Below are 144,179 nucleotides of genomic sequence, written 5' to 3' on the forward strand. Positions count from 1 at the left end.
CTCGACGCGCAGAAGAATTAGTGTTTGTCTCGTCGAGTGGGGTTGTAAAAACGAACTTCGACAATACCTCAGCGCGTACCCGACCGCCACTGCTACATCCGGACGCCGTTGATGTGCTTACGTCGCTGCAAATCGTCGTGCCTCCAGCATTTGTCGGGCCACGGCTGTGCCAAACCATATGCCAATTACACAGTCGTCATTCAACGAATCAACGTCATATTCACGCGCCGCTGCTGCGCTGAAGCCTGTGCCTACCGCCTTGTCTCGAGTCCAAGCCACATCAAACCTGACTCATCCAGCATATCATCTCGTGCCAAAATTGCTTCGTATAAACTTGCCCGGCCATCTATGTACCAGTATATTTAGGTTCAGAACAACGATGCAGTGTTAAATATGTGTAGTGTTATTGTGATAAAAATAGTTAATAAAGTGTGTTTATAACGTATTATGAAAAAAGGAAATCAACTGATGTGTTTCTCTCTCTAATGTCTCTAAATCAAAATAAATTTTTGTGACGACCCTGGCCCCGCTGAACCTACCCCAGCTTCAAAGTAGAAAATACGTCGTCACAAACTCAAGGGGAAAAATCGATGTTGGATTTTTTATACGGCACCAGGGTTTCGGAGTCGGAGTCTACAAGTCGGAGTCGAGCAATTTTGCTGGAGTCGGAGTCTGAGTCGAAAAAATAACTCGACTCCGACTCCGGGCAAATTTTCTTTTACATTATAGAAATATAACATTAAATTCGAGACACCAAAATTTTTTTCAAAAATCATTATTTATAGTTATATTATGTTTTTCGCAAAACATACAAGCAAACGGTATATTATACTAAGTTAGAGGAAGATTTACATCATATTTACTATCCTTTGAAGTCTAGTCTTTTCATCTTTATTTTAGTCACAAGAAGCGAGTCGAGAATATTTTTGGTCCAATTGATCCTTTTATTTTTTGAAACCAAAAGGAAAGATCTATGACAATCGAATTATAATTGGAGATTTAACGTCTTCTAAGCTTTGACATTTCAATTTAAAATTTTTAAAAGTAGAGTTAATCAATGTGTGCACTGAGCGGCTCAACTACGTATGAATTTCAGACGCTTGCTAGGGTTATGAATTTTTTACAACCTCATATCCTTATATGATATTATGGTGAGCTTTTACAAAATCCTAGTTATAAAAAAATAATAAGGACATCAAAATCTAATAATTAATTGATTGATTTTATTTTTCAAATTTTGTTTGTCCGTTTTATATATGAACAAAAACTTCAGTTTTTTAAGCCATCAATTGAATGTTTGCCTTTTTCTGGCTACCATTTCCGTAAAATCTAATATTTTTACAAAATCTATCGACAACGTACTAGGTATTGATGTTTATCAGTTTTCGATCTTGAGTTGGCACCGTAAAGCGCTTTAATAACAAGTAAGAACGGCCGTTAACGGAATTCGGTTCGAAACCTTAATAAAAAACCCTTGAAAAACATAAGATTGGGCAATACCGGTTCGTGGAGGATAGGCCTAGCCTAGATATACATATATGGATAGTTTTTTGTGAGTAAGTTTTCTATCTTCTGGGAACGCAAAATTCAAATTAACAACCCATTCGATAGACACTTGTGACTTAAAATTTCAAGAAAAACAGAAATGAGGGCTACAAATATATTTGGGGGCTATACCGTGGACCTACCCACTAAACAATTGTTGCCGAGCGCTCTGATGTCAGATTTTTTTAAGAGTTTTTCCAATGTATGATCAGAAAATATTCCGATTTCTCAAAATTTCCTTCAGAAGTTGAACCTATTATCAGCCATTTTTTTTAAGGAATCTCTGCACATTTTCTTGTGCTTGTTTTCGAAAATCTGCCAATATTCTGCACATTCTCTGATGGGAAATTTTGATTCATTTCTCATTCTCGCTAGTAAATTCCCAGAGAGATTATTTTAAGAACTACAAAGACAAGGTAGAGTTTTTGTTTTGTTTGCATGCTGTGGTTTGTTTTTTTAGTTATTTAGCAACTGTTAATTGGCAAAGACGTAGCGGAACAAGTTATTTTGTGATTTAAATCGCAAATTGAAATTGTAAGTTTGCAAACACATAAAGGAATAATCAATATTTTTAATTATATTTTAGAAAAATAAAAGCATTCGAAAACTTTATCAGGAAGGACTGCGACTATAATTTTGCAATTTTTGCGGGCAGCAGCGGTGAATAATATAATAAATCCACATTGTAATTATGAACATAGGTATATAGCTTAAATAAAGAAGTTCTTATTTAACTTGCAAGATATTCGAATCAAATCCGAATAAAGATTAAGAATTTTGGGCGAATATATTTGGAACATCTAATGAAACATCAGAATAGTTTCCGACTTTCAGATAGAATACAGCAAATTTTTTAGAATAAGTTCCGAAACTTTCCAGAATCTCGAAACACATCTCCGAAATGTATTCCATTTTCTGCACATTTTCGAATACTTCTTCAGTGTTTTGTCCGAGATTGTTACGAAAATCACAATTTACTTCAGATTTTTTTACGAAATTTCTTCAGAATTCGAAACTAATTTTTGTGGAAACTCGAAAGCTCTTTTCGAATTTCCCTCGACAAATTGTTCCGAATTCTGCGAACCGCTTCACACAAAAACGGACATGTTTTGCATGCGAAGACGGCATCAGAAATGGAAACTTGTGCAGAGATTTCGTCCGAATTCGGTACGATTTCGGCAAAAATTGTTTAGTGGGTATACTGTCTGATTTTTTGCAATGTTCTGTAACCTTAGCGAAGAATAATTTCAACATCACGAAAATAGGGAGTACCGTTCTACGAAGGCTTCTAGCGAGAAATTTCTGGGGGAACATTTTGTAACTACAACGAAGACTAAATACCAAATTGCAGTAATTTCGATTGATTCGATTGAAAAATTTTAGGTGGAAAATTGTACAACCCCAAACGAAGACTAAATACCAAATTTCAGCAGTTTCGATTATTGAGAGCGCAATCCTAAAAATAAAAAAAATCGAGAAGTACGCTTTTATGGGGGCTGTATGACGACATGAAAATATATTTATAATTCTCTTCTAGAATATTTAATACCCCCATGGAAGACTAAATACCAAATTTGATCCATTTTAGGCCACAGCCTTGAAAATACCGAAAATCGGGATGTACCATTCTATGGAGGCTATATGAAGACATGGACCTATACCAACAAATCTCTGAAGGAAAGTTGTAAACCCGCAGCCATTTCGGTTGGATAATTAGGCAAAATCATCAAAATAAAATGTTGGCTTACTTCCATTTTAAAACCTGGTCATGAATTGCTTATAAGTTTTATCGCATATAGGCCTTATGTTTTCTGTTGCCCCTTCATTTTAACATATTTTAAAAACTTGAAATTTTTCACTGGGAAGAGTTCCTTTTAGAGTATACTCGTGCAAAAAACCGACAAAACCGACATATACTTTGTATCTTGTATTTTTTGCCGTTATTTAAAGTAAGATTCAGACGAAACAATATAGGTTTTAATTTTACTTCATATATGGTAAATAACAAAAATGTTTTGCAATCGATGAATCCGAGTTTCACCCTTTCAGAATTCGCGAACTGTTAACATATTCTATAAAGTATGACTACAATTCTTTAAAATGAAATGTTTTAGGAGGGATCCCATAATGTCGACCATTAAAATTAATTTTCGTGGAAGCTGTGTTGGCATCAATGTAGAAAAATGGGTTGAAGCCAACAAGTTTTTTTATGTTCCCATGCGATTTCTGGCTTAACCTTACATTTTATAGTCCTATGAATCACAGAATACTCCATGGGCAAAAATATAGCATATTTTTTGCGTGTAAAATTTACAACTGTCATTCAATTTCCTTTGAAACCCGCGTGAATTTAGTTTTTTTACGCGACGGTTCTAATAAAGCCTTCCGCGATCGAATTCATCTACTAAAACCGCGGATATAGATACCTTGAAAATCGGATAATCAGCAAAAATATATTTTGACAAATCCGCGTACTAAACCGCGATTTTCTTTAAAATTTTTTACATAAACGGAATCCTTTACTCGCGATTATAATATTTGCGAAAACACGTGTCATAAAAAAACAGAGATACGCGAGTAATATGGGTATTTCGCCAAAAATGTAATGTGGAGGCACATCCGCGGTTTTTGAAGAATCTATTTGAAATAGGTGTATATTGACGTATTTTTGATGGGCGCTGATGAAACCGGATGCGCATCAAAATCGTATGCACATTGCGCGACTTTTACCAACTTTAAGGTTTTTTGCAGTGCATGATGCAACTGGCGGCACACAATGGCCGCTGAGTGAAACATCGAAATATGCATAAATATTGAAAGAGATTGATTCGCTTTATCCAAAATCGGATGCGCATCAACCGACTTTAACTAATTCGCGAGTTACAGGCTTTTTAATTTTCATATCTTTTTAATGATAGTAATTTCGATATTACTCTTAATTTCCTATCCTTATAAGTAATCTCAGTAAGCAGTTAAGCTTTCACCATATATTTTGATAAAGTTTTAGCAGAATAATTTAATACATATTAGATTTTAGCGAAATAGTTGGATAACTCTCAAATATTTTTTTTCTAATTTTTCGAAACAAACCAAAAAATATATTTGTAACAATATTTTCCAACAATGAGTTGTTTCTATTTTGTTGTTGTTATAATATGCAATTTATAAAGCTAATGTTTATAAATTTGGTTTCACATTTTTTTACGCGTTGTCTAGTTTCTGTACGTATTTTTAATTTATTTTTTAGAGGTTTATACGGACTCTGAGTTAGTATAATTTGAATTTATTGTCAGATTTTTTTTTTTTGATTTTCCGCGAAAATAAAAACACATTTTGGAAATTTTGGTGCATCTACGGATGGATATCAAATGCTGTTACTGATATATGCTCACATTTTCTCAATACAAAAAATAAGAAATTTTAAAATATTTTTTCTTTATAAGAGGATAAAAGCCGCTCTAACTTTTGCGCGCATCGGCCAATTTCGTGAACGCGAGCAGATTTGAAACCAGATTTTTTTCCTTTAACTCTATACCAAAAATCGTAGATGTGCTCGCAAAAAAATTTTTTAATTTTTTTCAAATGGAATTGCAAAGGAATTTTGTTATTTGCCATATACATATGTTCTGTAGTTGAGTATTATATCCGAACGGATGCTCTTTTTAAAGAATATGTTAGGAAAACCCAACAGATTAGCCTATATGGGCCAAAATATAGGAAAAAGTTAAAATTATTACATTATTATATTACACTCGAGGTCGACCCGGAGTCGGAGCCGGAGTCGTGAAAAAAATTGGTCTTGAGTCGATCCAAAAATTCCTCGACTCCGAAACCCTGTACGGCACCCCCTAAAGTGTTTAGTTTTATTAGATTTTAAGATTGCAAAATTTTGAGTACAATCGGAATATGTTAACACGTGCCACTTGGGGGGCCCCAAAGTTTCCATAGTAATTTGTATGGCAAAGGCGAATTTTCACGAAATCGATCTACTGACCACATTTATGCCCAATTGATTAAAAAATATTTTACCAGTTAATTTCTGGGGTTAAACAATTAATTCTACAAAAAAAAAAAAAAAAAAAAATGAAAATCGAGTCAGATGTTATTATTAGCTATACATATATGGTAACATGGGGCGCCTTCGCCACTGGGTCGGCTACGCCATCGCCGATTTTCTCGCAAACTACAAATGATAGAAAAATTCCGTGAAAGGAAAAATTGTGAGTTTAATGTAGATCTATCATCTCTCAAAACATAACAGTTGTGTCATAGGTATGATAGCGGACGCACGCGGTTTTGTGTTTTCAGGGTATTGGGAAAAATAATTATGGTAGGTATGTTTTGTGATATCTTCTTTACCTTTTGTCATATCAAAAACATATTTTATACCGTTAGAAGCCAATTACTGAAGATTATAAATGCCAATAATTCGCATGAAAAAATCAATTACAAATTTCAATATAGTAATTTTATGAAATACTAGCGGACCCGGCGAACTTCGTCTCGCTATTAAGGAATAAAATTGCATACAAAAACTCAATTTTCGATTTTTCAAATTTTCCGACTTTTCCAGAGAGATTTCCCAAAATTTTCTTTCGTAAAGACCTTCTCCTCGAAAATACGAATAACTGACAAAAAATTTTACAGAAATCGGCCTAGCCGTTCTCATTTTATGAATTACTATACATTTTTTTACACCATTTTTATATATATATATGAAATATTTAAAGGGTGGGGCGCCTACGCCATGATAGGGGTGTGATGGGTTAATTTTAGAAATTTGTCATGTTTAACTTAAATTCTTTATGCCGTAGATATACCACACTATAATGTCAAGTTAAAATCAAATATTATCCTAAACGTATCTTGTTTTAGTAATATTATGATTTTTGTACCTAAATTCAAGGGACCTATTTCAATTAAGTACTAGACTCTGGTTCTTTTTGTGAATTTATTTTTGATTATTCAATAGAAAACATGTTCCATTTTCGCATAATGTTGATATTTAAGGAAGAAGTATGGTATATTGCAGTTTTAGAGCACGTGGGGAGGCTTCGCCACTTTGTAGACATTTTGTAAATTCTCAAAAATAATATTTTAATAACAAAATTATAACCATTCACATATCGAAACTTATATTCAAGATATGATAATATTTTTACCAAAAATAATATTTGAAAAAAATTTAACGATGTCCATATGAGAACATTTTTAACAAAAACGTGGCGAAGGCGCCCCATGTTACCATATAGGGCCCATGGAAACTTTGAGATCCCAGTGCACAGTGGATGCGCCCAACGACAAAAATCAAAAAATTCATGAAATCGTTTTAAAAATTTAAAATTGCAAATCGCTTCAAAACCTTCCACACTTCTCGAAACTCAACTTATTTTTTCCATTTCTCGTGGTTCTTAAGGAGAATAAGCCTCACAAACATGACTAATTGTGAAGAAAAAATTGTATTTAACAAGTAAAAATGTATCCGTCGGCTTTGCCGACAGAGATATACCCTCAGCCAATCTGTATTTAAACTATCATCTAAGGACAGATCGAATTATTTAAGGTCTATTCAGAATTTTGTGGCCCTTTTTGGACATTTGAACTTGCCGACAAAAATGTGGATTAGAATTAAAATTCAAAAGTGTTGGGGAGGAGGTACCTAGAAGGATGGACCGGCATAGACCATTACGAAAGTTGATCTTATTTTTGATAGATATCGCGCCCACTGGTCATTTCAGTGGGTCATCGCATAAATTTTGGACTAGAAAATTGATATCGGGCATTTTGGAAGTTAAACTGAATTTGGAGAACATATTAGGAGATCCAAAGTTTTGAACAAATTGGTTGCCCCTTTCAAGAGACATTGTGCATTTCATTTTGCATTTGTAGTGAAATTTTTTAAATATTGAGGCGGAAGTTGTTGCCCATCTTCGAACTGAGACTAAGTTTGGACAAAATATGACGAAAGCCAAATTTTGGACCAAATCGGTTGATCAGTTCGATTGTTATAGTGCTCTTCAGCTACTACCTATGGTGCTATGGGGTTTTTACACCTTTCGGGCAGTTTTATCAAGAAGAATGGACTTGCCCCTGAAAAAACTTTTACGGTCGTAATTGAGGCAGCGAATGCATATGGCTTCAACAGAAAAAAAGTGATTCGATAGCAGGTCTTAAAGTGAACTTATCCGAAATTTTATTTGGGAAGTACGCAAAGGAGTGGACAAATATAATCCATATTCAAAACTGATATACATCTGTTAGATATATTAGGGTGTGTAATGTATGGACCACATCGGTCACTCCCTTCAAGACTTATGGTGCGCACAATTTTTCCGAAAATTTTTTAACTTTTGTGGGGGAGGTACCTGACGGAGTGTACCGATATGGCTTATCTTCGAACTTAAGCTAAGTTTAGACAAAATATGACGAAGGTCAAATTTTGGACCAAATCGGCAGATCCGTTCGAGAGTTATCTTGCGCTCCAACCCCTACACACGGTGTTATAGGGTTTTTTGTATTTTCAGGCTATTTTCTCAGAAAGTATGGACTTGCCCCTTTTAAAACTTGTACCGTCGTATGGGAGGAGGTGAATACAAGATGTTACAAAAAAAACCGAAGCTAGTCCTAAACTGAACTTTTCCGAAATTTTGTGTGGGAGGTACCCGAAGGAGTGGACCGATTGAGTCCTTATTGGAACCTCATCTAAGTCTGGTAAAAATTTCACGATATGCAAAGTATGGACCACATCAGTTTCTCCCTTCAAGAGTTATCGTGCGCACAAATTTTCCGAACATTTTTGAACTTTTGTGGGGTAGGTACCGGAAGGAGTGGACCGATATAACCCATCTTCGAACTTAAAGTTAAGTTTGGACAACATATTACGAAAGCCAAATCGCCAAATCGGACCCAATCGGCTCATCCGTTCGAGAGTTATCGTGCACACCAGCCAGCCAGACGGACAGACAGACGGACGGACATTGCTAAATCGACTCGAAATTGTCATCCAAACATACTTGGGGTCTAAAACCATTATTTCGATGAGGCACATTTTGCCCGTATGAAAGTGTATATACCCTCGTTAGCATAAATGCTGAGGGTATAAAATGAGAAAAAATAGCTATATTCTAAGCGTATTTATGAAACAACGGACTATTATTAACGCCTTCGATTCGATCCAAACGAATATTTTGTCCAAACTTAGTTTAAGTTCGAAGATGTCCTATATCGGTCTACTCCGGTACCTACCCCACAAAAGTTCGAAAATGTTTGGAAAATTTGTGCGCACGATAACTCTTGAAGGAAGTAACCGATTTGATCCATACTTTGCACATGCAATTTCTACTAAACTTAGATGAGGTTCCAAAATGGACTCAATCGGTTGACTCCTTCGGGTACCTCCCACACAAAATTTCGGATATGTTCAGATTAGGACCAGTTCTGCAATCGCTTTGATGTTTGTTGCAACAACTTGTATTCATTGCCGCCCATACGACGGTACAAGTTTAATCAGGGGCAAGTTCATACTTCCTGAGAAAATAGCCTGAAAGATGCAAAAGGCCACTATAACACCGGGTGTAGTGGATGGAGCACAAGATAACTCTCGAACGGATCTGGCTATTCGGTCCAAAATTTGGCCTTCGTAATATTTTGTCCAAACATAGTTTAAGTTCGAAGATAAGCCATATCGGTCCACCCCTTCAGGTACCTCCCCCTCAAACGTTCAAAAATGTTCGGAAAAATTGTGCGCACTCTTGAAGGGAGTGACCGATGTAATCCATACTTTGCACATCTTAATATATCTACCAGATATAGATCAGGTACGAATATGGACTATATTTGTCTACTCCTTCTGGTACCTCTCACACAAAATTTCGGATAAGTTCACTTTAAGAGCTGCTCTCGGATCGCTTTGATTTTTGTTAAAGCGATTTGCAATCGCTACCTTCATTACGACGGTAAAAATTGTTTCAGGTGCAATTCCATATTTCTTCGGAAAACAGTTCGGAAGGCGTAAAAAATCCCTATGTCACCATATTTGGTCTTCGTTATATTATATCCAAACTTAGTTTCATGGGGCAATACCGGTCCACAACTTCCGGTACTTCTCCCCAATATTTAAAAAAATATCACTAAAATGCTAAGACGAAATCACTTGAATGGGGCAACCAATTTGGTTGGTAGTTCCTAGTTCCTTGTACCAGTTCCAACACGTATAAGTAACATCATGAAATATAATGTGCAATTTTAAGTATACGCAGTTTGTTCAAAGAAAAAATGTGGCCCATTGGAACTGCGAAGTGAACTAGATAGTTCCATATAGTTCCTTTGGCACAACTCTAGTCCAAACTTTCGATCAATTTTTATATTTTGTCAAAATTTAGTTTAACTTCTAAAATGGTCCATATCGGTCCTCCCTAAGGGTACCTCCCCCACAAAGATTCAACATTTGTGTCTTAGTGCAGTTAATTCCTAATCCACATTTGTGTCTGCAAGTTCAAATGTCCAAAAATGGGCCACAAAATTCTGAAGAGACCTTAAATACATTCGATCTGTCCGTGGGTAAGGGTTTCACTTCCCATTGGCTGAGGGTATATATCTGTCGGGATAGCCGACTGACAATTTTTACTTGTTTTTATTAAAAAATATGCAAAATCCGATGTCTACTTATAAAATATTGAAGACGTAGGTATATACCAACAATTTTCAGGTGGAATGTTTTTAACCCCCAACGAAGACTAAATGCCAAAGCAAATATATAATAATAACAATAATATGGTCCGTTCCTTTACTTTTAAAAATTGTAAAAGTGGCAAAAGTAGCAAAATTTGTGGACTGCTCTCATATCAATTGTATGCTTACATCAAGTAAAGGAACGCTTTTCGGGTAAAAAGTGCTAAAACTTGAACGTAAAGGAACAGAGCTATAGCAAGCAGTAGAAGAAGTGGTGCATTTTGCTGAAAACTTTATTCAATCTACCTCGAAGCTATTCAAACTGTAAGTGGTGTGTGTCTCCACTGCACACAGCAGTACAGACACAACCTACTTCGAAAGTAATAGCATTCGAATTTCGAAAATATGACGTGTTGTTATTTCAAATGTAGATGGCGGTTGCCATATGTTTCTTCTAATTTAAATATGTATACATTACTTAATTTACACTTGAATATAATATTTCAAATGTAGATAGCGCGTGTCATCGTGATTAGGTAAATAGGTACTAGCATAGACTAATGAATTGATAAACTACGGAGTATGTTTGAATTGAGTGTGGTGACCAAGAAACTCAATATAAAATGCAAAAAAAGAAATACAACTTAATAAATATTTTATTCTGACAAAAGACTACATGGGGATAGTTTTTGATGGGAACTATATTTTCAGATATAAATATCCAAGAAAATATTGTCATTTTCCCCAAAAATCATCTTCGAACTTTTTTGAGTTTTCGGGTTTGAGTTACTTGACCGCAGAGAAATTGAGTAATCCTTCGTCTATAAATACATTAGTCCATGCTAGAACTTTTAACAATACATTTAGGCAAGAAACATCTGTATATGCATAAAATCGTGGACGATATGTTTGTAGGACGACATTAACCATAAAAGTGGAGTTTATTAAGAAAGGTGCTGATGAGTTATTTAACATAAACCCAGTATTTGGTAGCATATTTTTACATTTTTATTTTATTCTAAATAAAAAAAAAATAAAATAAAAAAGCATTAAATTTATTTGTTGTTTTTACTCAATATCGTTTGCTTTTTAACAATTTCTTGTAAAATTGTGTATGTGTTTACAATTTACTTAATTGATTTACGTTTATGTAATTGTTGATCGTCGGTTGCCAATGAATTGGCAGACAAAGAGGTTGATGAACGTTTCGAAACAGCCGAAGATTTGGAGCTAGAAGTTTTTGGATATTTAGCTGGTTTTGTATTGCCCGAACATTTCATAACGAAACGTATTTCATCCATTAATTCAGCTTTGAAGGGTACCTTTGACGATGTAAAGGGAAATGAATTAGTTTATAATAAAATCTTTAGTGAAATATTATTAAAAAATATAAAATAAAAATGGCCGCATTACAAATCAAGTACAAGGCTTGAAGCAACTGCATAGCATTGCATAGTGTGGCGTGTGTGTTACTTGGTCGTATTTTTTACATTGAGCGTGTGCGTGTAGTTTGTACGTGAAAGGATAACATGTTTTTATGTGTTTTTCTATATATGGGCTATTACATAAAGGGATTAAGCGAATTATTTACACAAACATAAAATAGGAAATTAGTAAATTGTTAAGATTATTTTTGAGTTACTATCACAATTGTAATCGTGGATTTCCTAAGAAGATTTTTAAAGGATTTAAAGAATGTCTTAAGAAGATTTTTAAAGAGAGATATCTAAAAGATTTTACAACAACCGGTAACCTTTCTATTACAATGGAAAGCAGGTAGTATAGACCTTTTACTACCATGTCTGTACTTCCGTTAGTGTGTAACCTGTACCTGTTCTATAAAGAGTCCGGGCGTCACACTGTTTACCACATGAACTGCAGAAGCGAGCCATGAGTTTAGTGGCAATATTCGGCCTCTAACTACCACAAGATTCTAAGGGTCGTTTTCGACAGCATGCAAACGTCGTCTGATCATATCACAGCTATCAGTGACAGACTGAGATGTAGGAACAAGGTCTTTAAGTCCCAAGCCGGCAGCACTTGGGGTGCAAATAAAAAAATCTTGTTGACCACATAAAACGCTTCAGAACTGCATCAAGGTGCCTCCTATTGTCTTCAGTGGACCGTCTATTTGAGGAGACAATATTCTTCCAGTACAGTCAAAGAATGACATGTTCTCATTGTAGTACCTGCTCTGGTATTACCCTCAGAGCCATCCTAGATCAGCCTATCAATCAGGTTTGAATAGCATTGACACAGATGCAGTCGCATATGTCATAAGCAACTATTGTGTGAACATCTCCATCTATACAGCTAAGGAGAGGCAGCTTCCATGACAAACCAGAGTATTTTTTCCCAACTACGCTCGGGATGGTGCAGCTATCTAAATTCCTACACCGATCACAACATCTGCTCAGCATGCGGCATATGTCCGCATGACACACTGCATCTTTTAAACTGCGTTACCAAACCCTATAAAGTAACACCAGTGCCTTTCATATGCTGTTACAACAACAACCCAGGGTACTTGATTAAACGTTACAAATTAGCTCTATTAATTCAATTAATTAAAAAGTTACAAATAAGGTATGAACATATAGCCTATGCCACTCAACTGGCTGAATTGCTTAATGAAAGGTCTCCTCGTTCGAATAATATATCAGCGCAGTGGCAAAGTATTGCCCACTCCATGCAAATAACGGCAGAATTTATACTTGGATCCCAGAGGTCTCCACCAAGGAACCCATGGTATCACCAGGAGTGTCGACTCTCTCTACAATCTTGTGAAAAGGAGAATCGTTTTTCCGGTATGAAAAAATCCAGTTGTACAGGAGCCAGAATAAAGTCTGTATATCAAACTGATGGCTTTGGTAAAAACGACGTAACATCAGAAGAGGAAAGTGATTATACTATGCCCCGTCTACAAGAAAGGAGATAAGGCTGTGTCCTCAAACTTTAGCGCCATAAGTCTGTTCTCTATTGTATAATATATTTTCTGGGATATTGTGTGAAGGAATAAAGCTATGGTAAATGAAAAAATCGGCTTTATACCAGACAAATCAACATTGACCACATATTTACATTGCGGCAAATTCTTGAAAAGTCCCAAGAGATGCAGATCGACACTTACCATCTTGTTGTATGATTATAAAGCTACCTTCGATAGCCCTGTATGCACAAAGGTATTCCGAGCCATGTCTGAATTTTGTGTTCCCGCAAAGCTCATTCAGTTTTGCAACACGACAGTTCAGTTAAACTGGGAAAGAACAGTTAAGAGTTGTTTAACACATCCATGTGCATCAACATTTTTTCGTAATTTTGTGAATAAAAACCACCCATGCCGACGGTGAGCTTTGAACACACAACGCTAGGATTTGTAGTCGGACACACTAGCTCTGTGCCACCGTACTCATTACTTATTAAGTAAGTAGTAAGTAAGGAAGTAATTAGTTATGTGTAAACCATTATATATGTACTGCCTGATAATGCGGAGTGTAATGAGCACTCATTACACGGTAATGCATGAAGTAATGACATATGCTTACAAAAATTTTGCTGGAAAGAAATGGCACAATATACACAGAAAGCCCCATGTTACTTGCTTATGCCGATGAAATTTTCATCATGGCTCAATCAGTTAAAGAAGTAAGTGATACCTTGAAAAAAGTCGAAAAGGAATCTGCTGAAATGGGTTGGAAATCAGGCCAACTGTGGAAGTTGGTATCTACAATTTTGAGGTAGGTAACAACAACTACAGTATGCTATACTAACACAAACACATATTTGTGCTCATAACTGTGTAAGAGGTGCATGTTTTATTTTAACCTGCAGTTTATAGAGCTACCCGAGAATGTGCTAAGCCGTAAAAGAGCCCTCCCAGCCGAGGAGGTATTACCACACTTTACGAAAAGCGAAATCTTCCAAAGCGTTGGGCCCATACGGAATCTCAATGGTAAATACTCAACCCATGATTCATCTAGTTAAGCCAGTATTGAGTATTTAACAAGTGTCCTCAATCTATTGTTAGCCACCTATATTGTACCGGAAGCCTGGAAAGTTGGCAGGGTGGTCCCGCTACTAAAGCCAGACAATGAGGTGAATCGTACAGGTCGATCTCAATCTTGTCGCCTGCAGTTAGTTGCCCAACATCAGCATGGATTACGTTAAATGCACAGCACTTCAACAGCATTGCATGCCATAACCACACATATCAGTCGAGAACTGAACCAGTGTAGGTCGTGCTACCGAACAATTATTTATGGTGGCTCTTGACTTATCGAATGATTTCGATACCGTCAATCATGCAAAGCTGTTCGAGGATATAGAGAAGACTTCCTCCCAGAAGTGTTTGAAACGTTGGATAATCAACTACATATATGTGTGGACGCCAGTTGTTTTAGAATTTAGAGTTAAGAAGTCTAAAACCCGTAGATATAGTAAAACAGAGAGTTCCCCCAAGGCGGGTATTGCCTCCGAAACTGTTTAACCTCTACCTTTCTGAAATTCTACACCCAGACGGCATAAAGAACGTAATGTATGCGGATGATTGTATAATCTTGGCGTCGAGTCCTATAGCCGTTGATATACATGAAATATGAAAATGTTCGTTCTGAATCCATTGTCACACTGTTGGCTACCTGAACGACTGATATGAGGCTCTCACTGAACATATTAGTAGATAGTGCCCTGATTCCGACCACTTACAACCCAAGATATTTGGTGGACAGCATGTTTAAGTTGTCCGTGCAAGCCACAGCTATTTGGGACAAGATCAGAAGAAGAAACAAGGCTCTCAAGTAGCTGGCTATTTTTAATTAATTTCTCGTTGGAGTCGAGCTTAATGACCGATGATTTTTGCAAGTGAGAAAGGAAAGTCGAAGGTTCGAACCCGTTCGTTTTTTAAATTTACTGAAGTTACATGGGAAACAAGTAAGAAAGGCGTTAAGTTCGGCCGGGCCGAACTTGTTATACCCTCCACCATGAGTTGTATTGAAGTAAAATGGAACAAATAGTTTACTTTCGTTTATGAAGAAGACTAAATACCAAATTTCAGTCACTTCGGTGGATTATTGCGGCCACAACCTTCAAAATACCGAACTTCGGGAGGTACCGTTCTATGGGGGCTATAAAAAACTTCGATCTATACCGACAAATTTCTGGGGGAAAGTTTTTAGACTCAGAGAATACTAAACTTCCGATATTTCGGTAAGATAATGTGGGTAAAACCTTAAAAATACCGAAAATCAAGAGGTACGGGGATATAGAAAGACGTGGACCTGTACTGATAATTCTCTTCTGGAAGATTTTATAACCCCATGGAAGACTAAATAACAAATTTCAGTCATTTCGGTGGGATATTGACGTCACAAACCTCAGAATAACGAAAATCGGGTGGTACCGTTCTATGGGGGCTATATCAAAACGTGGACCGATATAGTCCATTAGCAATACAGAACATCCTAGGAATCATATAAATTTCTATACCAAATTACAAAGCTCTATCTTAAAAATTGCGGGCTGTATCTTGATTTCAACAGACTGACGGACGGACAGACGGACATGGTTATATCGACTTAGAATTTTACCTTGATCAAGAATATATATAATTTATAGGGTCTCCGATGAATAGTTCGATGTGTAACAAACGGAATGACAAATTTAATTATACCCTCCATAATATGAATGGTGGAGGGTATAAAAATTTGTTTCAGCATTTATGCTAACGAGGGTATGTTCGGAAAATTTGTGAGCACCATAACTTTTGAAGGGAGGAACCGATTTAATCCAAACTTTACACATCGTGAAATTTCTACCAGACTTAGATGAGGTTCCAATATGGACTCAATCGGTCCACTCCTTCGGGTACATCCCACACAAAATTTCGGATGAGAATTAGTTCAGATTAGGACCTGCTCTCAATCGCCTTGGTTTTTGTTTCAACAACTTGTATTCACTGCCCCCCTTTCGACGGTACAAGTTTCATCAGGGGCACTCCTTCGGGTACCTATCGCACAAAATTTCGGATAAGTTCACTTGCTTCCGAATCGCATTGATTTTTTGTTGAAGCAACTATAATTCGCTGCCTCGATAACGACGGTAAAAGTTTTTTTCGCGGCCATTGGGAACCTCAAATGTAAAATTTCAGCTGGTTTGGGCAACAAATGCGGCTAAGATCCTTAAAATACCTTAAATCGGGAGGTACCGTTATATAGGGGCTATACCAAAACTTGAACCGATATAGCCCATCTTCGAACTTGATCTTCCGACGGCTAAAAAAATGGTATTCCCCAATTTTCAGCGAAATCGGTCAACAAATGCGACCTGTATGTTGCAAACGGACGGACGGACATGTATAAATCGACTCAGAAAGTGATTCTATGTATATCCCTAGAAGGAACTATGGGTCTATCTCGCTTCCTTTTGTATGTTACATACAAATGCACTAACACATAATACCCCTTACCACATAGTGGTGTAGGGTATTAAAATGACACTAAAATGGTATGCACTATGTCTCCTGAACGCATTAACCAAATTGGTCCAAACTTTCGATCTCTTAACATTTTGTCTAAATTTAGTTAAACTTCTTAAATGGCCCATATCGGCCCTCTCCTTAGGATACCTCCCCCCAAAAAAGTTCAATATTTGTGTCCAAGTGCAGTTTAGGGTCTGTTCGAAACTCCTTTGGAAATGCATACTTCCTGGCAAAAGTTATACGATGACCCACTGAAATGCATAGTGGACGCGATATCTATCGAAAAGATATGACTCCCAAAATAAGATCCACTTCGATAATGCACTACGTCGGTCCATTTCATTAAGTACCTCCTCAGCAATACTTTTGAACTCCATGTTTTTGTCGGCAAGTTCAAATGTCCAAAAAGTGTTGCAATTCACATGGGCTGAGGGTGTATATCTATGTCGGCAAAGCCGACTGATTCTTTTTTACTTGTTTTCCATACCGTTTCACATATTTAATACAGAATTTTTTACACCAATTGACATGTTTTTAAATATATGAGTTTTGTAAAAACCCAAGGAGTATTTTTTTAAGTTTTGAATAAATTTTAAATTTTTTGAAAAAAAAAAATCAAAACCATGGTTTAATAAGAAAGGTTAGCCAAAGCTTTATGTCAATTTAAATTTTTTCATTCGAGTATGCCTAAAACTTCAAAACAATATAAACAAACTGTGTATGTATGTGTGGTGTTTGAATAATATGCCAAACAATTTTAAAAACAATCGAATTCAATGATCTTTAAAATTGTTTTTAAACCATTTGTATGGAAGAAATTGGTGAGATTTGCATTGAAACAGTCGGTTTATCATATTCACAACTCGATTATGTGGAGAAAACTTAACTCTTCATTCATTTTTCGCGTTTTTTATAAAATGCTCAAAAAATGCATTGTAAACAAACCCACTTGTTGCTTTTATTTTGAAGTTTTAGGAATTCAAGCAAAGACGCATAGCAATAAAGACCCGAACAAATGCATTTTCCAAAAACATATGCTAATAGTTCCACATGTTGGTTACAGATGGCTACACAACTCACTGGAATTGATAACAGCAATGCCAATCGTTTTTGATTCTCATTTCTCGCGGCAGAAAACATTAACGTTGTGTTTTGTGGCTGAAATTTATTTCTTTACTTTTTTTATTGTTTACTTAATAAAAAATCAAAAGTGAATGCCGTCAAACTTGAGTTTTAATGTTTTTCTTGTCAATATTCCAATGAATAACAGTTTTCGTTTAACAGAATGTTGCTATGATGTCGTAGCAACAGAGGTTAACCCCCTCTACAGTTAATTTTTCACAATTGACTTTTCCTATCTTATAATATTGACATCTTTGATTCAAGAAAAACAAGGGTTCTATAGATTTTTTTCATTTAAATCTACCTCTTTACTTATACCATGATCAAAACCATGTTCCGATACAAAATATGAAAAAACTCAAAATTTTAACTTAGACCTTAAATTCCCCTGTAACTATTAGACCAAATTTGGTCGTTTTTGATGCATCGGAAAGCTGAAAGTGTTATATGTCGAACAAAAATTATAAAAATATGTTTACCGTTCAAAACTTAAAGAGTTTTGGCCAGGAAAAAAACGATTTAAACTATCGCGCGCAGCATTACGATCTAGTGGACAGGCATCCCACACCCAGGCACGTCAGGGTAGATCTTCATGATCTTTAGAGAGGGGTCCAAAGGTATCAACGAGAACCTCTGAATCAACCAGCCTATAAGGCAGGCTTGAATTTCGCAGTGTGACTGTCGTACTGGGAGATTATCCCTCATCCGTCGCAGCAGAAGAACGCCAACTGGCAAGGCAAACACGAGTGGTTTTAGCTAAGATCCGAACGATGCAGCCGCCTCAATTCATATTGGACCCGAATTGATGGCACGATACCCAGGAAATGCATGTGGATTGGAACACACTGAACGTTTGTTTTCTCTCTGCAAGATTTCTAGGCATCATTATCTGAATCTTTGAAAAATCTACGAAACAAGAAAGGTATTGTACACAATAACCCACATACATATGTTCGCAGTTATATTTTTAGCAAGATTTACAAGTTATAAAATGTGTTATCGATACATGTGGGAATTTTGTGAAATTCTCTATAAAAAATATTCAGTTTTTGGCGGTTTATTTACAGAAAAACATATACAAATTCTTTTTAGGATGAACGTTAGTTTCTTGAAGAAAATTATTGTTAATATTACAGTTTCACAATAGCTGCAAGTTAAAAACGCTGTAAGACGGTTACACACAGAGAAAGTACTGGGCAAAAGTAGAGAAGACATAGGCGAAGACACAAATAACAACAGTACAGAGACAATAGACGCGAGCAGCGATATACAAATACATATGTAAATAAGAACTGCGATAGAGATAAGATATTGTGTCCGTATCAGTTGATACCTTGTATTGGCGCGAGGTCGAATAAATATGGCAAATCCATTCCAAAATCCCAAAGCAAGTGGCGGCAACACAACCGATAAGTAGGACAAAATATATGCCGCCCACATTGGGCATACCCAGTTCTTCTGCACCGTCAGCTTCTTTATCCTGTAAATGGAAATCCAAAACAAAACAAGTGAGCAAAGGCTATAGTCGGGACGGGGCCGACCATGTGATGCCCTACACCACTTCCCCTGTGCATAAGCTTCTCACTGGTAAACATTTACTTTAGGGAACACAATCCGACTACCACCAAGCATATTTTGGCTTTTAATCAAAAACATATGCCTCTTTCTCTCTGGGACCCCCATAAGCAACCAAAATTTTGTGACCATCTGATCAAATATTCGACCTGTAGAATGGAAGAATTGGATGCATTACCGACTATTATGGTATATCCCTTTTTTGACCACCTTCGCCAACCTACTTTACACCAATGTACAGGTAATATTTTCTTCTTCCATTGACAGGCTTCACCGTTGAAATAACCCTACTAGAAATCGATATATTCACAAAGAATAAAATTTTGAATTTGTCTCCACATGAGTTTTTCCCCATTCCGATCCCTAAATACTATCCGACTATCACCAAAATCAATAGGCATCTTCCTCTGTGGGGCCCCCATCAACCCCCAAAAATACGTGACTATCCGATCAAAATTCTAACCTGTAGCGTGATTACAAAAAATGGAAAAATTGGATATATTATATTTTATAATATATTTTGCGATATCTCGGTTGTTTGCCTACTTACGCCAACATACTTGTCGTCAATATAAAGGACATCTTTTCTTCTTCCATTGGCAGGCTTTCCTTTTGGAATACTCCTACTAGAAGCGGAAATATTTGCATAAGAAACAAGTGAGCAAAGGCTATAGTCGGGACGGGGCCGACCATGTGATACCCTACACCACTACCCCTGTGCATAAGCTTTTCACTGGTAAACATTTCTTTTAGGGAATATAAACCGACTACCACCAAAAATAATATGCCTCTTTGTCTCTAGGACCCCCATAAGCAACCAAAATTTCGTGACCATCCTATCAAAATTACGACCTGTAGCTTGATTGCAAAAAAATGGAAGAATTGGATGCATTACCGACTATTGTGGTATCTCCCTTGTTTGACCACCTTCGCCAACCTGTTTTTCACCAATGTAAAGGTAATATTTTCTTCTTCCATTGACAGGCTTTGTCGTTGGAATATCCCTACAAGAAGCCAATATATTCACAAAGAATAAAACTTTAAATTTGTCTCCAAATGAGTTTTTCCCCATTCCGACCCCTAAATATTATCCGGCTATCACCAAAATCAATAGGCTTCTTCCTATGTGGGACCCGCATCAACTTCGTGACGATCCGATTAAAATTGCGACCTGTGGCGTGATTACAAAAAAATCGGAAATCGGATGCATTATCGACTATTGCCATATCTCTGCTATTTGACCACCTATGACAACCTAATTTACATCGTCGTAAAGGTGATATTTTATACTTTCCTTGCCAGATTTTGCTTTTGATATACCTCTTAAAGAAACAGAGATATTCGCTTTGAAATAAAACGTTGAACTTTCTCAAAATAAGTGTTTGCCCATTCCGACCCCTGAATATTATCCGACCATCATTAAAATCAGTAGGCTTCTTCCTCTGTGGGACCCCCATTAACCCCCAAAATTTCGTGACAATCCGATCAAAATTGCGACCTGTAGCGTGATTACAAAAAATCGGAAAATGGGATGCATTATCGGCTATTGCCATATCTTTGCTATTTGACCACCTACGACAACCTGCTTTACACCGTTGTAAAGGTGATATTTTCTACTTTCCTTTCCAGGTTTTGCTTTTGATATACCTCTTAAAGAAACAGAGATATTGGCTTTGAAATAAAATGTTGACTTTTCTCCAAATAAGTGTTTGCCCATTCCGACCCCTGAATATTATCCGACCATCATTAAAATCAGTAGGCTTCTTCCTCTGTGGGACCCCCATTAACCCCTAAACCTTCGTGACGATCCGATCAAAATTGCGACCTGTGGCGTGATTACAAAAAAATCGGAAATCGGATGCATTATCGACTATTGCCATATCTCTGCTATTTGACCACCTATGACAACCTAATTTACATCGCCGTAAAGGTGATATTTTCTACTTTCCTTGCCAGATTTTGCTTTTGATATACCTCTTAAATAAACAGAGATATTGGCTTTGAAATAAAACGTTGACCTTTGTCCAAATAAGTGTTTGCCCATTCCGACCCCTGAATATTATCCGATCATCATAAAAATCAATAGGCTTCTTTCTTTTTGGGACCCCCATTAACCCCCAAAATTTCGTGACAATCCGATCAAAATTGCGACCTGTAGCGTGATTACAAAAAATCGGAAAATGGGATGCATTATCGGCTATTTCCATATCTTTGCTATTTGACCACCTACGACAACCTGCTTTACACCGTTGTAAAGGTGATATTTTCTACTTTCCTTTCCAGGTTTTGCTTTTGATATACCTCTTAAAGAAACAGAGATATTGGCTTTAAAATAAAATGTTGACTTTTCTCCAAATAAGTGTTTGCCCATTCCGACCCCTAAATATTATCCGACCATCACCAAATTCAATATGCTTCTTCATCTGTGAGACCCCCATTAACCTTGAAATTTTCGTGACGATCCGATCAATATTGCGACCTGTAGCGTGATTTCCAAAAAAATAGAAAAATGGGATGTATTACCGACTATTGCTATATCTCCGTTATTTGGTTACCTACGCCGACCTAGTTTGCATCATTGTAAAGACGGGATCTTCAACTTTCATAGTCAGGCTTTGCTTTTGGAAAATGTTCAACCAAAGCTGTGATATTTGTCAATATAATTAAAATCGCAAAAATGAAAATTGGGGTTTTATTTGCTACTATTGCGATATCTTCGTTGTTTGATCACCTACGAGCACCTACTTTACATCATTAGAAAGGTGATATTTTCTGCTTTCATTGCCAGGTTTTGCTTTTGGTATACCCCATATAGAAGCTGAGATATTGGCTTTGGAAAAAAGTTTTGTCTTTTTATCCACCTAAGTTTTTTGCCCTTTCCGACCCCTAAATATTATCCGACCATCACCAAAATCAATAGGCTTCTTCCCCTCCGGGACCCCCATCAACATCCAAAATTTCGTGGCGATCCGATCATAATTGCGGCCTGTAGCGTGATTACAAGGTTTAGATGGACAGACGGACAGACGGACAGACGGACGGACGGACGGACGGACGGACGGACGGACACACATAGCCAGATCGACTCAGCTCGTCGAGACATTCATTTTGATATATATAAGTATGGGTCTACGACCATTATTTCGATGCGTTACAAACTTTTTGGCCAAAACCAACTTATAATACCCTCTCCACATAGTGGTGTAGGGTATAAAAAGGTTTGTTTGGGGGAAGGGATAATATGGTTTGTATTTATGTATGTATATTACAAATGGTAGATGGTAGGAGAAGAAGTAAAGGGTTTTTGCGTATGTGTGTATTTCGCCAACAAATTTGTAAGCCGAAATGTTTTTCTGCCACAAAAAGGACACATTTTGTTTGTTTCGTTTCTTAACGCAAGGGTGATGAAATATTCACCGAAAGTTAAACTGCTCGAGGTAAAGGGTGGTGGATTGGTTGGGTTTTCGGTGTTGATGGGCAACATTGGTGTGATATTGGTAGTAATGGTGCTGTTTTTTTTCTCTGTGTGTTCTGTTGGAAGTGATTTTATGCTTAGGACATTTCATTCAGTTTCTTAGTAAAGGTGTATGTGACCTAAATGGTCAGTTGAACCCAAAGCCACTGTGCGTTCAGCTGTAAAAATAAACCTGGCATGTAGTTTGGTATACACTGGTGTGTGTGTGTAAAAGGTGTATTTGTGTGGCATAATGTTCACCTTTGGTAATTTTATATTTTTAGCGGTTAAGCATTTGAAACAAAAAAGGAAATACAATTTTATAATAAACCTGTGCAAAACACCATGGTCAGGGCTTTAAATAGGATTAAAGATAAAACAGTAGGTGTATAATATGGGCATGATGTATAACCTTCATTAAATTTGCATACATATGGTATATCTGTGTATTATATAAGGCAATATGTGAATAAGAAAAGCGGGAGCAACAATTTGGTATCTTGGCATGGTAGGTTCTACGGGGTTCTACAGGGGGAAGAGTTTTCTTATTTTTCTTCTTAGCGATTCCATGGATTAAAATTGGAGTTCAAAAATGGAATATTCTTTGATTATCAGGTTGAGACAGGAGGAGGGTTCTTGTCGCGAACCAACAAGGTGTACTGAATATTTCAAAGTAGAACTCAGGTGCGGATGTCCTACCTAAAAAGGGTAGGACATATATTTTTAGGTAGGAGATAACACTGAGGTGTTAAGCGAATACGTGCCCATCGGTTTTTCAGGTTTGCAGTCAGGGTAGCAACTGTAATAGAACGGAGCCTAGTTGATGCCTGGGCGCCTCAACGAGTGGTACGCTTAGTTACCAAGTCTTAATCATGGTATTGGAGGGCTGTACCATGACTTTCTAAGTTCCGATAAGGATGTAATAAGATTATGGATTGTAATTGAGAGTTGTATTTCGGGTTGGTCGTATTGCGGAGTCTCGGTGATAAACGTAGGAGGCATGGTCTTTGCATGGTGCAAATAAACCGGCATTAATAATAATCTGCGAGTGTGCAATAGGGGAAAGAAAGGAGGTGTTAGACCTCACTCTTACAAATATGAAGGGTTAGTCTATATCGGACTAGGGGTATCGAAGGAGTACTCTTATTTGGACAACAGACAACCCTTTCATGTCCGTTAAAGATGTAGAAGGCAATTGCTTCATAGCAACCCCAGAAGGACTGGAGAAATTCAACTCTCTAACTTGTTCAAGGCTGTGTGAAGTTCAAGGCAACTTGAAGATCTCACGAGTGTTCCTCGGGATTGTTATGAGAAGTATTTTATATTAACATATCCAGGTAGGGGAACTAAACCAGTTTGGTGAAATAATGATGAATAATATAACAAGGCTAGTAGTACCAAACTTAGTGCTGATTAGTCTTTTCTCATTTCCAATGAAAACACTAGAAAAGTATATTTACTTGAAAATAAGAAAAATCGTCATCTCACCACATAAGGGTGCTCTTGAAGCCACTTTAAAGGGAAGGTGCTTACACCTGGGAAGTTTTTGCGGATTCTGAAACTACAATGTTCATAATAGCAAAAATCAAAAAACAAAAAAATCGCCGGAGCTCTTTTTAAATAAATCGAGATTTATGTTGACAGTTTTAAGGGTTTTTTAGGGTTTCACGATTTTGCTTGAAAACTATCGAAATGGAACTAAAGAAAATGTTGTAGCCAAGAAAATGCTCTACAAGATTGATTAGTATGATATCTTCGTTGTTTTTACCGTTATTGAGATATAGAAGTTCAAATTAGGACAATGGATTGATTGTATCGCCTCCTTATATTAGAATGTTGTGCACAGTGCACCTTAACTAACTTTAAATGAAAACCGCTTACACCTGGGAGTTTTTTGCGGATTCTGAAACAGCAATGTTTATAGATGAGAAAAAATCAAAAACAATCGCTGGATGGATTTTTTAAAAAATCGCGATCAAAGTTCGCATTTCTAGGTTTTTTTTAGGTATTCGCGAAATGGGACAAAAAATATTCTAGCAGTGAAAATTCTGTGCAAGATTGGCTGATTGGTATTTTCTTAGGTGTTACCAAGTTCATGACTGCTTGGAACAAAAAATTTCAAATTACGGGTAGTTTTAACAAAACCCTCAAAATTCAAAAAACTCGGGAGTTACCTTTATTTTGGGGCTATACCAAAACATTGACCTATATAGACTTATATAGACAATTTTTGGTAGAGAATTGTTGTGACCACTTACTTACTTAGCTGGCTCATTACAGAACGTTTGTTCCATAGGCCGAACTAAGAAAAAATCTCCATTTCTCTCTGATTATTGCTTCGCTTTCTGGAATACCGCGCTTTTTCATTTCTTCATCCACTTGTTGGAGCCATCTATTACTTGGCCTGCCAATTCTGTGTGCACACCCAAGCGGCCCGTATTGATACGCCTTTTTAGCGGGTTCTTTTACTACCTCAAAATTATAGGAACCAACTTCAACAGTTGGTCAGAGCTCAATGGACGCATTGCGCGTCGACACCATCAACTTGATCTTCACGCCGTTTACCACCAGACCTACTTTAGCAGATTCTCCTTCGACCTTCATAAAGGCATCAGTTACTTATTTTACTGATTGTCCCATGATGTCTATATCATTAGCATAAGCAAGTAACATGTGGCTATTGGTGTAGATTGTGCCAATTCTTCCAGCAGGATTTTGAAGAGATCTCGCGAAAGGCTGTCTCCTTGCCTGAAACCTCTTTTAGTACAAAACTAAAGATACCAAATTCAGACATGGCTTGGAATACCTTTAAACGTATTGGGCTATCGAAGGCTGCTTTATAATCGACAAAAAGGTGGTAGGTGTCGACCTGCATCTGTTAAGTCTTCTCCAGGATTTGCCGCAGGGTAAATATCTGGTCAATGGTGGACTTGCCAGGTCTAAAGCCGCATTGGTATGGCCCAATTATCTCGTTGACCATAGGCTTATGCCCCTATAGTTAGAGCATACAGTCTTTTCTCCTTTCTTGTAGACGGGGCACAGGATACTCAGGTTCCAATCGTCGGGTACTCGTTCTTCCTGCCAGATGGTGCTAACTAGCTGATGAATACACCTTATCAGCATGTCGCCTCCGGTTTTGAACAGCTCAGCTGGTAAGCCATCGGCTCCTGCTGCCTTATTATTCTTCAGCTGGTTTATTGCTGTCTTTACCCCATCTTGGCTGGGCGGTATACAATCAATACCATCTTCTGGGGTTGGATCTGTGGTATCTTCGCCGTCTTCGCTACTATCGGATATCAGCAGTTTGGCAAAATACTCTTCCCATATCCTGAGCACACTATCTGTACCAAATTACCTTGCTGGTCTCTACAGGAGGAGGTGCCTGTACCAAAGCCATCAGTTTGATGCTTCACTCTTTGGTAGAGTTTTCGGACTTTATTCTGGCTCCGGTACATCTCGATTTTTTCGCACTCCCGCTTTTCCATCTCTCTCTCTCTCTCTCTTTTTCCTGCACTCCTTTTCTCCCGATACCTCTCTCGTACGCTACGCGTTGCTACGGATTTTAAAGCAGCCTTAAATGCCGCATTTTTCTCTTCGGTAGCAGCACGACACTCCTGATCATACCATGGATTCCTTGCCTTGCGGCTGTTTACATGGAATGGGCAATGCTTTACCATTACGCTGATATGTTATCGGGATGAGGAGTGCTTTGATTAAGCAATTGGGCTAGTTGAGTGGAATATGCTGTGGCTATCTGTTGTGATTGCAGCTTACCGATGTCTAACTTTCGTGTTGTGTCTGTTCGTACTTTGTTTGCTACGATTAACCGGGTGCGTACCTTTGCTGCAACAAGGTAGTGGTCCGAGTCTATGTTTGCTCCTCGGAACGAACACATATCCAACACGCTCGATGAATGTCTTCCATATATCACAACGTGATCAATTTGATTTCTTGTTTTCTGATCTGGAGACAGCCAGGTGCCCTTATGGATGTCCAGATGTTTAAATCTGGTGCTGATAACTACCATGTTTGTTGCCGCTGCGAAGTCTATCAGCTTCAAACGATTGTCAGATGTTTCATTGTGGAGACTGCATTTTCCGACTGTTGGGGCAAAGATATTTTCCTTTCCAATTTTGGCATTAAAATCACATGGAATAATTTTAATGTCGTGGGCAGGACAACGGTCATATGTTTCTTCTAAGCGCGCATAACATATATTATTGGTCTGTTCGTCCTTGTCTTCAGTTGGAGCATGAGCGCAAATAAAGCTGATGTTGAAGAATTTTGCTTTTATTCGAATTGTAGCAAGTCTTTCATTCACTGGTGTGATGCCGGAGACCAGGCGTTTTAGCCTCCGACTAACTACAAATTCGCAACCAAACTCATGCTTTGTGTCATGGCAGCTATAATACAGTGCGTCACCTTTAGGTGTTGTTGTGACGCCTTTCCCAATCCATCGTATTTCCTGTATGCCAGTAGTGTCGGCCTTGTACTTTTCAAGTGCCAATGCGTAAACTGCACCTTCTCTGTAAAGAGTGTGAACATTCGCAGATCATGGTCCTTAAAACGTTTGCGGGTCGACTTTAGAGGAATTTGTTTTTCTTTTCTTTTGTTTTTTCATAGTAGGCTGCTTTTTTTTCTAGGTGAGGGTTACTAACCCGGCGCCCAAACCCAATTTTTTAAGGTTCTTATGGATGTTAATGGCAGCTAACCCAGGTGTCACCACAGGGAGGTCAGTGTCCACTTGAGATGAGAGAGGGACCAAGATAAATCATGGACTTTGCACGATTTTACGTGGTCTATAATAATACAATGATATGAGTAACTCCTGCTTTGGTAATATTTACGGAATTTATCATAGTGAAATTGTGTGTAGAATTTTTCATCTTTTGACACTTTTCCTCTAGAACCAATTTTCATATTACTTTCATGTATCAACTCGAAAAAGAAGGACAAAAATTGCATAAAAAATTGGGAAATATTTGCATGTTTTGTCAGCAAAATTGATACTGTTATTTTTATGACATATTATGTAAATAGACATTACATTTCTTTGGTGACTCATACTGAAATTTGACGAAAAATATTTCTGTCTTTGGCGTCATCTCTCTAAAACTATGTTTGAAGTCCGACTTTAACCCTAAACGTGTTTTTAATTTTTAGAGATTTCTGGCGATTAGATAGAATTTACAGATTTGGTGTATTTTGAGACCTATAGTAAAATTTTATGACGAACAATTTTGTAGAATATTTGCATTTGATATGATCACATTTTAAAGGTGTTTTTGAAAGATTTTCAAAAAAAGGACCAAAAAGACCCCTTTGATGAACCGCATGAGGGTTAAAATTGTTAACAAAAATATTGCCCACATTCTCATCTGTTAAGTTGCCAAAAACACTATATACCTGAACTGCAAGGATTCCATAATATCTTAACTCGAATATTTCGAAAAAAACTGGAAGCGGGCGGAACTTGCCCCGCCTACTTTGGTTACTTTGCTCTATTTTCATAATCAGATTTCCTTGTCATTTTTTGTTGTTGTCGCACAATGTAATTATTTGCTAGATGATTGTAGTGTAAAGGATTTCGCAAAGTATTTCCAACCGTAACCGTTATCTGTAAATATATAGTATAAGTAGTGGTATAGAGTATTAGATTAATTGGAGCTATTGTTGAGGCTATAACCAAAAATTATGTTCAACTACCCTTCTGTAATAAACTTTATATCCACTCAGCACGCGGTATAAGGTATACTCGTTGAAAGTCTCTTGAAACCTTGCCAAATCCCTAAAATTATAGGTACACGTGTATGTACTTACAAACATTATATCGTTTGTTAATTTTATGTTTAAATTTAGCTTAACTTGTCCATACAAGCTTTTTGCAGAGAAATGTTGGTGGACATTTATTTACATAAGTGCAAGTGGTGTGGTCAACATAGCAAACAGGACTGAATTTATAAAATACAAAAGGTATAAATAATAAAATCAACAAATGTGCTTTAGGCTAAAGACAATAAAAAATAAGCCAGGTGTTATAGTAATAAAGGACAACAATCAACAACAACAACTGTCCCCTTTGACAAAAATTTTTGGGAACAATGGGCGGCAGAAGCATAAAAAATAACCTTTCGCACGAACACTACCTTATTTTCATCACAACGCTGTTTCACACCAATTAACATTTCCAAAAAGGAGACGAACATGCCAAATACGCAGCCCACAATTGTCACCAAGAAAACACCACCCAAATTGCTAAATTCCAAGGCCACAGCGCCACTTTCCGATGTTCCAGCCTTAGATTTAAAAATTTGGTTATTGTTTTTCATTCAGAATGAAAGAATTACGCTTTAAATTTTTAGCAAAACATATTATCGATGCAAAAATGGAAATCAAACAGAAACTTTTCTGTTTTTTTAATTCCTGTTAAAAGTTTAGAAACGAAGAAGAAAAGAAGAGAAGACACACACAAAAACAGAGACAGCAAAGAGCTTAATTAACAAAAAGAAACCCGAAACTTACCGCACAAGCACCACCGCCACGTTTCTCTTGCCACCATTTGGTTTTCATTTTGGCCAATACGCCCTGTTCTTGCAACTCCAATACCGCTTGACTGAGTATATTGCGATAGGGCCAATCTAAGGGATGATAAATTAAAGAAGAAGTACAAGCAAAGAGCAAAGGTCATTAATACTGTTCTTGTTGCTTAAGTGGTTTTAAAGGATTAGTGTTTAATTAATGAACTGTTATCCCCACAGTTTTGGTTGAATTGAAACAAAGAAAATGCAGATTAAAATTATTGGAATGCGAAACATACAATACGAATTCATTGTTACGTAATATGTTTTTTTTTTGTAACAAATTATTGTAATTAGCAACTTCATACTGATTAGACTTTTAACCCGTTATTATACCCTAAACAATGATTGAGCTAGAACGCTTTATTTTTACAGCCGAATGTCGTTTTTCCATAGACAAGTTCGAAGGTAGGCTATATATGTCCAGGTATTGGTATAGCCCCCATATACCTTCCGATTTTAGGGATTCTGAGGACTTTAACTACACTTTTTACTGAACTATCCGTAATTTGACATTTGAGATTACCTGCAGTCACGAAACTTCTCCATCAAAAATTTTAAACATAGGTGCATGTTTTGCTATAGCCCCCATAGAGCAGTCCCTCGCGCTTTTCGGTATTTTGAAGGTTTCAGCTACATTTTTTGACTGAACTCCCCGTGATTTGACATTTGAAATTCCCTGCTGTCGCAAAACTTCTACACCAAGAATTGTCAACCTAGGTCCATGTTCTGGTATAGCCCCCATATAACGGTAACTGCCGATTTTCGGTATTTTTAGGGGTTAGGCTACATTTTTAGACTGAACCACCTACACGTAATTTCTTATTTGAGGTTCCCTGCAATCACGAATCTTTTTCACCAAAAATTGTCAACATAGGTCCATGTTTAGGTAGGGCGTTCATATGGGTTTCTCTGCAGCCACGAAACTTCCCCACAAAAAATTACCAACGTATTTCCATATTCCGGTATAGCCCCCATATAACTGTACCTCCCGATTTCCGATATTTTTAAGAGATTAGCTACATTTTTGGACCGTTCTGCCTACACACAACTTTTCCCCCTAAAAATTTTCAACATTTGATGTAGCTCCCATCTAAAAATACCGCCCGATTGAAGACATTTTTATACCCTACACCACTATGTGGGGAGGGTATTATAAGTTGGTTTTGGCCAAAAAGTTTGTAACGCATCGAAATAATGGTCGTAGACCCATACTTGTATATACCAAAATGAATGTCTCGACGAGATGAGTCGATCTGGCTATGTGTGTCCGTCCGTCCGTCAGTCCGTCCGTCCGTCCGTCCGTCTGTCCGTCGGTCCATCTAAACCTTGTAATCACGCTACAGGTCGCAATTTTGATCGGATCGTCACGAAATTTTGGATGTTGATGGGGGTCCCGGAGGGGAAGAAGCCTATTGATTTTGGTGATGGTCGGCTTATGTTTAGGGGTCGGAAAGGGCAAAAAACTTAGGTGGATAAAAAGACAATGTTTTTTTCCAAAGCGAATATCTCAGCTTCTATATGGGGTATACCAAAAGCAAAACCTGACAATGAAAGCAGAGAATATCACCTTTCGAATGATGTATGTAGGTGCTCGTAGGTGATCAAACAACGAAGATATCACAATAGTCGCAAATAAAACCCAAATTTTCATTTTTGCGATTTTAATTATATTGACGAATATCACAGCTTTGGTTGAAAATTTTCCAAAAGCAAAGCCTGACTATGAAAGTAGAAGATCCCGTCTTTACAACGATGCAAACTAGGTCGGCGTAGGTAACCAAATAACGGAGATATCGCAATAGTCGGTAATACATCCCATTTGTCTATTTTTTTTTTGGAAATCACGCTACAGGTCGCAATTTTGATCAGATCGTCACGAAAATTTGAGGGTTAATGGGGGTCTCACAGATGAAGAAGCCTATTGATTTTGGTGATGGTCGGATTATATTTAGGGGTCGGAATGGGCAAATACTTATTTGGAGAAAAGTCAACATTTTATTTCAAAGCCCATATCTCTGCTTCTTTAAGAGGAATATCAAAAGCAAAACCTGGCCAGGAAAGTAGAAAATATCACCTTTACAATGATGTGAAGTAGGTTGTCGTAGGTGGTCAAATAGCAGAGATGTGGCAATAGTAGATAATGTATCCCATTTTCCGATTTTTTTGTAATCACGCTACAGGTCGCAATTTTGATCGGATCGTCACGAAATTTTGGGGGTTAATGGGGGTCCCAAAGGGAAAGAAGACTATTGATTCTGATGATGGTCGGATAATATTCAGGGGTCGGAATGGGCAAACACTTATTTGGAGAAAGGTCAACGTTTTATTTCAAAGCCAATATCTCTGTTTCTTTAAGAGGTATATCAAAAGCAAAACCTGGCAAGGAAAGAAAAAAATATCACCTTTATAGCGATGTAAATTAGGTTGTCGTAGGTGGTCAAATAGCAGAGATATGGCAATAGTCGATAATGCATCCCATTTTCCGATTATTTTGTAATCACGCCACAGGATGCAATTTTGATCGGATCGTCACGAAATTTTAGGGGTTAATGGGGGTCCCACAGAGGAAGAAGCCTACTGATTTTAATGATGGTCGGATAATATTTAGGGGTCGGAATGGACAAAAACTCATTTGGAGACAAATTCAAAGTTTTATTCTTTGTGAATATATTGGCTTTTAGTAGGGGTATTCCAACGGCAAAACCTGTCAATGGAAGAAGAAAATATTACCTTTACATTGGCGTAAAGCAGGTTGGCGAAGGTGGTCAAACAAGGGAGATACCACAATAGTCGGTAATGCATCCAATTCTTCCATTTTTTGCAATCAAGCTACAGGTCGTAATTTTGATCGGATGGTCACGAAAGTTTGGTTGCTTATGGGGGTCCCAGAGAGAAAGAGGCAAATTGTTTTTTGTGGTAGTCGGATTATATTCCCTAAAAGAAGTGTTTACCAGTGAAAACCATATGTACAGGGGTAGTGGTGTAGGGTACCACATGGTCGGCCCCGTCTCGACTATAGCCTTTGCTCACTTGTTATATATATATTATTTACATTTTAGTTCATAATATTTTATGGTGGAGGTGTAAGAATTCGACCCGATTGAACGTAAAAATTATTAATTGTTGTTGTTGTAGCAACGCAAAACTGCTCGTGTATTTATTCAGTTATCTGGTTCTGGTTTTTCTGTTTTCAGATTCAAAAATGCTGCAACCTGGATTGGCTGAGTCCATAAAGAAACAGGAGACAGGTTACTGGACCAGAGCAGGCTGTGCGACCGCCATACCAACACACATCGAGTGTCCTCAATCTATCGTTAGCCACCCACATTGTACCAGAAGCCTGGAAAGTTGCCAGGGTGGTCCCGATACTAAAGCCTGACAAGGATGCTAAAATAGGTGAATCGTACTGGACCTATTGAAGGTCTTCAATGCCGTCAAATACGCCAAGCTGTTCGAGGATATAGAGAAGACTTACCTCCAGGCGTGTTTGAAACGTTGGATAATCAACCAGTCGTTTGTACAATTCAGAAATAAGAAGTCAAGAACCCATAGAGTAAACCAAGGAGTTTCCCAAGGCGGGATGATATCTCCGGAACTGTTTAATTTCTAACAATCCACATGCAGGGTATGTATTGGGTAATGTGCCATTAATTCGGGCTCAATATGAATGGAGGCATTTGCATCGCCCAGAACTTAACTGGGCTACAACCACTCGTGTTCGTCTTGGCAGTTGGCGTTCTGGGATGCGATGGATGGAGGATAGTCTTCGAGTACGTCATTCACACTGTACCTTTGTACTGCTTGCACAACTGCATCAGTATGAATGCTATTCAAGCCTGCCTGATAGTCTCGTTGATCTAGAGGTTCTCGTTTATAGTTTGACAGGGATGCTTCCTACGGTAACGCTCAAGCGACACTACATCGACAACAAAATCTTCGTCTCCTCATAAAGATCATCCAGTGGTGTCATTAGGAGGCACCTGGTGTCCTCATGCGGCATCTGGTAGTTTTGAATATTCTTCCACTGCGTAGTGATAACATTTGCAAACCACATAGGCCCCGCATAGCTTACCACAGACCGGCCAATTGTTTGATTCAAGGTTTCTTTGTCAGCACCATAAGTGCTGCCGTCCAGTGACTTGCGAACTTTGTTCTTACTTCTGATTTTGTCTCTAATAGCTGTGGCTTGCGCGGATGACTTAAACATCCAATATGTTGTGTAGTTAGTGGTTGGAATCAGGGCACAGTTTACCAAAATGTTTAGAGGCGGGGGTGAACAGTATGGCAGTGTTGTTTGCGTCGGATATTTTCATATTCCTTAGATGAAAGAACTGCACTAAGTCAGCTATGTAGACATCAAAATATCACATATGTCATAGACGGTAGGACCCGACATCAGGATCATACAATCATTTGCAAACATTACGATCCCTATGCCGTCTGGAGGGTGTGGAATTTCAAAACGTTAGAAGGTTTTCGACTTCTTATTTCTGACGTCCACACATATAGTTCATTATCCAACGTTTCAAACACGGCTGGATGTAAGTCTTCTCTACATCCTCGAACAGCTTGGCATATTTGACGGCATTGAAGACCTTCGATAGGTCAAGAACCACGATGACAACACATATCAGCCCTTAACTGACGCACAGCCTGCTCTGGCTCAGTCCTCATCTGATATTTGTTGATATATCGTGTAATGTTGTTCTGGTTCTGTGCATATTCTTGAATCCATGTTGATGATTGGCAACTGGGAAACAGCTTTTCTAAATGGGGAGAAGGAGCCTCTAGAATCTTTGCTTCTGGCGACAAGAGGGAGATCGAGCAGGGAGGGGATTCACCTCTGCTGGCATTCTTGCCTGGCTTCAGTATCGTGACCAATTTGCCAACATTCTGGGTTTCGGGTACAATATGGGTGGCTAAAGATAGATTGAGGCTACTTGCTAAATACTCAACCCCAGATTAATCCAGTTCCTTAAGCGCTTTGGTTGCTTTCGTTACGGATGAGGTCTGCAACATAGTTCATCGTAAATTGTGGTGGTATCTCCTCGGCTGGGAGGGCATTTAAACGGCGTAGCACCCTTTGTTCGCCCTATCACTCTCGGGGTGCTCTCTAAACTGCCGGTTAAAATAACACGCACACCTCTTCGCATAAGTGACTGCCACACCGTTGAGAGTAACATCCGTTCTATCATCCTTCTTTTCCGGACAATTTATTTAATGCTGTTGCATTGCTTCAGGTGGTCTAGCCACTTTTTTCCTCTTATGTTCGCCTACTATCCTGTGGACTTAAAGAGTAAGTTCTCTAACTCTTGGGTCTTCAGGGTTCGTACGACGAAGCTTATTTGCTAGTCCCATCGCCTCTTCTAGGACATTTGGTCTTAGTTCTCTAACTCTTGGGTCTTCAGGGTTCGTACGACGAAGCTTATTTGCTGGTCCCATCGCCTCTTCTGGGACATTTGGTCTTATTTCGGGTATCCGATCATCAGGTGTTTAGCAAGCGGTAGCAGCCATCCGAGGATCTGAAGGAATGGACTGCTTTCTAAAGCGGTGGTTACATTTTCAGAACCCTTGTCAATCAGGTTTTCCATAGTTCTGAAAAATACGAAGGTTAGGGGGTTATGTAGTCGGGAGGTCTGTTACAGAGACGATGATCGGAATATGGTCTGAGCCCAGGCAAATAACGGCTTGCCAGGAGGACACGGTGCCACATTGGCGATGTCTGAAGAGCTGTGACAATATCGTCTTATCCTCCTTATACATCATGGAGCAATTATTTTTCTCTGTCACCATTGTACCCCTTTGGTCATTGCCTGGGAAGGAATGCCAAACCTCATGGTGAGTCTTGATGTCTCCTAGCACCAGATAGTTATTGCAATCCGGACATAAACTAAAGGCTATTCATTGGTGGTATAAACACATTCAGAACTCTACCTCAGCAGTCCCACACTTTTCTAGTCCCATACATTCCATGTATGGGTCAATAGAGTCAAGCTCAAGCGAGATAGGTCAATACTGGACAGACTGGCAAGTCCTCCTCCTCCATTTCTTGTATGATCTTTTCCCAAAATGTTGTAACCATCACAGCTACAGGTGACATTGAGTTTTGTTTCCTGGATCGCGGCGACCATGATGTTCCTCCGACTCATAAAATCTACAATTTCGCTGACTTTGTTGCATTTGAATTTGAGGAAAGATGCATTTCCGGGGAGCTAAGCAAAATCTTGGGGTGTTAGATGCATAGCTATTGTTGGGGAGATTGCGGGAGTGTCTGGTATTCCTACTACCTCGATGAAATTGGAAACACACTGGGAGATACTTTTGCGCAACATAACTTCGATCGCAGTAATCCTGGAGGCGACTATGACCTAAGCAGCCTCTGAAGTACACCCATTTCCTACATCTATTACATCGCAGCTAAGTAGAGGCGGATCTGGCAAACCGAACAGGTCCATGGATTGAGGTTCTTCTCTTCTTCCTGGCAGGGACCAAAAGAGCTCTGAGCAGGCATCCCGGAACATATTTCCGCTCCCATGGTGAAAAATGTATTCCAACACAAACACATAATTGTTGAAGTGACGGCCCATGGTCGAAGATTCCTCAAAGTCAAACCGGTCGCCGTGGGATTGATTGCTTACTTGTTATCGGTTCTTTTTTAGTTTCCACAGTGTCAACTTGAGATTGAAGAGAAGCCTAGATAAATCCTGGAGGTCGCTATGTTAAAGCCTCGCAGGGCCGTTGCTTTGTATCTCCCACCCTTACGTTAACTTGTGAAGATATTAAAAAAAAAAAACAAATAAAATAAAATTCAACTTTACTTACATATCGCTTATTAACTCAAGGAGTATCATAAGTAAAGCAAGTAAGAACGACGGTAAGTTCCGGCCTAACATTTCCTTTTAAAAGACTTCACATCGAACGGTATCGTGTACCTTCTATGGGGGGTTATATTAAAACGTACATCTCTACCCATATAGAATACTAAATACCAAATTTGAGTCATTTCGGTTAGATAATGTGGCTAAAACCTCCAAAATACAAAATTCGGGTGGTACCGCTCTGTGGGGACCATATCAAAACGTGGACCTATACTTACAAATTTCTAGTGGAAAGTTTTATAGCCACATAAAAGAATAAATGTCAAGTTTCAGCCATTTCGCTGAGATAACGTAGCTAAAACCTATAAAAAACCGATAATCGTGAGGTAACCTTCTATGGGGGAAACGTGGACCAATAAGCCTATTTTAAATACCAAACATCCTAGGAGTAACAGAAACTTCTATATCAAATCATAAAGCTCTATCTTAAATATGGCCAGCTGTGTCAAGATTTCAACAGACAGACGGAGTGACCGACATGCAGACCACACACTTTGCATATCGTAATATTTCTTTGAATATTAGATGGTGCTAATTGGACCACTGCATCCGGTACCTTCCCCACTAAAGTTCGAAAATATTCGGTAAAATGATACGCGCAATAGCTCATAAACGTAGCAATCGATTTGTTCCAAACTTTGAATTTCGAAATATTTTGTCCAAACTGAGTTTATGTTCAAAAGTGGACCCTTTCGGTCCACTCCTTAACATTTTTGTTTAAGTGCGGTTAAGGGTCTCTTCGATGATTCTTTGGAAAATTTTACCCAAGGTACTCCTAGTGGCCATGTTTACAGCGATATTAGGTTTTTCGTGGGCAAGTCCATGTTTCCTGATATAATGGTCCAAAAGCTCTAAATTATATGATGACCAACTGAAATGACTGGTGGGCACCATATCTATCGAGCGGAATGACTCCCAAAATAAGACACACTTCCAAAATGGACTATGTCGGACCATTCCTTTAGGTACCTCATCCCCCCAAAACGTTTGAGCTTTTATCCTCATCCATATTTTTGTTGGGAAATTCATACATCCAAACTTCTGAAAACCCCATTACATGCATACGTTGTTTGGAAAAAAATTGTTTAAATTCACACCGGCTGAGAGCCGACTGATACTTTTTTACTTGTTTAAGGGAAGGTTTAACAATATTTATAGACACTAAGCACTGCAACCTTTAATTTCTCAAACATTTTAAAATTCAAGCCACGCTTATAATATTCATATATGAAATTCCTGGTAGATTGGCATTAAAGCCTTACATACATATAATGATCTGACTCCCTCCCACCCATACTACTTTGTTCAAAGCACATTTATATTCCCACAGCGATTTGCAACATGCCACACAAGGGAATATTATAGCAAGGTATCAATACGAAGCACCAATCGATTTAATGAAAGCTTATATGCTGCAATTAAAATGCACATAACTCGACATACATATAACAGTGCTTTTATAGTCTTCGATAGGGGCAATTAACCCTTAACGAAATTAGAAATAGTTGATGCCAAATAATGGGGATTGGCCCGTAAGATCTACTTCCAAATCGCTGTGCAACAATGTTTTCTATGTTTCCAACAAACTAAAGCTTTCAGTGAAACATTAGCCCCCATATACCACATAACGTTTTTATAAGGAACAATAAATAAAACCTATATTATCCATCCAAAAACAACAGTGGCATCGCAAGGATTAAACCCGCATGTCGTGCATACTTTACCCAAATAGTCTGCAAGCATAGGTTGTTGTTGATGTTGCACTTACTTTTACGCATTGCAATGCCATATCCTTTTTCATCCAACAACGAACCGACCTGAGTTAAACTGCAACGACGCTCCGTTATATATTCAATGGTTGTCGATTCCATCAGAAAGGCATAGTTCTCTTTCTCAACACGTTCAACACCTTCGGCATTTGTGGATGTCATATATTCTGGATGGGCTGTCATAAATTCACTCATCTTTTGATACGTAGGGAATTTGGCATCCTGGCAGAACAAAAAACAAAAAAAAAAAAACATTTTTCAATTAGAAGTGGTGAGGCGAGTGGGTGGGTGGTACACATTGTTACAAACCTTAAAAAATGTTGCCGTACTTCCACCAAGTTTTGCTCCATAATTGACACCACCTTTGTTTGCTGCTAAATCTTCGACATTTTCAATGGGGGTACTCAGCGATTCAATGGTTAAGAAGGCAGCCAAATTGGCGGTGTACGAAGATACCAATATAAGGGTAAAGAAGGACCAAAATGATGCAACTGCTCGCGTAGAAAAGCCTCTAAGAGAAAAAGGTGTAATGATAGGTTAATGTTGAGTGTTACCGCCAGACAAAGGGGTATATTGTGAATATTTTATAGAAGTTCAGTTGAAAGGTATTTTATTCCTTGAAGAGCAGTTGATGGTATTATTTGAATTAAGTATCAGTTCATGTTCCTCTACCCATGGCAGAACAGTTGATAGTTTTTAATAGATAAAAAATCATGGCGTAAATAAAGTAGTCTTTGGAAAGTAGATCTATTTTAGAAAGAAGATCTCCAACAGGTGTTCTATGGAAATACCATCACTTGCTCTTTTTCAGAAAAGTACCAATAAGTGGCCTCCATTCCAAAGAAGTCCATAAACTAGTTTGCTTTGTAAACTGATATTCTTTGGAAGACCGTCAAGTGATCTTCTGTACACTGAAAACCGCAAAGTGGTCTTCTTCTCTTCTCTGAAATGAAAATCGCCAATTTGTCTTTTGTGTCATATTTGAAAGGAGGGCCAACAACTGATCTCCGTAAAAAGGATGACCATCAACTGGTGTTTATTAGAAAGGAGACCACTAATTAGTGGTTATAATTGACCACAAATTGATCTTCTTTGGAATGAACTGATCTTCTTAAAAAGGAACACCACCAACTGTTTTCCTTCGCAAAGGAGACCACCATGTTTTTCTTTGGAGAGCAGACTGTAAGTGTTCAATTGATTTTCTTCGGAAAAGATCACCAACTGGTCACCTATGGGAATAATATCACCAAGTCGCCTGATGTTTTTGGAGAAAAATGACTAATTGGATTCCTTTGAAAAATGCGTCAACTTCTTTTCGTTGAAAGGAAAATTGGCCTCTTTCGCAAAGTGCACCATGAATTGGTCTCCTTTGAAAAGAAGGCCTAAGTTAGCGTTCCTCCTCAAAGGAGACCAATTCGCGGTGCACTTACTTAGTTGGACCTCTGCAGAACATCTGTTCTATAAACCGAACTAATAAATGATTTCCATTCCTCTCTATTTTGTTTTGCTTTACATTCCAATTTGGAAAATCATGTTGTCTGATCTCATTTTCCGCTTGCTTACTACAAAATTCTGCAACCTGGATTGATTGTGTCCAGTGCACACTGGGGTAAAATCCATAAAAATGGAGATTAATTCAGGGAATCATTTGGAGGTTCAAAGCTTTGTATTTTTCGAATCTCAGTGTAACATTAAACTAAAAAAAAAACAATTTCTAAACACTGCCTAAATTTAATAAATATATCTTATTTAATATTTTAGTTTTAAAGGGTTACACATATGTGCTGCCATTTTTCATGATTTTTTTTTCTAAAAAACTATCAAAGTTCTTTAGTGTTTTTTTTTGTCTGAATTTTAATCTACATTCGACATATCTGTTGTTTAAAAGTATTACATAGTTTTGTAGCTAATGACGGTCTACTAAACACTCTTTTTATTAAAGAGGTCTGCGGGGACCACTCTAACTATAAAATATAAAAATCTTCAAATATAAAAATCTTGTCTGTCATAGGCGGATTTTTCAAAATATTAGTTTATATGAAAATGGTACACAGTCAAATCAAAATATCAAATTTCACCTTAAAACGACCACGTTTTGATCATAAAATTGCAAATTAATATTTTGTAAATACATCCGCTGATAAAGGACTAGATTTCGATGTCCCAAGTGAGCACACAAAAATATTGGTATTAGTGTTCGAGCGAGAGTGATCACCGATTTCGAAGATTTCATTCTGAGAAAAACGCAATGGATTTTTCGCCATTTTTTCGATTCGAAACATACAAAACTTAACATTGTGTGAATTTCTTATTTCAGCTTCAATTTTTGTAATATTTACTGATATTTCTAAATTTTATAAACTTTTCTTGCTTTTGTGTGTTGTTTTAATTTGAATTGCCAAAACTTATTTTGTTTGATCAATAAAATAACACTGTGCAGCATCATTTTTGGGGGGTGGAAAATGTCCTTTCGAGATGAAAGCCCTTGATGAATATACTAAGAATCCAAAAGGAAATTTTCGCCATAGGTCAAGTTTCTGAGACATCGCGCGATGAAGTTTTTGATTTTTTCCCTATAATACTTGGGAAAATAGCTCCATATCTTTGTTTGGCGTTGTTGTAGCTTCGTTTTGAGGTGAAATGTGAAATCGATTGGCCAATCTTTTTGTAGAACATTTCATTCTTCTAACTCAATGCCTTTATAGCTCATTTAGACTAGCCATAAATCCTCGACTGGATTTAATAAATCCAGTACAAATCTCATTGCATTTAGATATACATTTTGGAGGATTTAAATGTCAGTCAGCTGATTTTTGTTCATAGCACAATTACCAAGGTAGATGCATTAGCCCATCTGAACGAATGTAAAACGTCAAAAGAATTTTTTGTAAATTGAATTCGTCTCAAAAAACATACATCAAATTACAAATGTATTGTTTAATACCGAAAATGTTAGCACATTATGCTACTAATGCTAACTAAAGAGGAAATAAATTATTATTTTATCGCAGTTCGCCCATCTAAAATGAATAAACGAATTATTTTATCTTTAAGACATCATAAATATTAGTCTTGGTTGATTAAAATCAACTTTGTACATCAAAACAAATTTAATTTTTCCGCCTTGTTTACAAATTTTTACATTTTAAATTATTTTTAGTGTAGCAATTCACCGATGCATCTACCTTTTTTCTTGTGCCAGCTTGCAACTTTTTGTATTTTCTAGCAACATGTTGCTAAAAACAGAGTTGTATACGAGGATTTATGCCAGATTTAAAACAAATCCACTCAATAGGAGGATTTATTTTTGTATGGGAAATCTGGTAGATTTTGGCTGGATTTAGCAAATAAAACCTGATAATGCGCTAAATCCGGCTAATGGTGTCATATCTAAATGGCATATTAATGTCCTTTTCGTCCTTTATTTCTTGAACCGTAGTGAAAGTACCACAAGATGAGATTTTTCAGCATCCAAATATTCTACAAAAAGGTTGCTCAGAAGATTTTAGGTACGGTTCTCTTTGACAACTAATCGATTTTGTCCCGTTTTCATTGTCATGTTTGACATTTATTCGGACTTGGTTCAGAATTGAACTATGTTTTGTTTTGCTTTCGAGATGAAAACCCTTGGTGAGTATATAACGAATCCCAAAGGGCAGATCCGCCGTGAGTCGAACTTCCGCATTATCGCGTGATGAATTTTTTGCTAGAGACCCTGTCAGACATCAGGAATTTTCGTTATATCTTTGTTCACTGTTGTTTTATCATATTTTTGATATGACATGTCTGCAGTCAAATCGAATGCGGATTATTTTCGTAGAGCACTTCGACATTCTAACTCGCTTCCTTCAATGTCCTTTTCGCCCTTTATTTTAAGAGCCGCTATAAAAGTACCACAAGATGACGTATTTCAGCTTCGAAATGTTCTGCAAAAATGTCGCTCAGAAAATTGTAGGTACGGCTGTCATTCACAACTAATCGATTTTGTCGCGTCAAGAGAAAAATGCAAAAAACAAAATTCTCACGACTTTCTCGACACTATTTTTTCTATACTCTAACACATTTCAAAATTGTGGAAAATGTTGACATATTTTAGGCATATCACTGTGCGACACGAAAAAAATTAACCACATTCTGACACCGCAGCTTGATAGAAAATGAAAAATAAGAAGACACGTGTCCCGGCGTTTTTCCCATTTCACTTTGAAATTCGCGGTTATGGGCCCCTAAAGACCTGAGACCTTGATGTAAAAAGGGATCATTTTGTCAGGCTCATATCTTCTAAACCGCTAAGAATTTGGTTTCACTCTTGGAAGCAAACTTGTAGCACTCATCTTAGAGAATAATAATTGTGAACACATAAAATCGATTCAACCGCATCTCCAAGGTCAAAATCGTTAAGGTCAAGTTTCCGTTATAAGTTTTTCTCAGATTTTGGCCTACAGAGATCAAACCGATCAAAATTGAATCAAACAGCCAACTACAAAAATGTACCTTACACCTCGATAAACAACTTGAACTCTGTAGAAATGGTTCTTAAAGGTAAAAGTAGCAAAACAAATGCTATTTTTATCTTCTTATTTCGGTTTCTGCTCCATAGAAATTAAACCATTCAAAATTCAAGAAACTAATCAACCACAATTATGTAGCGAATATTTCAGTGAACAACTTTGTGAAATATCAGAGCTCGCTATGAACTGTTCTTAAAGGTCAAAATAGCAAATAACTTTAGAAAATATTCGATTTTTATACTTTTTTTCTCCGATTCTGGTCGATAGATAGCGAACCGTTCAAAATTAAAGAATCGAAAAAACTACAAAAATTTACCTGAGATCTCAGTAAACAATTTCCTGGAACATATGAACATTCTAGGAGAGGTCCTTCAAATTTCAGTGAACAACTTTGTGAAATATCAGAGCTCGCTATGAACTGTTCTTAAAGGTCAAAATAGCAAATAACTTTAGAAAATATTAGATTTTTATACTTTTTTCTCCGATTCTGGTCGATTCTTCCTGATCAGGTCCGTAAATAACAAACCTTTCAAATTTCCTTGAGTGATGAACAGTTTGTTATTTCCAGACCTGAGCATCAGGAAATGTTAACCGTAACATAATTGCTAGTGAATTTTGAGCTTGGAGGACTGCTCATAGAATGTTCATATGTTCTAGAAAATTGTTTACTGAGATCTCAGGCAAATTTTTGTAGCTGTTTCTATTCTTGAATTTTGAACGTTTTGCTATTTATGGACCAGAATTGGAGAAAAAAGTATAAAAATCTAATATTTTCTAAAGTTATTTGCTATTTTGACCTTTAAGAACAGTTCATAGCGAGCTCTGATATTTCACAAAGTTGTTCACTGAAATATTCGCTACAATATTGTGGTTGATTAGTTTCTAGAATTTTGAATGGTTTAATTTCTATGGAGCAGAAACCGAAAAAAGAAGATAAAATAGCATTTGTTTTGCTACTTTGACCTTTAAGAACCATTTCTACAGAGTTCATATATTCGAGAAAGTTGTTTATTGAGATGTAAGGTACATTTTTGTAGTTGGTTATTTGATTCAATTTTGATCGGTTTGATCTCTGTAGGCCAAAATCGGAGAAAAACTTATAATGGAAACTTGACCTGAACGATTTTGACCTTGAAGATGCGGTTGAATCGATTTTATGTGCTCCCAATTATTATTCTCTAAGATGAGTGCTACAAGTTTGCTTGCACGAGTGAAACCAAATTCTTAGCGGTTTAGAAGATATGAGTCTGACAAAATGATCCCTTTTTACACCAAGGCCTTAGGTCATTAGGGGCCCATAACCGCGAATTTCGAAGTGATAGGGAAAAACGCCGGGAGACGTGTCTTCTTATTTTTCATCTTCTATCACGCTGCGGTGTCAGAATGTGGTTAATTTTCCATGACTCAAAAAATTACACACAGTGTATTTCTACAACAATTTTGTAAGAAAATTTTTTCTAAACTATTAAGAAATACCTCTGCTTGATACATCCATTCTAAAAATGACACTTTTATATATTCAAAACTACATTTTCACTGTTCACAACCAACTAAATTTGTGTTTTTTCAACAGTTCGCGAAAACTTGAGATATTTCTCAATTTTAACACACTGCAACAAGAGAAGTAAACAACATACGGTATTGTTATTTTGGGTAGCAAGCTAGAATTTTGTATTCTTTAAACCTGTCAGGACCGATTATTAAGTTTTTCAATTAAGCGCCGTTTTTTCGGATTTTAACCCTACGTGCAGTGGGAGCCTCATTTCAGCCGTCCAAGTAGTGAACAGTGTGGCAGTGGATTTAGCGGCGGAAATTTGCACATTCCTCCGATAGAAGAACTGCGCAGGGTCAGCTATGTAGGCATTACATATGTCATCGATGATAGGACCCGATACCGAAACTCTCTTCTTCGCCCTATTACTCTCAGGGTGCTCTATAAATTGCCGTTTGAAATAACATGCGCACCTCTTGGGATCTGTCACTGTCACGCCGTTGAAAATAACAGCCGTTCTAGCATCCTTCTTTCCCAGATTCGAGAGTGATTTAACTGCTGTCCACAATTTACTTAATCCTGTACCAATGTCCCATTGCTTCCGGTGGTCTATCGACTTTCCCGCTAATGTTTGCCTACTATCCTGTTGACTTTAAGAATAGGTTCTCCAACTCTCCAGCAGGCATGTAGCTAGCGGCTGCTGTAGTGATGATGTCCCGGAAAGTTCTCCCGAGGATATGAGGGAATGGAAAGCCCTCTGAAACGGTGATTGGTAAATTGCCTTAACACTTGCCAATCAGAGGTTATAAAGTCGGGTGATCTATTTACGGGGACGATGATAGGAAGGTGGTCTGAGCCAAGGGAAATGATGGGTTGCCAGGAAACCTCATTTATCAGACCTGATGCCACAATAATGATATCTGGCGAGCTGTGACAATGTCCTCTTTTTCTCGTCGGGCTATAAATTTTCTCACCCACCACTGTACCCCTCTGGTCATTACCTTGGACGGAATGCCAAAGTTCATGATGGACATTGAAAGGGAACTAATATCAGGCATATAAAGCAGAATATTCAGCTATTCATCGGCGGTAGTAAACAGTAAGCAGCTCTACCTCGGCAGTACCACACTTTACTGCTAACTCCATACATTCCATGTATGGGTCACTTGAGTTAATCTTAAGCGAGATAGATCTGTACTGGACAGACTGGCGTATTAGAAGGCCAGTCCTTCTCATTCGCTTCTTGGGCAATCCTTACGCCAAATGTTGTAACCACCGCAACGTTGCAAAATCCAAAATTTTACTGACCTTATTGCGGAGACCGTTGCCAGTGAATTGCAAGAATGATGCATTTTCTGGCAATTTCCGACTACGACGGAGAATCGGAAGACGAAGTTGGAGACATTCTTCTCTTCGGTAACAGTACAATACTCCTGATGTCCAACTTTCGTGTTGTGTCTGTTCGTACGTTATTTGCTACGTTGCTGCAACAGGCTGGTGATCCGAGTCGATGTTTGCCCCTTGGAACGAACGTGCATCCAACACACTCGTTGAACGTATTTCATCTATAACAACGTGATCAGTTTGATTTTTTTTTGTGGTCTGGAGACATCCAGGTGACCTTATGAATGTCAAGATGCTTCAATCTGGTACTGCTAACTATCATGGTTTTTTGCGCTACGAATTTAATCGGCCTCATTCCGTTGTGAGTCGTTTCAATGCGGAGACTGAATTTCCCAACTGTTGGGCCAAAGCTTAGAAAAATTTTAATGGTATGACCAGCTCAACGATCATATATTTCTTTTAGCCGCTCGTAAAATATATTTTTCTTGACTTCAGTAGAGCATGAGCGGGATGGGTTACTAGCCCAAAGCCCAACCAAAGGATGGAGGAACCCAGTTGGTCGCCTTTGGAATGAAGAGCGCCAACAGTAGTCTTTAAAAAGAATACCGCCAATAGGTTATCCTTAAAGAGAAGCCCTTCTTGTCAGAGAAGATCTGCTGTTGGCCTTCCATACATAGGAGACCATTTCGTCGATATCATGGTTAAGTGTTCCATAGGCCATTTTTCCGTTCTGATGTTTGAGTCACAACTGCTTGGAGCTGGCTGAAGAAAATATTTATATTGTTGACAAAATTTATTAGTAATAGTATATAGAACATATTTGCCAAAACTTGGAGAAATATCTGTTGGAATAAAATAGTTATAGAGAATTTTTATTTTAAAAAGAATTTTTGTCGAATTGTTCCATATCCACACTTATGACACAAATGTAAAATATTGTAAATCACATGGAACAACGACGACTTAATGATTTCCTGTCCATAGGAGACCAGTTGAAGGACTTCTATCTATAGCATACCATTTAAATATGCCTAATACGAACGAAATGACGATCTGAACGCCAATTGATTTGTTTAGCCCTTTGGCATTCCAGTTCCACCCCAATACCCTAACCGTAACAATATTACATCATGACTTACTTTGCCGCTAATTCGGAGCCTTGTTGTAAGAGGGTTCCCATGGCATACCAAAAGCAATTAATAAAAGTAAATTGGTTCTCCAATTCTGTAGGCTCTTCAACACAAGGATACGGATTATCCCACTCAGGTGGTGAGATGCGGCCCAACACAAACATGCTCAATGCCACCATCACATATGCAATACCCAACCATAGCCAGACATCACCCGAAAATGGTGACATGAATGAGAATAGTTTTGGGGGTTCTTTCATGGGTTTGCGAAATAAGATTGCAATGCCTGTAGGGAATAAAAAGAGAGAATAAAAAAAACAAAAAAAAATGATAAAAAATAACACACAGAAATAAAGTGGAGGAAAAACACAACTACATACATATTAAAGAAGTAAAAATAGAAATAAATTGGTTACTTTTTTGTTAAACGAAAAATGCATTCAAGGATATTCATGTTAGGACTCGAGGCATAGTCTTCTAATGTCAATGCTGGGCCACACTTAAATAAAACTCATTGCTGATAATGTTGCCTTTGGTTGGATGGTTGGTAGGTTGTCCTTGCATATTCTATGGCAATAATACAGACAGGCTGTTGTTATGCTCTCATTTTACCATGATGCTACGCTTGGGTTGCTGTTATTGCCACCATCATCATTAGAGGAAATATAGTGTGTGTTTGTGTGTGCGAGTGTGAACACTTCGAATTGGGCTTTATTCATTTCGACATGTATGGGCGGTGAGTAAGTGAGTGGGGAAAGGACAATACAACGATACTATTCCTAGTTGGAAGCTTTAACAGTTTACAGTTATTAATGATATGTACACTGACAGATTTGTCGTTTTTTATTTGCATTTTGGGACAATGCAAAGAAACGTGTGAAATCTAAATAAATATTTGTTTAGAGACTATTTAAATTACGGAACATGGGAATGGGATTTGCATTTTGCTGTCTATCGAAGAGTGTTATATTAATTGAAGAATTTTGCGAAAATAACAATTGCAGTTTGTTAAAATAAAATGACGATTATAAAGACATGGTGATTATAAATGGTATCGGTCGTCATGGAGCCAGCAAATAACAACGGCTTTAGTTTCATACTTTATGCCTCTGAGGCTGGTGGAGAAGGTCTTGAAAGGTTTTGAAACAAAAATTCGTTCGCGTGAAAAAGATAAAATTATGGGGACCTATACCGACAATTCTGTGCAGAAATATGTTACAGTTCATACAAAGAATCTATGTTGACAATTTTTGATGAAGAAGTTTTGTAGCCACTGAAAACCTCAAACGTCAAATTATAGTTTCGTCAAAAATTTAGCGAAAACCCTCAAAATAACTTAAATCAGAATGTACTGTTGTTATATGAGGACTATACCGACACATGGTCCCACTTTGAAAATCCTTTAGGGGATAAGTTTTGCCACCGTTGGGAACCTCAAATTACATATAGTTCGATCAACAAGTGTAGCTAAACTCCTCGAAACACTTAAAATCAGGAGTTACGTTTATATGGGGGCTATACCAAAACATGAACCCTAGGGTTAGTCATTTTTTTAGATTCAAATTCTGTGGAAATAGCATATAGGGCAGGCAAAAACAAGCAGAATTGCGTTTTTACTTTTTCAAAATTGTGAAAAACGTTCCGCACAAAATGCAATTACTTTAGCTCAAAACCAACTTTTTTATTTGATTTTTTTGTGATTTTTAAAATTTGATAATATTTTTTTTAAAAAAGATTTTTAATTTTTTTATATTGATTTCTTTCGGAAATTCGTATAAATGGTATAGCGGCAAAACAGCTTTTTTTTATTTCATTCGGCCTTTTTGCTTTAAAATTTTTGACCCAGTTATCACTGTTTTTTGGACATTTTTGCAACTTTTTTTAAACGACATGGCGATGTGAACATAAACTATGAAAAAATAATTTAAAACTCAAAACGATATAAATTATGTATTATGACATTACTTCTGTATTGTCAAACTTTTATTAGAGCAACTCGTTTCAAATTTTTAAAACTGTAGCTTAAAAACTGAATGACAGATTTTTGATCAAATTGCATATTTGAAATCGATGCACTAAAACCAACTAAAAAAAATTATTTCCAAGAACAACTATTGCAGAAAAAAATTTCTCAAATTTAAAAATTTAAAAAAAGTAAACTGAAAAAGTTTGTTTTTAGCTAAAGTAATTGCATTTTGTGCGGAAGGTTTTTTTACAATTTCGAAAAAGTAAAAACGCAATTCTTATTATTTTTGCCTGCCCACAGATTTTTGATATTCGATTTTTGATATTCACGATTGTGAGCGTTGTGAATAAATGTTTATGTTGTGATCATAAATTTGACTTCGATAAGAGCGCAAAAATTTTGCACTTTTGTGGAGAAGATACCTGCAAGAATGGCCCATTTTGGAAGTGGACCCAACTTTGGAAGTCATTCATTTTGATAGTTATCGTGTCAATCCGTCATTTTAGTTGGTCATGGTAAGATTTAGAGCTTTTGAACCGTTATGTCAGGAAGCATCGACTTACCCACGAAAAATAGAATATCGCTGTAAACAAGACCGCAAGGAGTAGCATTGGCAAACATGTCCAATGGATTCTCGAACAGCCCTTATATTGCACTTATTTTGAAATTTTGTGAAGGAAGTATCCGAAGATGTTGTCCCATATAGACTCTCTTGGTACTTGATATACATATGTACGTCCGGAAGTAATTTTAGGATGTTCAAATTTTCGGTGAAATCGGATATTGAAGTTTTGTATGGGAGGTAACGAAAGGAGTGAACCGATATAATCCATATTCGAACTTAATCTATGTCTCGAAGAAATCGATTTGGACCTTCGACAAAGGTAGACTTGTGAGAAAAAAGGAGTGGACCGATATGACTTAAAGTTTGGTTGATCCGTTCGAGAGTTATCATGCGTTCGAGCCAGACAGACGAAAGAATTGGGCTAAATCGACACCAAATTATTTGAAGCGGATTTTGTCGAAACATATGAGAAGTCAAAGGCCATTATTTCGATGAGGTACATTTTTATCGTTAGCCTAAAGCCCGAAATTACAGCAGATTTTAATACCATTTAACCAATGTTTGAGCATTAATTTTGTTTGCGGTTGTTTTCAGCTACAACATTGTTAATGATAGGAAAAAATGCAGGTGGGTATGCTACTTATAGCAGATATTAGCACTTTATGACGCACAACAATAAATTTTTATCCATAAAATAAATAATAAAAAATGAAGGTAGTAAAAAAATTTTCTTATTGGTTTTAGAGATATGCTCCACGGAAAACACTTGATATATCGTACATTTTGTCCAGTAAACATGTCATTTCATGCACTTCCAATCCGCACAATACTAAACACGTAATTTTTTGAATACAGAATGAGTTTAAAGCCTCAAGACCTTTATATTTATTATAGAATTCTTCGACCCTTTATTATTTGATAATGAAATTACATGAGAAAAAGAAGTAATACAGATTTCACTGGAAGTTTCCTCAAAAAGAGTATTCAAACAAAAAATTTTAAATATTTCTTAGACAACTTGTTCATAAAGTAAATTTTTAGTACATGACATTCAGAACAATCTAAGTTTTCATTTGAAAATTCCAAAAGTAAATAATTATTTTAGTGAAAAAACGTAATAATTTCTTAAAGTAGCTCAAAAAATTTTAGTCGACCAAAGCATTTCGGGTGGGCCCGGGCCCCCAGTGCCCCCCCCCCCCCTTACGTCCCTGATGGGAACTATGCCGACACATGGACCCACTTTGAAAATTTTTAAGGGATAAGTTTTGTGACCATTGGGAACCTCACATGTCAAATTACATATACTTCGGTCAACAAATGTAGCTAAACACCTCGAAACACTTAAAATCGGGAGGTACCGTTATATGGAACTATACCAAAAAATTGACCTATGTTGACAATTTTTGGTGCAAAAGTTTTGTCACCACTGGGAACCTCAAATGTCAATGTACTGATAGTTCGTTGAACAAATTTAGCTAAACTCCTCAAAACGCCTAAAATCGGTGGACAAAAAAAAAGTATCATCAAAATCGAAAATCGGGAGATACAGTTACATAAGGCCTTTAAGAGAATATGCACCTATGTTGACAATTTTTGTAGGAGAAATTTTGTAGTAGATTTGTTCCATAAGCCGAACTAAGAAAAGATCTCCAATTCTCTCTGTTTGCTTCTTCGCTACCTTTAGCGGGCAGCTCTCTAGTTGACACCACGGGGAGGTCAGTGTCCACTTGAGATGAAATAGGGACCAAGATAAATCCTGGGCTTTGCCATGTTAAAGCCGTCAGGACCGTTCCTTGGTATCTTTCATCACCTACGTCACCCAATTTTGTGACCACTGGGAACTTCAAATGTCAAATTACAGCTAGTTGGGACAAAAATGCAGGCAAAATACTCAATCAAATCATGGTCCTATGTATGTTGACAATTTTTAATTTATACCACTAGTGAAGACTGAATACCAAACTTCAGTTACATCGGCTGAAAAGTGAGACTAAACGCTTTGAAATTCGAAAATCGGATGGTACCCTCTTATGGGACAATATCAACACACGGAACTATTCGACAGTTGACAGGAATGTTTTGCAACCGTAGCAAGAAAAATGTACAGAATTTCAGCTATTTTGGTAGTATAACTTCTTAAAAATTACGAAAATCGGACGTCACCCATATATGGGGGTTAAATTAATACCGGGTCAATGTCGACAACTTTCTGTTTTTGTTCCTAGCGAAGCCTAAATATCAAATCTAAGCCTTTTCTCTTAAATAATACGGCTGAAACCTTTAAAATAGCGGAAATCGGGCGGTACTGTTCTATGGGGGATATGTCAACACATGGATGTGTTGGCATATTTTATAGCTCGAGAAAAGTCGAAATACCAAATGTGGCAAGAACCTTAAGATTTCCGAAAATCGGAAATAACGTTTATAACGTGGCTAAATTAAAACACGGATCTATGTAGACAATTATATTTTAAAACCTATAAAATACCAAAAATCGGAAGTACCGGTCCACAGTGGACTTACATAGGAAGGTGAGTCAAAAATACATGTAGGCTATATATCGAACTGAATTTTTTATCAATGGGTTCTAGTGATCTAAAAATACTTTAACAAAAATATTGCAGCCCTAGGTCCAAGTTTTCGCGAGGTTTCCATGTAACGAATCATCCTGAATTGAAGTATTTTACTGTAACCAAGACGTTGTACAACCGAATTTGCTGTAATCCGGTATTAGGAGTTCCTATTGCATAGTAAACCTTCCCATGATATGGTCCTCTCCCTATAAGATTTTAATGTATTTTGCATATGTTAACTAAATATTCAAACCGAATAGGTTTTAATAATGAACCTAGAGTTCAGAACACCTAATACAGAAATGTGACACCGCTCTCCACTTCTATCACGAGTTTTCAGTGCGACTTCAAGATGATTGAAGAAACACTATTTTATTAAACATACATACAAGAAATTTTAAAAAATTACTTACAAAACTCAAAAAAAAATATACCCAAATCACAAAAGTCTCATCAGTTTTGAAATCTATAGACCCTTGGCTTCAATTTGGTACCAGCGGCAAATATTTGGAAAGTAACTAAAACTTTAAGGAAATCCACACATCTACATATATGTATTAAATATTTTCATTTTGACCAGTATTATAACTAACATATTTGGTAACCCTTATAAATTAGTGGAATTGTTATAAGTAGGAAAACGAAGCTTAGAACATTTACTAAATCATTCAAGTTAAGTGGAAGCGTTTATAATATAACCATTTTTCCTCCTTGTTAAATAATTTTTTCTCCAAAATTAGACATGTTTGTTAGGCTCTTCCTCCTTAAGAACCGCGAAAAATTGTAAAAGCAAGAGAGTTTCGAATTTGGAATGTTTAGAAGCGATGTGCATCTTCAAATTTTTAAAATGCCTTTGTGGGTAAAAGTCGCGCAATGTGCATACGATTATGATGCGCATCCGGTTTCATTTAGACATTTTGTAAATTCTCAAAAATAATATTTTAAAAACTAAATTATAACCACTCATATATCAGATCATATAGTCAAGATATGCTAAAATTTTTACCAAAAATAAAATTTTAAAAAACTTTAACGGTGACATTAACCATACACGACGTAAAATCACGAGTTCATAATCCTATTATGAGTTTGGAATATTATCTTGTTGCGCGTCCGGATTATTAAAAAAATTCCAGCTTCAAAATGTCGGCATCAATTTTAGGTGGATGCAGTGGATATATAGAAAAATCATACACTAGTATCATGTTGTCCATGGAGTATTCTGCCAATCTTTCTTTGGACATAGGTCTTTAAAATGGATGGTTAAGAAAGAAATCTGAAGGGAACATAAAAAAATTGTTGCCTTCGACCCATTTTTACCCATTTTTCTACATTGATGCCAACACAGCTTCCGAGAATATTAATTTTAATGGTCGACATTATGGAATCCCTCCTAAAAAACTTCATTTTAATAAATTTCAGTCATACTATACAGAACATGTTAACAGTTCGCGAATTCTGAATGGGTGAAACTCGGATTCATCGATTGTAAAACATTTTTGGTTTTTACCATATAGTGGTTCCTTCAAATTCTTATTTACACTAGCGGTCATCTGAATAGGTTTGAATTTTTTTCTTTTTATATGTTAAGGTATCTTCTGATGGGTTCGTATTGCAGATCCATACTATTTACTTTTTGAGAGTCCTATACTATGCCAACATTCCCAAGAAAAAACTTGACGCTGTTGCCATATTTTCGGAAAATATCCCAATTATAATAAAAAATGTACAAAAAGTGTCCAATTTTTGCGATCATCAGAATAGGTTTGAATCAAATAAAATTGAATAATTGTACTACCCATGCAAATATTGCGCAGTTTTTTGGTATAGTTTAGTAAAATGGAACATTCTGATAAATCTTACAACAAAGTTGACCCGCTTTATTAGGAACGTGGGTTCAATTCTCAACCTGGAAAAGTTACCAAGAACTTTCAGATAAAATCAAGAAATATTCCAACAAAAACGTTTTATAAACCTGCTTTAAATGACTTTTTGTTTTCGTTAGATCTCTTCTGAGATCCGAAAATTGTCTGAAAGCAAATACGAAGTGTAGCCATATTATTATGATCGATAAATTAGAAAGGTCATTGAAAATAGTTGGTATTTTAGTTCAAGTTTCATTTTTTAACTATCCTTGCAGTACAAATTTAAGTATTATCATGCTCACAAATCCACTATAATTGACCACATGTATCATAAATGTTCGAAAATTGGTCTGGAAGAATGTTTCTTCGACGATAATAAAGTAAAAATTTGTAATTCAAATTTAACTCAAAGGGGCATGATATCGCCGATTTTTATAGTGCTGTATAACCTCAGTAGTCCATTCGTTTGTACTTATTCGTGTTTGTTTTATGACTTGTTAACAGAAAAAAACTTTTTGCCTGACTATATAGGTATTACAGCACTATAAAAATCGGCGATATCATGCCCCTTTGAGTTAAATTTGAATTACAAATTTTTTACTTTATTATCGTCGAAGAAACATTCTTCCAGACCAATTTTCGAACATTTATGATACATGTGGTCAATTATAGTGGATTTGTGAGCATGATAATACTTAAATTTGTACTGCAAGGATAGTTAAAAAATTAAACTTGAACTAAAATACCAACTATTTTCAATGGCCTTTCTAATTTATCGATCATAATAATATGGCTACACTTCGTATTTGCTTTCAGACAATTTTCGGAGCTCAGAAGAGATCTAACGAAAACAAAAAAATCATTTAAAGCAGGTTTATAAAACGTTTTTGTTGGAATATTTCTTGATTTTATCTGAAAGTTCTTGGTAACTTTTCCAGGTTGAGAATTGAACCCACGTTCCTAATAAAGCGGGTCAACTTTGTTGTAAGATTTATCAGAATGTTCCATTTTACTAAACTATACCAAAAAAAACTGCGCAATATTTGCATGGGTAGTACAATTATTCAATTTTATTTGATTCAAACCTATTCTGATGATCGCAAAAATTGGACACTTTTTGTACATTTTTTATTATAATTGGGATATTTTCCGAAAATATGGCAACACCGTCAAGTTTTTTCTTGGGAATGTTGGCATAGTATAGGACTCTCAAAAAGTAAATAGTATGGATCTGCAATACGAACCCATCAGAAGACACCTTAACATATAAAAAGAAAAAAATTCAAACCTATTCAGATGACCGCTAGTGTAAGTCCGAAAAATACGAATATTCCAGTTTTTCCTATGGTTAAGGGTATAAACCATATAGTGACGAAATATACCTTCAGGAAGATAAACTATTTTTCCAGTAGAAGGTTTAGCAAAATACTTTAGCTTTGGATAGAAATTTAGCGAACTATTAGAATAACTCCCAAAAATGTTCTCCAATTTTTCGTATTAAACCAAAAAAATATATTCATGAAATAATATTCCAAAACTTATTTTCCTCTTTTGTTGTTGCTGTAATATGTAATTTATAAACCCTATCCAAGATTTCTTCAGTATTTTTTGATTTGAAATTTTGCAAATATTTAAGCATCTTCGGATAGATATTAAAAACTGTTGACGATTTTCTTATAAGAACACAAAGGGAATTTTTAAATATTTATTCTTTATAAGGTAATAAAACCCCCCATATATTTTTGGCGCAGCATCCAATTTTGTGAACGCGAACAAAATTGAAACCAACTCTATACTTCCTGAGATAATTTCCCAAAGGCTCTAAATAACCCTTCCGGCACCAACTCAGATGACTGATGAACACGAATATGAATAAAGTATCCTATTTGGCCGAAACTTTGTACATTGGCAAATTTCCTCAAAACTTACATCATGTTCCAGGAAGGTCTATAATGGAAAACATTTTCGGTTACCTCCCTCACAAAAGTCCAACTGTTTTGAATAAGTGATATTTAAAGGCTGTTTTTGGTGGACCTGTTCCTGCTACCTGAATAAATTGTCCAAAGGCTCTAAAAAAATCTAAATGACCAAATAATTTCAAGTGTTCGCAAAAATTGTAAACTTTGATTTGTTATGGATGACTAAATAAACTGAATTGAGCAGCTCCTTCAAAGAGTTTTTAATATATTTCCACAGTGTTTCGTGAATCGTGACTAACGTGAACACCATTGGACCAAACAGAATGTAGAATATTCAATGCAACCACTGCTGGGTTTCTCCCTGTGTTCTTCATTCATTCGGCGTTAATTAGAACTGTTGTCACAGAGATTGTTTCAGTAATGAAAGAATATATACAATGATTTATGTTTATAAATAGACATGCAATATTTTCATTAGAGATGACAATTATGGAATCACCTTAGTGAAATGACAACTATGCCAGCATCGTTCACTGAATTCAGGAAATTAATTGTCGAAACAAACACTGTAATGATGATATCAGGGTTGCTGAGTCGGAATCGATTAAATTTGCTGGAGTTGAAAAATTATATGATGTACACTAACCCTCATGTTTTATTGTTGGGAATTTTAGCTAAACCTTTTGACCCAACTACCTGTAAGTGGTCGCAAAACTTTTTTACTAAAAATTTTCAGCATAGCTCTATGTTTTTGTATAGCCCTCATATAAAGGAGTTTAGTATTTTTTGGTATAGATCCCTTATAACGATACCTCCAGATTTTCGGTAGATTTTATGTCTGAAGCACGCGTAAATTGACATTTGAAGTTCCCAGCATTCACGAAACTTCTTGACCATAAATTGTCCACATATGTAGCTCCGTCTTTTGGAATAGTCCTCATATAACATTACCTCCCGATTTTCGATATTTAGTAGATTTTAGCTACATTGACTGAACTACCCGTAATTTGACATTTTAGGTCCTTCTTCTCATTCAAAACTACCTGTAATTTGACATTTAAGATTCCCATTAGTACCAAACTTTTTCAATTAAAAATTGTGATATAGACCTACATATGTTATGGTACACCAAATAGCGGTACCAACCGATATTAGCTATTTATAGGGTTTTTGGTACATGATTTGACCGAACTATATTTTATTTGACATTTGAGGTTCCCAGCAGTCACGAAACCTCTCCACCAAAATTGTCATCATAGGTCCATGTTTTTATATAGGCCCCATATAACGAATCCCTTCCGATTTAAGATATTTTGATGATTTTAGCTACATTTTCTAAGAAATGGACTAAAGTAGTAGAATTTAAATGTCTAACAGACGAACTAGAAAAAAAAATCTTCCAAATAATGTGACCAGCAATGTACTTCGGAATATTCTGAAACTCTAGAAAACTTATTTTAGGTTATAAAATCCAAACTCGATCTGACCTGATCAGTTTAAGGAAATACGAGTCAATCTATATGAATAAAAATCTAATGTCGTTCGTTGGTAATGGTATCAGTTGAGAACAGCTGGACCGATTTGGATTATTCTTTTTGGAAATGTTCGTCATAACCAAACATAGGTTTTTATGCAAACAAAAAAAAAATGACCACGCCCACTTTTTTCAATTTTCAATTTTAATCTTTTCTACAAAAACTACTGAACTGATTTTCCTGAACTTGTGAGGGAATTTACAGCGATGAACCCCGGTGAAAATAGGCTACATATTTTGTTGAATTTCGGAAGGGGCGGCGTACTTCCCCTATACCCTATTTCCTTCTTGAACACGCCCACTTTTTAACATATGTTACATCTTGGGTCCACCGTGGTGCAATGGTATGCACGCCCGCCTTGCACGCAGAAGGTCACCGATTCCTTGCACGCAGAAGGTCACCGATTCAGAAGGTTCGATTCCCCGGCCTAGCAACGTCAAACATTTTTCAACGATGGCAAAATATCCCTCAGTAATGTTGGCGACCTTTGCTGAGTATTTTAGCCTTGAAAAACATTTCCACAAGTGGTGTCTTAAGACACACCGTACGGACTCTGCGATAAACAGTAGGTCCCATATCATTGAGCTAAATATGAATCAGGGTGCACTCATTGATAGGAGAGAAGTCTCCCCTGTCCCGCCTGGGATGTTGTAGAACAATGTTTTTTTTTTTTTTTTGTTTTACAACTACAAAACTACTGAACTGATTTTCTTGAAATTGTCAGGGAATGTACAGGGATGACCCCGATACAGGCTACATATTTTATTGAATTCCATAGGGGCGCGGTACCACCCTTATGCGATATTTAAAAAACCCTATATTTGCAAATATTACGAATGTATCGGTTCAAAAATTTACGAATTAATCTACAATCCGGGCACTTCTATGGGACCCAAGAACCCGACCACGCCTGCTTTTTTAAAAATGTTATATCTCCAATACTACTGAACCCAGTACCATGAAATTTGCAGCGCTATATGTATAAGCCAAACCTATGATTATAGCAGTTTCAGCATCAATTTTGGGAGAAAATGGGGTTGGGTGTATACTAGGCACATATTTGGAGACAAATTACCTGACCGCGCCCACTTTTTAAATCTTTAATATTAAAAGAGTAAAGTGATTGACTCACTGACTGACTATATGATTCATCAACGCTCAGACGAAACGGCTGAAGCTAGAATCTTGAAATTTTGGGTGAGGGTCTGTCATGGCCGGAAGGTGTCAGATAAGGCTGGGTTTTTAGATATTCGTACGGGAACGGTTCGAAAGTACTAAAAGATACTAAATATGGTACAGTTTGTATTTGGCGAACCGATAGAGCAAGAACTTTGAAATTTGGAATGAGGGCCACTGATGACGAGTATGATAGATAACTGGTTATTAAAAATTCAAACTAAAAGTGTGGGAAAAGTACTAAAATGTACTACATTTGGTTTCATTTTGTATTATGTGAACGGATAGAGCTAAAAGCTTGAAATTTGAAATTAGAATTAAGGTTAAGATGTAGGTTTAATATAAGGTGGAAACTTTGGAAATGTATACACATGTGTACGAAAAGTACTAAGTGGTACTAAATTTGTTACGACTTAAATTTGGATGAACGGATAGAGCTGGAATCATGACATTTTGAATTAAGATGGTGTGTAGGATTGAGATTGTGTACGAAAAGTACTAAATGGTACTAAATTTTTACAATTTGGATTTGGGCGAACGGCTAGAGCAGGAATTCTGAAATTTGGAATCGAGATTACAGTTCGAGTGTCGGATTGAGGTAATTATGGAAATTCGTACTTATGGGTACGAAAAGTACCAAATGGTACTAAATTTGGTACAATTTAGATTTGGGTGAATGGATAGAGCTGGAATTCTGTGATTTGGAATTAGGATTACTGTTGGATTGTAGGTTTGAAGTAGTTCTGGAAATTCTTACTTATGGGTACGAAAAGTACAGTATGGTACTAAATTTGGTAAAATTTGGATTTGGGTGAACGGATAGAACTGGATTCTGAGATTTGCAATTAAGATTACTGTTGGAATGTAGGCTTAATGTAGTTTTGAAAATTCGTGCTTATGGGTACAAAAAGTACAAAGAAGTACTAATTTGGTACAATTTGTATTTTGGTGAACGGATAGAGCTTGAATCCTGAAATTTGGAATTAAAATTTCTGTTGGATTGTAGCTTTGAGGTAGTTTTGGAAATTCGTAGTTATGGGTACAAAAAGTACCAAATTTTGTACAATTCGGATTTGGGTGAATGGATGGAGCTGGAATCTTGCGATTTGGAATTAAGATTACTGCTGGAGTGTAGGTTTAGTAATGGGGGTAGTTTTGAGAATTCGTACATATGGGCACGAAAAATACTAAACAGTACTAAATTTTATGCAATTTGGATTTAGGTGATCGGAAAGAACTGGAATCCTGAGATTTAGAATTAAGATTACTGTTGAAGTGTAAGTTTGAGATATGGAGGTATTTTTGAAAATGCGTACATATGGGTACGAACAGTACAAAATGGGACTAAATTTGGGACAACATGGATGAATGGATGGAGCTAAAATCCTGAAATTAGGAATTTATGGAAGTACTTTTGGAAATTCTTACTTATGTGTACTAAATGGTACAATATTTTGTAAAATTTGAATAGAACCAAAATACTGAAATTTGAAATTAAAATTATTGTTGAAGTTTGGGGTTGACATATGGAGGTAATTTTGGAAATTGGTACTTATGTGTACGGAAAGTACTAAAGGGTATTGGTGGTAATGAAGTACATACATAAACACGAAAAGTTCTATGGGGCACTAATTTTCGTATAGGTTGTAATTCTGATATTTGGAATGAAGATCGCTTGCGTAGGGTTGATATGTGGAGATGGTTCTACGAAAAGTACTAAGCGGTAGAAAATGGGTATTGGGTTTAGGTATTGAAGTGATTTTCTAAAATTTGGCATTATAGTCACTGTTTTGAATCGGTTTTGGTAATACATTCTATAACAGTACGTAAGGATAGCATTAAAATTCTGAGTTTTTGTATTAGGGGTTTTTGGTATTGAATTTTAGAAATACGTACAATAAGTATACTAAAATTATTAAATGAGATGTGGATGTGGTTTTGGAAGTAAATGCTATAAGTTATTATTGGGAATTTTGTGTGTAGTTGGTTTTGGAAATACTTTAGTACGTACATACAAAAGGTACTAAATATTGACTTGGGTCCAGAAATAGATTTAGAATTCGGAAGTTTGGAACTGATATCAGTGTTGCTGTGTAGGGAATAGCTTTGAACATACATTCCGTAGGTAAACGAAAGATACAAAAAACTTGGTAAATGTACTCCCAATACAAAACGTGTTCGGATAGAGTTTGAATTCTGAATTTTGGTATTAGGCGCAGTGTTGGTGTGTACGGTTAAGATATGTAGGTGGTTTTGGAAATGCATTCTATAAGAGTACGAAAGGTACTAAATTTGGAATTGGAAAAACGTTTAGTTTTATATGAAGGAATATAATTATAATTTAAAATCTGGGGTCAGGGTTGAGATATAGAGGCGGTTGTTGAATTAATTCGGAAATAAATAAAACGGGGGTCTGTTTTTATCCTCTTTTCTATAAATGAAAATTTTCGCTAACGACGTAGCGGATTGAAAACTAATGACCACGCCCAATCTTTTCAATATATTATTTTTTGAAAACTACTGATCCTAATTTCATGCAATTTTCAGAAAATGTTCAGGAATGTCCCGTTGTACAAAATGCCCTTTATTTATAGACGAATTTTCGGGGCTTATTGTTTTATAATCGCTATATTTGCTAAATTTATGAGTCATCGCCTTGCAAATTAATTTTCGAGACAACGGTGGGTGCGCCCCGACCAGGAAAAACGATATATTTACAAATTTCCTTAAATGGTGAGGTTGGAACGTTGAACCAAACGACGGGCCACGCGGAGCGGTGTCTGCTAGTATTTATATATTTTTCTTTACTTTAATTTTCATTTGGCATCTCTAAATAATCTGCAGCTGTACTTTTAGGAAATACTCTTGCAAATGCCACGTATGTATATTCAGCTTCTCTAATGATGTTGTTCTTGAATAACACCCAACAAATGACGCCAACAAATGCAAGGACAACAAGAATTTCAGTCATAGTCATTAATGAGTTTCATATTTTCTGCTTAAAATGCTTGCATTACAACTTTCACACTTGTTAGTTCGGCATTGTGTGGCTCGCTTCATGCATTTTTGCTTTTGTGTCATGGTTTATATCACTCTAATTGGAAGCATCTGCATGCAAAGGGCAAAAAAGTAAGGAAATACAATGTCAAATGATGAGAATTGGCATCATTGCCACTGTCACACTTACCCAAATTCATAAATGGAATTGTAAAGTCAACTGCACTTTCACGATCTGAAGTCATGGTTAAATCGGTGATACCCAAATCGGCACGCTACAAAGAAACAGACAATGCAGCAAAGTTAATCAAATATTTTTAAATGGACATTAAGATAATTAGAATTGTTGCAAATATGGCGTTTATAATTAAATTTAGTAACAAATGGATTCAAAGAGTGACTCATTTTAAAGCTATAAAGCACAAGAGATGGTAAGGTCAAATTAATTTACAAAAACAAAAGCATCAAAAGAGGATAAATCATTTGTTAGGATATGTTAATAGATAGGTTAACTCTGTTGTTACGATATCATAACTATGTTATGTTAACCGTTTTATGGACTAGCAAATTTTATGGAATACAAATAAGTCTAAACCTTGCTATACCCCTAGCTTTTAGGCTAATGACACTAGTACACTTTGAAACGATCAAAATGTGCCTCATCGAAATAATGGTTGTTGTTTCAGACAATTTAGAGTCGGTTTAGCCAAGTCCGTCCATTTGTCTGTCCGACTGGACATGGTCCAAAATTTGTTTCTCATAATATTTTGTGCAAACTTAGATCAAGTTCCAAGATGGGTTAAATCACTCCACTCCTTCGGGTACCTCCCCACAAAAGTTTAAAATTTTCACTAGAATGGTGCTCCCCATAACTCGCGAAGAGAGAACCCGATTTGGTCCAAATTTTGCACATGGTAATGTTTCTTCTAGATGTACATAGATCAGCTTCGAATATGCGCTCTAACAGTATACTCCTTCTGGAATCTCTCACACAAAATTACATTTTTTGTTCAAGTGCAGTTATGGAACACTTCTCAGATCGTCATGACATGTTTTCAGTAGTTTGGGCTCGTGGCTCTATTTATGATGGTAAAATTTTATTTCGCCGGCAAGTACATACTTCTTGAGATAATGTACCAAGCGATCTAAATAACCCTGCCGGTACCAACTCAAATGACTGATGAGCACGTAAACTTACGATCTGAGTATCTGATTTGGCCGAAACTTTGCACATCGTAAAATTTCTTCCAAACATACATAAAGTTTGAAAAAGTTCATAGTGTTTCGACCAGTGGCTGCCAACCCAGCATCAAACATATATTTGTGACTAGGTTTGATTGTTGCTACAACAACAGCAGTTCAATATTTTTGCTTAAGTGCAGTTTAAGTGCAGGAAGTAAGGATCGCTTCCATTACTAGAAGTACTTCTTTTTGTTCTGTTTACAGCGATATGAAGCTTTTGGGGGGCAAATTCCTGGCATAATGGTCCAAAAACTCTATAAATATTCACGATGATCAAGGCCACGATAATTATCGAAAAAATATTGACATTGGTCCAACCTTTGTGCACCGTAATATTTCCTTCACACTTAAATCATGTTCGACTATGGACTAAATCGGTCCACTTTTTTGTGTACCTCCCGCACAAAATTTCCAAATATGCAGTTTAGGGACATGACTACAATTGTTTTGAAATTTTGACAGCACATAGTAATCGTTCTTCCAAATTTACGTCAAATTCGAATATCGACTATATCGGTCCACTTCTATCCATACCTTGCCCTCAAAAGTTCAAACATTCAGGCTTAAGAACAGGTTAAGACCATTTCGGGGATAAATTTTAAACTTTATTTGGGATAGTTTGCTAGGTTTGCTTGTTTTCATAACATCACAGGCTGAGGACATACCTCTGCCGGCAAATACGACTAATTCTTTTTTATTTGTTTCATATTATGTTATTTTACGGGTAAGATACCAAAGAACGGTTCTAACCGTCTAACATGGTGGCAAGGTGGCACTGACCTCCCCGTGGTGTTACCTGGAGAACTGTCTTTAACACCCGTTAAAGGTATCAAGCTAAACGTGCATTCACTCATGATAAGAACTTGGGTAGGGGGTCGGGTTAGTAACACCCTCCTATAAAAACATCATGCCATGGAATTTGAGTTGACGTGTTAAGGACCTGCGCCCGAAATGTTCGTCACAACAACACCTAAAGGTGACACACTGTATTATATCCCAGCAAAAAAAGTCCTCCCAAAATCATGGGTTTTGTAAGGGATTTTTGGCAGCCGTAACTACTCGCAAACCCCCTTTCTTCCCTATTATTTTTACAAGGGCATGTCGCACTCAGTTTGTAGTTATGATATTCATCGATACCGGACCACACAACAATCGTTTGTATTTGTTTCGTTTTTCAGTGTTGGGAGCAACATATTCCCGAATTCCTTCTCCGGATTATTTTGGTCCGCACCGGGATGAAGGAAACCCAGGACCAATATTGATGCGCTCAGTTGTCACATCCGCATCAACCACACTCAAACTTGTGTGAAATGCAATAGTCGCCTAGGGTGGGTGTATCTCAGGAATTGTACTGACCCCCTCCATGTTGCAGGGGACTATGTTGCTGCACGAGGTGACGTAGGGGATGGAAGATACCAAGGAACGGTCCTGACCGGTTTTAACTTGGCAAAGCCCAGGATTTATCTTGGTCCCTCTTTCATCTCAAGTGGACACTGACCTCCCCGTGGTGTCACCTGGGGAACTGCCTTTAACACCCGATAAAGGTAGTGAGCTAACATGTGCCGCGCGTTCACCCATAAGAACGTTAAAAACTTGGGTTTGGGCGTCGGGTTAGTAACCCTCCCCTAGAAAAAAACAGCCTACTACGAAAAAACGAAAGAAAAGAAAAACAAACCCCTCTAAAGTTGACGAACCCCGCAAACGTTTTAAGGACCATGATCTGCGAATCTGCACCTGGAATGTTCGCACTCTTTATAGAGAAGGTGCAGTCTTCGCATTGGCAGACGTACTTGGAAAGTACAAAGCCGATATTACTGCCATACAGGAAATACGATGGACTGGGAAAGATGTCACAACAACACCTAAAGGTGACGCACTGTATTATAGCTGCCATGACACAAAGCATGAGTTTGGTTGCGGTTTTGTAGTTGGTCGGAGGTTAAAACATCTGGTCTCCAGCTTCACCCCAGTGAATGAAAGACTTGCTACAATTCGATTTAAAGCAAAATTCTTCAACATCAGCTTTATCTGCGCTCATGCCCCAACCGAAGACAAGGACGAACAGACCAAAGATATATTCTACGAGAGCTTAGAAGAAACATATGACCGTTGTCCTGCCCATGACATTAAAATTGTTCTAGGCGATTTTAATGCCAAAATTGGAAAGGAGAATATCTTTGGACAAACAGTTGGGAAATTCAGTCTACATAGTGAAACATCAGACAATGGAATGAGGCTGATAGACTTCGCAGCGGCAAAAAACATGGTAGTTAGCAGTACCAGATTTAAGCATCTCGATATTCATAAGGGCACTTGGCTGTCTCCAGACCAAAGAACAATAAATCAAATTGATCACGTTGTGATAGATGGAAGACATTCATCGAGCGTGTTGGATATACGATCGTTCCGAGGAGCAAACATAGATTCGGACCATTACCTCGTTGCAGCAAAGGTACGTACCCGTCTAAACGTTGCAAGTAAAGCACGGACAGACACAACACGAAAGTTGGACATCGCCAAGCTGCAAACACAACAGATAGCCACAGCATATTCCACTCAACTGACCCAATTGCTTAATGATAGCGCTTCTCGTCCCGATAACATATCAGCACAATGGCAAAATATTGCCCACTCCATGCAAACAGCCGCAAAATCAGTACTTGGATACCAGAGACCTCCACCAAAGAATCCGTGGTAAGACCAGGAGTGCCGTGCTGCTACCGAAGAAAAAAATGCGGCATATAGGGCTACTTTACAATCAGTAGCAACGCGTAGCGCACGAGAGAGGTATCGGGAGAAAAGGAGAGAGGAGAAACGTCTTTTCCGCAGGAAAAAGAGAGAAATGGAAAAGAGGGAGTGTGAACAAATGGAGATGTACAGGAGACAGAACGAAGTCCGAAAATTCTACCAAAGAGTGAAGCATCAAACTGATGGCTTTGGTACAGGAATATCCTCCTGTAGAGATCAACAAGGTAATTTGGTAACTGATACAGATAGTGTACTCAGGATATGGAAAGAACATTTTTCCAAACTGTTGGTATCCGATAGCAGTGAAGACGGCGAAGATACCACAGATCCAATCCCAGATGATGGTATTGAATGTATACCGCCCAGCCAAGATGAGGTAAGGACAGCAATAAACCGGCTGAAGAATAATAAGGCGGCAGGAGCAGATGGCCTACCAGCCGAGCTGTTCAAAACCGGAGGCGACACGCTGATAAGGTGTATGCATCAGCTAGTTGGCACCATCTGGCAGGAAGAACGCGTACCCGACGATTGGAACGTGAGCATCCTATGTCCAGTCCACAAGAAGGGTGATAAGACTGTGTGCTCCAATTATAGGGGCATAAGTCTGCTCCCTATTGCATATAAGATAGTATCTGGCATATTGTGTGAGAGACTAAAGCCTATGGTCAATGAAATTATTGGACCCTATCAGTGCGGCTTTAGACCTGGCAAATCCACCATTGACCAGATATTTACCTTGAGACAAATCCTGGAAAAGACCCAAGAAATGCAGATCGACACCTTCCATCTTTTCGTCGATTATAAATCAGAATTCGACAGCCCTATACGTTCAAAGGTGTTCCAAGCCATGTCTGATTTTGGTATTCCTGCAAAGCTCATTCGACTTTGTAGAATGACATTAACTGAGACGAGATCCTCAGTTAAAATTGGAAAGAACCTCTCCGATGAGTTTACTACCAAAAGAGGTTTCAGACAAGGAGACGGCCTGTCGTGTGATCTATTTAACATCCTACTGGAAAAGGTCATAAGAGACGCGAAGGTCAAAAGAAATGGAACGATATACACGAACAGCCACATGTTACTGGCTTATGCCGACGACATTGACATCATGGGTCGATCGGTAAAGGAAGTAACTGACACCTTTGCAAAAGTCGAAAGAGAATCTGCTAAAGTTGGTCTGGCAGTAAACGGCGTAAAAACCAAGTTGATGGTATCGACGCGTAATATGTCCATAAACACCGCACCATCTGTCAATGTTGGTACCTATAATTTTGAGGTAGTAAAGGACTTCGTCTACCTCGGCACCGCCATAAACACAACAAATAACATCAGTTGTGAAATACGAAGAAGAATAGTGTTGGCTAACAGATGCTACTTTGGGCTGAGTAAGCAGTTTAGGAATAAAGCCACCTCTCGTCAAACAAAAATAACACTGTACAAAACACTGATACTACCCGTGCTAATGTATGGTTCCGAAGCATGGGTACTTGCTCAAGCAGATAAGGCAGTGCTTTGTGTGTTTGAGAGAAAAATTCTTCGAAAGATCTACGGGCCAATCTGTGTTGACGGCGAATATCGGCGTCGTATGAACATCGAGCTGTATCAACTATACAATGACATCAATATAGTTGAACGAATCGAGATACAACGATTGCGATGGCTAGGCCATGTTATAAGAATGAGTGATGATGAACCCGCTAAAAAGGCGTATAAATACGGGCCGCATGGAGGTTCTCGCAGATCTGGAAGGCCAAAGCTTCGTTGGAGCGAACAAGTGAAACGAGATATCACAAAGCTACATATCCCAGATTGGGAAAATACAGCAGCAAACAGAGAGGATTGGAGATTTTTTCTTAGTTCGGCTTATGGAACAAATGTTCTGTAAAAGGCCAGCTAAGTAAGTAAGTAAGTGTTGCTGCACGAGAGAGACTATGTTGCTGCATGCTGCGTGAACACAGCCCCCGTATGTCATCGTCGTTATCAGAATACCTCTCTCAACCGCAGGCCCCCAAACAGCAGTCGAGCACGCAGCACTTAATACCACAAAAAATATTTGTTTGTATCCGAAAATAACGAAAGTCTGGGTTAAACTCGTAAAAACCGATTTTGAGCTATATCTCAAAAACAAGAGCTGATGGAGAAAAACCGGGACCGGATTTGAATATAACTCGCCGATTTCATCTAGAAACAACTGCAACTTCGTCTGAAACATTCAACTTTTTCAATTTTGTTGAGCAGTGTAATCAATTGTATGTGTGAACGCCAGTCGTTCGTGGAATTCAGGAACAAGAAGTCCAAGCCGCGTAGAGTGAAACTACCTTGAGGAGGTTGATATCTCCCGGATTATATAACTTCTACCTGCCCTGTATTCCATCCTCTCAAGACGGCATTGAGATCGTAAAGTATGCTGATCATTGTACGATCTTGGCTTCAGGTACCTTCCCTGATTTCATTTGTGAAAGGCTGAACTCCTATTTGACTGATCTTACCACATTTTTCTACGCGAGGAATATGCAAATATACGCCACTAAATCTACAGCCACTCTGCTCAACGCATGGACTGCAGAGGTGAGCACTGTGTTGAATGTTATGGTCGTTGGTAGCAGAATTCCGACCACCAACTATTCCAACATTCTAGGGGTCACATGTGACAGCATGGCAAAGCTATCTGCGGCCAGCTGAGATGTAGGAACAAGGTCCTCAAGTCCCTCGCCGGCAACAGTTGGGGTGCAGATAGAAAAAAACCTTGTTGACCACATGTAACGCGATAGATCGGTCTGTGGTGAGCTATGCGACGCCGAGTGGTCCGCGAGTATAAGTGCAATACAATGGATAAATATTTAAACCAGTCACAATGCCGTCCTGAGAACTACAAGAGTGTGCTTCTTTATGTCTTCAGTGGACCATATACATGAGGAAACAGAAATTTTTCCGGTACATCAACCCATCGGTAGGCTTACGTAGCAATACTTGCTCGGATGTTACCGTAAGAGCCATTCTAATCACCATATGGTGGATAGGACCCCCCACACACTTATGCATGTCAGGAGGGATTTTCATGATCTAGAAAGGGAGGTCCAACGTTAAAAGATAGAACCCCTAGATCAACAAGCCTATCAAGCAGGTTTAAATAGCATACACACAGATGCAGTCGCAGATGCCATAAACAACTATCGTGCGAATGCGGTCCTCGGAGAACATCCCCCACCTGATCACCTGGGGAGCGTCATCTGTCACGACAAACCAGAGTAGTTTTGTCTCAACTACGCTAGGGATGGTGCATCCGTCTGAATTCCTATAGGACAAAGATCGATGACACCGTGCAAAATATCTGCTCAGCATGCTGTGAAGGCCCACACGAAACACTGCACCTCTTCAACCTACACAACTAACTCCACTTGCTATGTGGCTACAACCCACCGAAGCAGCCACATTCATTGAACTGGAGATAGACGCACAGCCAGAATAGGCAGAAAAACGAATATACAAACATGTCATATACTGTTACAACAACAACTTCGAGAACCCAATTATAAAACACTCATTTAAGATTAATGATAGATGCAGCGTCTTTCAGGTAGAAATGCTTACTATCAGCAAAGCAGCAGAATTGGTGAAAGGACTTGAAAGCAACCTTTCAGGGCCTGTGACTATATATACATATATGTCGATAGTCAGGAGGCTCTTAAGGCTCACAAGTCCTGGACCCGAAATTGTATAGCAAGGATTGGCATGATATACGCAATATTCTTCAATGTGGGCACTCTTGCTGGCTTCCAGGTCATAGTATTATTATGGGGAGAGAATTAGCTGATGAACTACCGCGAGGTGGCTCTAAGTCTATCAGTTTACCAATTGACGAATCTGCCCGCAACCAATGTGCCGCTACTTCGCTCTTTGAACCTGGATGCAGGACATCCAAAGCAATCTGGCTTGTGGTTCCCATCCTTGAATGACCTCCCTCCTCTCACTCGAAAAGTTAGATATGAAAATCACTATGGGACTTAATACGAGCCCCTGTAGACTGAGATCTCTAACGTAAAATTGCGATGACAGTTGCATTGATTACTGCAGAAGTGGATGGAAGAAATGCGTTTGATCAATATTTGCCTTTATGCAGTTGTAGAGAGGAATGTAGACTTTAGCGAAACTTGGAAACTCCCTAGTATCCGTTAGGAGAATGGGGAACTTAAGATTAGGGTGACAATAGACGCACAAGGACAAGTGTATTTAAGAATTCATAAGGCGGAAATTGCATTTTGAGCTAGGATGGATAAGTTTCCGTCTAGCAGTAAAAGAACGCAAGCAGTAGCCGCCCTCTAAAAGACTGAATTTTGTTACTGGCCTAAACGACCGCAACTATACCACCTTAGCCACATCCAGCATAGACAAGGTTAGAACTTGTATAGTCGCCAGAAAGAATATAAAACTAATGAATCTATCTAATTTGAGCGGAGGAAGGCAGCAAAGGCAATGCTACCATCTTCCCATTCATCTACATGCCAGTCGAAAACCCTGACCCTAAAAAAGTTTCTTGTGAACAGCAATGAGGCCGCGAGCAAGCAAGTAGTCATAAATCTTAGGAAACATTTGCAAGTTTATTCTTTGTTCGGATTTTCAGGGCTTTTATTTTGGGATGTATGAATTTCCCTTTAAGCGAACTTCATATACATTTGTAATCAGGTCCACGGTTTTGCAGTGGTATCATACACATTTAGTATACATACAGTCTGTGGTTTTATTTTCTAGGGCACGACATTTTAAATGGTGGCAAATAGTGTCAGTATAAAGGTTTTTGAAAAATCTGTGAAATCTGTATATAGAATTACGACGTTTGATTTCCCTGGCAATGTTACGAAAGTAGTTACGTTTTTGTAGCTAACATTTCGTTCAACGGTATATAAGTAAACATATATACATAAGAGTATAGTAAGAATAACACACAAATAAATCAATTGACTTACTTACCCCTTCCATAATTTCGAGAATCATGCCATTCCATTTGCCAGTTGATTTGTCTAAACTGCCATATTTGTTATCCTCTTGCAGGCGAAATGTATAGGAAAATCCCAATTTCTTTCCTAACTCTTCAATGAGTTCGATGCCAAAACCTTCAAATTGATCATTGCCTTCCAGTTTGTAGGGTACATCTTTAAGCATGCCATAGGGTTCACTCTGAAAACATACCCTTACATTGGAAATTTGATAACTTATCTCCAACCACAACATACTTACAATAGCTGTTATAACAACAAAACTTTTATTGACCAATGAACGCATATCGGGTTCACCGCTCACTATTGGCGGTGGACGATCAATGGTAATACCCTCATCCGGTTTCCATGTACCAACTCTTTGTACACCAGATACACTTAGCTCCACCATTTCCAATGTGAAATCACTTCTCAAACCTTCATAATCGAATTTTATTTCTCCACTGAGACCTTCAATGGTTAACTTTAAAGCAATGGAAAACGAAACAAAACAACAACAAGAAAATTAAATGACAAATATTTTATAGACACACAAACAGAAGGTAAGTTGGTAGTTCAAGGCTATTTGTATTGCCCTTACCGATTTCATATAATTCAGCAACGTGTATCCTTTATCCCATGAACTGTCATCGTTACAATTTAAAGCTTCTGGCCGAAATTGGACATGCTTAAATGTCTCTGCCAGCAACTGGACACCGTCGTAAAGCAAAGCCATGTTTACAGTCAAAGGACATGACACTGTTCACGTTTGTGTGCGTGCGTGCGTGCGTGCCAGTTTGGTGCGTGTTGTAAGTGTTGAAGTAATAAAATAGAGTAAAAAACAAAAACAAGAAAAAAATGTTGAAAATTGAGTGAAAATGTTTAACAATATTGACTTATAAATTGTGTTACGAGAATCGACATTAACATTAATGTCCTTTTCTGTGTGTGTGACCCGATGAAAGATAACGACTTTGACTTTGAAAACAGGTTGAGATGCTCATGGAATCACGAAAAGTTATTTCGAAATAAATCCATTATTTGCAACTACTAAAAAACTTTATTTCGAAGCCTTAACTTATGGTGAGGAATAACATGTATGTATGACGTAAATGTATTTACGCTGAATGAAGGATATTGCCAAAGTCACAGGATGATACTTCGTAGAATCAAATCGAATTGTACCTAAAATCGGACCGTACCGTTGTGTTCTATCATTTGCCAAATCAATAATGTCTAACCCTCTCTGAAATAATACTGCTATGAACAAGTACGAACCCTCCATTACGAACTGTATTGAAGTAAATAGAAACAATAAATTTAAATAAAAGGTGCGTACACATGGAAAGTTTTTGCGGATTCTGAAACTACAATGTTCATAGATCAGAAATATCAATAAAAAATCGGCCGAGGGATTTTCAAATAAATCGCGGTCAAATTTCACATTTTTAGTGTTTTTTTATTTTTTCACGGTTTTACTTGGAAGCCGCAAGTCTAATGTTGTAGCAGTGAATATTCTCTACATGATTGACCTTAATGGTAATTTCGTATGTTTTACCATTTTTCAGATATGAAAGTTCAAATTGGGCCATGTTCACAGATAAGAAAAATCCAAAAAAAAAAAAAAAAAAAAAAATCGATGGAGGGATTTTTAGAAAAACCTCGGAAAAAATTCCCAATTTTTTTATTTCAGGATTTTGCTTCGAAACGGCAAGTCCTGTCGAAATAGGATAGGACTTGGCTCTTCCAAGCAAAATCCTGAAAATCTAAAGTAAACCTAAATATGTGAACTTTGACCGCGACTTATTATAAAGTCCAGTCAGCGACTATTGATCTGTTCCGTTTGCCATATCCGCATCCACCTCATGTCAACAATGGTGCTCTGACCTTAGTCGCACCCAGCATAACTGCTATAGGTATGTTGCTGCTTGCTGCTCCAGAGCATCTCCCAGTGTGTCTCCAACATCGTCGTCATCGGAAGACGAGACGCCCCGCAAATTCCCCAACAACAACAAATGCAGCATCTAACGTTACAGGTTGTTGTCCAACGGCCCGGAAATCCATCATCCCTTCAATTCAATTTCAACGGTCTCCGCTATATGGTGAACAAAATTGCGGACTTTATGAGACGAAAACATCATGGTCGTCGCGATCCAGGAAACAAAGCTCACTGCCACCGTTTAGCTTGCAAAGTTACGATGGTTACAACGTTCTGCGGAAGGAAAGCACAAGAAGCCGATGACGAGGACTTGCCCTCAGTTCGTATTGAACCCGAATTGATGCAACGATACCCAACACGTGGATTGGGACCAAACGACAAGCTGCTTTTGTTTAGCTGCCCAGCCCAGGTTGCAGAATTTTTGAGTCTGGGTACAGAGGAACCAGAACTTGATAACTGAAATATTACATGAACAAACATATTTGCGTTGCTACAACAACATAGGTCCATGTTTTGGTATAGCCCCATATAACAGTACCTCCGGATTTTATTTTTTTATACCATCGACCATAATATGGAGGGTATAATTAAATATGTCATTCCGTTTGTAACACATCAAACTATTCGTCGGAAACCCTATAAATTATATATATTATTGATCAGGGTAAAATTCTAAGTCGATATAACCATGTCCGTCTGTTGAAATCAATATACAGCTCGCATTTTTTAAGATAGAGCTTTGTAATGTGGTACATAAGTTTCTAATACTCCTTGGATGTTTGGTATTGCAGATGGGCTATATCGGTCCAGGTTTTCATATAGCACTCATATAACGGTACCTCCCGATTTTTGGTATTCTGGAGGTTGTGGCCCCAATATTCCACCGAAATGGCTAACGGTATTTAGTCTTCGATGGAGGTATAAAACTTTCCACCAGAATTTTGTTGGTATAGGTCCACGCTTTCATAGCCCTATAGAACGGTTCATCCCGATTTTCGATATTTTAGAGGTTTTACCCTCAATATTCCTCCGAAATGGCTAACATTTGGTATTTAGTCTTCTCTGGGGGAATACAACTTTTCCATAGAATTTTGTTGGTATAGGTCCATGCTTTCATAGCCCCATAGAACGGTTCCTCCCGATTTTTGGTATTTTGAAGGTTGTGGCCTCGATATTCCACCGACATGTCTGAAATTTGGTATTAGTCTTCATTTGGGGTATAAAACTTTCAATATGAAATTTGTCGGTATAAATCCACGTCTTCATATAGCCCCCATTGAACGATACATCCCTATTTTTTGGTATTCTGAAGGTTGTGGCCCCAATATTCCACCGAAATGGCTAAAGTTTGGTATTTAGTCTTCGATGGAGGTAAACAATTTTCCCCCAGAATTTTGTCTGTATAGGTCCACGCCTTCATATAGCCCCATATAGCCATCATAGAACGGTACCTCCCGATTTTCGATATTTTGAAGGTTTTAGCCTCAATATTCCTCCAAAATGGCTCAAATTTGGTATTTAGTCTTCGCTGGGGTACAAAACTTTCCCCCGCAATTGTGTCGGTATAGGTCCACGCCTTTATATAGCCTCATAGAACGGTTCGTCCCAATTTTCGGTATTTTGAAGGTTGTGGCCTCAATATTCCTCCGAAATGGCTAAAATTTGGTATTTAGTCTTTACTAGGGCTATAAAACTTTCCATATGAAATTTGTAGGTATGGGTTTACGCCTTCATATAGCCCCCGTAGAACGGTACCTCCCGATTTTCGATATTTTGAAGGTTTTGGCCTCACTATTCTTCCGAAATGGCTAAAATTTGGTATTTAGTCTTCTTTGGGGGTATAAAACTTTCCCCAAAAATTTGTCGGTACAGGTCCACGCCTTAATATAGCCCCATAGAACGGTACCTCTCGATTTTCGTAATTCTAAAGGTTGTGCCGTCAATATCCCACCGAAATGACTGAATTTGGTTATGTAGTCTTCCAGGGGGTTACAAAGTATTCCTGAAAAGTTTTATTAGTATAAGTTCACGCCTTCCTTTATCCCCAGTATTTTACCGAAATTTGAGTCTAAAAACTTTCCGCAGGAATTTGTCGGTATAGATTCACGAAATTTGCTGAAATTTGGTAATTAGTTATCTTCAGTCACAAAAGGAAACTAATTGTTCCATTTTACTTCAACACAACTCGTGGTGGAAGGTGTAAACAGTTCGGCTCGGCCGAACTTACCGCCTTTCTTACTTGTTTTTGAAGATTTTTGCTGCATTTTTTACCCAACTACCTGTTATTTGATATTTGAGGTTCACAGTGGTCACAAAACTCCTCCACCAAAAATTCAACATTCAATATTTCAACAACGGTACCTCCCGATGTTGGGTATTTTGAAGATTTTAGATATATGTACATATTTTTCTACCGAACTAGCTATAATTTAACAGTTGAGGTCCTCAATCGTGGGAAAACTTCTTCACACAAAAAAAAAAAAACAACAACAGAGGTCCATGTTATATTATCGCCCCATATAACAGTTCCTCCGGATTTTAGGTATTTTGAGAATTATAGCTACATTTTTTACCGAACAACCTGCAATGTGGCATTTGAGATTCCCAGTGACCACGCCTTCATATAGCCACTAAACTTCTCCACTAAGCTGTTCAAAATAGGTCCATGTTTTGGTATACAGTTAGGGGTTTCCCAGTGATAAACGCCTGCGCCAAAAATTGTGGACATAGGCCCAGGTAAAACAGTACCTCTCGATTTCAAGTATTGTGTAATTCACCAACTGAATAAGCTATTACGTGGTGTTTGGGGTTTCCAGTAATCAAAAAAAATTTTCCACCTAAAATTGTGGACAACGCCCGATTACAGGGATTATATAGTTTTAATCTACATTTTTGCCCAAATTTGCTTCAGTTGTTAATTAGGATTCCCCGTGGTAAGGAAACATACTATTTATTTTATTTTAGTACATGATATTCGTGGTGGAGGGTATAAAAAGTTAGGCCTGGTCGTACTTAACACTTTTTATACCCTCCACCATAATATGGAGGTATAATTACATTTGTCATTCCTTTTGTATCACCTCGAAATACTCGTCGGAAACCTATAGAGTATATATATTCTTGACCAGCATAAAATTCTAAGTCGATAAAACCATGTCCGTCCATCTGTTTTTGGAAAGCAAGATACTACTCGCAGTTTTTAAATAGAGTTTTGTAATTTGGTATGGAAGTTTGTATTACTTCTAGGATGTTTGGTATTGAAAATGGACTATATCGGTCCACGCTTTGATATAGCCCCCATAGAACGGTACCTCCCTATTTTCGGTCTTTTGAAGATTGTGTGCTCAATATAACACCCAAGTGACTGAAAGTTGGCAGTTAGTCTTTGTTGGGGTGTAAAACTTACCAACTGAAATTTGTCGGTATAGGTCCACGCCTTCATATAGCCCCCATAGAACAATACCTCCCGTTTCTCTGTATTTTGGAGGTTGTTGCCTCAATATCCCACCGAAATTGCAGCATTTTGGTATTTAGTCTTCGCGGAGGGTATAAAATTCTCCACCCGAAATTTGTCGTCTTCATATAGCCCCCATAGAACGGCACCTCTCGATTTTCGGTATTTTAAAGGCTTTAGCCTCATTAACACACCGAAATAGTTGAAATTTGTCAATCAGTGTATGTTAGGGGTGCAAAACTTTCCATCTGAAATTTGTTAGTATAGGTCCACGCTTTCATATAGCCCCCATAGAAATATACCTCTCGATTTTCGGTATTTTGAAGGTTGTGGCCTCACAATCACAACTAAATGGATGACATTTGGTATTTAGTCTTTGTTTGGGGGTAAAAAACTTTTCACCTGAAATCAGTCGGTATAGGCCCTCATCTTCATAAAGCCCCCATAGTACGATACCCTCCGGTTTTCGTTGTTTTGAAAGCTTAAGCCACATTATTAAACCGGAATAACTGAAATGTGGTGTTTAGTTTTCGCTAATGGTACAAAACATGTCTTGCAAAAAGTCCACCATTTAAGTTTTTTTTGAAGATTTTAGTTTTTCTACCGAATTGGTCGTTAATTGGATCTTTGTGTTCCTAGAAAATAGAAAACTTATTCGCAAGCAAACTGACCATATATATCCTGGTTTTATGTATTTCGAGTATTTGTGTCAAATCTTCGGACCGAGATTATTGTAATTTAATATTGGGTTTTGTCAGAGGATACAGAAGCACATTTCGGAAAATTCTAAGTATTGGTCTATGTTTTGGAGAGAACAACAATGTCGTCGCATGATGACTCTTTTAAAGTGAGTATTTATTATCAGTTAAGATATTCTTTCACACACGAAAGGAAATTAACTGTTCCCATTTACTTTAATACACTTCGTGGCGGAGGGTATAAAAGCTTCGGTCCGGCCGAACTTAACGCCGTTCTTACCTGTTTACATACAGATGATGTGCTGCTAAAACTGTTCAAGACCGAAGCCGACGGTTTTTGTACCATCCGATTTTCAAAAGTCTTACATTTCACGCTAAATTTCTTAGCAATCGCTAAACTGATGTTGATGATATTTTAATTGATCTAAAGCTTAAAGTTAAATGTCGAACAAGCAACAATTATAATTTTAGTTATTATAATATCATTATCCGTTCATAGGTAACAGGGTTTTGGCAAAAAAACAAAAATAATAATAATCTGAACCACTGTGCGCCGATCAATCCCACGGCAGCGGGTTCTCTGTACCGGATTGACCCGGGACCGCACAACATCAGCGTTCCGGCCAGCGGCTGCCATCTCAGTGTACATGTGTTTGTATTTGTTTCGTTTTTCTGTGGGGGGAGCGGAATATCCCGGAATGTCTGCTCCGGATTCTTTTGGTCCGTGCCGGGACGAAGGAAAACCCAGGACCAATATATTTGTGCTCGGTTTGTCACATCCGCATCTTCACCCATATCCAATCTTCGGTGAGATGCAATAGATGTCTGGAGTGGGTGCATTTAAGGGGTTGCTCTGGACTTGCCAACGCGAGGGACTACGAAAGGGACTATGTTGCTGCATGCTACGCGAACACAGCCCCCAGTGAGTTGTCGTCGTCAGATTACGAAACTCCTTCGTCGTCGGATTACGATACTCCCCCGCAGTCCCCCCAACAGCAGCCGCACGCGCAATATTTAACACCAGCCGTTGTTGTTCCAATCCCAGAAAATGCATCCTTTTTGCAATTTAGTTGCAATGGGCTCCGAGGTAAGATCGATAAAATAGAAATCTTCTTCTTCTATTCTTCTATTCTATTCTTCTTCTATTTCAAGGTCGTGGCGGTGCAGGAAACCATGCTGAACGACCACAGCTCATTACGTTGTGATGGCTACAACGTAATAAGGAAGAATCGCACCAGATGTGGAGGTGGGGGATTAGCTTTCCTTTTGTACCAGTCTGTTCAATACAGACCTATCTCGCTTGAGCCTGTCTCTAAGGACCCGTACATGGAATGTATGGGGGTAGCAGTCAGTTGTGAAACTGCCGAGATAGAGTTGCTGAACGTGCACATCAGATTATACGTATACTCAGAATATAAGGCTGACATTAGCCCGCTTTTGGAAGGTCATAATCGTCTGGTCCTGGGGGACTTTAATGCGCATCATGAGATGTGGCATTCGGCCCTCGGAATCGACCAAAGGGGTATAGCGCTGGCTGAGCAGATTGATAGCTCTACATTTTGATCGGTCAATGAGGACGCCCCTACCAGAATTAGAGGAGGGAGTCACAGTTCGCCAGACATAACCATCATGTCACCTGGTCTGACAAACGACGTCACCTGGCAACCCGTCATTTACCTTGGATCAGACCATCTCCCCATAATTGTCTCCATCAGGAGACCACCCGATTTCATCACCTCTGAACGCCGCACATTCGTTAATCATGGGAAAGCTGATTGGCCGAGCTTCAGAGAGTTCACCAATCACCGCCTCAGAGAATTGTCCAATCCTTCTGATGTTCGGGTAGCGGAAAGGACGTTCCGAGACATCATCAATGCTGCAGCCGTCGCCATATACCTGCTGGCCGAATACCCGAGCGTGATGAGCTGCGTCGAACCAACCCGACGACCCCAGAGTCAGGGAACTGTCACTGGAAGTTAACAGGTCGGCGAACATAAGCGGTACAAGTGGTTAAATCATCTGAAGAGTTGCAACATTGGAGCCGGTATAAGTAAATTGTTGACAACGGTTAAGTCACTCTCGAACCCCGGAAGGAGGGATGACAGGACCTCAGTCACGTTCGGTGACGTTACGTTGACTGACCCGAAGAGGTGTGCAAGTTACTTCAATCGACAGTTTGTCGAGCACCCCAAGAGTGACAAAGGCGAAGAGAAGAGTGTTACGTCGCATTAGATCTCTTCCTGCCGAGGATGAACCACCACAGTTTACAATGGATGATGTTGCGAATGCCATCAGGAACGCTAAATCATCCAAAGCGTTGGGCCCTGACGGAATTTCCATGGTAATGTTGAAACAGCTGGATGAGCCGAGAGTGGAGTATCTCACTGAAGTTCTCAACCTGTCGCTAGCCACCCTTATTGTTCCCGAAGTCTGGAAAATGGGCAGGATGGTCCCGCTACTGAAGCCAGGCAATGATGCCAGCAAAAGTGAATCGTACAGGCTGATTTCGCTTTTGTCACCTGTAGCGAAGACCCTTGAGGCCTTAGTCCACCCCAGCATTAGAAATAGCTATCAAGTTGCCGGTTATCAGCATGGATTCCGTAAGCAGAACAGCACGGCAATAGCGCTGCACGCCATCTCCACACATATTTGTCGAGGACACAACCAGGAGCGGCCGTGTGATAGAACAGTGATGGTGACGCTTGACTTATCAAACGCCTTCGACACTGTCAAGCACTCCACGCTGTGCGAGGACATCGAGCAGACAACCATCCAAGTCTGAAACGTTGGATAATCAACTATATGTGTGGTCGCCAGTCGTATGTGGAATTCAGGAACAAGAAATCCAAGCCCCGTAGAGTGAAACAGGGAGTTCCCCAAGTAGGGGTGATATCTCTGGAACTGTTTAACCTCTATATTTCATTGTATTCCGCCCCCTCCAGACTGCATTGAGATCGTAACGTATGCGGATGATTGTACGATCCTGACATCAGGTACCTACGCTGATGACATCTGTAAGAGACTGAACTCCTATTTAACCGATCTTACCACGCGAGGAATATGCAGATATCCGCCACTAAATCGATGGCCACTCTGTTCACCACATGGACGGCACAGTATAGAAGAGAGTTGAATATCAGGGTCGATGGTAGCAGCATTCCGACCACAAACTGCCCCAAAATTCTAGGCGTCACATTCGTCGTTCTCGCATGCCACAGCTATCTGCGATAAACTGAAATGTAGGAACAAGGTCCTCAAGTCCCTAGCCAGCAGCACTTGGGGTGCAGATAAAGAAACCTTTAGTGGGATTCTGTAACTCATTTTTGCTGTTATCGATAATTGTCAGTAAAATTAAAATGCTTATAATTTCGATAATTAACGAAATTTTTCGGTAAGTTAACGATGAATAAAAAGTAGTCGCTAGCCTCTACCGACACAAACAGTGATGTCAACTTTTCTTTATGTTTTAAGTCATAATTTGGCGATTCAATTTTACCGATTTTTGTCGGTAACAGCAAAAATGAGTTACAGAATCCCACTACTTGTTTACCACGTATAAAGCGATAGGTCGGTCCATGGTGTAAGAAAGAAGGTGATACTGTAATATCAACTGATGTCTTCATTTGCTGTCAAAATAATTGTTAATCAAAAATAAATAACAATAATTTCACTTCTATTTGTGTTTACAACATCTTTATTTAAGCTTAATGACGAATATTTTACCGTTTTCTTTTACATTTTGGGGATATTTCGTGCTAAAATTTTTGACAGCAAATGAAGACTACGGCCTGAATTCGCCTGAACTCGTCCATTGAATCACCTTGTTAAATTCGCCTTTGGTCGGTCTGAGGTAAGCTATGCGGCGCCAGTTTGGTCCCCGAACTTATGTGACACGCAGTGGGATAAGATTCAATTTGCCACAATGCCGACCTGAGAACAGCAACAGGGTGCCTCCTCAAATCTACAGTGGACCATCCACATGAGGAGGCAAATATTCTTCCAGTACGACAACATATTGAGATACTATCGTTGCAGTACTTGCTCGGGTGTTACCGTGAGAGCCATCCCTATCACCATCTGCTGGCCACTGTTTGACCCAGGCATATCAAAAAGGATATTTATTCATGCTCTAGAGACGGCGGTCCAACAATATAGGAGAGAACCTCTAGATCAACAGGCATATCAGGCAGGTTTCAACAGCATTCACACGGACACAGTTGCTAAGACCATAAGCAATTATTGTGTGAATGCAGTCATGGGAGTACATCCCCCATCTATCGCAGATGAAGAGCGTCAGCTACCACGACAAACCAGAGTAGTTTTGGCTCAATTACGCTCGGGGTATTGCAGTCGCCTAAATTCCTATTGGGCGGGAATCGATCGCACCGTGCAAGACATCTGCCCAGTATGCGGCATGGGCCCGCACGATACTAAGCACCTATTCAACTGCCCCGCCAAGCCTACTCATCTGACTCCAGTGGATCTGTGGTTACATCCTATCGAAGTAGTCACCTTCCTGGAACTCGATATAGACCCAGAGCCAGATTGAACAGGAGGACGAACATACAAACATATTAATAAAACACTGTTACAACAACAACTGTGCGCCTATACATTGGTGTTACGTATATATATGCAACAATATATCTCGATCGAAGGAGGTAAAAAAGTTCGATAGTTCTGTTTTTAGCATCCCAGCAAAATTTATTTGAAGTTGTTCTATGTGAAGTAGTGATTGAATAGCTTTTTTAGAAGCAGTCCACGCAGAGTCATGAAAAATGCATTCCGTTCTTCACATTTTGACAATGTCCGATTTGAATCCATTTCATAAAATTTTCACATTTTAGCAATGCTTACATTTCTAATAACTTTTTGCAAATAAAATTCTTAACAACGCAAGAAACAATTTATTTTATGGCATTTTAATTACTCAGCAAAATGTTTGTATCCAAAAAGATAATCATAGGTGCAAGGAATATCAGACTGTATATTTGTTTGTAGCCAAAAAAGTAGTTGAATCATGAGTGCAAGTGACTACGTCTTTTTACGTGAAAGAAGTCATGATTTTTACAAGGGCATGGTGCAGCTAGGATGCTATCAATTTTAGATGTTTATCACCTATTTTGCATGACTCTATGCAAGAAGGGTTTTAAGATTGTTTTTGTTTTTCTAGAATAAAGGTACTTGATTTTTATTTGCATTCAGTCGCTTTTTAAAATGATTTATTTGTAATATTCCATTATTTTATATTCATTATATTTCAATTCCATTAAGATTATCGAACTATTATCATACTACTATTTTTTCAAACAAAACATGAGTTTGGTAGTAATTTGAACGAAAGAGGCCATAAATATTAATTAGAAGTTACCACAACTCTTTTGAATACTTATTCCAAATGGCGCTGAGGTCTCAAATCAGTGATAATCCTCGCTTAATAGATGTTAACTTCTCCCATATCCTCAAAATGCTTGCTTGCGAATCAATTTTTAAATGAATCGAAAAATAAATTCAAAATACATTCCATGGAATGTATATTTATTCACTACAAAGAACTAACGCAAAATGTGTACTTAAGAAGCAAATTAGACAGTATCCTCACTGCACCATGCCCTTGTAAAAATCATGACTTCTTTCACGTAAAAAGATGTAGTCCGAAATCACTTGCACTCATGATTCAACTACTTCTTTGGCTACAAACATTTTGCTGGGATACTATTTTTGAAAATGTTCATTGGCTTACCATTTTGAAAAGGTTCCTCGGATTCATACAAAACTTTTGCAACCTCAGCAACATTTTCTGATTCAGGCGATACCAAGCGAAATGCCGTAATATTTGTATCACCATGCTGATAAGGTTCCAAATCGATGGTTTGAAAATCTAAATTACCAATGATATAACGGTATGCTCCGGTCATTATGCCAACTTGTTGGGCCTGAATAAAATCCAGCAAAAAAAAAATCAAGGAAAAATAATCATAAATATTAATTTAATATCGCTTCACAGTACAACGATAAAACTTTTTCCATTTACCTGTTTCAATAATTCTGGCAGAGTGTTCAAAGAGCCCACAACCACAAATGAACTTTCACCAGAGTTTTTAATGCGCCTCAAAACATTACGATAATTACCGTTGAGGTCAAGTTCATAGCGGCGTACTACAATGGTGGGGCCACTGGTACCGTATAATTCAAGCAACTCCTTAACAAACATCAGATATTCACCTAATGAATAGAAAAACGAAAGCGAACAATGGGATGGGGTGTTTGATTTAAATAAAAAAGTTTTTTATTGTTGCCCCCACCTGATTCATAGATAATTGTAAATGTTTCCCAGCCAAAAGTTGTCAGTACATCCTTCAAGGCCACGGCCAGTTGTGATGGATGTGGATGCAAATTAATAGTCGACAATTGTGCTCCAAAATCCCAGCGTGTATCAATGAATGGCAACTCTTTGGCATCGCAAATACTCATTGCATGTTTGGCAGCCATATCGGTAGTGGGACCAAACACGGCCACAAGATTTTGCTAAAGTTAAAGATAAAATAAAACAAAACAAAACTTTGGCAACAAAAAAACTTTTGCCATTGTTGGTTTGGTTTTTCCTTGGCTTCTTTTCCCAGCCATATTGCCGTGACCATGGATGGATGGCTACACGGAAATGTTAGCTGCCGTATGAACTTTGCAATGTTAACTCACCCGTAAAATTTTACAAAGTTTTTTCGATGTACCGAAAGCATCGCCCGCATCTATTTCGATGTTAACCGCATGCAGACGGATATCTTCGTTTTCTTCATTGGCTTTGCTGATGGCCAATTGAAATATTTTCATCAAATCTGGTTTATCAGATTCATAAATAAGACCTAGGGAAAGATTTAAAATGGGAAAGTTAATAGCAGCATGGAAAATATCTGAATGTATTTTTTTTGTCATAATTTGACATGTAAAGATATGGCAAGGGAAATATAAATAAAATAAGACTCATATTTACATGGAAGTAGTTTTGTATAATGAAAATACATTAACTAAATTAATATTGTTAAATTTGGTATACTTAGTACACGGTTTGTTTATACAAAGTTTATTAAAATTGGCATAATAAGCATAGGGACGATTGTAGTAACTATTTGGGCCAAACGTAATTTCAAACAAAGACTTAGTGAAATTTGCACGGCAAACCCCCATAGCTCATCAAGGTGGCTAAAATAACAAGCAAGAAAGTATCAGTCGGCTTTGCCGATAGAGATATGTCACCCTCAGCCTATGTGAATTAACACTTGCATCTACGGACAGATCGAATGTATTTAGGGTCTTTTCAAAATTGTATGACCCTTTTTGGACATTTGAACTTGCCGACAAAAATGTGGATTAGAATAACTGTTCAAAAGTGTTACCGTGAAGGTACTGAAAGAATTGGACCGACCGATATCGTACATACCATTTTAGTGAAATTTTTAAATATGGGGAATTTGTGCACCGGTATTGTCCATTTTCGAACTGCAACTAAGTTTGGACAAAATATGACGAAGGCCAGATTTTGGACCAAATCCGTTTATTAGTTCGAGAGCTACTACACATGGTGCCGTAGAGTTTTTTACACTTTTCGGGCTGTTTTCTCAAGAAGTATGGACGGACTTGCCCTGAAAAAAAACTTTTACCGTCGTAATTGAGGCAGCGAATGCAAGTTGCTTCAAAAGAAATCGAAATGATTCGAGAGCAGATCTTTAAGTGAATTTATCCGAAATTTTGTGTGGGAGGTACCCGGAGAAGTGGACAAAAAAGTCCATATTTGAACCTGATCTATTACTAGTAGATTTATTAGGATATGTAAAGTATGGACCAAATTGGCCACTCTCTTCAAATGTAATCGTGCGCACAAATTTTTCGAACATTTTTGAACTTTTGTGGGGGAGGTACCCGAAGGAGTGGACCTATATGGCTTATCATCAAATTTAAACTACGTTTGGACAAAATATTAGGAAGGCCAAATTTTGGACTGAATCGGCAGATCCGTTCTAGAGTTATCTGGCGCTCCAACCACTACACAGGGTGTCATAGGGTTTTTTTGCACCTTTCAGGCTATTTTCTCAGGAAGTATGGACTTGGCCCTGATGAAACTTGTACCGTCGTATGGAGGATAGTGAATACAAGTTGTCCTAAACTGAAGTGATATTTTACGAGGTGTAAAGTATGTGCCAAATCTGTTACTCCCTTCCAGAGTTATAGTGTGCACCATTTAGTGAAAAGTGTTGAACTTTTGTGAGGGAGGTGCCTAAAGGAGTGGACCGATATGGCTCACCTTCGAACTTAAACTAAGTTCGAACATAATATTACGATGGCCAAATTTTGGACCCAATCTGCAGATCCGTTCGTGCGCTCCAACCATAGTTGTTTTCTAAAACTTCAGGCTATTTTTTCAGGAAGTATGGACTTGCCCCTGATAAAACTTGTACTGCCGTAATGCAGGCAGAAAATACAAGTTGTTAAATCAAAAATCAAAGCGTTTCGAGAGGTGGGGCTGGATTCTTGTTCTATGAAAATTTGAAATGAAAAATATTTTCTTTGTAATTTTTTTCATTTGACATTTTTTTCCTTTATAAAAGTTTTCATTTCACATTTTCATAGAAACAGAATTGAGCCCCAGGTCCTAAGCTAAACTTTTTCGACATTTTGTGTGGGAGGTACCCGAAGGGGTGGACCTATAGAGTCCATATTGGAACCTCATCTATGTCTGGTAGAAATTTAACGATGTGTAAAGTATGGACCAAATCGGTTACTACCTTTAAGAGTTATCGTTCGCATCATTGTACCGATATGGTCCATCTTCGAACTAAACCAAGTTTGGACAAAATATTACGGATACCAATTTTTGGAGCAAATCTTTCCTCCGTTCGAGAGTTATCGTGCGCACCAGCCAGACAGACAGACGGACGGACATTGTTAATTCGACTCCAAATTGTCTGAAACGGATTTCGTCCAAACATACTTGGGGTCTAACACTATTATTTCGATGGGGCACATTTTATCCGTTTGAAATCGTACACGCAGAAAAATATATGTTAGAAATATGTTTGGGTCCAAACAAATATATATTTGCAACATTTTGTAACATATCTCAATTTTATATGTTTGGGTACGAACATATTTTTTATGTTAGAACATATTTTTCATGGGTGGAGAGAGGATTTTTGTCAAAGAGAGTAACAACAGGGCTCTCGCGGCTGCGGAATGCCGGTTTATAATAAAGAACTGTGTGTACGTTTTGTGATGAGTATGCGTAAAACACGTGTGTTTCGTGCTTTGTTGTTGTTAACCAACGAACATAGCAAGCGAAGAGAAAAAGAAAAAAATGGTATTAATCTTTTTTCTTCAGTGTTCTAGAGATAATCGTTGATTAAAGATGGTAAAGTGAGTGAATAAATCAGTGTTTTGTCTTTTCTTAAAGAAATTGTGCTGTTTAGTAAATTAGATGTCCAATACTTTTTATAATTGAATCAAAAAGGTGAATGGAAATATTTTATTGGGCAAGGAAGAAATCTTATTTAATATTGGTACTTACATCAATACATTTTTAATATACAAACGTATATTTGAGATATGGATATACCTATTTATTACATCATATAATCATTTGATTCCACATGCCAATTTCCCGCTGATGATTTGAACTTTGAAAAAAATGTGTTTTATTTCACAACTAAGGAAAAGCTATCAACGATGTTTCTATATAATTTTTATCTTTCTAAAAGTGCGACTTTTTGTAAGTTATCTCATTCAGTTTTTTCTTTTACTAGAGTCTGTTTTGTCTTTTTTGAAATTTGTATGTACCTATACTTCTGCTGTGCTTTTGCCTTTCAATAAAACACCACCATTTATAAATGTGTGTATATGTTAGACATATTCAGTGAGCGCTTGCTGAGAGCAAGTGAGCATACATTTCAACGTGTTTCACATTGACATTTACGCTCCCTTACTCTCAGAAAGCGCCCGCTGGTGCATGTTTTTGTTTTTTTTTGTGGCTTTTGGGTTTGTATTTGTTTACACCAAACATATAATTTGTTTGCACCCAAACATATAATTTGTTTGCATCCAAACATATAATTTTTTTGCACCATATGTTTGGGTGCAAAAAAATTATATGTTTGGATGCAAACAAATTATATGTTTGGGTGGTTTTCACCTAAACATATATTTGTTTGCAGGACCCAACTGCTTGCAAACAAATATATGTTTGCTTTAAAATATATTTGGGACATATGTTAGAGAAGCCTTTTTTCTGTGTGTATATACTAGGGTTATGACTTTTTGAAATTTTTTCTCAAAAATGATTTCCTGTAGTGAGAATAAATGAACTTTTGCCTATTTATGCCTAACATAACATTCATTCCACTTTATTATAAAAAAGGTTCCTCACAAACCACTTTGAATAAAAATTTCTATGAAATGAAAAAAAAAATTCTAAAAAAATTATTTCTTGTTGCACGAGTGGATGGTCTTTTACCTATTAATGACTAAAATAACTTTTATTCCACTAAAATTTTAAAAAAAGTTCCCGCATAAACCACTTTTAATTTTTACGATATATGAAATAAAGTTATATTTAATATATCTATATATATAAAAGAGCTTAGTGATAAGTGAGTGAGTGAGTGAGTGAGTGACTGACAGATCATCGCCCAGACGAAACGGCTGAAGCTAGAAGCTTGGCATTTTGAGTGTAGGCTGCTGTTGGTATGTAGGCATGAGATAAGGCTCGGTTTTTGGAAATTCGAACTGGAAGGGTACGAAAAGTACTAAAAGGTACTAAATATGGTACCCTTTGTATTAGGCAAACGGGAAGAGCTAGAATTCTGAAATTTGGAATGAGGGTCACTGGTGAAGAGTTAGAAAGATGTACCAAAGGGTTTTTGGAATTCCGACCTATAAGTGTACGAAATGTACTAAAAGTTATAAAATTTAGTACCAATTGTATATTTTGAAGGGCTATAGCTAGAATCTTGAAATTTGGTATGGATATCAAGGTTGGGAAGTGGTGTTTATGAGAGGAAATGGTTTTAGAAATTCGTACTCATGTGTACGAAAAGTACTAAGTGGTACTAAATTTAGGACAATTTGGATTTGGGTGAACGGATAAAGCTGGAAACTTGAATTTTGGAATTAAGATTACTGTTGAAGAGAAGGATTGAGATATGTGGGTGGTTTTGGAAATTCGTACTTATGTGTACGAAAAGTACTAAAGTGTACTAAATTTGGTACAATTTGGATTTGGTTGTATGGATAGAAGTGGAATCCTGTAATTTTGAATTATTATTACCGTTAGAGTATAGGATTGAGGTAGTTTTGGAAATTCGTATTTATGCGTACAAAAAGTACTAAACGGTCGTGAATTTGGTACAATTTGGATTTGGGTTAATGGGTATAGGTGGAGTCCTGAAATTTGGAATTAAGATTACTGTTGGAATGTAGGATTGAGATATGGAGGTGGTTTTAGAATTTAGTACTTATGTATACGAAAAGTACTAAATGGTACTAAATTTGGTACAATTTGGATTTGGATGAATTGATGGGGTTTGAATCCTGAAATTTGGAATAACGATTATTGTTGGAGATACGATTCAGTTGTTTTTGTAATTCGTACTTATATGTGCGAAAAATACTAAACGGTACTAAATTTGGTACAATTTAGATTTGGGTGAACGGATAGAGGTGAAATCCTTAATTTTGGAATTAGGATTACTGTTGAAGTGTAGGATTGAGATATGGGGGTAGCTTTGGAAATTCGTATATATGTGTACGAAAAGTGCTAAATGGTACTAAATCTGGTACAATTTTAATTTTGGGAATGGATGGAGGTGGAATTCTGAATTTTGGAATTAAGATTACTGCTGGAGTAGAGGATGGAGATATGGAAGTGGTTTTGGATTATCGTACCTATGTCTACGAAAAGTACTAAATGGTACTAAATTTGGTACAATTTTGATTTGGATGAACGGATAGAGCTGGAAACCTGAAATTTGGAATAATGATTACTGGTGAAGTTTAGGATTGAGATATGAAGGTGGCTTTGGAAATTCGTACGAAAAATACTAAATGGTACTAAATTTGGTACAATTTGGATTCTGGTGAACGGAAAGAGCTAGAAAAGTGAAATTTGGAATAGTGATTATTGTTGGAGTATGAGAAATTCGAGTATTGGAAATTCGTACTAATGTACACGAAGGGTTTTAAATGGTACTAAATTTGGTACAATTTGGATTTTAGAGAACGGATAGAGCTAGAATTCTGGCATTTGGAATTAAGATTACGTATTGTTGGAGTATAGAATTGAGGTAGTTTTGGAAATTCGTACTTAAATGTACGAAAAGGACAAAATAGTACTAAATTTGGTAAAATTTATTGGATTAGTGTGAACGGATAGGGCTAAAATCCTGAAATTTGGCATATGATTACTGTTGGAGTATGGGGAAACTCGAGTATTGAAAATTCGTACTTATGTGTACGAAAAGTACTAAATTGTACTAAATTTGGTACAAATTGGATTTGGGTGAATTTGGAATTAAGATTACTCTTGAAGTTTATGATTGAGATATATAATGGTTTTGGAAATTCGTAATTATGTGTACCAAAAGTACTAAATGATTCAAAATTTGGTACGATTTTGGCTTTGTAGAACGGATGGAGTTGAAATCCTCACAATTTGGAATATAAATTACTGTCGGAGTGTGGGATTTAGATATGGGGGTAATTTTGGAAATTCTTATTTGAAAGGTACTAAATTTGGTACTATTTGGATTTTATTGAAATTTGGTGTATGAATAGAGGTGGAATTCGGAAATTTTGTACAAAGGTTGGTGTTGGGTTGAGATATGAATGTGGTTGTTTGTGGATATACGTACTATAAATGTACGAAAATTACTAAATGGCCCAGATTTTTTTTTTTTCAAATTGTTATTGTGTAAAGGTAAAGATGAAAGGTAGAGCTGAAAGTGTGAAATAAATATAAGGATATCGGTTGACGTTTAGAGTGGAGATCAGGATGAGGTTGTGGAAATTTGTACTTATGTATGCGAAAAGTACTAAATACTACTATAATTGGTTTTGGGAGAACATATAGAGCTGTAAATAAGTATCGCGGTTGGGATATAGTTTTGGATATAGGGGTGTAATTTTTGAAACTTATGCCTATTATAAGTACTATAATTGGTACCGTTTTGGTGTTGCATGAAGTAATAGAAGTGGAATTCTGATTTCTTCTTTATTTGTCAGGTTCAATGTTACTGGTGGTGGTACAATAAAAATTCTAGAAGTATTAAATAATACTAAATATTGAAATGTTATGAAAATTCGCCTTTAAAATCTATGAAATGTTTCTACCTGTTATACCATTGGCATTGGGTGAACAATTAGAGCTAAAACAGTAAAATTTGAGTTAAAGTCCTGGATTTCAAAAATTCTACTGAATAGTGTACTACTGGTTTTATGTTAACGAGAAGGCGGTTTCTAAATAATGCACTGAAATCAAAAAGTTAAACTTATCTCTTAAAAAAAATCTACATGTTGATATAACAAATTCCGAAATTAGAGCAACATCGGTTGCAAAATGTGGATAAAATGTTCAAAATACCCGTACCGTGGACTGAAATTAAGAATGAGGGTCGGTGTTGATGTTATACGATAAGGTTTTTTTTTGTGGAAATTCTAACCAAAGGTGTTTCGTACATCTTTACTTACTTTACAGTACACAAATGAATTTATAATATATAATTGTTCCACAAACGTCCCAGAAGGACAAGGGAGACTTATCTCATATCAATGAGAGCACTCCGATTCATATTATCTCAGTGATATGGGACTACCGTTTATCGCCGAGTCCGAACGGAGTGTATTAAGGCACCACTTGTAAAGAAGTTTTACTTGGCTGAAATACTCAGAAAATGTTGCCAGCATTACTGAGGGTATTTCCTACCGTTGAAAATTTGATGTTGGGAATCGAATCGCAGACCTTCTGGGTGCAAGGCGGGTGTGCATACCATCAATTAAAATAGGTGTTATTAGTATTCCTTTTCCGCATACGAAGTAGCGGGCATTTTGCTAGTAATGATATATATGGCATAATACGATAATAAAATTAGTGAGAAACAAACGGTTATGTCATTTTAGTTATGTCGTGTGCCCATATACCTTTTTTTAGTTACATATCTGCTTACAGTGACTTCGAAAAATTGCCAAAAGTTCTGAAAAATAACAAGTAAAAAGTCGTTAAGTTCGGCCAGGCCGAACTTTTTATACCCTCCACCATAAAATAGTCTTAATTAAAATGGAATAATTAGGGTCCTATTACAATTTTAGGTGGAACAACTTTTCGACAATGGTTAGACTCCTACTGCCTCCCACTATTGCTTAAATTACACTGTGAACACAAATGTTGAGACAGAGATAATTCCTTTTGGAGATGAAAGCCCTTGGTGTGTGTATATTAACAACCCCGACGGACAGATGCGCCGTGATTCGAACTTCCGCGTTATGGCGTGATGAAGTTTTTGCAAGAGACCCTGTAAGCCATCATGAATTAGCATTATATCTTTGTTTGTTGTTTTTGTAGAGCACTTAAGCAACAGTGAACAAATATATAACGCTAATTCCTGATGGCCCACAGGGTCCCTAACAAAAATTTCATCACGCCATAACGCGGAAGTTCGACTCACGGCGGATCTGTCCTTTGGGGTTCATAATATACTCACCAAGGCCTTTCTTTCCCAAGAGAAATTTTCCGTGCCCCAGACTTTCACCTCCATTTTGTTGCACAGTGTTGTCTGATCTAATCTAAAAAAACGTGTTCAGCTAGGTGAAAGGTACCACCTACGGGGCTACATCAAAGAGTCAACCTATCTTTAAATTTTTTGGCGGAAAAGTTTTATAGCTGCAGGGAACTTCAAGAGTCAAATTGAGGGTAGTTTCATCAAAACAATGGAGACCCTCAAAAATGGACCCATGTTGACGAATTTTAGTGAGAAATTTCGTGACCACTGAAAATTCCCGAAAATTGGGAGGTACAGTTATATGGGGGATATACCAAAACATGGACCTATATTGACGATTATTTTTGAATAGACAAAATTGTAGCTAAAATTCTCAAAATACCGATCATTACAGCTAGTTCGGTTAAAAATTGCAGCTAAAATTCTCAAAATACCGAAATTCGGAAGATACCGTTATATGGGGGCTATACCAAAACATGGACCTATGTTGACGATGTTCCGTTGGAGATGTTTAATGACCACTGAGAACTTCAAATGTCAAATTACAGCTATTTCGGTTAAAAACTGTAGCTAAAATTCTCAAAATACGGAAATTGGGAGGTACCGTTATATGGGGGCTATACCAAAACATGGACCTATGTTGACGATGTTTGGTGGAGATGTTTCATGAGCACTGAGAACCTCAAATGTCAAATTGCAGACATTTCGGTTACAAATTGTGGCTAAAATGCTCAAAATACCGAAAATCGGGAGGTACGGTTATATGGGGGCTATACCAAAACATGGACCTATGTTGACGATGCTTAGTGGAGATATTTCATGACCACTGAGAACCTCAAATGGCAAATTACAGCTAGTTCGGTTAAAAATTGTAGCTAAAATTCTCAAAATACCGAAAATCGGGAGGTACCGTTATATGGGGGCTATACCAAAACATGGACCTATGTTGACGATGTTTCGCGGAGATATTTCATGACCACTGAGAACCTTAAATGTCAAATTGCAGATAGTTCGGTTAAAAATTGTGGCTAAAATTCTCAAAATACCGAAAATCGGGAGGTACCGTTATATGGGGACTATACCAAAACATGGACCTATGCCCATATCCTTTGGGACATAAGTTTGTTGATCACTAGGAACCCTAAGTGCCAAATTATAGCTATTTCGGTCTGCAAATGTGGCGAAGAACGTCAAAATACCTCAAATCCGGAGGTACCGTTATATGGGGGCTATACCAAAAAGTGGACCGATATAGCCCATCTTCGAACTTGACCTGCCTATGGAAAAAAGACCCTCGGGTGCAAAATTTCAGCACTCTATCTCAATTATTGCGGACGCTAGAGTGATTACAACAGACGGACAGACAGACGGACATGGCTGGATCGTCTTAGAATTTTATCCTGATCAAGAATATATATACTTTATAGGGTCGCAAATGATTAGTTCGATGTGTTACAAACAGAATGACAAACTTAATATACCCTCCATACTATGGTGGAGGGTATAAAAACTTTAAAAGCTTTTTTGCGGAAGCTTTTTATCGAATCAGTTTATAAATAAGGTTTTATGTAATATGAGGTAAAAACTCATCAATAATTGCAGTAATAATAAAAATTTGTAAAGAGTGTATTGGTACACGCAGAAAAAACGGCCTCTCTAACATATGTCCCAAACATATTTTGCAGCAAACAAATATATGTTTGCAACAGTCCCAAACATAACATATGTTTGGGTCCTGCAAACAAATATATGTTTGGGTGCAAACAAATTATATGTTTGGGTGCAAACAAATTTATGTTTGGGTGCAAACGAATTATATGTTTGGGTGCAAACAAATACAAACCCAAAAGCCACAAAAAAAAACAAACACATGCACCAGTGGGCGATTACTGAGAGCAAGGGAGCGTAAATGTCAATGTGAAACACGTTGAAATGTATGGTCACTTGCCTTCTGTAAGAGCTCACTTGATATCTCTGTAATATACACACAAATGGTGGTTTTTGTTTATTGAAAGGCACAACAACAGACACATATGTACATACAAAATTCCAAAGAAATACATAACACACTTTAATAAAAGAAAAACCGATTGAAATAATTTGTAAATAGTCACACTTTTAAAAAGAAAAATATATAGAATCGTAGTTGAACACTTCTCCTTAGTTGTGAAATAAAACAAATTTTACTCAAAGTTTACATCATCAGTGGGGAATGGGCATCTGGAATCAAATGATTATGTAATAAATAAATATGGATATACCACATTTCAAATATACATATGTATGTAATTACCAATATTAAATGCGATTTCTTCCTTGTCCTTCCTTCGATTCAATTATAAATTGTATTGGGCATTTAATTTACTAAAAACACAATTTCTTTAAGAAAACACAAAACACTGATTTATTCACACACTTTACCGTCTTGACGCTACGCTGGCAACTAAAACACTGACGAAAGAAAAAACAAAATAATTCATACCATTTCTTATCCTCTTCGCCTGCTACGTTGGTTAACGTCTTCTATTATACAATACATTAGTCTTCAAATAGGTTTTTCCAATTTTTTCCTTCCAAAAAGTCATGCTTAAATACGTATACATATTTTAATTTTTTTATTAATATCATAGAAGAAAAAGATGTATTCTTGAACTCTAAATCCTTATGAATTGTATCCAAAAATTTGTAATATTATTTGAAATAAATGAAATGAAATGAAAAAAAAAATTATACAATACACATAACTCTTTATTATAAAACAGCATTCCGCAGCCGCGAGAGCAATGTTATTACTATCGTTGACAAACATCCTCTCTCCACCCATGAAAAAGATGTTCTAACATAAAAAATATATTTTACCCAAACATATCAAATTGAGATATGTTACAAAATGTTGCAAACATATATTTGTTTACAACCGGTCCCAAACATATATTTGTTTGGATCCAAACATATTTCTAACATACATTTTTCTGCGTGTAGGTATTACCTTATTCGTCGGCTTTGCCGAAAGAGATATACCCTCAGCCTGTGTGGATTGAAATACTTTTTTTTTCCAAAAAAAAGTAATGTATGGGCATATGAACCGACAGAAATATGGATTGGATTAAAGCTCAAAAATTTGAGGGGGATATCGATAGATAGGGCTTTTGTACCATACTAGCCTACGAAAAGCATAATATCGGGCCACTAGGGAAACCTTCAGTAAAAATGTCCAAAGGATCCTCGAACTGACCCTCAACTACAAGAATGTGTTGAACATTAGTATGAGTGGTACCCCAAGTATTGGACCGATAGGGCCCAAATTTGAACATCAACTAAGCTTGGACAAAAATTTCGAGATCGAAAATTTGGATCAAATCGTTTGCTACGTTTGTGAGATATTGCGCTTATCATTTTAGCACATATTTTCAAACATTTGTGGGAGAGGTACGGGAAGCAGTGGACCTATAAGCACTACAATCGAATTTCATCTAATATTCGAAGAAATATTACGATATCCAAAGTGTGGACGAACGCAGTTTCGTCGATTCGAGCTCTACAGCCACTACATATGGTGCCATAAGGTTTTTTTTACAACTTTCGGGCTGTTTTCTCAAGAAGTATGGACTTGCCCCTGAAAAAACGTTTACTGTCGTAATTGAGACAGAGAATGCAAGATGCGCCAACAAAAATCAAAGTGATTCGAGAACAGGTCTTAAAGTGAATTTATCCAAAATTTTGTGTGGGAGGTACCCGAAGGACTGAACAAAACAAATATAGTCCATATTCTAACCTGATATATATCTGGTAAATATATTAGGATGTGTAAAGTATGGACCATATCGCTCACTCCCATCCAGAGTTATCGTGCGCACAATTTTTGCGAACATTTTTGAACTTTTTTGTGGGAGGTACCTGAAGTTGTGGACCGATATGGCTTATCTTCGAACTTAAACTAAGTTTGCACAAAGTATTACGAAGGCCACATTTTGAATCGACTCAGTAGATCCGTTCGGGAGTTATCTTGCGCTCCAACCACTATACACGGTGTCATAGGGGTTTTTGCAACTTTAAGGCTAGTTTCTCAGGAAGTGTGGACTTGCCCCTGATGAAACTTTTACCGTCGTGTAGGGGGCGGTGAATACAAGTTGCTAAAACAAAAATCAAAGCGATTCGAGAGCAGGTCCTAAACTGAAGTTATCCGAAATTTTGTGTGGGAGGTACCAGAAGGAGTGGACCGATTAAGTCCATAATGGAACCACATCTAAGTCTGGTAGACATTTCACGATTTGCAAAGTATGGACCAAATCGATTATTCCCTTCGTACGTACAAATTTTCGGAACATTTTCGAACTTTTGTGGGGGAGGAACCGGAAGGAGTGGACCGATGTAGCTCATCTTCGAACTTAAACTAAGTTTGGGCAAAATATTACGAAAGCCAAAATTTGAACCGAATCGGTTCATCTGTTCGAGAGTTATCGTGCGCTCCAGCCAGCAGGACAGACAGACGGACGGACATGGCTAGATCGACTCCTAATTGTCTGAAACACATTTCGTCCAAACATGCTTGGGGTCTAAAACCATTATTTTCATCGTATCAAAGTGTATATACCCTCTTTAGCCTAAAGGCTGAGGGTATAATGAAATATTGAAATTCTCCTCATAAGGATTTAGTTAATTCATACCAAAAATATGTAAAAACTTAAAAACTGTTATGACACATTTATTATAACCGACTTCTTATAAATTAAATAATTTTAATTTACTGATTTGAAGTAAGAACATGTTTAATACCATGAATATAAATTTTATGTTTCCTTTAATAAAAAATATATTCAAATATATCTAAAAATGTGCGTATTTTAATTTAAAACTGGAATCTCGACTTTGTTAAGTCCTGATCCACACTACAGCGATTTCATTGAAAGAAGTTCATGAAATTAGGTGTCCTTAAATCGAGTCACATACTAAAGTAATTTTATGTAACTAAAGTAATTTTATGAAACCGGTTCACGGGAGTGAGATACCCGTGAGAGCTGAGCTGCAAGATACCGGACCGGTCACAGGTTGTGGATAGTGCACAGCCCACAGTTGGGGCCAGTTGTGAATATATTGAATAAACAACCCCGAACAAGCAGCGGATGAGGAATAGGGTATGGAAGCTCCATAACCGGATCACCTCATTTTCAGGACGAGTAGATGCCGTCCATATCATTAGCATCCAATCAACAATATCTCATCTGCCAATGAGCCAACTCTAAGTATTCGGGGAATAGGATCAGGCAGATCAGGAAGCCTACACCCGTGCTTAGTCGTTCAAGAGCATCGGAGAAATCCTGACAAAACGTCAAAGTAACACAAATACGACACAAAGGAATATCACACATCTCCCAGGGGGTCACAGGCAAATGTTAAATCCCCCCGTTTCGAAGGCAAGCTCCACAGGTCTGGGAGGGAGCAATTCATATTTAGACAGTATAAAGAAAACCTCTACAAAGACTAAATCAACATTCGCGTTTAAAAAGCGTAAGCACGGAATAGGAGTACGAAGCGAGAATGGAGAACTTCTATTAGAAACTTGTAGCAGACATGTTCTCATAGTAGGTGGTACATGTTTCAAGCACAAATGTAGTCACGAAACGACATGGATATATCCAGATAGGATAACTGAAAACCAGATTAACTACTTTTGCATAAACCGTAAATTGAAACATAATCTTTGTGATGTACGAGTAAAACATATGGCTGACAGTGGTTCTGACCATCACCTACTTCTCGCGATGGTGCAAATGAAAGTAAGCGCCATCAAAAATAAACATCAAAAATTTTCCTCACCAAAGTTTGATGTAGAAAAATTTAAATATCCTCGATATCAGGAAGCCGTTGAAAACGATGTAAATATGATTCTGGAGCACGAGAGTCACCCAAAGTAAAGAGTAGAAGAATCCTGGAAACACATTAAAAATAATCTTTTACAAACGTGAAATGCAAAGTAATATATATGACGTTCGTGGACTACACAACTGCTTTTCACAGCATATTCCGATCCACAATATGGGAGCTACTACAAACAACAGGTATACCATCGAAATTCATAAATCTTGTTAAAGCTCAGTATGACGGAAGCGATTGCGGGGTCCAACAAAATTGGCGTTTAGCGGAACCATTCCGTCCAAAATCAGGTATGAGGTAGGACTGCCTGCCTACTGTCGCCAATACTATTCCTTCTGGTAATTGATAATGTGATGAGGGAAACAATCGCAAGTAGCCATCGTGGTATCCAATGGACTATAAGCAGCCATCTGGAGGATCTAGACTACGCAGACGACATTTGCCTACTATCCACCAGACACTCAGATATGCAGATATGCAGTCTAAACTCGTCGACTTAGTTGCCACCTCAGCGAAATTCGGTTTAAGAATTAACACCGCAAAGACAAAGGCTTTAGCAATAAAAGCATCAAATAAATATCACTTTGTCATTGGGCACAAACAAGTAGAGTTCGAACATTTCCGAACATTTGTGGGGGAGGTACCGAAAGGAGTGGACTGATATTACCCATCTCCGAACTTAAACTAAGTTTGGAAAAAATATTACGAAAGCCAAATTTTGTACCAAGTCGGTTGATCCGTCCGAGAGTTATCGCTCCAGCCAGACAGACAGACGGACGGACTTGGCTAAATCAACTCCAAATTGTCTGAAACAGATTTCGTCCAAACATACTTGGGGTCTAAAACCATTATTTCGATGAGGCACATTTTGCCCGTATGAAAGTGTATGTACCCTCGATAGCATAAATGCTGAGGGTATAAAAATGCAATATAGAACCTATTCCCATAATAATAAAAAGAAGGAGGTGACAATGGATTGCTCATACATTGCGAAAAGAACAAGATGAGATATGTCGCCAAGCCCTAGACTGGAACCCGCAGGAGTACAGAAGGAAGGGTCGGCCAAAGACCACTTAGAAAAGAAGCCTGATGAAAGAAGTAGAGAGCAGCGACACTAGCTGAAATGAAATTAAACAGATTGCGAATGATAGACTAGCTTGGAAAAACTTTGTAAAGGCCCTATGCTGCTCAAGGAGTTAATTGGAAATAAAGAAGAAGAAGGTGTAGTTGGGAACTCGAACTAAGAACGCCTAATTTCATGAAATTATGTAATTGAAATCGCTTAAGTGTGGACCGGGAATAATTGGATTGCTTCAAGCAATCATTGTTATTATCATACTTCGTAATATCTCTACTTGTAACAATATATGCAGATTTCTTAGAGCTCAATAAGAAAAAAATCAATGAATAATTTTTGTTTATATTCATGCAATTCAATATTTACAAAATAAAAAAATGTGGGGAAAACACATTTTAATGCACAATGGGATATACGCAATAAAATGAATGTAGGTCGCAAATACATATGTTTTGCGAATGGCCAATGTTAGGATGTTAGTGGCACAACGCAAACAAAACAAAAATCGGCAAACACACACAACGCTCTATACGACAAACATCATTTACATTTTTTCAATTTTACGTAACAAATGATTTGGAAGTAAAATATATACATATCTAGGTATGGATGTATGCCACTATCAACTAGATTTATGTTTTTTGTTGCAGTTACAGCATGAGCATCAAAAAATGCCATAGAATACCTACCAACATTTGTACGTTGAGCAGATATCTGGTGAAATCCAATAGGAAACACGACGAATAAGAACAACAACAATGGCTGCAAACTAATGCTTGATAGATGATAGATTTTCAATTTCATTTTTATTTTGCTTCGAAATCAAATTGCATAGAGAAATTTTGTTTTCGTTTTATTTTGAAATTTTTACATCAATTTCACCATGAATTATTTATTTATTTTTTCACATATTTTATTTTCTCTGCGAATTTGTAATCAAGTCTGCATCAATAAACAGTATTCGATGTGTGACGATGACATATATTTTGAGGAAAATTTTATGTATTTTTTTCTGTTTGGTTCACTTTGCTGTATTTTCACATTGGCTAAATTGACGTTCTACCTTCACGAATAATGGCCGAAAATTCACTGAAATGTGCATTTTATGGCTGTCATTTGGGAAGCCACATAGCCATGTGCATCACAAATTGGTATTTATGTTGGCAACAATTTGTGATTTTATTGCCATGGTTACATTTTAAATGAGAAAGTGCTTAAAGATCATTCTCTACACTAGAGGGTACCACACTTAAGGCATAGCATTATTTTCAAAAATTGGATTGCTTGGGTCTTACTAGATAAATCAGGTAAAATATTGTTAAGTTATGCTGGGCCAAACTTTTTATACCCTTCGCAACAAAATAAACTGAACTAAAATTGAATTGTAGCCCATTGGGAAGCTCAAATTAACGCTATATCGATTAAAGACATGCGGCTAATTCGCAAAATACCAAAAATATGGAAGTACCGTGATATGGAGGCTATATAAAACATGGACGTGTGTTGACTATTTTTGGTGGAGAAGTTTTTTTACTAAATGTCTAATAACAGAAAGATCGGTCAAAGAATATTCAAAATACCTAAAATCGGGAGGTACGATGTTGTATGAGGGCTATCCCAAAACATGGACATATGTTCACAATTGTTGGTCAAATTACAACTTGTTCGGTTAAAAATAGTAGCTAAAAAACACCGAAATCGGGAAGTTCCGTTATATAGGAGATATAGTAAAACTTGCAACATAGGACAGTTTTTAGTGGAGAAATTTTGTGACCACTTGGAACCCCAAATAACGAATTGGGTCAACAAATGTAGCTAAACTCCTCAAAACACCTCAAATCGGGAGGTTCCGTTATATGTTAACAATTTTATTGGAAAAGTTTTGTGACCACTGGGAAACCCAAATGTAAAACTACAACTAGTTCGGCCAAAAAAACGGTAAGTACCATTCTATGAGGTCTACCTCAAAACATTGACCTATGTGAACAATTTTTTGGCGAACAAGTTTTGTGAGCATTGAGTACCTCAGTTGTGAGGTGATTCGTTAAAAAAATGTAGCTAAATTCCTCAAAATACCGAAAATCGTAAGGTACCGTTAGATTGAGGCTATACCAAAACATGAAGCCATTTTCACAATTTTTAGTAGAGAAGTGTTGTAACCCCTACAGTACTGGCCGAGCAAATTAATAGATCCACATTAGGCAGGGTGAACGATAATAATAGGAGAGTGCAATAGCTCGCTAGACATCACCATTGGTGGAATATTGAGGTCACAACCTTCAAAATAATGAAAATAGGGCTATATGATGGCGTAAACCTATACCGACAAATTTTATATGAAACGTTGAATAACCCAAATGAAGACCAAATACTAAACTTCCGCCATTTCGGTGAAATATTGTGGCCACAACCTTCAAAATACCGAAAATCGGGAGGTGGCGTTATATGGGGGCTATACTAAAGCGTAGACCTATACCGACAAATTTCATATGGAACGTTTAGTACCCCCAAATAAAGACTAAATACCAAATTTCAGTCATTTCGGTGGATAATTGTGGCCACATGCTTCAAAAAGCCGAAAATCGGGATGTACGTTCTACGGGGGCTATATGAAGGCATGGACCTATACCGAACAATTTCCTATGGAACGTTTAATACCCCAAATTAAGACAAAATACCAAATTTCAGCCATTTCAGTGGATTATTGTGGCCACAATCTTCAAAATACCGAAAATCGGGAGGTACCGTTCTTTGGGGTCTATATGAAGGCGTGGACCTATACCGACAAATTTCTGGGGAACGTTGTATAGCCCCATCGAAGACTAAGTACCAAATTTCGGTCATTTTGGTGTCATAATAATAATAATACTAAAGCCTTCAAAATATCGAAAATAGGGCGGTACAGTTCTATGGGGGCTATGTCGAAACGTGGTCCGATATAGGCCATTTGCAATACCAAACATCCTAGGAATAATAGAAACGAATATATCAAATTACAAAACTCTATCTTAAAAATTGCTAGCTGTATCTTGATTTCAACAGACGGACGGAGAGACGGATATGGTTATATCGACTTAGAATATTACCCTGATCAAGATAATATATACTTAATAAGGTCTCCGATGGATATTTCGATGTGTTACAAACAAATTTCATTATACCCTCCTTATTATGATGGAGGTTATAAAAAAGTACCATCGACTACGACTAATAGTCGACCACGTTTAATAGTCGAATACGATTAATATACCGATTCTATACCGCCCTGCCAAGATGAGGTAAAGACGGCTGAAGAATAATAAGGCAGCAGGAGCTGATGGCTTACAAGCCGAGCTGTTCAAAACCGGAGGCGACACGCTGATAAGATGTATTCATCAGCTAGTTAGCATCATATAGCAGGAAGAACAAGTACCCGACGATTGGAACATGAGCATCCTGTGCCCTGTCCACAAGAAAGGAGATAAAACTATATGCTCTAACTATAGGGTCCTAAGTCTTCTCCCTATTGCCTACAAGATAGTGTCAGGGATTATGTGCGAAGGACTAAATCCTATGGTCAATGAAATAATTGGGCCACACCAATGTGACTTTAGACCTGGCAAATCCACCATTGTCCAGATATTTACCCAGCGGCAAATCCTAGAGAAGACCCAAGAGATGCAGATCGACATTTACTACCTTTTTGTTGATTAAAAGCAGCCTTCGACAGCCCTTACGTTCAAAGGTATTCCCAGCCATGTCTGAATTTTGTATCCCTGCAAAGCCCATCCGGCTTTGTAGAATGACATTAACTGATACTCGATCGTCAGTTAAAATAGGAAAGAACCTCTCCGAAGAGCTTGGTACCAAAAGAGGTTTCAGACAAGGTGATGGCCTCTCGTGTGATCTTTTCAACATTCTTTCAACATTGAAAATGTTATACGAGAGGCAAACGTCAAAAGAAGTGGCACAATCTACACCAATAGCCACATGTTACTTGCTTATGCTGAAGATATAGACATCATGGGACGATCAGTAAAAGAAGTAACCGATACCTTAATGAAGGTTGAAGGAGAATCTGCTTAAGTGTGTCTGGCGGTAAACGGCGAGAAGACCAAGCTGATGGTGTCGACGCGCAATGCGTCCATTGAGATCGGACCAACTGTTGAAGTTGGTTCCTATAATTTTGAGGTAGTAAAAGACTTCGTATACCTCGGCACCGCCGTAAACACAACAAACGACATCAGTTGTGAAATAAAAAGAAGAATTGTATTGGCCAACAGATGCTACAAAAATAACGCTTTTACGTATTCCTTTTCCTGAGTATTTCAGCGATGAAAAACTTCTCTAGAAGTGGTATCGTAGGTAGGTTCCTTATCATTGAGTCCATATAAATCAGCGTGCACTCCTTGATATGAGAGAAGCCCCCCTTGTCCCTTCGGGGATGTTGTATGTATGTATCTTACTCCCATAGTGCAGAGAGAAACTTTATATTTTCCCTCTGTCGAAAAAGTACATCGTATTCTCAGGCCTCCTATTTGTTTTGAGACTGATTTCCATGATTACAATATGCGACACTGAAAATGCAAACAACTTCTTATGGCCAGTTTCTGAAAGTACATATTGAGACTAACAAAACCCTGATTGGGTTTCATATTGTTAGTTCGGGTTTGGATTTTATAGCCTCAAAACGACCCTTTTTTCCACTTATCGGGGTTTTATCTCAGAAACTAATAAGAATTTTACTTCGCGCCCTTTAGCAATATTGTAGCCTAAAGTAGAAAACTTACGCGTCAAACACAAGAACTATGAAAAACTGCATCTAACTCATCAAAACCTATCAAATATATGAAAGTTTACATAATTTCTGGAATTATGGTCAGTAGCAGCTAAACTATTGGGGTTTAAACCAAATAACCTTTAGCAAAAAATGTTCAAACAATATGCTCAGCAACTCTTCGGAACATTCTGAAACTCTAAAATATGTATTTATTTCATGTTGTTTAGGCTGTAGTTCATATCATACTTTCTAAAAATACCTGTTTATTTTTGTATTTGGGATTTCAATGCATTGTTCATATAGCTATCAAATTTCCTTTTATAAACTTGCTAGAAATAGCGCGATAGAGTCATTTTACAAGAATGGAATGTTCTGAAGAGTTATGAATTGCATTCCTGTTGATATTTTTTTGATATATTATGCATTTTGGGACAACAAATGCAATGTTTCGAGGCGATTATTTTTCCAAATATTTTCTTCATGCTCTTGTCTACAAGTTTGCTTCAGAAGTTTAAACAAGATTCGAATTGGTTTCAGAGATATTGCCTCGATTTGCTCTAAAAGTCAATATTTAGCCATGTTTAGATGAGGTCATAAAATCTAAACCCGATCCAACAACTCAAACCCCAAAATCCGCAGTAGAAATTGTTTGCACAAAATTGCCTTGAAAATGTTGCACAGTGTTATATGATCATGACCAATGTTAAATTGCATGTAGACTTTTTAGGTAGAAGGCATCGATTAGTAAAAAACGTATAGGTGTAAAGACTAGAACAAATGCATTTTCCAAAAACATATGATAATAGTTCCACATTTTGGTTGCAGATGGCAAAACAACTTACTGGAATTGATAACAGCAATGCCAATTGTTTTTGATTCCCATTTCTAGCGACAGAAAACATAAACGTCGTGTTTTGTTTGAAATTTGTTTCTTTCCTTTGTTTATTTTTTATTTAATAAAAAAAAACAAAATGCCGTCAAACTTGAGTTCAGCAGCCTGTTTCTGTATGTCGAAACGAAAATGTGTCAAACTTTATTTAATAAAAAAAAATCCCGTCAAACTTGAGTTCAGCAGCCTGTTTCTGTATGTCGAAACGAAAATGTGTGCGAATGAAACACGCTGTAAATGTTTTCCTTGTCAATATTCCAATGAGTTGCAGTTTTCGTTTAACAGAATGTTGTTATGATATCGTAACAACAGAGGTTAACTCCACCTACAGTTAATTTTTCACAATTGACTTTTCCTATCTTATAATATTTACATCTTTGGATTAGTCTTCAGAATTAAAGAAATAAAATTGAAAGAAATATTGAACCGAAATACAAATCATCTCTAATAGTCAACAATAACCATCCGTCATATAATTTTTGGACATTTATGGCATTTTATTAAAACACATTATTGCCCACTTAAGCCAACTCGTAATATGATAAATATTATAATGTTACAGATTTGTTTCATTATCTCCAAGGACGCTTATTTTCCACCACTTATACATTTACCGAAATATGACACTGGCCAATTCCGTTAATATCCAATTTAACACGAGGGACAGTATCTCTGTTTTGCTTTGTTTACATTGTGATTAGCAATTTAAGTTTGTTGTCTCTTTTGCTGTCACTCTGACACTTGGATAATTTGCTTTGCGTTCGTGTAATTATGGTTGATAAATTACACAAGAAAAATATTTGATGGATCATTTACGAGTAATGTGATGAAGATAGGAGGGAAAATATCGATGGTTTATAACGCTTTATAAATAAGATAATTGCGTTTGTATTTGTGTATACGTTTGTCAAATAAAATGAAACCTTTTCCAAATCAAATGGAACCATTACATTTATTGAAAGAAATATAAAAATCATATTAGTTTTTAACAGTATTTTATTTTAATTTTTATATTAAGTAATAACATAACAAGTAAAATAGTATCAGTCGGCTTTGCCGACAGAGTTATACCCTTAGCCTGTATATATTGAAACAATTGTTTTTCCCAAAATACGTATGTATGTTTTCGTTTGGTTGGTTTTAAAAATTTTGGGCGTTTGAACCCACAAAAATGTTGATTAGGATTAAAGATCAAAAGTTTTCCGGAGGAGATACTAAAAAGAATGGATCGACTTTGACCGTTATGGAAGTGGATCTGCAGCCACAACATATGGTGCCATAGGGGGTTTTTACACTCTTCGGGTTGTTTGCTCAAGAAGTATGGACTTGCCCCTAAAAAAACTTTTACCATCGTAATTGAGGCAGCGAATGCAAGTTGCTTCAACAAAAATCAAAGTGATTCGATATTAGGTCTTAAAGTGAATTTATCCGAAATTTTGTGTGGAAGGTACCAGATGGAGTGGACAAATATAGTCCATATTTGAACCTGATCTATATCTGGTAGATATATTAGGATGTGTAAAGTATATACCAATTCGGACACTCCCTTCAAGAGTTACCGTACGAACATTTTTTCCGAACATTTTTTAACTTTTGTGGGGGAGGAACCTGATGGAGTGGACCGATATGGCTTATCTTCAAACTTGAACTATGTTTTGACAAAATATAACTAAGGCCTTATTTTGGACCGAATCGGCAGATCCGTTCGAGAGTTATCTTGCGCTCCAACCACCTAGGTTTTTTTTTTTGCAACTTTCATGCTATTTTCTCAGGAAGTATGGACTTGCCCCTGATGAAACTTATACCGTCGTACGGAGGGCAGTGAATACAAGTTGCTAAAATAAAAATCAAAGCGATTCGAGAGATGGCCCTAAACTGAACTTTTCCGAAATTTTGTGTGGGAGGTACCCGAAGGTGTGGACCTATTGATACCATATTGGAACCTCATATTACTCTGGTAGAAAGTTTACGCTATACAAAGTGTGGACCAAATCGGTCACTCCCTTCAAGAGTTATCGTGCGCACAAACTTTCCGAACATTTTGCAAACTTTTGTGGGGGAGGTACCGGAACGAGTGGACCGATGTAGCTCATCTTCGAACTTAAACTAAGTTTGGGCAAAATATTACGAAAGCCAAAATTTGAACCGAATCGGTTCATCCGTTCGAGAGTTATCGTGCGCTCCAGACAGACAGACAGACGGACGGACATGGCTAGATCGACTCCAAATTGTCTGAAACACATTTCGTCCAAACATACTTGGGGTCTAAAACCATTATTTCGATGAGGCACATTTTCATCGTATCAAAGTGTATATACCCTCCTTAGCCTTAAGGCTGAGGGTATAAAAATGTAATTCATTGTTTTTTTTTATTTTTTAACCTAACAAATGTAATAACTCATGGTCATCAATGGAGGTTAGACTGAAATGATCTGAAAGAGAAATTTTTCTTTTAACAAATTGCAGGTAATGACAGAGGCTCTGTATATATCTTATCCAATGAAGTGGTTCATGATTTGCTGTCTGTGGAATTCTCAGTCCATGTCCTTTACATAATTCGAGCAGTCCCTATGATTGAGCCATACCACGCTCAATAATGTCAACGATAATATGATCAATTGCCAGATCTCGTTCTGTTTATTGCTTTGCTTTTGGAATACCGCGTCTTTCCATTTCTTCTTCCACTGCCAGCTCTGCGTGTACCGCCATGTGGCTCGTATTTATTTATATGTCGTTTTGTATCTCGATACGCTTAACTATACTTATGTTTACTTACTTACTTAGCTGGCCCATTACAGAACATTTGTTCCATAGGCCGAACTAAGAAAAGATCTCCAATTCTCTCTATTTGTTGCTTCGCACTCTGGAAACCGCGCCTTTTTATACCCTCCACCATAGTATGGAGGGTATATTAAGTTTGTTTTTCCGTTTGTAACGCATTGAAATACTCATTTGCGACCCTATAAAGTATATATATTCTTGATCAGGGTAAAATTCTAAGTCGATCTGAGCACGTCCGTCCGTCCGTCCGTCTGTGGTAATCACTCTAGCATCCACAAAAATGGAGATAGGACGCTGAAATTTTGGGAAAATGCGTCTTTTGTTTGCAGGCAGGTCAAGTTCGATGATGGGCTATATCGGTCCACGTTTTGGTATAGCCCCCATATAACGGTACCCCCCGATTTACGGTATTTTGACGTTTTTAGCTACATTTTCAGACCGATTTGGCTATAATTTGACATTTAGGGTTCTTAAGTGTCAATAAACTTATATAAAAAAAGTTGTGGACATAGGTCCACGATTTGGTATAGCCCCCATATAACGGTACCCCCCGATTTACGGTATTTTGACATTTTTAGCTACATTATTAGACCGATGTAGCTATAATTTGACATTTAGGGTTCTTAAGTGTTAATAAACTTATATAACAAAAGTTGTGGACATAGGTCCACGTTTTGGTATAGCTACATTATCAGACCGATGTGGCTATAATTTCACATTTAGGGTTCTTAAGTATCAATAAACTTATATAACAAAAGTTGTGGACATAGGTCCACGTTTTGGTATAGCCCCCATATAACGGTACCCCCCGATTTACGGTATTTTGACGGTTTTAGCTAAATTTTCAGACCGACTTAGCTATATTTTGACATTTAGGGTTCTTAAGTGTCATTAAACTTATTTAACAAAAGTTGTGGACATAGGTCCACGTTTTGGTATAGCCCCCATATAACGGTACCCCCCGATTTACGGTATTTTGACGTTTTTAGCTACATTTTCAGACCGATGAAGCTATAATTTGACATTTGAAGTTCTTAAATGTCAATAAACTTATGTGACAAAACTGGTGGACATAGGTCCACGTTTTGGTGTAGCCCCCATATAACGGTACCCCCCGATTTACGGTATTTTGACGTTTTTAGCTACATTTTCAGACCGATATAGCTATAATTTGACATTTAGGGTTCTTAAATGTCAATAAACTTATATAACTAGTGGACATAGGTCCATGTTTTGGAATAGCCCCCATATAACGTTACCGCCCGATTTCAAGTATTTTGAGAATTTTACCAACAAGTTTTAACCGAATTATCTGTAATTTGAACATTTGACATTTGAAATTCTTAGTGGTCACCACACCTCTCCACCAAAAATTGTCAAGAAAGCCCCCATATAACGGTAACTCCCGATTTTCAGTAATTTGATGATTTTAGCTACAATATTAAACCCAACAAGCAGTAATTTGACATTTGAAGTTCTTAGCGGTCACAACACCTCTCCATCAAAAATTGTCAACATAGGTCCATGTTCGGATATAGCTCCCATGTAACGGTACCTCCCAATTTTCAGTAATTTGGCAATTTTAGCTACAATTTTTAACAGAACTAACTGTAATTTGACATTTGAAGGTTGTAGTGGTCACCACACATCTGCATCAACAATTTTCAACATAGCCCCAATATAACGATACTTCCCGATTTTCGGTACTTTGAGGATTTTACTTAAAATGTTTCACCGAACGTAGGTCCATGTTTTTGTATAGCCCCCCCCGTACCATAGCTTTATTTTGTGGACGAACTTTCTGTAATTTGAAATTTAAAAGTCAACAAAAATTCTGCAACAAAAATTGTTCATTTAAGTTCATATTTTCGTATAGCCCAGATACCTCCGAACTAGCTGTTAATGACGTTTGAAGTTCCCACGTTATGTACCGATTTTCGATATTTTGAGGATTCTAGCTAAATTTTTTAACCGAATTAGGAGTTATTTGACATTAAAGGCTCCCATCAAAAACTGTCATCATAGGTCCATGTTTTATTATAACCCCTATATAACAGTACCTCCCAATTTCTAGCCCACCAAAAATTGTCAACAGTTAGATATAGGCACCATAAAAAAGGGCCTCCCGAATGAAGCATTTTATGTACATTATCTGACATTTTAACGTACTCACTTAAAGTTGGGGACAGGAATGAATATTTTATGGTGGAGGGTATGAAAAGTTCGGCCCGGCCGAACTTAATGCTTTTTTACTTGTTCTTTCTTCATCCACTTGTTTGCGCCATCTATTCGTATTTATACATCTTTTTAGCGGGTTCATCTTCGCCCATTCTTATGATATGGCCTAGCCAACGCAATCGCTGCATCTCGATACGTTTAACTATATTGATGTCGTTGTATAACAGATACAGTTCGTGGTTCATGCGACGTCGATATTCACCGTCAACGCAGAAGAATTTTTCTCTCAAACACACCAAGCACTGCCATGTCTGCTTGCGCAAGTACCCACTCTTCGGAGCCACACATTAGCACGGGCGGTATCAGTGTTTTGTAGAGCGTTATTTTTGTTGGACCAGATGTGGCTTTGTTTTTAATTTGCTTACTTAAGCCAAAGTAGAATCTGTGGCCAATACAATTCTTCTTTTTATTTCACAACTGATGTCATTTGTTGTGTTTATGGAGGTTATAGGAACCAACTTCAACAGTTGGTCCGAGCTCAATGTAAGCATTGCGCGTCGACACTATCAACTTGGTCTTCTCACCGTTTACCGCCAGACCCACTTTAGCAGATTCTCGTTCTACCTTCATAAAGGTATCAGTTACTTAATTTACTGATCGTCCCATGATGTCTATATCATCAGCATAAGCAAGTAACATGTGGCTACTGGTGAAGATTGTGCCACTTCTCTTGACGTTTGCCTCTCGTATGACCATTTCCAGCAGGATGTTGAAGAGATCACACGAAATACTATATCCTTATCTGAAACCTCTTTTGGTACAAAACTCTTCGGAGATGTTCTTTCCTATTTTATCTGAGGATCTCTTGTCAGTTAAAGTCATTTTACAAAGCCGGATGAGCTTTGCGGTAATACCAAATTCAGACATGGCTTGGAATACCATTGAACGCAGCGGGCTGTCGAAGGCTACTTTATAATCGACAAAAAGGTGGTGGTGCATCTCTTGGGTCTTCTCCAGGATTTGCCGCAGGGTAAATATCTGGTCAATGGTGGATTTGCCAGGTCTAAAGCCGCATTGGTATGGTCCGATTATCTAGTTGACCATAGGCTTTAGTCGTTCGCACAATATCCCTGACACGATCTTGTTGGCAATAAGGAGTAGACTTATGCCCCTATAGCTAGAGCATACTTCTTATATCTTATATCCTTTCTTGTGGACAGGGCACAGGATACTCAGGTTCCAATCGTCGGGTACTCGTTCATCCTGCCAGATGGTGCTAACTAGCTAATGAATACACCTTATATGCGTGTCGCCTCCGGTTTTGAACAGCTCGGCTGGTAAGCCGTCGGCTCCTGCTGCCTTACTATTCTTCAGCTGATTTATTGCTGTCTTTACTTCATCTTGGCTGGGCGGTATACATTCAAAACCATATTCTGGGATTGGGTCTTTGGTATCTTCGTCGTCTTCGCTGCTATTGGATACCAACCGTTTTGAAAATTGTTTTTTCCATATCCTGAGCACACTATCTGTATCAGTTACCAAATTACCTTGCTGGTCTCTACAGGAGGATGTGCCTGTACCAATGCCATCAGTTTGATTCTTGACTCTTTTGTAGAATTTTCGGACTTCATTCTGGTTCCTGTACCTCTCGATTTTTTCACACTCCCGCTTTTCCATCTCCCTTTTTTTCCTGCAGCAAATACGTTTCTCCTCTCTCCTTTTCTCCCGATATCACTCTCGTGCGCTACGTGTTGCTACGGATTGTAAAGTAGCCCTATATGCCGCATGTTTCTCTTCGGTAGCAGCACGACACTCCTGATCATGGATTCCTTGCTGGAGGTCTCTGGTATCCAAGTATGGATTTCGCGGCTGTTTGGATGGAGTGGGTAATACTTTGCCATTGCGCTGATATGTTATCGGGATGAGGAGTGCTTTGATTAAGCGATTAGGCTAGTTGAGTGGAATATGCGGTGGCTATCTGTTGTGTCTAAGTTTGCTCCTTGGAACGAACGCACATTCAACACGCTCGATGAATGGCTTCCATCTATCACAACGTGATCAATTTGATTTATCGTTTTCTGATCTGGAGACAGCCAGGTGCCCTTATGGATTTCGACGCCTTTTCCATTCAATTGTATATCCTGTATGGCAGTAATGTCGGCCTTGTACTTTTCCAGTACATCTACCAATGCGTAAACTGCACCTTCTCCATAAAGAGTGCGAACATTCCAGGTGCAGATTCGCAGATCATGGTCCTTAAAACGTTTGCAGGGGTCGTCAACTTTTGAGGGATTTGTTTTTCTTTTCTTTTGTTTTTTCATAGTAGGCTGCTTTTTCTAGGGGAGGGTTACTAACCCTGCGCCCAAACCCAATCTTTTATCGTTCTTATGGGTGAACGCGTGGCACATCTTAGCTCACTATCTTTAACGGGTGTTAAAGGCAGCTACCCCAGGTGACGCCACGGGGAGGTCAGTATCCACTTGAGATGAAAGAGGGACCAAGATAAATCCTAGACTTTGCCGGTCAGGACCGTTCCTTGGTATCTTTCATCCCCTACGTCACCCACTTATGTGTATAGCCGATACATTTTTTTTTTAGCCGATACAATTTTTTGTCGTCACCGATTGTTAATCGGATGGAACGGGACGGGTTCAAAAGTAAATATGGGCTGAAAGAAGACACTCTCGGGCATCATTCTGTAAAAAGGGAACTTTGTTCCAAGCTGTTCCCTAAAAGTTCTGGTCCAATTTCAGTAAAACTTAGTACCTGAGGATAAATTAGGTCACTTCAAGTAAATGCTACTGTAATTTATTGATACAGTTCTTAAAAACAACAATCCTAGCTATCTAACAAATACAACGAACACAATATCTCTTATAGTTTCAGAGAAATAGCTATTTCTTTATTCAGAAATATGCAAAAATTACGTATTTTCCAAAATTGCAAAAAATTGTGGTTTTTAGGAGCACGCCCACATCTCCCATATTTTGACCCAATTTGTTGGTTTCCTTAGTTCCAATATGTTTACTATCTAATCCATTGTGCGATGTCAAATTCCGTATTGTGTCTGTTAGTATTTTACGTAGAATTTCTGATCCTGACACAGCCAGCTGGCCTTATGAAAGTCGAGATGCGTAAATTTGCTTGCCATGCCATGTTTTTTGTCGCTGCGAAGTGTATCAGCCTCATTTCACTGTCATATGTTTCACTGTGGAAACTGAATTTTCCGACTGTTGCGACAAAGCTGTTCACCTTTTCAATTTTGGCATTAAAATCGTATAGAATAATGTTAATGTCCTGAGCAGGACAATCTTCATATGTTTCTACTAAGCGCCTCGTAAAATATATCTTTGGTCGACGAGTAATTGTTTTTAGTGGGAGAATAAACGGAAATAAAACTGATGTTGAAAAAATTTAGCTTTTACTGGGGTGAAGCTAGAAACCAGATGATTTAACCTCCGACTAACATCTAATCTGACTTACAACAACCAAATTCTTGCTTTGTGTAATGGCAGCTTTAATACAGCAGCTTTAGGTGTTTCTGTGACGCCTTCCCCAATCCGTCGTATGTCCTTCATGGCAGTAATATCGGCCTTGTACTTTGCAAGTACATCTGCCAATACGTAAACTGCAACTTCTCTATAAATAGTCAGAACATTCAAGTCAGTGTCCACTTAAAATTAAAGAGCGACTAAGGTGAGTCCTGGGCTTTGTCATGTTAAATTCGGTTAGGACCGTTGTTCGGCATCTTTCATCCCCTACGTTACAGAAGATTTCATATGTAAACGGTTCTTAAAATCAACTAATCGATATGTTCCAGTTTTCATAGTCCTTTTTTGACTTTTACCCGGCCCAGTGTTTAGTTTCATGAAAAATCAAAAAGTGATATTTCAAATGGAAAGCCCAAGAACTCATAATTCATATAATTCAACCTTTGCTGTTTTCTGTAACAGCCACACATATTTTCCACATAAAACAAACAACCTTCAACACAAAAATCAGGGAAAATCAACCCAAATTTTATTTTCTTAAACTTTACACAACATTTTTCCAATATTCTTGTTCTTATTTTTCTAAAACTGTCTCCCATTTCATCGCCTAATTTTGGCAGTTGGTAGATTATGACCACTAAATCATCAACGCACTTGCGGTTGCGACTGGCAAACTTTTGTTGTTAGATCTACTCTAGTCGAAGGTATGAAAGTGATTGAATTAGGGGGGGTAAACAATATTTATTGTTTGTGCTACATGACCACAATGTCAGCGTAGCTGTTGACAGAGTGATGGGCATCACCCAAATATGACGATATTTCGGTTGACAAATGTCCAAGAGAAACAAAAGACTGAACACATACATATGCACATATACACCGAAACTAGAGTAAGTATGAAAGATATTTCTAATAAATTGATTTTTGGCAAATAGTCAATACGTTGTGCCCGGGGAGATTTTACTATTGGAGCAATATCGGTCGATACTGGGATTGAGAATAAACACAATCCAAAACAAATAAAACAAGTAAACAAAGGATGTAGCACACTACACTACTACATCTTTCTCATAACATAACTCCGTTGACATTTTAAATAAAACATTCCATATTTTCCATACTATGAAATACATAGGAATGCATGGCGTATTGGATGAAAGATACCAAGGAACGGCCCTGACCGGCTTTAACATGGCAAAGTGCAGAATTTATCTTGGTCCCTCTTTCATCTCAACTGGACACTGAACTCACCTGGGGTCTCACCTGGGGTAGCTGCCTTTAACACCCGTTAAAGGTAGTGAGCTAAAATGTGCCGCGCGTTCACCCATAGGAACGTTAAAAACTTGGGTTTGGGCGTAGGGTTAGTAATCCTCCCCTAGAAAAAGCAGCCTACTATGAAAAAACAAAAGAAAAGAAAAACAAATCCTTCTAATGTTGACGACCCCCGCAAACGTTTTAAGGACCATGATCTGCGAATCTACACCTGGAATGTTCGCACTCTTTATAGAGAAGGTGCAGTTTACGCATTGGCAGATGTACTTGAAAAGTACAAGGCCGACATTATTGCCATAGAGGAAATACGATGGAATAGGAAAGGCGTCACAGCAACACCTAAAGGTGACGCACTGTATTATAGCTGTCATGACATAATGCATGAATTTGGTTGCGGATTTGTAGTTGGTCGGAGGTTAAAACACCTGGTCTCCAGCTTCACACCAGTGAATGAAACACTTGCTACAATTCGAATAAAAGCAAAATTCGTCAACATCAGGTTTATATGCGCTCATGCTCCCACTGAAGACAAGGACGAACTGACCAGAGATATATTTTATGAGCGCCTAGAAGAAACATATGACCGTTGTCCTGCCCATGACATAACAATTATTCTAGGTGATTTTAATGCCAAAATTGGCAAGGAAAATATCTTTGGCCCAACAGTCGGAAAATTCAGTTTCCACAGTGAAACATCTGACAATGGTATGAGGCTGATAGACTTCGCAGTGTCAAAAAAAAATGGTAGTTAGCAGCAAGAGATTTCAACATCTCGACATCCATAAGGGCAACTGGCTGTCTCCAGATCAGAATACAAGAAATCAGATTGATCACCTTGTGATAGATGGAAGACATTCATCGAGCGTGTTTGATGTGCGTTCGTTCCGAGGAGCAAACATAGACTCGGACCACTACCTTGTTGCAGCAAAGGTACGCACCAGGTTAAACAAAAGTAAGACATAGGTAAGCTGCAATCACAACAGATAGCCACAGCATATTCCACTCAACTAGCCCTATTGCTTAATCAAAGCACTCCTCATCCCGATAACATATCAGCGCAATGGCAAAGTATTGCCCACTCCATGCAAACAGCCGTAATATCCATACTTGGATATCAGAGACCTCCAGCAAGGAATCCATGGTATGATCAGAAGTGTCGTGCTGCTACCGAAGAGAAAAATGCGGCATATAGGGCTACTTTACAATCCGTAGCAACGCGTAGCGCACGAGAGAGATATCGGGAGAAAAGGAGAGAGGCGAAACGTCTTTTCCGCCGGAAAAAGACAGAGATGGAAAAGCGGGAGTGTGAAAAAATCGAGATGTACAGGAACCAGAATGAAGTCCGAAAATTCTACCAAAGAGTCAAGCATAAAACTGATGGCTTTGGTACAGGCACATCCTCCTGTAGAGACCAGGAAGGCAATTTGGTAACTGATACAGATAGTGTGCCCAGGATATGGAAATAAAATTTTTCAAAACTGTTGGTATACAATAGCAGCGAGACGACGAAGATACCACAGGCCCAATCCCAGAAGATGGTATTGAATGTATACCGCCCAGCTAAGATGATGTAAAGACAGCAATAAATCGGCTGAAGAATAATATGGCAGCAGGAGCCGATGGCTTACCAGCCGAGCTGTTCAAAACCGGAGGCGACACGCTGATAAGGTGTATTCATCAGCTAGTTAGCACCATCTGGCAGGAAGAACGAGTACCCGACGATTGGAACCTGAACAACTTGTGCCCTGTCCACATTAAAGGAGATAAGGCTGTATGCTCTATCTAGTATAGGGGCATAAGTCTTCACCTTATTGCCTACAAGATAGTGTCAGGGATATTGTGCGAACGACAAAAGTCCATGATCAACGAAATAATTGGACCATACCAATGCGGCTTTAGACCTGGAAAGTCCATTATTGACCAGATATTTACCCTGCAGCAAATCCTGGAGAAGACCCAAGAGATGCAGATCGACACCTACCACCGTTTTGTCGATTATAAAGCAGCCTTCGACAGCCCGCTACGTTCAAAGGTATTCCAAGCCATGTCTGAATTTGGTATCCCCGCAAAGCTCATTCGGCTCTGTAAAATGACTCTAACTGACCCAAGATCTTCAGTTAAAATAGGAAAGAACTCCTCCGAAGAATTTTGAACCAAAAGAGGTTTCAGGCAAAGCCTTTCGTGTGATATTTTCAACATCCTGCTAGAAAAGGTTATACGAGAGGCAAACGTCAAAAGAAGTGGCAGTGGATCAATAAAAAAAGTAACTGATACCTTTATGAAGGTCGAAGGATAATCTGCGAAAGTGGGTCTGGCAGTAAACGGTGAGAAGACCAAGTTAATGATGTCGACGCGCAATGCGTCCATTGAACTCGGACCAACTGTAGAAGTTGGTTCGTATAAATTTGACGAAGTAAAAGACTTCGTCTACCTCGGCACATCCGTAAACACAACAAACGACAATAGTTGTGCAATAAAAAGAAGAATTTTATTGGCCAACAGATGCTACTTGGGTTTAAGGAAGCAGTTAAAAAACAAACCCACATTTCGTCATACAAAAATAACGCTCTACAAAACACTGATAGTACCCGTGCTGATGTATGGCTCCGAAGCCTGGGTACTTGCGCAAGCAGACATGACAGTGCTTGATGTGTTTGAGAGAAAAATTCTTCGAAAGATCTACGGGCCAATCTGCGGTGACGGTGAATATCGACGGCGCATGAACCACGAGCTGTATATGCTATACAACGACATCAATATAGTTAAAAGTATCGAGATGCAGCGATTGCGTTGGCTAGGCCATATTATAAGAATGAGCGAAGATTAACCCGCTAAAAAGGTGTATAAATACGGACCGCTTGGTGGTGCACGCAAAATTGGCAGGCCAAGGAACAGATGGCGCAAACAAGTGTATGAAGAGATGAAAAGGCGCGGTATAACAAATAGAGAGAAATGGAGATCTTTTCTTAGTTCGGCCTATGGAACAAATGTTCTGTAATAGGTCAGCTAAGTAAGTAAGTAAGCATGCTTATAAAGATGGGAAAACTCAATTGTTAAAAAATATCAACAAATGAAGAGAACAATTTTATGATAGTTAAACGACTTAAACAACAAAGGTAACATTTAGTGGACTGGAAATCGCAATGGATTAAAAATGTTAATCCAAAACGTTGCTTTTTATACCGTCAGCCTTTGGGCTAAGGAGGTACACTTTGGTACGATGACCTAAGTACGATTTGGTCAGAAATTTTATTCTCGTAATATTTTGTCCAAACTTTAATACTAGGGCTGCACGATAACATGCTGGCCTAGGCAATACTGTGTGTTGCTAGGCGCCATTTGAAGTTTTTAGCATAAACGTACTCAGGAGAGTTTGACATACGACCATATGTTGTGTTGTTTACAGTGACTTGGAAAAATGGAAAAATCACATTACAAAAAATGGAATTTTCTTGTGAACATTTCCCTCCGATAATTTTTCACACCTTTCGACGTCGTTCATAGAAATAAAACCACTGCTTTATGGTTTCGATTGAGTTTATTAACTGTTTTGTTTATTAATTATTTATTAATTTATATATTCCTACATCTAGCTTACATTAGAAAAATCGAAAAATGTGTAGCGGAAATTAAAGTGGAAATGAATAAGTTAACAAAGTGAAATGTTTGGACAAAATTAAATGGAAATTTGGAAAAAGTGTGTCGTTAATTTTGGAACAAGCATTATTTTAGTTATTGAAAAGAAAAATTTTGCAACGAGCAAAATTATCTGGAATTTTTAATGGAAATTTGGAAAAGTGTGTCGTTAATTCAATTATTGCGAATTTTAATTTTGCAACAAGCATTATTTTAGTTATTGAAAAGAATCATTGTGCAACGACAACATTATTTGGAAATTTGTGGCACAGAACAGAAGTATGAAAAAAGGTAAAACAAAAAGACAAAGTATGAAAAGACAAAAGGTATGTACGTGTGCATGTGTGGTTTGTTTATATTTATATGATTTCGATTTTGCTTGTTACGATGTCGCAGTGATCAAATTAAATCTTTGTATGTCGATAAAGAACCATCCTATAGCACTATGAATTAATGATTTAATGAATTCAACCGTGGCCGACACACGCTAAAAAAGAAGATCGTGAGGGTCATCCAAGAACGGCATATGTTGCAGAAAAAATGTATGCCGTGCGTGAACGGATAATTCAAGATCGTCATGTTATATACCGTGAGATAAAGGCATCCTTGGGCATTTCATCCACCAACTGATATTTGATATTGCATGAACATGCGGTCTCAAGTATGAGGTTTTATTGTTAGATCCAGCACAATTTGGGGTATTCGAAGATAAGCCAAACCCAACGAAAGTTGTTCATGAAAGTAGCATTTCGAAGGAAATGGTCGCCTGCTTCTGCGGCTAAACTGACCGTGTGCCGACTATACGGCTTGAAAAATGTAAGACGGTTAATTTTGAGTGGTACACAACAATTTGTTTGCCTGAAGTCTCCTGAGAAATTCGAAAAACGAACAATAGAAGACAAATCATTCTGCATTATGACAATGTGGGCTCTCAAATATCGATTCAAACCACCGTCGGTTTGACGAGACAAAACGTGGAATTGATGGATCATCCGCCGTACAGCCCTGACGGAGGAATCAATGACTTCATTTGATTCCAGCATATCAAGAAACACAGGCTTGGTCAATGATTTTTGTTGAAGCGTTTTGGAGCTGTCTCAATCGGAGTGGAAATAAGGGTTTAAACAATTGGTTTGAGCGCATGAAAAAGTATATGGCGAAAACCAAAAATGTTTTACAATCGATGAATCCGAGTTTCACCCATTCAGAAATCGCGAACTGTTAACATATTCCATATATGTAGTATGATTGAAATTCATTAAAATGAAGTGTTTTAGGAGGAATCCCATAAGGTCGACCATTAAAATCAATTTACGTGGAAGCTGTGTTGGCATCAATGTAGAAAAATAGGTAAAAATGGCTTGAAGCCAACAAGTTTTTTTATGCTTCCTTCCGATTTCTGGCTTAACCTTACATTTTATCGACATATGCCCAAAGAATACTTCATGGGCAATATGATACTAATGTATCATTTTTCGATATATCCATTGCATCCATATAAAATTAGACCTTCTGCGATCTAATCCCTCCAATAAAGTCGCGGATATAGACACCTTGGAAATACGAAATTCGGCAAAATTTTATTTTGACAAATCGGCGTATTAAACTGCGATTTTCTTCAACATTTTTTACATAAATGGAATCATTTATACGCAATTATAATATGTGCGAAAATGTGTGTCATAAATTACAGAGATTCACGAGTAATATGGGTTTTTCACCAAAAAAAAAAGAATGTGGAGGCACATCCGCGGTTCTCGAAGAATCTATTTGAAATAGGTGTTTTTTACGTATTTTTGATGGGGCTTACTGAAATCGGATGCGCATCAAAATCCTATGCGATTTTTACACACTTTAAGGTTTTTTGCATTGTGTGATGCAACCGGCGGCAAAATTTGACCGCCGAGTGAAGCATCAAAATATGCATAACTTTTTAAAAAGGGATTGATACTTTCTTAGTCAGGCTTTGCTTTTAGAAGATCCAAGGGGCGTGATATCCGTCATTATTATTAAAACCGCAAAAATTAAAAGTTGGGTTCTATTAGCGACTATTGCGATATCTTCGTTGTTTGACCACCAACGACAACCTACGTTACATCGTTGTAAAGGTGATATTTTCTACTTTCATTGGCAGGTTTTTGTATACCCCTTATAGACGCTGATATATATTTGCTTTGGAATAAAATGTTGACTTTTTCTCCAAATAAAGTTAGGCTTCTTCCTCTGTAAGACCCTCATTAACCCTCGAAATTTTGTGAGGATCCGATCAAAATTGCGACCTGTAGCGTGATTTCCAAAAAAAAAATGGAAAACTGGGATGTATTAACGACTATTGCGATATCTCCGTTATTTGATCACCTACGACAACCTAGTTTACATCATTGTCAAGATGGGATCTTCTACTTTCATAGTCAGGCTTTGTTTTCGGACAACCAATGCTGTGATATTCGTCATTATAACTAAAATCGCAAAAATGAACATTTTATGTTTAATTTGCGACTATTGTGATATCTTCGTTGTTTGATCACCTACGAGAACCTACTTTACATTTTAGAAAGGTGATATTTTTTACTTTCATTGCCATGGTATACCGCTTTTGGTATATCCCTATAGAAGCTGAGATATTCGCTTTGGAAAAAACTTTTTCTTTTTATCCAAATACGTTTTTTGCCCATTCCGAACCCTAAATATTATCCGACCATCACCAAAATCAACAGGCTTTTTCGCCTCCGGAACCCCCATCAACACTCAAAATTTCGTGACGATCCGATCAAACGTGGGGTATAGGGGAACCCTATTTCCTTAAAAATGCTGTATCTATATAAATAAAAATCAAATGTCGTTCGTTGGCAATGGCATAAGTTGAGAACGGCTAGAGCGATTTGGCTAATTCTTTCTGTGAAACTTTCGCCATAACCCGAGTGGTTTTTTGCAAAGAAAATTTGACCATGCCCCCGTTTTCTACAAAAACTACTGAACCGATTTTCCTGAAATTGCCAGGGAATGTACAGGGATGGCCACCGGTTAAAATAGGCTAACAATTTTGTTGAATTCGGAAGGGGTGGGGTACTTCCCCTATTCACCATTTCTTTAAAACTGCTATATGTATATAAACAATAATCACACATTTGCCAAATTTCATATTTGCAATAATTACGAATGTTGAGGTTGGGTACCTTTCCCACGCCTTTCTTTAAAATGCTATATGTATAAGCCAAACTTATGATTTGGAGCCAAAATCAATATGTTATATCTAGAAAACTGATTACCACTCCCAATTTCAATACATATTTTTCCAAAACTACTGAACCTAATTTCATGAAATTTTTAAAAAATATTCAGAAATGTCCCGTGGTTCAAAATGCTATATATTTGTTGACAAATTTCGGAGGCCTATTGTTTTCTAATCGCAACATTTGCTAAACTTATGACTGCATCGGCTTGCAAATTGCGATGGTTGCGCCCCCGATTAAGAATAACGATATACGAGTATTTACAAATTTCCTTAAATGGTGAGGTTCAACGGTCCATCAGGCATGAAACACTAAAACATAAAAGTCTCAATAAGCGGGATAATTAGACTTAAATTTGTATAATTAGACTGCTTTATTGTAAAGACATGGGACGTGGACGATAATACATCATAAGCAGCATCAATGGGCACAAAATTCGACAAAGTCCATAAGAGAGAAGAAATGTTAGAGACAAAATCTGTTGATAAATTTAAAATCCTCCTCGGTTTGACAATGGTCCGAAGAAGTGAAGTAGAAAATTTCTATTTTTGAATTGTCAAGCATAGAGTTTTTTACAGGGTTAACGTACTTCGAGAGGATTTATTTGACGTTTGCGCTATAGAATTGACATTTGAAATCCAAATCCCCTGGACTAATCCGGTTAAGTGTAATCGGCGTATAAAACTCATTACGACGGGCCACCAACGCGGACCATTGTCAGCTAGTTATTAAAATAAGTTAGAAAGTATCAGTCAGCTGTGCCGACGGTTCGGACACAAAGAAAATAAATAAACTCAATACTTATAACGTCTTTATGTCTTTTTTAATTTGGGCCAATTTCCTGAGAAGAATGGACTTGACCCCCAAAAAAATTGTACCGTCGTAACAAGGGCCACAAAGAAAAAAAATGTAAAAATGTGGGAGGCACCCGAAGGAGTGTTCCGATGTTGTCCATATTCGGACGTAATCCAAGTCTCTAAGAAATAATACCGTGTACAAAACTAAGACCAAACCGGTTTCTCTCTTCGAGGGTTATCTTAGGCACTAGTCAGTTTAGTTGACGTCGTCTCAGGAAGTATGGACTTACTTCAAAAAATTGTTTCACATGTTTCAAACAAATTCAAAGCGGTTCGAGAAGAGCTGTTAAACTATACTTTTCCCAAAGAAGTGGGCCGCTATAGTCCATATTCGAACGTGATACATGCATGGAAATAATATTTCCACTTCCCTAATTTGGAACGATTCTGTTAATCCCTTCTGGAACTGGCGTGCGAATAATCTTAGAGAAAAATTTTGAACTTTTTTTGGGGTAATTAACGGAAGGGCTAGACCGAAATGGTCCATCTTTGAACTTAAACTAAGTTTGGACAAAATTTACGAGACCTAAAATTTGAACCAATTAGGTTGATTCTTCGAGAGTTATCGTGCGCATCAGGCAGCCAGACAAACGGACGGACATAGGCAAATTGACTCCAAACTGTCTGAAATGGATTTCGTGCAAACACACTTGGGGTCTAAAATCATTTTTTCGATAATCTCGTTGGGGTTATAAACAAATATTAAAATAATTTTGGAAGTAGTTTTCGGTGATTTTGATCGTATCGATCAATTAAAAAATACCAATATTTCGAGGTACTATTACATTACTTTTTAACAAAATATATTACAAAAACTTCAAGACCCCGTACAGCATTGTAATTTGTATCAATTTAAAAATCTGGGAATCCTTCTTTCATGATTTGAAAACTTTTCTGTCATGATTGCGACATTTTGTAACATGGAATGTAAATCTAGTTATATGCAAGAAAATCACAACAATAAAAAACCACTTATATGTTAGGCAATAGTTCAGTTAGTTAAACGCTATATTCATGTTGGTTTTTAAGTTTACTTTCGTAGATTGCCAACTCATTATTCAAAATTGTTGGCATCTTCCTTGACCAACAAATTCATCAACATAATTGGCATCTATGGAAAGGTCGAGAGATCGTCTTTCAAAAATAACTCACACGTCTACCTGGAATAAAGATATAAGATATATACTATTTTTTCCAATTTTCACACAAAAGTTTCGGTCCATTTCACCCGCTAAAAACAATCTGATCATCATGTAAAATTGCAAGCTTCTTCTTTTCTGTTATAAGCACATACGCTGATAAAAATATGATTGCGACCTACAGAGCAAATACAAATTCGGATAAAAATGTTGTTTTTGTTGCTAACTAACTTATAATACCCTTCCCACATTGTCGAGTAGGTTACAAAAGCTTAGGAGTCAAAAACGAAATAAGCAAAAATGTACAAAAATAAATATGCGTTCGGTTGCTTATTTAGACTTGTGTGTCAACGTTGGGTAGCAGTTGAAGTGTACAGCAAATGCTAATGGTTTTAGATACTGGATTTTAAACCATGGATAGGCAATGTGCGCTTACTGAGAGCAAGTGAGCATACATTTAAATGCATTTTACATTGATGTTTTCGCTCACTTGCTCTCAGTAAGCGCACATTGCCTATCCATGTTTTAAACCCTGGTTAAAACATTTACGTTTGTCTCATGTCGGGTCACGTATTAGTACTTTTTGTTTGTTCCTATCAATCATACGCAGTTGTGGCCTTTAAAGAGATTTTAACCGCATTCAATGAAGAACGTTCAAATTGCTTCCATTTTACTTTTTATAGAACAAATTCTTTACCTTTATCAGCTCATTTTATTTGTAGTACTTAAATTACTTAAGGAGTAATTTCCAAAGGATTTTGTGCTAGAATCACTATACTGCGGAACAAGGTGTCAGTGGGGCACCATCACAATTAAACTGAACCACTTACACACTGACATAGATTCATTCCATAAAAGGTACGCTGTGACCACACAAAATCTAATCAGCTAATCAGACATACTCCCTTTGCGTCGAGAAATTATAAGCTAAGAATAGTTTTCAATGTGTATGTGTGTGTGTGGATTAAACGTATCGCATGTCTCTCAGTGTGTGCATGCGAACAAGTCAATTGTTGCTGATGCTGCACTTATTTTATACTCATGCTTGTTTTACGACAGCTGATTGTGCTATTACTTCACCGAAATGAGCAAATGAATGTCAGTAAAATGAATGCCTGTAGTTGCAAAAGAAGTTGGCTTCCTCACTAGACTTTAATGTGTTTTGTCATGATTTTCCAAATGGAATATATAATATTGTTGAGAACTGAGGTTTATTTTAAAGCCCAGAGAAATAATAGTGTTCACGTATCTTATGTTGAGGTATGTGACTCGATAGTAAGAAGTATACCACCTTATTTTCATTTTTTTGTTTTTGTTTTTAGTTCGAATATTTGTAAAACATCGAAATAATGGTCGTAGGTCACTTTATATACATACACCAAAATTAATGTCTCGGCGACCTAATTCGGTCTGGCAATGTGTGCGCGTCCGTCTGTCCATCAAAACCTCGTAATAACTTTTCAAGTCGTAATTGGATCGTCACGAAATGGTAACCAAGAATGACGAAAATCTGCATAAATATCGTAAAATAGGGCCCTAACCTATGTCTTAAAAACAAGAGATGAAGAAACGCTGCTTTCGGATTGGAAAAAAACTCGCTAATTTAGGTTGAAAATAATAGTAATAAAAAACTCACAATGCAATAAGAGTCGTGTTGACCAGTGTAATATTTATAAGTCTGAATGGGTAAAAAACATATGTGGAGAAATAATCAACGTTTTATTCTTCTCCGAATATCTTCGCTTCTATTAAGACCATTCCGAAGCAAAACCGCAGTAGTCGCAAATCCGTCCCATTTGCTATTTTTTGGATTTTAGTTTTAATTAGGAATATTCCTCCTTTTTTAGGAGGGGTGGTTGTTTCAACAAAAGTGAAGTTAAAAATACTTGTACCATACTTGTATTCCAATAAAATCCTTCTAATGAGCTGAGCTTTATATCAAACTAAACAATGTTTGAAGATGCGTTATATCGGTACTCCTTCGGGTACCTCCCACACAAAATGTAAAAATTTTTCGCTAAAATTGCGCGCACGAACTCTCGATTTGGTCCAAAATTTGTTCTTCGTAATATTTCTTCAACACAAAGATCAGGTTCTATTACGGCCCATAACTTCGGGTACCGCAACCACAAAAGTTTAAAAATTGTCCTCTTTACAGCGACCTTTTACAGCGACATTTTGGATGGGCAAATCCATACTTCCCGATATAATGGTCCAAAGGCTCTGCAAAATCTTACGGTGACTAACTTAAATGACTGGTGGTCACTATAATCGAAATGAGTGTTTGACATAGGTCCAACCATTGCGCATCGAAACATATATCTACGTACTTCAAGTTCCAATAACTTTTATATCGAACAACAGTACTAAGGTGATAACATCGTTTTTTTTTCTCAAAATTTCTTTCTTGTAGCACATGTGAATGAACTTTTTTATTTTTATGCCTAAAATAACTTGTATTTTATTTAAATATTGACAAAGGTCACTCACAAACCTCTTTGAAATAATTATTTTGCAAATCAATAATTTTTTATACCCTATACCATGGTACGGACCTCCCGATTTGTGATGTTTTGAGGATTTTAGCTACAATTTTTAACCAACCCAGCTATAATTTTACATTTGAGGTTTTTAGTGGCCCCAACACTTCTCCACGAAAAATTTTTAATTAAGGTCCATGTTTTGGGTAAGGCTCCATATTACGGTACTTCCCGATTTTCGGTATTTTAAGAATTTTAGCTACATTTGGAATTTGATATTTGAGATTCCTAGTGGTCAAAAAACTTCTTCACTAAAATTTGTCAATATAGGTTCATGTTTTTTTATAGGCCCTATATAACGGCAGAACAGATTTAAAGTTTTTATACCCTCATCATTTATGCTAACGAGGGTATATGAGGAAAAGTCAAAATTTTTTAGTTTCCATGAAGCCAAGGTTTGCACTATTATAATACGCGAACTATTGTAGTTTACCAGTAACTATGACTATTGCTGGATTAATTTAGATGTTTTTGTACAAAGCTCCAAAATTTAGCAAAAAAAATTTAATTTACGTGGTAGTTACGACCGTGTAAAGGAAAAAACATAGGTAAAAACACGTTGAAGGTAAACAGGTTTTTTACATTGCTATACGATTTCTGATTAAACCATTCAAATGACGGACATCTGTCCAAAGTAAAAGTAGGCGAATACAAAATGAAGATTACACTTCTAATGTATCACTTTCCAAAATTTCCACTGCATCCACCTTTTATCGATGCTGACATTTTGAAGCCGGATTTCAGGTGTTTTTTGTATTTTTTATGTAACTGGGACGCGCATTCGGATATTTCGATAAACCAATTATAGGATTAAAGAACTCGCGATTTCGCATAATCTGATATGTATATTGAGTATGTAGCCCACTTAGCAGCAGAGTAATCTACTGCCAAAGGCCAAAATTTAGTGCGATATATTTCCTAAAAAACCTATTTTTTGGGTACAGTATTTACAACATCGTTTTGAGTGTGCTGGTACCACGCGATATTTTAGTTTTTCGACGATCCGGATCATATGAATCACAGATCGTAAAAATCCATCTACTAGAACGGCGGAAATGGCTACTGCAAAAATTGAAAAATTTGCGAAAAATGTTTTTGAAAATATCGCGGATTAAATCGCGTTTTATGTCGATCGTTTCCTTTTCAATGAAGAAACTGACACATCACTCGAGTTTTTGCGAAAACAGTGGATTAAAAAATTTAGTGCCATGGGAGCTTTATCCGATTTATCCCAAAAATAGTATGTGATGCTATATCCACGGTTCTTGATGGATTTTATCGAAATAGGTTTAGATCGATGTATTTTTTCATGGATGATAGTGAAATCGGATGCGCATAAAAAGTGTATGCACTTTGTGCAAAATATAAGCGTTATACAGTTTGTTGCACACTAAACTGCAGACGATGCTACATCTTAGCGGCCAAAGTAAATCCTGGCAAATGTGTACAAATTAAAAGAGAAAAATTCGCTGTATTGGTAAACCGCATGCGCATCAAGTGATTTTGAGGATTTCGCGTTTTACACGCATTTCAAAAAGTACATTACTCGATACAGTTTTATTTCAAGAGTATACCCCATTAAAAGGAACCCAACATTTATTTGAACGATACCCATATCTTCCGCTAGATGTTAGTGTGTATTCGAGAAGTTATTAGAATAAAAAATTCGATTTTTTGCGTGAAATTTCTCTAAAATAGAAGAATAACTCCGACAAATTTTTCCTACATTTTTTCAACTAACTCACAAAATAAATTTTAATAAATATTTTCTCTTTCAAAAATTTTATAAATTTCCTCAATATATCTTTTTGTTTTTGCTATAATATGCAAACCATTAAACGGATTTGTATAGTTTTGGTTTCATTTGAATCATCGCGATGTTTAGATTACGTACATATTTTTTTTAAATATTTTTAGGATGCGTAAACAGGTTGAATTTTATTAAAACAAGTTGCAAAGTACCAATTTTTTAACTCTTTCTCAATTTCCGCGAAAACTTAAAACTATTTCACTAATGTTATGGGGCCTCAGTAATCATATATTACGAAGGGAGCTCCTAATTAAGAGAGATTCTCAATACAATGATTAGATTTTTATAAAGATTTTTTTCTTTTTATCAGAATTGAAACCGCCATAACTTTTGCGCGCAACAACCAAAATTAGTTTCTCGAACAGATTTAAGAATCGGATTTTTTTCCCTATCTATGTATCAAAAATCCTTCATGTAGCTTAAAAAAAAATTTTTAACTTTTTTTATGGAAAACTAAAAAATTTTGTATTTTCTTCATATACACTTTCATACGGGCAAAATGTGCCTCATCGAAATAATGGTTTTAGACCCCAAGTATGTTTGGACGAAATATGCTTCAGACAATTTGGAGTTGATTTAGCCATGTCCGTCCGTCTGTCTGTCTGGCTGGCTGGTGCGCACGATAACTCTCGAACGGATCAACCGATTCGGTCCAAAATTTGGCTTTCGTAATATTTTGTCCAAACTTAGTTTAAGTTCGAAGATGGGTTATATCGGTCCACTCCTTCCGGTACCTCCCCCACATGGTAGTGACCGATTTGGTCCATACTTTACACATCCTAAAATATCATCCAGATATAGATCATGTTCGAATATGGACTATATTTGTCCACTCCTTCGGGTATCTCCCACACAAAATTTTGGATAAATTCACTTTAAGACCTGCTCTTGAATCGCTTTGATTTTTCTTGAAGCAACTTGCATTCGCTGCCTCAATTACGGCAGTAAAAGTTTTTCAGAGGCAAGTCCAGCCCAAAATAGCCTGAAAGTTGTAAAAACCCCTATGGCACAATATACATATAGTGGCTGGATATTGTAATATTTCTTCGAATATTAGATAAAATTCGAAGGTTGTGCTAATAGGTCCACTCCACCGAAGTAGCCATAGGCTATATGCTTATGTTACACATTTGTATACCCTACACCACTATGTGGGGAGGGTATTATAAGTTGGTTTTGACCAAAAAGTTTGTAACGCATCGAAATAATGGTCGTAGACCCATACTTATATATACCAAAATGAATGTCTCGACGAGCTGAGTCGATCTGGCTATGTGTGTCCGTCCGTCAGTCCGTCCGTCCGTCTGTCCGTCTGTCCATCTAAACTTTGTAATCACGCTACAGGTCGCAATTTTGATCGGATTTTCACGAAATTTTGCATGTTGATGGGGGTCCCGGAGGGGAAGAAGCCTATTGATTTTAGTGATGGTCGGATAATATTTAGGGGTCGGAAAGGGCAAAAAACTTAGGTGGATAAAAAGACAACGTTTTTTTCCAAAGCGAATATCTCAGCTTCTATACGGGGTATACCAAAAGCAAAACCTGGCAAATAAAGTAGAAAATATCACCTTTCTAATAATGTAAAGTAGGTGCTAGTAGGTAAATAAACAACGAAGATATTACAATAGTAGCAAATAAAACCCCAATTTTCATTTTTGCGATTTTAATTATATTGACGAATATCACAGCTTTAGTTATAAACTTTCCAAAAGCAAAACCTGACTATGAAAGTAGAAGATCCCGTCTTTACAATGATGCAAACTAAGTCGGCGTAGATAACCAAATGACGGAGATATCGCAATAGTCGGTAATACATCCCATTTTACTATTTTTTTTTGGAAATCACGCTACAGGTCGCAATTTTGATGGGATCGTCACAAAAATTTGAGGGTTAATGGGGGTCTCACAGATGAAGAAGCCTATTGATTTTGGTGATGGTCGGATAATATTTAGGGGTCGGAATGGGCAAACACTTATTTGGAGAAAAGTCAACATTTTATTTCAAAGCCAATATCTCTGTTTCTTTAAGAGGTATATCAAAAGCAAAAACTAGCAAGGAAAGTAGAAAATATAACCTTTACAACGATGTAAAATAGGTTGTCGTAGGTGGTCAAATAGCAGAGATATGGCAATAGTCGATAATGCATCCCATTTTCCGATTTTTTTGTAATCACGCTACAGGTCGCAATTTTGATCGGATCGTCACGACATTTTGGGGGTTAATGGGGGTCCCTAAGAGAAAGAAGCCTATTGATTTTGATGATGGTCGGATAATATTCAGGGGTCGGAATGGGCAAACACTTATTTGGAGAAAGGTCAACGTTTTATTTCAAAGCCAATATCTCTGTTTCTTTTAGAGGTATATCTAAAGCAAAACTAGGCAAGGAAAGTAGAAAATATCACCTTTACAACGATGTAAAGTAGGTTGTCGTAGGTGGTAAAATAGCAGAGATATGGCAATAGTCGACAATGCATCCCATTTTCCGATTTTTTTGTAATCACGCTACAGGTCGCAATTTTGATCGGATCGTCACGAAATTTTGGGGGTTAATGGGAGTCCCACAGAGGAAGAAGCCTACTGATTTTGATGATGGTCGGATAATATTCAGGGGTCGGAATGGGCAAAAACTTATTTAGAGAAAAGGTCTACGTTTTATTTCAAAGCCAATATCTCTGTTTTTTAAGAGGTATATCAAAAGCAAAACCTGGCAAGGAAAGTAGAAAATATCACCTTTACAACTATGTAAAGTAGGTTGTCGTAGCTGCTCAAACAACAGAGATATCGCAATCACGAATTTTTTGGGAGTGGATGCGGGTCCAACAGAGGAAGAAGCCTATTTAGTTTGGTGATGGTCGGATAATATTCAGGAGTCGGAATAAGCGAAAAGCTTATGTGGAGGAAAGTCAACGTTTTTTTCTTATGCGAATATCTCCGCTTCAGGTTGGAGTATTCCAAAAGGAATACTCGTAAATGGAAGAAGAAAAGATCTCGTTTATATTGATGCAAAGTATGTTGGCGTAGGTGAGCAAACCGAGATATTGCAAAATTCAGTAATAAACCCAATTTTTCCATTTTTTGTAATCACAGTACAAGTTGGAACTTTGATCGGATGGTGACGAAATTTTGGGGGTAGATGAGGACCCACAGAGGAAGAAGCCTATTGATTTTGGTGATAGTCGGATAATATTTAGGGGTCGGAATGGGGAAAACTCATTTGGAGACAAATTCAAAGTTTTATTCTATGTGAATATATCGGCTTCTAGTAGTGGTATTCCAACGGCAAATCCTGTAAATGGAAGAAGAAAATATTACCTTTACATTGGTGTAAAGCAGGTTGGCGAAGTTGGTCAAACAAGGGAGATACCACAATAGTCGATAATGCATCGAATTCATCAATTTTTTGCAATCAAGCTACAGGTCGTAATTTTGATCGGATGGTCACGAAATTCTGGTTGCTTATGGGGGTCCAAGAGAGAAAGAGGCATATTATTTTTGGTGGTAGTCGGATTATATTCCCTAAAAGAAATGTTTAGCAGTGAAAAGCTTATGCACAGGGGTAGTGGTGTAGGGTATCACATGGTCGGCCCCATCCCGACTATAGCCTTTGCTCACTTGTTTAATTTTTGAGTAACATTTTTAAACTGTTTTAATTTTTTTAAGAAATATGTAAAGTATTTACAAGAAGTATTACAGAGAACTATTTAACTACATTGGTATTATTGTCCAAAATATTTGAAAGTATACATATAATGAACAATTTAGGTTTTTTGAGCAATTTTCTGCATAGTTGTTGTTAAGTTTTAAAGTGTTGTTTAAGCATTTAATTAATTTTAGGCTGACTGTAAGTGTTACTGGGTTCAGTACAAGACGTTTATTTGTATTTATTGAACGTTTGCAGCATATTACTTCCTATTCTTTGGCTTATAAACAAAAAACATTCTTGCGATGTTTTGTTTTTGAAATTTTTTATAAGAGAATTGCAATAAAAAATAAAATCTTTTAATTTTTGTGGTTTTAAACTTTTGTATATAGTCTCTAACACGTTTTTATAATGAACTATTTTGAACATCATAACAATTACAGATTCTTTATTATGTTTGAAATTTGAAAAAAAACTATATCAACCATTTTTATGATATAATTTCTGTTCCACCGCAGTGTCGTCCGTTGAGATTATTTGAAACTGGTCTCTTGCTACAAATTAGTTAATGTCTATTGTACAAAAAAGGATTTTTCTGCCGATTACTCTTTGAATTGTATTTTGGGAAGTACTTTCAATGGATGCACTTTTCTAGAAATATTCCTTTTTCCTTCTTCGGCAAAGGACTTTGTGACGACAAACGAAATAAAAAAAACAGATTCTTCTTCGTCAAAATCTCAGCAAGTATCAGTCGGCTTTGCGGACAGGAATATACCCTGAGCTTGTGTGAACTGAAACTTTCATCTATAGATAGAATGAATAGTGGCTACACAATCAAAATCCTTCAACCCAAAGCTATGTATTAGGAGATTTTCAGAATTCTGTAGCCATTTTCGGACGTATGAACTTGACAACGGACGGATTTTATCATTGATCACAAGTGCTGCGGAGGAGGTGTCTGAAGAAATGGACCGGAAGTAGATCTTATTTTGGGTGTCATTCTTTTAAAGGATATTGCGCCACCAGTCAATTCAGTTCGAAGGTCTGTGAGGGATGTACCCTGTATGGTCCATTTTCGAGTTAAAACTAAGTTTGGACAAAATATTACTAAATCCAAATTTTAGGCCAAATCTGTTGCTTCGTTCAAGAAAATTCGCACATATCACTTAAGCAGAAATTCTTGAAATTTGGGGGAAAAATACCAGAAGGAGCGGGTGACACCTTGGTGCAATGGTATGCACACCAGCCTTACTCGCTAAAGGTCTGCGGTTTGATTCCCAGGCCAGGCGACAACAAATTTTCAATGGTGACAAAATGCCCCACAGTAATGTTGGCGACATTTCCTGAGTATTTATGCCATAAAAAACGTCTCTACAAGTGGTGTCTTAAGACACGTCGTTCGTTCATTGAGCCAATATGAATCAGGGTGCACTCATTGATATGAGAGAAGTTTCCCTCGTCCCTTCAGGGATGTTTGTGGAACAATTATATATATTATATATACCAGAAGGAGCAAACCGAAAATCACCATCTTCGAACTTTATATAAGGCTCGCAGAAATATTGCGATAAACAAAGTTTGGACCAACGCAGTATCCATTTCGAAAGTTGTGCGCATCAGCCACTACGCATGATGGCATTTTCTCTGGAAGTATGGACTTGCCCCTGAAATTTTGATATTTACTAACTATCCAGAGAACTCTTAAACTGCACTTCTTTGATTTTTGAAATACTCTGTGGAAGGTTACCGAAAGAGTGGATCGATATGGTCCATCTTCGAAGTTTATCAAAATTTGGACAAAATATCACGAAGGTCAAATTTTAGACCGAATCGGTTGATCTGTTCGAATTATCGTGGCACCCACCCAGACGGACGAACATAGCTAAGTCGACTCCAAGTTTTCTGAAACAGATTTCTTCCAAACACACTTTGGCCCTAAAACCATTATTTCGATGAGACACATTTTGACTAAAGGCCCTAAAACCATTATTTCGATGAGACACATAAAGAATGTATACGTGTATAGACCTTGGATTGGGCGCCAGAATTTAATTTTAAAAGAATTCAAGACAGGTTGCCAGAGTTTTCCTTGATCCTGATTCATTTATAAGAAGAACCACGATAGGAAACCAGAATTTCTATAAGAGAAGTCAAACGACTGGACTCCAAAATTAGTTTATTAACAGATGCACGATTGGGCGACAGAATTTGTCATATACATACCCGCGATTGGGTGCTAGAATTTCATGATGGACATCCTCACTATTGCTCAGCACTAGTTCTCTATCAAGAAAACCACTATCGGCCTTCAGAAATTCTTTGTGATAAGTTCTACGATTGGACACCAAAATAACTTTACGGAAATAACTACAATTGGGTTATTTATGATAATAACAACGATTGAACACCTGAATTTCCTAAATTGAAAAATTTCACATTCTGACACCGCAGCGTGATAAAATACCAAGAAAATAAGACACGTGTCTCTGCGTTTTTTCCTTTATTTATATAACTCCTAAATTCTACCTGTAAATATAAAAAAAATAGTAGTGGATAACGTCATGATATCCAAACGTTCCATCTGCATTTATCAATTATCTACTAATCCCATTTCCCTTCCATAAATAATAATAGTAATATAATAATAATTGTTCCACAAACATCCCACAAGTGACAAGGGAGACTTCTCTCAGAGAAGAACTCCTTCCATAAATTACTCAATAAAATTGGAATGGAAAATTGAAGCCGCGATTTTGGACTTTTGTGAAGTAGGAAACAAAGGAAAGGTCCTCAACATTCCATGTTAACAAAAAAATTAAATGTTAAGATATTTCCAAGGTTTTCCGATTGTATACTCTATCTTTTGGTCTTACCGAAGTGATATCACTGAAATACATAACATTTACCGTAGTTGTGAGTTATTTGATAAATGATACACAGAAAATATATATGAAATTATTAATATATACATTGAACATATATTATCTCTGATATATTGACACCAAAGTTCTGAAAACGAGGGGTAATTGGCCAAGAAGTCTTACGTCATTTCAATTAAAAATAGTAATGGAAATTATTTCATCCGTAATACAAGTCTAAAATAAGGTTTAAATCATTGCTAAATAAGAAATTTTCGCTAACATGAATTTTCAAAATTTTGGTCAGGTGGCTATATTACGTTTTTCGCAGGCTAGTGTGATAAAAAAGTCCTATTTATCTATATCCCTGCAAATTTTTGAGCTGTAATCCTATCCATACTTTTGTCGGTGCATACTCCAAAAATTGTGAAAACCTCCCTAAAGTCATAAGTTTTTTTTTTTTTTTTGAGAAAAATAGTATTTCAATCCACACAGGCTGAGGGTATATCTCTGTTGGCAAAGCCGACTGATACTTTTCTACTTGTTTTTTTTTTTAATTTTTGTATCTAAATTTTCTGGCTCGAGAGAATGACCTAGGGCATTTATGGTACCCAGTGGTAAAAAAACGTCTGCATTATAAATTGTGGACATAGGCCCTCGTTGTAGTATATCCCCCATATAACCGTACTGATTTCAGATATTTTTAAAGTTTTTTATTGACCGAATTAGCTAAAATTAGGTATTTTGGAGTTCCCAGGGTCAAAAAAGGTTCTTCACTAATAATAATGGGCATGGTAATTTCGTAACATAAGTTCCGTATAGTTATTCCAAATTAGTTCGGTTTTTTATATCCTCCACCAAGAAGGGTAAAAAGTCGCCCCGGTTTTTTTGTTATGTTTGTGATACGAATCCCAAAAATCTCTTTAATTTTCGCTGGATTGCTCTTTCCGTTCTTTTATGGTAGCTATTCTGTATAAGGGGGAAGGAGGTGCATTTTATCTTGATGTCAGTGATGCCAGATTTGCCGATTTATCGGCATTTCGACGATTTTTAGTCCAAAATACAGAAATGCCGATTTGACGATTTTTACCCCTAAAATGCCGATTTTTAGTTATGGCAACTTTTTCACAAAAAAAAATTGCGTTTTGTATGAATATTGTGGTTGGTAGCACTGATCTCTGTATACGTCCAATAAATCCTCATAAAGAAGGATAACCCGAAAACAAACTGTAATATAAACAGGCTATTAATTAAGCTCTTAGAACTATTTTGTATTAGTCTTGTTTAAAGCGCCACACCTAGTCGTGCAGCTCAAAAAACATAATTTTTTATGATTTTGTTTCCAAGAAAAGTACCAGTCTTATTTGAAAGATAGTTTTTCATGTGCAAAGGCACATTTTGATCTACCTTCGGTAATTTTTTGTTAAAAAATATTGCATAGTTTTGTGGCAAATGGCCATCTACGAGACACTGTTTTTAAAAAAGCGTCTTGCGCTTATCGCTCTATCTCGAAAACGAGTAGACGGATAATCTCATATCTATTGGCTTATTAAGTACCTAATAACCTTGTATTTAGATGACGGTATTTAAAAAATATAAATTTTTAAAAAAGACAAAATTTGTTAAAAAATTGGATAGATTTTGGTCAAAAACGTTCAAAATTAAAAAAAAATCGCTTCTTTAAAGAAAAGGGTTTTTTAAACTTAATAAAATAGTATAATTGTTCCACAAACACCCCAGAAGCGGCAAATGATGGTTGGTTGGTGTTGCACAAAAATGTATGATGATCGGCACAGTCCTTCTCGAGGTATAGTGAACACCGCTTTTTAAAAAGACAGTGTTTCGTAGGTGGTTATTTGTCACATAACTGTTTTGTTTTTTGAATTGGTACCTAATTGTTTTCTTTACTTAACATTTTATTTGTTTACCTATATAGTAATAATTTGAATTGAAATACAAGTTATTGTATTTGCCGATTTTTTGACGATTTGAAATACTATTTTGCCGATTTGACGATTTTGGCTCCCGAAAATTGACGATTTTCGACCAAACTTATCTGACATCACTGCTTGATGTGTGTTTTTCTGAAACCACATTTATGAGCGGTCATTATTTGCAGTCCCATTAAAACCTTAATGCCCGATTGAACAATACAGTTCAGACAATCTCCAGAATGTATTAGATGAGTTCAACCAGTGGGGATCAATGGTTATGATTGTACCCGATACAAGATGCATGAATGCCAGAAAGGTAATGTGCTGGCTCGCATTGTCGTGGAAGATGAGCTCCTTGGGCCGACTACCAAATATCGTGTACTTCTTTATGCAGGATTTAAAGAGCAATTGTGATCAAATAAAAGCAGCCTTTATCAATAAGATTAATACTAAGATAAAGAAAACAGGCGACTGCAGAGACGTTATGAAGTCTGCAACAAATGTGTTCATTCATTCTTACTTATGGGCTGATTATTAGTTCAGTAGTAAATTGTTCCGAGCTGAAGAATTTAGAGAGCAAATGTAGATCTGAATGACTGCCCAAAAACTCTCAAATGTTTGAAGAACCATTATGAATCCCCAATCATCATTGCCCGAAGCAACCAGTGCTCTGATTTATGCGTGCGATCAAAATTATGCCAGATTTATACAATTTCTCCAATGACAACGTGAATATTTTACTTTCTTGTGTACTAGATGATCTTTTGTAACGAGGTTTTCTATACAATTTGCATGAAATTTGCCAATTAGGGTTCTCAGTGGTCAGAAAACTTCTCCATCCACAAATTTTAGGCATTGTTCCATGTTCCACGAATAGCCCCCAATAGGGACGAAATCATCATCGGAGGACAGCTCACGGCCCTTGTCGGTGGCCCCCATATAACAGTACTACTTTTTTGTAATGTGAAGTTTTAATTTACATGTCCGATCTATATGTTATGTAATTGGTAATTAGAATTCTCTTCAATTCTTTGAAACATCAGTTTTATTTGCGCTCATTCTCCCACTGAAGACAATGACGAACACCCCAAAGATATATTTTAGGAGCGCTTAGAAGAAACTTATGACCGTTGCCATGTTCATGACATTAAAATTATTCTAGGCGAAGATTTTAATGCCAAATTGGAAAGGAGAACATCTTTGGCCCAACAGTCGGGAAAATCAGTCTCCATAGTGAAACATCTGACAATGTAATGAGTCTGATAGACTTCGCAGAGGCAACAAAGCATGGTAGTTAGCAGTACCAGATTTAAGCATCTCGATATCCATAAGGGCACCTAGCTGTCTCCAGATCAAAAACAAGTAATCAAATTGATCATGTTGTGATAGATGGAAGATATTCATCGAGCGTGTTGAATGTACGATCGTTCCGAGAAGCAAACATTGATTCGGACCACTACCTTGTTGCAACATGGTAGGAACCTAACGGGCAAATAAACCACGAACAGATACAACGCGGAAGTTGAACATCGGTAAGCTGCCAACACAACAGATAGCCAAAACATATTCCACTCAACTAGCCCAATTGCTTAATGAAAGCACTCCTCGTCCCGATAACATATCAGCACGATGGCAAAATATTGCCCACTCCATGCACACAGCAGCAAAATCCATTCTTGGATACCAGAGACCTCCACCAAGGAATCCATGGTATGACCAGGAGTGTCGTACCCATACCGAAGAGAAAAATGCTGCATATGGGCTTACTCTACAATCAGTAGCACCACGTAGCGCACGAAAGAGGTATCGGGAGAAAAGAAGAGAAGAGAAACGTCTTTTCCACAGGAATAAGAGAGAAATGGAAAGGCGGGAGTGTGAAACAATCGAGATGTACAGGACCCAGAATAAAGTCCAAAAGTTCTACCAAAGAGTGCAACATCAAACTGATGGCTTTGGTACAGGCAAATCCTCCTGTAGAGACCAGCAAGGTAATTTGGTAACTGATACAGATAGTGTACTCAGGATATGGAAAGAACATTTTTCCAAACTGTTGATATCCGATACTAGCGAAAACTAGATCTAATCCCAGAAGATTGTGTTGAATGTATACCGCCTAGCCAAGATGAGGTAAATACTACACTAATCCGGCTGAAGGATAATAAGGCAGCAGGAGCAGAGCTGTTCAAAACCGGAGGCGACACCCTGATAAGTTGTATTCATCAGCTAGTTAGCACCATCTGGCAGGAAGAACGAGTACCCGACGATTGGAACCTGAGCATCCTGTGCCACAAGAAAGGAGATAAAACTGTATGCTCCTTATTTCCTACAAGATATTATCAAGGATATTATGCGAAGGACTAAAGCCTATATGAATTGAATTGAATGAATTTGGTATCCCTGCAAAGCTCACTTGCCTTTGTAAAATTACATTAACTGATACTCGGTCCTCAGTTAAAATTGGAAAGAACCTCTCCGAAGATTTCAGTACGAAAAAGGTTTCAGGCAAGGAGACGGCTGGAAAAGGTTATACGAGATGCGAAGGTCAAAAGAAATGGCACAATATACACAAACAGCCATATGTGACTTCTTTATGCCGATGACATTGACATTCATGGGTCGATCGGCAAAGGAAGTAACTGATACCTTTGCAAAAGTCGAAAGGGAAGCTGCTAAAGTGGCTCTGGCGGTAAACGGCGAGAAGACCAAGTTGGTGGTGTCGACGCGCATAGAAATCGGACCAACTGTTGACGTTGGTTCCTATAATTTTGATGTAGTAAATGCTACTTTGACATAAGTAAGCAGATACTAACCGTGCTGGTTTCCAGGTTCCGAAGCCTGGGTACTTGCGCAAGCAGTGCTTGGGGGTTTGAGAGAAAAATTCTTCGAAAGATCTATGAACCAATATGCATTGACTGTGAATATCGACGTCGTATGAACCACGAGCTGTATCTGCTATACAACGGCATTAGTATAGATAAACGTATCGAGATGCAACGATTGTGTTGGCTACGCCATATCATAAGAATGAGCGATGATGAACCCGATAAAAAGGCGTATAAATACGTGACACATGGCGGTGCACGCAGAATTGTCAAACCTAAGCTTAGATGGAGCAAACAAGTGGATGAAGAGATGAAAAGAGCGGTATTCCTGAAAGCGAAGCAGCAAGCAGAGAGAATTAGAGATATTTTCTTAGTTCGGCTTATGGAACAAATATTCTGTAATAGACCAACAAAGTAAGTAAGTAACTAGAATTCTCGCAGTCAGTGGTCACCACAAATTGTGGACTTTGATACTTTCGTAAAAAAGGAAAGTAGTTTTTTACTTTTGAATGGAGGAGAGTATATAAAGTATTCCACCGCCGCAACCTATGTTATTTTTACTTGTTCAGTCTAAACTTTTCACAGCTAATTTTTAATTTTCTTTCCAAATTTCAAGTGTTGCATTTTCTTAAATATAAATTTCTATAAAACATTTGTGATTAATTAATAATTAACGCCCAACAATAATTATCACTAGAATCACCGATATAAATAAATATTTGTATATCTGAAAAAACTTTTTCCATTACTGAAAGGATAATTACCAGTCCTCAGACTATACCATTGTTTACACTCGTATGTATGTTTAGAAAATTGTATGACAATATGTATTAAATAAGATAAATACGCATACATAGAAACCCAGCAAAATGTTTGCCTCCAAAGATGCAGTTAAATGATATGTACAAGTGATCTGGATGTGCATCAAATTATGCATTTTCACTGATGATTTTTACAAGAGCGTGACTACTGAAAGATGCACTCCAAAGCACTGCATTTTAACTAACCCTTTGGCACTGCATTTTAACTGACCCTTTGGCATTGCATTTTAACTAACCCTTTTGCACTGCATTTTAACTGACCCTCTGGCACTGCATTTTAACTAACCCTTTGGCATTGCATTTTAACTAACCCTTTGGGGTAGAATAGGAGGCAGTCCAAAGCACGTGTTTGGTACAGGCATTCTGCGAAAATTGTGCAAGCCATTACAAAATATGCCAGAACAAATAAAATGCATTTATTATTTGTGCAAAACAAAAATATTAACAACTTTATTACACTAACACAAATTATGAAAATTCTCCATTGAATTCAATCGCAAACATGCGTGTTTCCTCCGCTTGCATTTGTTCCAAGCTGAACTGTTTTTGCTTCATTTGCTAAATGGGTTGTCTTCCCATCACCAGTTAAGATTTCGACACGTACTCCAACAGCACTCCATTCGGAAATTTTCTTCTGGTGAGTTGCCGGAAAAATGTTCACAAACTAAATATTATTTAAATATTAAATATTATTTAGTTTGTATTAACAAATGTTTGGACATGTTAACACGCTTATCTCTTTTTGGAAAATGAAAGCCGCTGCCTGTAGAGATGTACAATCTGATTTATGTACATATAGGGATCTCTAACAACTGCTAATAAAATGTAGCGAACGGAGTGCCTTTTTCACGACTCCGTTTGGACTGCATCCGGATGCTGTTAAATTGTGAGGAATTGGAGTGCCTTTTTCACGACTCCGTTGAACTGCATCCGGATGTTGTTAAAATGTGACAAGTGGATGTGATTCTTTGGATTGCATCCAAATGCGGTTAAAATGTGAGGACTGGAGTGCCTTTTTCACGACTCCAGTTGAACTGCATCAAAACATGCCGTGACAGAACTAGTCCACATTGCACTACTTCCAATTTATTTTGCTGGGAATTTACATTTGCCGAAAAACAACAAAAACAAAATTGCTTTTCACAAAATACCTAACATACGCACATTCCATTGTGGAATGTCATCAATAAATTCTTCTCCTGAATATATTTTTAAGTTGCAAATTTGTTGCGTGTCGGAATTTTAGGGTTATATATATTTTTATTTGTTGGCCAAATTCCGAGCTAAGTGTGTAAATAGAGTAGCGTAGCCAGTAAGTCTAGTTGTTGTTAACACTCACACTCATGCTCACATCCCCAAGTGTGTAACATTTCAAAGTCACTTCCACATACAAAACAAACACTTGTTACAGAGCAGCATAACATTGAACTACACTCACGAATAGCACGAATGTCACATCTGTTATCAATTTTCCTATACTAAAAATTTTACTTTTTATTTTGCCCATTTTCCCCGTTTTCATTGTTTGACTTTGCACAATTTGTATTTTCACACACACACATACAGTATCCCTCTCTGTCATTTCTTTGCTTTTTCAATGTTTGGAAGTCTCTTTAGTTCTGTTGTGCGCAATGACGGCTTCAGAGATATTGAGAGTGACACACATTTTCTTGTATTTTCTCTATGAAAATATTGTAATAGAAATGGTAATGCCAATTTGGCGCTTTTAAACTAAAAAATAAATGAGCGAATATATTAGAGTGGGTTCACAGCAGTTAAGTGAATTTATTGAGTCTATTTTCAACAATAAGATGATATTGGTACAATATGATAAAAAAAACCTTAAGACTAAAATGTATTATCTTCATAATACTATTTGTTATACAGCATCATGCTTTACCTAATAAGATGACAATATGGTGGAAGTAACATGGAAAAATGTAAGCCCTTGCTCCCGGGACTTTTACATAAAGAGAAAATCTTAAATCTAGGAGTTGAAACTTAAAACAAAATTATAATAAAAACACTGATAAAAATAGGTAATCCTATGTCTACCCACGATTTGTCCGGCAAGCGCCCTTTGATAAAAGCGGGTAATACCGGAAAGATCCTCATTTGCGTAACCAAAGGGAGACAGATATTGTGTGTTCGACAATCTAAAGTTTGCCTGACTGTTCATGACTTTCCAATCTTAAGATGAACTTGTCCAAAATATCAAAAACATATTTGGAAAGCCGCTTCACATTAGAATTGGAATAAATAAAATTATTGGAATACCTTTTATTGGCAGAAATAAAGTTCTTCCCGATACAATACCTTAAAATTCTTCTCTCAAGTATCTCAAGTTACTTCATTACCGTTGGCGAAATATTAAACCAAATTGGGAACGCATAAAGAATAATGGGTCTTATGCAAGATTTGTACGATAAAATTTTCGTGTTAACTGGTAAAAATTTGTTGCTAAGAATTTTGAGAAAAGAAGCAAGGACACCTTGACCTTATTACGGGCCTTTCTGGCGTGAGCATTAAACTTAAAAAGTTTATTAAACTCAACACCTAAATATGTTACTTTGTCTTTAAATGGAATTTCAGTGCCGTTTAAAACTAGCTTTAAAGTTTTACTCTCTGGTACCACAAAACGTTTGCATTTTCCAGAACCATTTCTTATGCAAATGGCTTTACATTTTGACGTGTTTATTTTGATACCCCAACTATTGAAATCCTGATGTACCTCATTGAGATATTGTGAGACAAGTTTAAAAGCAATAACAGGTGATTCGTGGTGCGAGTATAGCAAGGAATCGTCAGCATATAAAATGCTTGGGGAGTTTTCAAAATCGTGGGGGAAATCGTACATAAAAATGTTGTACAAATGGGGCGCTAAAACTAATCCCTGAGGGACACCACAGTGAACATCTGATAGATCTGACAACTTATTTTTAAATTGCACACACAACTGTCCGTTTGTGAAAAAGCTTTTAATCAGCCTTATGATCTGAGGACTAAATCCAATGGTTATCATTTTTGCTAATATCCCATGGTGAGAAGCATGATCAAAAGTTTTTCAACGTCAAGAAATACAGCGACAGTACATTTTATATCTCTTAAGTTCAAGAATATATAATTGTGGAATTTTTTCATAGCATCATCTGTAGAATGTCCTTTCTGGAAACCAAACTGTGAATTTGGAATATATGGTAACGATACTCCGAAATCCAATCTTTCCGTATACCTTTCTCAAAAAGTTTACCTAAATTTGAAAGCAAAGAAATAGGTCTCAGATTAGATATGTCTGCAGTATTGGCCTTTTTTAATGGGTATTATCTTGGAAATTTTCCAAGAATCTGGAAAATATCCATTACAATTATTAAAAATTATGGTTAAAAATTCAAATGCTTTGACAGAATAAAATTAGATATTACCACAAGTAAGCAAAGTCGGGCGGGGCCGACCTGTGATACCCTACACCACTACCCATGGAAATTAGCCTTCAGCAAATCAAAATTCATTTATGCAACAAATAAACTTATTTTAAGAAATAACTTTGTGGATTCTGGCACCTTATGACATCAAGCTTAAATAATAACAATATAATAATTGGTCCACAAACATCTCATAAGGGACAAAGGAGACTTCTCTCATACCACAGAGTACAACCCGATTCATATTTCCTGATATGGGGACCTACAGTTCACCGCCGAGTCCGAACGGCGTGGCGTAAGCCACCACTTGTAGAGAAGTTTTACATAACTGAAATACTCAGAAAATGTAGCCAACATTATATTAGTAGCCTTGTTATCTTCCAAACTCGTTATTGCAATTTGTATCAGTGGAAAGTACTTCTTCATATGTACACGCAAAAAAAAATCGGCCTCTCTAACATATGTCCCAAACATATTTTGCAGTAAACATATATATGTTTGCAACAGTCCCAAACATAATATATGTTTGGGTGGAAACAAATATATGTTTGGGTGGAAACAAATATATGTTTGGGTGGAAACAAATATATGTTTGGGTGCAAACATATATATGTTTGGGTGCAAAGATATTTATGTTTTGGTGCAAAGATATATATGTTTGGGTGCAAACAAAGATTTGTTTCGGTGGAAACAATTTTATGTTTGGGTGCAAACAAATATATCTTTGGGTGGAAACAATTTTATGTTTGGGTGCAAACATTTTATATGTTTGGGTGCAAAAAAATACAAACCCAAAAGGCACAAAAAAAAAACAAACACATGAACCAGTGGGCGCTTACTGAGAGCAAGGGAACGTAAAATTCAATGTAAAACACTTTAAAATGTGTGCTCACTTGCTCTCAGTAAGAGCTCACTGGCTATCTCTATAGTATACACACAAATGTTGTGGTTTTTTATTAAAAGGCAAAAGAACAACAAACACATAGGTACATACAAAATTCCAAAGAAATACATAACACACTTTAATAAAAGAAAAACTGATTGAAATAATTTGTAGTCACACTTTTAAAAAGGAAAAATATATAGAAACGTAGTTGAACGCTTCTCCTTAGTTGTGAAATAAAACAAATTGTCTTCTTAGTTGAAATCATCAGCGGGGAATCGGCATCTAGAATCAAATGATTATGTAATGTAATAAATAAATATGGATATGCCATATTTCAAATATACATAAGTATGTATGTAATTACCAATATTAAATGCGATTTCTTCCTTGTCCAATAAAATAATTCCATTCAACTTTCCGATTCAATTATAAAATGTATTGGGCATTTAATTTACTAAAAACACAATTTCTTTAAGAAAACACAAAACACTGATTTATTCACTCACTTTACCGTCTTGACTCTACAAAGGCAACTAAAAACTGAAGAAAGAAAAAAAAAATATAATTCATATCATTTTTCCTTTTCTTCTTCGTTGGTTAACAACACGAGTTTGACGCATACATGCCACCAAAGCCCCCTTCTTCGCTTCTACGTCTTCTATTATACAATACACACAACTCTTTATTATAAAGCAACATTCCACAGCCGCGAGAGCACTGTTATTACTCTCGTTGACAAACATCCTCTCTCCACCCATGAAAAAAATGTTCTAACATAAAAAATATGTTTTACCCAAACATATCAAATTGAAATATGTTACAAAATGTTGCAAACATATATTTGTTTGGAACCAAACATATTTCTAACATAAATTTTTCTGCGTGTAGACTACTTTGACGGTATATGCCCTCCAGAAATTAAAATATGGACCAAATTTAGAATGTTTATATTTTTCATACAAAAGTAATGGTCCATTTCACCCGCTAAATAGTATCAGATTATCATCCAAAATTTTAGGCAACTTCGTCGACCTAAAGACTTACCTCGTGCAAAATTTCGTGACTATTGAGTTATAATTGCGACCTCTAGCGTGTTTATTATTACACTTACTTACTTACTTACTTAGCTGGCCCACTACAGAACGTTTGTTCTATAGGCCGAACTAAGAAGAGATCTCCATTCCTCTCTATTTGTTGCTTCGCACTCTGGAATACCGCGCCTTTTCACCTCATCATCCACTTGCTTGCGCCATCTATTCCTTGGCCTGCCAATTCTGCGTGTACCGCCAAGCGGTCCGTAATT

General features: G+C 37.3%; 1 protein-coding gene across 2 annotated transcripts; it reads right to left on the bottom strand.

The window, feature by feature from the left end:
* Nucleotides 1-11,200: 11,200 nt before the first annotated feature.
* Grik (glutamate ionotropic receptor kainate) lies at nucleotides 11,201-99,043 on the bottom strand. Of its 2 annotated transcripts, none has more exons than XM_073959784.1 (15): nucleotides 98,597-99,043; nucleotides 82,896-83,059; nucleotides 82,502-82,724; nucleotides 82,231-82,421; nucleotides 81,940-82,132; nucleotides 70,707-70,864; nucleotides 70,368-70,589; nucleotides 70,101-70,307; nucleotides 61,333-61,417; nucleotides 46,556-46,832; nucleotides 38,379-38,580; nucleotides 38,069-38,291; nucleotides 29,364-29,479; nucleotides 28,988-29,137; nucleotides 11,201-11,537 (listed from the first exon to the last, which is right to left on the bottom strand). In XM_073959784.1, the coding sequence occupies exons 1-15, from the start codon at nucleotides 98,709-98,711 to the stop codon at nucleotides 11,343-11,345; spliced, it is 2,721 nt and encodes a 906-aa protein (XP_073815885.1). In that variant the 5' UTR covers nucleotides 98,712-99,043; the 3' UTR covers nucleotides 11,201-11,342. The 2 variants fall into 2 exon arrangements, with proteins under 2 accessions (XP_073815885.1, XP_073815886.1); XM_073959785.1 differs by lacking the exon at nucleotides 28,988-29,137 and adding an exon at nucleotides 19,146-19,292 and having other exon boundaries at nucleotides 98,597-99,018.
* Nucleotides 99,044-144,179: the final 45,136 nt, after the last annotated feature.

Source organism: Musca autumnalis, unplaced genomic scaffold, assembly GCF_047663935.1.
Source record: "Musca autumnalis isolate F117 unplaced genomic scaffold, ASM4766393v1 scaffold_1, whole genome shotgun sequence".
Lineage (NCBI taxonomy): Eukaryota > Metazoa > Arthropoda > Insecta > Diptera > Muscidae > Musca > Musca autumnalis.

Excerpts from the sequence above, each read along its gene's own strand:
- Grik (XM_073959784.1), bottom strand. The coding sequence starts at position 98,711 with ATGAAATTGAAAATCTATCATCTATCAAGCATTAGTTTGCAGCCATTG. Across the intron at positions 70,865-81,939 it reads CGAGGAACCTTTTCAAAATG|TGTCATGTCCTTTGACTGTA; the intron begins GTAAGCCAATGA and ends AAACGTGAACAG. Across the intron at positions 11,538-28,987 it reads AGCGTTGTGATGAAAATAAG|GTACCCTTCAAAGCTGAATT; the intron begins GTAGTGTTCGTG and ends ACATCGTCAAAG.